At 45.1% G+C, this 144,179-nt stretch overlaps 1 protein-coding gene across 5 annotated transcripts; it reads right to left on the reverse strand.

Annotated features, from left to right (window-relative positions):
* Positions 1-23,433: 23,433 nt before the first annotated feature.
* Positions 23,434-103,960, reverse strand: SMOX (spermine oxidase). Of its 5 annotated transcripts, XM_039540976.1 has the most exons (8): positions 103,810-103,942; positions 65,446-65,533; positions 63,428-63,662; positions 53,884-54,110; positions 38,834-39,007; positions 36,141-36,840; positions 26,289-26,449; positions 23,436-23,880 (listed from the first exon to the last, which is right to left on the reverse strand). In XM_039540976.1, exons 3-8 carry the CDS (start codon positions 63,633-63,635, stop codon positions 23,743-23,745), a joined length of 1,608 nt encoding a protein of 535 aa, XP_039396910.1. In that variant the 5' UTR covers positions 63,636-63,662; positions 65,446-65,533; positions 103,810-103,942; the 3' UTR covers positions 23,436-23,742. The 5 variants fall into 5 exon arrangements, with proteins under 5 accessions (XP_039396911.1, XP_039396913.1, XP_039396910.1 ...); XM_039540979.1 differs by lacking the exons at positions 65,446-65,533; positions 103,810-103,942 and adding an exon at positions 55,048-55,124 and having other exon boundaries at positions 23,435-23,880; positions 54,006-54,110; positions 63,428-63,551; XM_039540975.1 differs by lacking the exon at positions 65,446-65,533 and having other exon boundaries at positions 103,810-103,960.
* Positions 103,961-144,179: the final 40,219 nt, after the last annotated feature.

Consider the following 144,179-nt stretch of genomic DNA (forward strand, 5'->3'; position numbering starts at 1 on the left):
GAATGAAATGATCATTATAATATTAATAAGAGAAAATGTTAGAAAAGGTGCTCAGATTCCACGCAGATTGATGGATGGATAAATAGAGGCGGAGGTGCCCCTGTTAAATGATCACCATTAGAATTCTCATTAGATGAATTTCCAAGAAACACCATTCTGCTGAGGCCCAGATACTAAGCAGCCTGTCTAAAAACAAATATCTGGTCTTGTCTACATGGGGATATCCAGGAAAATTAATTTGAATTAACTAAAGGTGTGAATTTGAAGTAGATTAGTTAAACTGCTTTAAATCCCTGTGTGGATGCTGTTAATCAGAATGAAGGTGATTTAGTTTAAGTGAATTTAGCTAAACCGAATTAAGACTATTTTCATTCAGAATAGGGCTTTAAGGTTGAGGGGTTGTTTGAAGGCCAGAAGAGGGGATTCAGGAAAGATTTCTTCCAGGATGTCATCCCTATCAAGTATGGGCTGTAACTGTTTAATGATACCTGTATGGGTTCCACTGTGGGGTGGTAGGTGGCAATTGGGGTGTGCTGCCAGAGGGGGGTTTGTCCTGTATTGAAGTATGTTCTTTCAGGGTATCTGGGTGGCCCGTTCCATGATGCAATCTACTTTTCTGGTGGAGTGTCCTTGTTTGATGAAGGTGATTTTAAGCGTGTGAACGTGTGTATCCCAGACTTTCTCCTTGGAGCACATTCTGAGATATCTAAGTCCTTGGCTCTAGAGAACAGATTTCTTGCTGTGTTTGGGGTGGTTACTAGATCTGTGAAGGTAAGTGTGGAGATCAGTGGGTTTCCGGCATTTAGTCATATGTATGGTGTCATCAAATCTTTCTCCAAATAACTCCAAGAGAAACTTTACAAACTTTACAAACTCATCCCCCAGGAACCCACCCCAGGGACCTTCTCCATGCTTCCCAAGATACACAAACAAAGCAGACCCTTTGTATCTGGTCATAGCACTTTTATTGAACAACTATATTGGGACTCACACCCAGGGCCAGCTCCAGGCACCAGTGAAGGAAGCAGGTGCTTGGAAGGGGTAATGGAAAGGGGCAGCACGGCCAGGGGCTTCGTCGGCGGGTCCCTCAGTCCCTCTCTTCCTTTTTGAGCTGCCGTCAAAGTGCCGCCAAAGAGGAAGAGAGGGAGCGAAGGACCCACCACCAAATTGCCACAGAAGAATGAAGCAGCACGATTGAGCTACTACCAAAGTGCCGCCGATCAACTTTATCTTTTTTTTTTTTTTTGCTTCGTCGCTTGAGGTGGCAAAAAGGCTGGAGCCATCCTTGCTCACACCACACAAAGGGCCAGGTTCCTCCAGGACACAACCAATTTCCTCAAGAAACTCTGCAACACTAATAGCTTCCCTCAGAACACCATCCTGGCCACCAGGGATGCCACCTCCCTATTCACCAACAACTCGCACAATGGCGGAATCACTGCTCGCCTCAGAGATCTATAAGACACTCACATCTCCACCCCAAACACATCCATTTCATCCTCACCCATAACCCTTTCATTCAAACAAACGAACACTTTGTCCAAACCATGGAAACAGCCACAGGTACTAGGAGGCTCCCCACAGAGCAGGACATACCAACTCAAAGTGGCACCAGACCCTGTCGTAACAAAACCTGCAGACAAAAGATGCAAAACCTGCAAATATATTTCTACTGCTATGATGATCAATCTCCACCACAACACACCTTTAAAGATCCCTGGGTCCTATGCATGCCTATCACATGTACCTCATCCAGTGTACACAGTAGCAACGATGTCTGGTTTCACCAACAGTCACTATGCTCTTGAATGAACTCACACAGAAAAAGGATACAAGACACAAATACCCTATCCCCCATGGGCGAACACTTTTCACAAAACCATCACTCTCTATCTGACCTCTTACTCCTCAAAGGAAACCCGCACAGCTCCATCAAAAGAGGAGCCTGGGAGCTCTCATATTCATAACTCTACTTCTCACCAAAAATCATGGACTGAAAAAAGACACTGGGTTTACCGTCCATCATTACAACAAATTGTAACCCATTAACCTTCCTTTGTCCTAGGACTGTAGAGCTTAATTGCCCACTTCACCTTGAATAGTCTCTTGCAACATGAGTTAACTCCTTATCTTTTCTACCTTCTATTGTGACAATCGGAGTACCCTTCATAGAACTCATAGAAATCATAGAATCGCAGGGTTGGAAGGGACCTCAGGAGGTCATCTAGTCCAACCCCCTGCTCAAACCAGGACCAAACCCAACTAAATCATCCCAGCCAGGGCTTTGTCAAGCCTGACCTTAAAAACCTCTAAGGAAGGAGATTCCACCACCTCCCTAGGTAACCCATTCCAGTTCTTCACCACCCTACTAGTGAAAAAGTTTTTCCTAATGTCCAACCTAAACCTCCCCCTCTGCAACTTGAGACCATTACTCCTTGTTCTGTCATCTTCTACCACTGAGAATAGTCTAGATACATCCTCTTTGGAACCCCCTTTCAGGTAGTTGAAAGCAGCTATCAAATCCCCCCTCATTCTTCTCTTCTGCAGGCTAAACAATCTCAGTTCCCTCAGCCTCTCCTCATAAGTCATGTGCTCCAGCCCCCTAATCATTTTTGTTGCCCTCCGCTGGACTCTCTCCAATTTATCCACATCCTTCTTGTAGTGTGGGGCCCAAAACTGGACACAGTACTCCAAATGAGGCCTCACCAGTGCTGAATAGAGGGGAATGATCACATCCCTCAATCTGCTGGAAATGCCCCTACTTATACAACCCAAAATGCCATTAGCCTTCTTGGCAACAAGGGCACACTGTTGACTCATATTCAGCTTTTCGTCCCCCGTAACCCTTAGGTCCTTTTCTGCAGAACTGCTGCCCAGCCATTCGGTCCCTAGTCTGTAGCAGTGCATGAGATTCTTCCGTCCTAAGTGCAGGACTCTGCACTTGTCCTTGTTGAACCTCATCATATTTCTTTTGGCCCAATCCTCTAATTTGTCTAGGTCCCTCTGTATCCTATCCCTACCCTCCAGCATATCAACCACTCCTCCCAGTTTAGTGTCATCTGCAGACTTGCTAAGGGTGCAGTCCACACCATCCTCCAGATCGTTAATGAAGATATTGAACAAAACCGGCCCCAGCACCGACCCTTGGGGCACTCCACTTGATACCGGCTGCCAACTAGGCATGGAACTACTGATCACTACCCGTTGAGCCCGACCATCTAGCCAGTTTTCTATCCACCTTACCGTCCATTCATCCAGCCCATACTTCTTTAACTTGCTGGCAAGAATACTGTGGGAAACTATATCAAAAGCTTTGCTAAAGTCCAGAAATAGCACATCCACTGCTTTCCCCTCATCCACAGAGCCGGTTATCTCATCATAGAAGGCAATTAGGTTAGTCAGGCATGACTTGCCCTTGGTGAATCCATGCTGACTGTTCCTGATCACTTTCCCCTCCTTTAAGTGGTTCAGAATTGATTCCTTGAGGACCTGTTCCATGATTTTTCCAGGGACTGAGGTGAGACTGACTGGCCTGTAGTTCCCTGGATCTTTCTTCTTTCCTTTTTTAAAGATGGGCACTACATTAGCCTTTTTCCAGTCATCCGGGACCTCCCCCGATCGCCATGATTTTTCAAAGATAATGGCCAATGGCTCTGCAATCTCATCGGCCAACTCCTTTAGCACCCTCGGATGCAGCGCATCCGGCCCCATGGACTTGTGCTCATCCAGCTTTTCTAAATAGTCCCGAACTACTTCTTTCCCCACAGAGAGCTGGTCACCTCCTCCCCAACTCTTGTCATTGTTGTGAATGCTGTGAAATCTGTCTGCAGGAATGCAGAAATGCCCTTTCAAAGCTCTGTTTTGGAGAAACTGGCTGCTTATCAGCTTTGATAAAGGAAACATTTATTGTTTGCTTTGAGTGAGTGAGAGAGAGGTGGGGGGGAGTCTGAACTTACAAGACAGCAGGCTGACACTCTCTCAGCACCCCAAAAACCCACTCTCTCTCCCCCCACATACACACATCACACTCTGTCACACTCCACCCCTCCCCCCATTTGAAAAGCACACTGCAGTCACTTGCATGCTGGGATAGCTGCCCATAATGCACCGCTCCCAATGCCGCTGCAAGTGCCGCAAATGTGGCCACGCCAGTGAGCTTGCAGCTGTCAGTGTGGACAGATTGCAGCACTTTCCCTACTGCGCTCTACGAAGGCTGGTTTAACTCACAGCGCTCTACATCTGCAAGTGTAGCCATGCCCTAAGGTGACAGGCGAGAGCTCTCCCATCAGCTTAATAACTCCACCTCCACAAGAGGCAGTAGTTATGTCAGCAGGAAAAACTCTCCCGTCAACGTAGTGCTGTCTGCACAGGGGTTACAGTCGGTATAACTACATCGCTCAGGGGTGTGGATTTTTCAAACTTATACTGAAGTAAGTGTGTAGCGTAGACCTGGCATGAGTCCCTCTTGGAGGGAAGGATCTGCCGCTGAATTGCCGCCGTTGCTTCATTCAGTCTTTGGCAGCAATTCTGCAGCGGGTCCTTCTCTCCAAGGGACCCACCGCCAAATTGCCGCCAAAGAGCCTGGAGCAGGCCCTTCCCTCGGGCGCAAAAAATCCTTGTTACGGCCCTGGGGCCAAGGAGACAATGTGATAAGAGACAGATGAGTGAAATAGGGCGGCTTGCAGGATCGGTGCCTAAGAAGAGATTTGCTTGTGTCCTTGCATTGCTTGGCATCCTTACTGTGCCCATCACTGTGGTATCTAAGAACCTTGGCGAGACAGATTAAAAACAAAGTAAAGTGCTCAAGATTGGGGCCAGTGTGTGCATTTTTTCATAAAACTTCTTTTTTTCACTGAAAAGCCAACACACAATATGTGCTTGACCTGAATTTGTTTCCCCTGGTTCTCGTCGCCATAAATGCCTTTGGAAATTGCTTTCTATTTTTAAAAAGCCTTTTTGCCCAGAAATAGCATAAACTTCTAGGCCGTTCAACAATAGGTTTTAAAGATTTTTTTTCCCCCCAGCCACTCTCCTGTTCTGAATGTATTAATCCTTTAGTGAGTTCTTCTGTTAAGGGCATACCTGTGTTTATCACTCTTTCTTTGCCTGTCTCACTTTGCAAGGGTATAGAAATCGCCACTCTAGGAGAGATCAATCTTCCAGCTAGTCTGGGGTCCTGCCTCCAACAGTGAGCCATACAAGAGGTTTTAGAGAACCAGAAAAAGGTTATCAAGATGATCCCAATGGAAGAATGGTGCTGCGTCATTCCATTAGGCACAGAGCTTTATGGATTGAAATCTCTCCAGGAAATCCTTTGTAGAGGAGTAGCACTTAAATATTTCTTCTGTTTCAGAAAGTTGCTGTCACGGCCTGGGCTTGGACAGTCAGGCCTAATGGTCAGAGCAGTGGCAGTCAGAGACCAGGAACAGCACCAAAGGTCAAAGCCAGGAACCAGGAGTCAGAACCAAGGTCAGGAATACGAGCGGAGAGGCAGGTCCATCTCTAGGTGGGATGGGAGAGGTGTCCACCTTCTTGCATGGACACTTCTTGGAATGTCTCCTGAGCTTAAATAGGATGCTTGGACCAATCAGGGGCCATACAGGAAGTTGTCAGTCTAGCCTTCCAAGGCAGTACTTCCTGTGAAGTTTATCTCCCCAGGGTCTATGTGATAATGCATATGACTCTATCACAGCTGTTGGGTAGTGATGTGGAGGTGTTGGCTGTCCCACGGACCCAGCAGCTAGTCCCAGGAAAACCTCACAGTCGCACCCAGTTAGAGAGAGAGAATGGGGAATACCACAGGAAATGGAAGGAAAGCTTGGAGTGCATCCACCATTGCTTTGCACCCAGAGCGGCGCCACTAGACAATAGTTGCTCAGGGGGTGGGGGGAGGATGTTTTCTTCACCTTTAAACATACACAGAGAAGATTTCTTAAAAGCATCATGCAGCAGTCGGTCAACTCCAGAATGGAATGACTCCCCCCTGAGCCTTCCATCCGTTGCAGGCTATTTACACACCCCTTTGATGTACGGGAACAGAGTGTGGGGAGAGGACGTGTAGGTGCCACCATACTGATGCCCTACCAGACCATCCACAGAATGGCAAGCTGGCTGTACCACACTTTCCCTTAGAGAGATCAGAAGCTGACAAGGTCCCTTATTTTCCACAAGTGGACTAATGCAAGAGGGTCCTCTGCCCTGGCTGAAGTAGAAGTGATCCCTGACTGCAAACTGGAGGAAAGGCTAGTCAGGCCATGGCAAAAGCCTGCTCCTCACCTCACCTCGATTTCCAAGCCCAGTCCAGAGTGTGACCACCTCTGTGCATTGAGTCTGAATGCCTCTTGGGTAACCCTTCAGCTGACATGATTTACAAGCGATCCCCAGTCTACCCCAAAGAGCTATCATCTGCATGCGCACCGAAGTCACCCAGGACCATAAGCCCTATGGACTCCAACATGAAGCCAGGTAAGGACTCAGTCGGTTCACCAGGGGAAACCAAGGTGCAGCAGGGTGGCCAATATGACACAGCTGTTCCTAAGCGTTGTCCTGTGACTTATCCATCAGCACAAACAAATCCATCCCTGGGAGGCAGCTGCTGTATTTGTCCTCAGGCTTTTCCATTTTGTCTCTAATGTACAGAACTGAGTCATAGACATTAGCAATGGAGAAAAACTGCTAAGTCCCCCACTGCTCCCCCGTGGCAGCGTACATAGGCGCTGACTTTTGGTTTTGCTGGTGGGTGTTTTTGAAGACGTGTGTGTTTGTTTGGAGGGAGAGAGGGCGCTCTGCCAGTTTTGGGGAGGAGGCTATTTTCAGCATATTTATACGCTTCTTTCATATTCTAGTTATTGAATGTGTCTATCATTGGTATCTTTGCTATTTTAATAATAATTAAATGGTTATGAACTATATAATTATGTTACATAGAATCATAGAAGATTAGAGTTGGAAGAGTCCTCAGAAGGTCATCTAGTCCAACCCCCTACATGACTTACAGTATATTAAAATCATTGCAATCACCTACAAGCTGTCTTCACTAATGTCCCAGTTTAAAGAACTGTCTCACTATAGCTTTCTGGATGAAACTGTCAGCAATCTTAGGCCTGGTCTACACTGAGGGGCGGTGTCGATGTAATATACACAACTTCAGCTACAGGAATAACGTAGCTGAAGTTGACGTATCTTATTTTGACTTACCTCTCGTCCTCACGGCGCGGGATCGACAGCCGCGGCTCCCCCGTCGACTCCACTAACACCGCTCGCCCTGGTGGAGTTCCGGAGTCAACGGGAGCGCGTTCGGGGATCGATATATCGTGTCTAGATGAGACACAATATATCAATCCCCGATAAATCAACCACTACCCGCCAATCCGGCAGGTAGTGAAGACATACCCTTATTTACATCTAGTTCCCTGGAATGGACATTAAAGGCAGCGATATTATTCAGTTGTGTCTGTCCCACTGATGCCTGGAGATAATTTTTAATTCTTCTGAAGCTGGAGAATGAGTATTCTGCAGTTCAGGATGATACAGGCACAGTGAGAAGGATTCTTATAAATTTGCAGAACTCTGCCCTTCCAGAATACTGCAAATGACTCCCAGATCTCTTTCTTGATGGGTAACAGCTAATTTAGGCCCCATCATTTTGTACATATAGATAGGATTATATTTTGCCATGTGCATTACTTTGCATTTAACATTGAATTTCATCTACCATTTTGTTGCCGAGTCACCCAGTTTTGTGAGATCCCTTTGTAACTCTTTGTACTCTGGTTTGGACTTAACTATCTTGAGTAATTTTGTATCGTTTTCAAATTTTGTCACTTCACTCTTTTCCCCTTTTGCAGATATTTAAGAATATGTTGAACAGAACTGATCCCAGTACAAGCCCCTGGAGGATACCCCTCTTTACGTCTCTCCATTCTGAAAATGGACCATTTATTCCTACCCTTTGTTTCCTATCTCTTAACTGGAGTTCCTGGCAATGCTTTCAGGATCATCTAACACTCCTTAATTTAATTTAAGGACAAGCCTTTTGTTATCTTAAATGCCCTGTCCCAAGGGCAGAAGCTATTAGCAGCATCAAACTCATCACATTTCACACAAGCTCTGGCTCCTGGTTGCTGAGGACCCTCTATTTTTTTCCCCATGAGTGCTAGAGCCCCAGAGCACCCATGGAGTCGACGCTTATGCCAGTGCAGGATTGCTCCCTGGCTACATGACAAATAACAGCACCATAAGATGACTTAGCACTTACATAGCACCTTCAGGACCAGATCTGCAGCTAAAACGGCATGTCCCCGTGGAGCTCAGTAGCATTCTGCCTGGCCCTCCATCTCCAGAGCACTGTCAAACGTTTGATAATTCATGAAGTACATTTTCTCATGCTTTAGCCACCTAGTTTTTGCAAATCAGGAGGTTTCCACCACTTCCCTTCTGTCAAGAAGTTTCCCTGGATGTTTATGGTCGAGTCCTCAGCTAGCATGACTCAGCAGAGCTCTGCTGAAGACAAGCAAACCATGCTGATTTGCAGCAGCTGAGGATGCTGCGCTTAATCTACAGCCTCCTTATTTTAATTCTATCCCATCACTACTAGCTCCCCCTGGCACTGCAACCAAGAATGCCTCTCCTTCCCTGATGGGAACGCCCTCCACCTATTCAAATGATGTAGGCCCCTCGTCTCATCCCTTAGCTGCTGCTCAGCCAAGCTGTAAATATTTTGCTCCTTTTCTTTTTTAATCTTCCACCATAAATCCCTCCAGCGCGTCTGTTGGGTTTGCCTGTCCATGAGGTAATGCTGCTAATTGCAATTTGTCAGCCACCTGGCTGGGCTCCCATTACACAGGAGAACTTGTTTACAATTGTTTCGCCTGGGTACATAATAGTTTTCTGACCATTTTATCTCTGCTTTATGTTGTTTTAGCTCTGTCGTTTCATTTATTCTCCAGATACCAAAAGCAAACAAGGCAATGCTGAAGTGCCCAGGCAGAGCCCAGACAGGAAGCCTCTTTAAAATCATTACGAAAGGTTGATTTAGGCATGGATTTTGCATTGCTTTGAGTAAATGGGAGACTGTGTAAAGAAAGGCAATGGATTGCGGCTCCTGAAGAGGGAAATCCTCTGTTGTCAGCAGGTGGAGAGCAAGTTTCACCTACACTGGCCTGCCATGGTTCTCCTGTCTGGATTTGGAGGGCACCACATCTAGGGATAAGAGCATAGGCGTGTGCAGCACATTTCATTAGGATGTGCACCTAGGGAATTTTATTTTTTTAAAAGGCGAACATTGAATACTCAATCATAAAGGACAGTATTTTTATTCAAACAAATTAAAGAAACTAAAACTCAACTTTTTTTTTAAATTAACAACTAAACTTTACTTAAAAAATACAAACTTAAAAATGAGACAAAATACACTTTTTTGCTGTAGTGATAACCAGGCATATACAAAGATAAAGATAATGAAAATTGACTGTATATTTAACCAGATAATGAGCTAACCCAAATTGACCAAAACAGGTTAAGGTTTCTTCATCTTCCTGTCTTAGAGAATGAGACGTTGCTCACCGGGTGGACTTGCTTCACGAATCAGTGAAACCATCCTGAATCGGAACATGCTCGGCACTACCTGAATCCTATGTGCGAGATGATGCTGTGAATATCAGCACCTGGCACAAGAATCATTTATTTGCAAATAAACAGCTTGACCCAAAGCCCAAGGAATTCATGCCCGACTTGATCCCCATTGTTTGGTTGTTTTCTTCATTTTGGTAACCAGATCTCATAGCTATCTAAATTTGCCACAAGATGGCAGCGTTCAGTCACTTTATAATCCAATTAACATGGCTGTAATGGAGCCTCTAATGTTAGAGATGGAAAAGACCTATTCAGTCATTAAAGCCCTCTCCTAAGTAGTGTCAGATTGCTCCTTACAGGACCATTTTAGTCCAGGCTGCCTTTAAAGGTTGTTTCAACTGGAAAAGTTTTGATTTTTCAGGTCAAAACTACTGAAACAAGACATTCCAAAAGTGGTAGAACTCCTTCACATACACACACCCTTGATTTTTTGGAATTGGGAGCGTCGTCAAAACTGATGATATTTCATGAACAGTTTTGGTTTTGACAAATCAGCATTTTTGGGCAATAAACCCCCCCACTTTGTCCAAAAATTCACAAAACAGTCCTAAGAGCAGCCCGACGTTCAGCAGATGCAGTCCCCAGAGGATCTCCACAGGTAGGGGGTTGCTCAGGTGTAGCAGAGATGCCATAGCAGTTCCCACAACCCTTCCCACATCCAGCTTTTCAGCCGGCCCAGGGAGCATGTGTTACTGCATCTCAACAATCCCCAGCTGCTGTAACAGCTGCTTGTGGCTATTGACAGCTGGTACAGGTTAGAGATCTGTGCCCAGGGACCAGACCAGCACAGAGTGGTCCCAGGATCAGGGCATGCAACACCCACCTTTGTGATCACTTCCCCCAAGCTTCACCTGAGAATCTGGCCCCTTTGCTGCACTGATTTGCACTATGCCCAGGGGCAAATCACTTGGGCCCAAGTTATTTTAAGCATCCGTGTAAAAGAGCATGTGGCCAAGTAATCCCCACTCTCTGGCCTCAGTAGTCAGTAAATATAACCAGATATTACTGGTTATCCAATATATTATCTATGATAGTAACAGAACTGCCACACCGATGCTTCCTTGAGGAACCCTTTTGGCCTACTCTGTGTAATCTACGTGGGGCTAAGCAGTTTCTGTCCAATAGATGTACGTACTGTGTCGGGTTAGATCACAGAACCCCCCTTGGGAGCTGCCACCTGATGTGCCAAGACTACTACTGCTCCTGCTTTCCTGCCCTGGCACCCTAAGACTTCAGTGCCCTGCCTGGTTTGAGCCAGACTCGCTAGCCTGCTGCAAACCCACACCCAGGTATGAATTATATCCCCTAACAGCTGTAGGCTTACCTGAAAGCACCTTACAGAAGTGTTCCTGCCTTTAACACTCAGATACCCTGCTCCCAATGGGGTCTAGACCCAAATAAATCCGTTTTACCCTGTATAAAGCTTATACAGGGTAAACTCATAAATTGTTCGCCCTCTATAACACTGACAGAGAGAGATGCACAGTTGTCGTCCCCCCCCTCGCCCCCCCCACACACAAGTATTAACACATGCTCTGGGTTAATTAATAAGTAAAAAGTGATTTTATTAAAAACAAAAAGTAGGATTTAAGTGGTTCCAGATAGTAACAGACCGAACAAAGTAAGTCACCAAGCAAAATAAAATAAAACACAAATCTATGTCTAATCAGACTGAATACAGAATCTCACCAATTCCAGAATGCTCCCTTTTACAGACTAATCTCCTTTTAGTCTGGGTCCAGCAATCACTCACACCCCTTGCAGTCACTGTCCTTTGTTCCAGTTTCTTTCGGGTATCTTTGGGGGTGGAGAGGCCCTCTCTTTAGCCAGCTGAAGACAAAATGGAGGAATCTCCCCTGGTCTTAAATAGACTTTCTCTTGTGGGTGGAGACCCTGTCCTCTCTCCTATGCAAAGTCCAGCTACAAAATGGAGTATTGGAGTCACCTGGGCAAGTCACATGTCCATGCATGACTGAGTTCCTTACCAGCCAAGCCACATTCCTGGGAAAGTCCAGATGTGGATTGGTGTCTCCCAGTTCTTGTTGGCTTAAGTGTTTCTTGATGGGGTACTTACTGAGAATAGTCTTTTCTCAGGAAGCTGACCAACTGCGTCACTAAACCCTACTTAGACTCAAACAAGTATGCAGCCAATATTCATCACTTTGAATACAAAAATGATACGTGCATACAAATAGGATTAATAGATTCAGTAGATCATGACCTTTACAGAGATGTTACATGACATATGTAGTATAAAACACATTCTAGTTATGCTTATGTATGTATATTATATACCATATTTCCATAAAGCCTTATGGGTGGCACCATCACACATACCCCAATAACTTTTGGGCTGTGTGTTTTCGATACATTTAAATAACAACATTACATAAACACAGAAAATGCAGCTTGCTTTCCCAGAGCGGCTCCAGCTCCCTAGGGGCAGCGAGAGGCAAGGCTCTTTTGGGACAAGCAAGTCACCTGGACCTGACTCTAAAGACACACGGGGTGGAGTTCACCCCATGCCGAGGGCCAGCACTGAAGTCCTGATGTCAGGACTGAAGTGGAAGCTAAGCAATGCAGGGACCTGCTGGCTCTGTGCACAGCACAGGGTGAATTTCATCCCGGGAGTTGTTCAGTTGAGGAAGTGGTGACATTTTTCATGAAAGCTTTTCTCTGAGTGCAGCTGTATTTGCATTCATAGGTTTTCAGGCCAGAAGGACCTATTGTGATCTGACCTCCTCTACAACACGAGCCAGAGACTCTCTCCCAGTGATTTCTGCGTCAAGTCCCTGATTTGTGGGTGAGCCAGAGCATTTCTTATGACCAACCATCCTGATTTAAAGTCTTCAAGTGCTCGACAATCCACCCTGGCCCTAGAGAAGATGTGCCCAATGTTTAATTACCTTCTTGGTTCAAAAACAACTGCACCTTTTTTCTAGCCTAAATTTGCTTAGCTTCAGCTTCCAGACGTTCCAACAGGTTCTGCCTTTGCCAGCCCTCTCAAGAGCCCTGTCCTATCACAAACCTCTTCCCCCTGTAGATCCTACAGACCAGGAACCAGTCACCTCTTAACCGTCTCTGGGATAGATTAGTGAGACAGAGTTTATTTAGTCTGTCACATTGGGGCAGGTTTTCCAGATCATGAATCATTCTGATAGCTCTTTTCTGAATCCTTTTCACAGTTTTACACCGTTTTTGAGGTGGGGACACCAAAACTGAACTCAGCATCCAGCCGTGGCCCCTCCAGGGCTGTGTACAGAGCTAAGCCCACCTCCCTACCCCTGCTTGAAAATCTTCTACCTCTATTACTCACATGTGCTCTCTTAGCAGCACAGTGGGAAGGGGTGGGGGGTGTCACATTCAGTCCATCCACCATTACCTTCAAGGCAGAGATACCTCATACCTGCTGATACTGGGGCAGGGAGTTAAAGGTAAAGGGGGGGGGCACATGACCGCCTCACATGTCAACTCTAGGAGGAGAGTTCCAGCCTCATCTCCTTGGGCCAGGGCAGCCAATTCCACCAACTCCTGGGGGGCTGGGTCCAGAGGAGCAGGCAGCACAGGCCTCTGGGCTGGGCCCATCTGGGGGAAGAGGCTCACAACACCACAGTGTCTCCCCAGAGCTCCCAGGCCCTTGCAGACCCCTCAGCAAGGGGAGGGGCATGGGCAATGCTCCTAACTGGAGCTGAGCAGAGGGAACCTACTCCCGGCATCTTCCCCTGTGACCCCCCCCCTGCCCTGCGCCCAGCCTGAAGCTGCCACGCTCTCCCTGCCAAAGTTACCTGCAGGGGGGGACTCTGTTCTTGTCCTGCTGACCCTCCCACCCCCAGCATGTTTCCAGCTTGCTCAGCCCCTCACCCCAGCGGCCTGGCCTGGGCAGGAAGCGGAGGAGTCAGGATGGAGCCGCTTCTCACACCTGTTGAGGGTGGCCACTCCGGGTTGCTGCCTCTGTGCCTTATGAGAGCTCCCAGCTGTGGCAGGCGGTGGGGGTCCCCCAGAGCTCCAAGCAGTTGGCAAGCAGGGGGACCCTGCAGCTCCCAGCCTCTGTGGGTGGTGTGGAGACCCCGGACATTTCAGCCACCGTGGGTAGCTGGGGCTCCTCCCATAATTCCCTTCAGCAGGTGGGGGGGACCCAGATCTCCCAACCACGCTGGGAAGGGGACTCCTGCAGGCAGCAGGGGACCCCAGAGCTCCCAGACGCTGCAGGTGCTGGATCCTCTCCCCTTCCCATTTCTTCAGGGATATTTTTAGTAAAAGTCAGGGACAGGTCACGGGCTTCCGTGAATCTTTGGTGATTGCCCGGGATTTGTCCCTGACTTTTACTAAAAATATCCATGACAAACTCTTAACCTTAATGATGGCTGTCTGTGAGCAAGCCCAGCTGGGGAGGCAGCGATGGCCCACCCCCTCCGCTCCCTGCCCAGGCTGAGGCGCTTGGGACAGGGCCCGAGTGAGCAAGAAACATACAGGGGGGAGGTACAATGGGAGAAGGACAGAGCATCCCGTCCCCCCCCCCCTCCCCCAGCAATGCGAACAGGGCAAGCCCTGCAAGGGCACTTTGGTGTTCGCAGAAATCTGGGGGGGATAAAGGGAAGCACTTGCCCCCCCCCGTGTCACCTCTGCTTCAAGGCCTTTTCAGAGTCACTGCTTTCCAAAATTCAGTCCCCAGCTTGTTAGTGTGACCTATGTGCTGTTTTAAGTATTTCCCCAATATATAATTTATCAACCGCAGGACTGCATTAGTGCCACTAATTTAATACATCGGTGTAGTGAGGCAATGTGGCTCCCCGCCGCCTCAGGGAGCCACCCCACAGAGGCTGGGGTGGGCGGAGCTAGGGAGCTCTGAGCCTGCCCCTCAGAGGGTCTGGTGAAGAGCCAGAAGTATAAAGGCCCAACCTCAGCGCTCAGTAGAGGGCCAGCCGCCAGGGAGGCCAGACACCTCCAGCCTAGCCTGTGAGCGGGAAACCCCTGTGGCCAAAGATGCCCGCCAGGACCTGCCTGGCACCCGCTACCTGGAGGAGCTGCCAGGCCTGCCTGGCACCCGCTACCCAGAGGAGCTGTGACTCAGTACCTTGGGGGGGTAGGAAGTAGCCTGGGGGCAGCTGACCCAAGTCGGGCTGCAGCACTGCCAGAGCCCCATGTGAGTGTGTTGTGGCCAGGATCCCCATGGACACAGCATCGGGTCATCTGCCGCTGCTAGGGACCCGGGCTGGGACACAGTGGAGTGGGTGGGCCTGCATCACCCCTGCCACCCACCTTGTGGGTGACCATCTCCCCCTCTCCCAGGCCCTTTAGAGGCTTGGGCCTACTGTTATTGCTCAGCCCTGCCTGAGGGCCTGACTCATTACGGCCCAGCCCTGACCTAGGGCTGGGGTTTACTACTGTTTATATTGCTACTGCGATAGCATTATTGCTTAGCCCCTGCCCGAGGGTCTGAGTCATTGTTGCCCCACCCTGACCTAGGGCTCCAGCATAACTGTACTTATTTCTGCCTCCACAAGGGCCGCTAGGGAAGGCTCCCATGGCCAGACTAATTCCCCAAACCTCAGCGGCGTGCAGTGAGCCAGTGTGGCTCCCCACTGCCCGGAGAGGATCAAGCTCCGGCCAGCACCTCTACACTCAGTTTAAGATCCTCCCAGCTGTACTACATAAGGTTCTCCAGGAGATGGTGCTGAGGGACTGCTTTGCTGAGCAAAGGGTCCAATGAAACAGAATCCCAGGAAGGCAGCACTGATATGGGATCCAGCTGATGATATAACCAGGAGGAATGAGAGAGAAGAAATGAGAGGAGCTGGAGGAGAGACAACTCATGATATGACCTTTGTAGGCCCCCTATGTAAGGTGGCCAGGAACAGGGGTAGGTTGCAGAGTCTCTCTGCAGAGCAAGAGACACCCCCAATGTGATACAAGAGCACAGAGACTGACTGTAGCCATGTGGACTCACCCATGCAGCACCTCCTGCTGGCTGTCTCAGGGAATTAGCTCTTCCAGCATCCAGAGGCCCTCTAGAGGCCAGTGATCCACCTTACTGCTGGCCCATGTCCCTCCCAGGACCCAGTGCCCCTTTTACCTGGGGTGCTGCCCCCCTGGCAGTAACCCCTCAGAGTCTCCCCCTCCCAGGGGAACCCCCACCCACTATCCCCACTTCACCTCAGTGTTAGGCTACTGCCAGTCCCCATCTAACCCCTGCTCACTGGGGCAGACTGCAGAATACACCACTCATCATAGGCAAAGAGGGGTTTGGACCTGCTGCCTCTGCCTACCCATGGGCTGCCCCTGCAACCCAGTACCTAATAGGCCTTACCAAGCCTGCTGCCTGGGGCTTTCCTAGGCCAGAGCTCCCTTGGCCTTTCCCCAGCCCTGCTCCAATCTAGGTTCCCTGCATAGCACCTTGCAGCCAAGTCCTTCTACAGACAGAGGGAACCTGCCTAGGTTTCTGGCTCACAGCCTTTTATAGGGCCCAGCTGGGCCTGATTGGGGCATGGCCCCAGCTGAGCCTACTTTCCTCCAATCAGCCCAGGCTTCTTGCCCCAGCCACAGCCCATCAAATGATCCATCTTCTGTCACCCATTCCCAGCTTCTGGCAAACAGAGGCTAGGGACACCATCCCTGTCCCTCCTGACTAATAGCCATAGATGGACCTATCCTCTATTAATTTATCTAGTTCTTTTTTGAATCCTGTTATAGTCCTGGCCTTCACAACACCCTCTGGCAAAGAGTTCCACGGGTTGACTGTGCATTGCGTGAAGAAATACTTCCTTTTGTTTGTTTTAAACCTGTTGCCTGCTAATTTCATTTGGTGACCCCTAGTTCTTGTGTTACGAGAAGGAGTAAATAACACTTCCTTAATTACTTTCTCCACACCAGTCATGATTTTATAGCCCTCAATCATATCCCCCTTTGTGACTTTTCAGTTTGGAAAAGAGACCACTAATCTTATTAATCTCTCTTCATATGGAAGCTGTTCCCGACCCCTAATCATTTTTGTTGTCCTTTCTTGTAACTTTTCCAATTCCAATATATCTTTTTTTGAGATGGGTCAACTAGATTCCAGCCCCACTGAACTTTGGGGAAATTTGGATCCAGACCCAGCCTTGGTGGCTTGGGACCATCTTGATATTTACCCATCAAAACCAAAACTACATCTAGCTATTGAGCTCAAACAAAAAGTCTCCTCTTCCAGGCTGTAGAATGAGCCAACAATCAGGTGCACTGCATATTCTACTGAGCAGAGGCCAGACACATAAATCATTCATCACCAGGTGGTGCTTAAACCTATCAGTTCTGCATGCTGCAGAGGGAGTGAAATGTAGGCACTGGATGATTCCATTGACAAGTGACACATCAAGCAACATTACAGCTGCCTGAATCAGTTGCTGTCATTTTTTAGGTCAGCTTTAATCATAACGTTATACCAGCTAGAAGGCTGACAGCAAACAGCCATTGGAGGCCCAGCTCTGACTTTGTGTTGCTCTTCTGAGTTAGTAACTAAGGGAGAACTTTCCCTAATTATTTCTCTGTAAGTGGGGGCTGCTGGGAGATTGCCCGTGATCAGAGCCATCATCCCTCCTTTTCCTCCAGTGTTTGGTTCAGTAATGAGTGCCCATCTTGGTGAGTCTGTAGGTTTGTTTATCTGCTGTATGTATCTTGGATCATGTAATAGGTTGTAGGGGAGGGGGAGTTGTAAGGTCATCTTTTGTTAGGTATTTCATGCCCTCTGACTGCTGCAAATGCTCTTCAGGGCCTGTCTGGGGGGAGGGATAGCTCTGTGGTTTGAGCATTGACCTACAAATGCTAGGGTTGTGAGTTCAATCCTTGAGCGGGCCACTTAGGGCTCTAGGGTAAAAATCAGTAGTGGGTCCTGCTGGTGAAGGCAGGGGGCTGGACTTGATGACCTTTCAGGGTCCCTTCCAGCTCTATGAGATAGGTATCTCTCCTGTTTTGAAAAAATGTGAGATTACTATGGCTGTTTGGGGGAAGCAACTAACTGCAAACAAGAAATTCCATTCAACAGGAGGCAGCCTGGGACAATGGACTGAACACAGGACTAGTACCCAGGAGACCAGGGCTCTGTTCTGAGGCCTGCCACACACCTAATGTGAGGATGTGTAACTGTATTAGGTTCCTCCTCAATTTACACCCCCGGAGCCCAGATTTCAGGGCAGTGGGCACAGAATCAAAGCCTGAACAGACCAGGGGGTTAGCTATGACTGGCCAAAGAGGGCAGTGTTCCTGGAGGGAATTACCTTCAGCGGGTGTTGTACTCTGCGGCGGGAGGCTACGTAGCTGTAGCTTAGCACTTGTCTACACTACAGAGCCCTGGCCAATATGGATATGTCAGCAGAGACCCCTAGTGGATATGCAGCATAAGCCAACAGAAGGAATTCTGCTGTCATAGATAGCTACACCACCTCCCCAGACATTAACCAAGCCCACAGAAGCACTCTTCGGTCAGCATAACTGCATCTGGGCTACATCAGCTAGAGGGGTGCTAATCAGATCATAGCTACCTCCTTGGGTATTACTGCAAATGGATTTCTCCCTCTTTCTCCTTGCTTGTTGGTCCAAGTTCCTTCTTTCTTTGCAGCTTCTGCCATCTGGCACTGCCTTCCTGTATCATCATCAAGCCCAGCTTTCTTCACATCTCACAAACCACCACCATCTTCCCTTCTTTGCCTGGCCCTCTTCATTTCCCGGTTCTGTGCTCTGGTTTGGTAACCATCTGACTCTGCCAACCAGGTTGGGTTACACTGCAGATAAAGAGGCTACGGAGTATTGCATTGCAGACAGAGTTTTTATTCCATTTATAAATGCACTCATCACATAGTCGCAGAGCTAAAAGCTGTGAAAACAGACAGACAGACCAGGCTGTCCTAATGTCTACACTGGAAGACACTTTCTAATAAACTATTGCAGGCTCCACCCACCCACATGCCTCTGAGCTGTACACCAAGCGCAGAAGGCTAATTGACACAGCCACTGGTGGATTAGTTGGGGAATAAGTTCCAGAGCAATGGCCCTCCATTAAACAAAGTGTCTCCAGCCCCAGACATTCCAGATGACCTCAGCTGCCACGCTGGCACATGGGGAAAGAGCCAGGTACCTAAGGCCCAACCCACAGGGCTTTACAGGTGAGAGACAGCACCATAAATTGCATCCAGAAGCACAGAGGGAGCAGGTGCAGTCTTTGAATGGAGTCAATATGTTCTATGCTGTAGCAACTGAGTGTGCCTCCTGCAAACTGCTAGCTAATCACCAGAGACATGATGCCTCCCCACATTGTGTGTTCAAGTGATGGGGCTTCCACTACTTCATTTGGGAGATTATTCCCCTCTAATAGATCTGACCGCTAGGAAATCATCCTAAAGCGTCATTGTGACGTACAGAGCGTGTCATGCGTGGAGATAATAAACTCCCCAGGTGTGGCTTGTTCCGGCTCTTCTGCTGGCATCCATATTAGGACTGGATGAAATATTAATCATGAACATGTCTTGTTTGTGGAGCTCAGTAGAATTAACTTGTTTTGTTAGGTGCAAAACTCCTGCAAAACTGGAGCAGCCCTATGAAATGGCGACATTTTCCAACTTCATTTTGCAAGGGGTATTTTTCACTATACACATACCCAGGAAGAATCACGCTATGTTGCACTCTGCTGCCACTCAGGCCACCCGGATCGGCAGGTAGTAATCGATCTATTGGATTGATTTATCGTGTCTCATCTGGATGCAATAAATCGATCCCCGAATCGACACCTGTACTCCACCTCGGCAGGAGGAGTAAGCGGAGTTGACGGGGGAGCTGCGGCAGTCGACTTGCTGCCATGAGGACGGCCAGATAGGTCAAACTAAGATACTTTGACTTCAGCTACATGAATAGCATAGATTAAATTGCGTATCGTAGATCGATTTCCCCTCCCGCCCTCCAGTGTAGACCGGCCCTCAGAACCTTCACAGCAGAGGCGTTATTTACCCACTAGTCACAGAAAGTTAGGTACTTTGCAAAAAAGCATGAAAAGAAGATCCCCATCTAGCAGAGTTAATAGTTTAAACTCCTAATCCTGCAAGTATGTGCACATGTGCTTCACTTTAGTGCCAAAGCATAATCCCCTTGTCCAGGTAGACAGACAGTGGAAAGAATGTAACAACAAGCTAAGAGGTTAAGCAGGGGCACATGGCATGTGTCGTCTAAGATCCACAAGTTTTGTTTAGAACAGCATTTTTGTTAGTTTTAACGATAATCTCGCGTCTATTTTTGTTCATTCATCTTTAAAAAGAAAAGATGTATAGTTCTCAGAAAAACAAAATTATTTGTACTCCAAAATTACAGACCCCTGGGTACATTATTTCAAGATTCATTACCACAGGGTTTCTTTCACCTTCTTCTAAAGTATCTGATACCGGTCACTGTCCGAGAGACAAGATACTGGACTAGATGGATCCTAGGTCTGACCCACTATGGTAATTCCTGGTGTTCTAACCCGACGGCAGAGGAGACAGGGGGTGGATGTGGGTGTGTGATCACCAGAGTGACATTACAGGCTTCAACTATAGATTTTTGGTTTTGCAGTAAAGGGTCTAAACCAGACCCATTTAGCCAAACTGCCCACAGAATTCAGGGGAGCCGAAAAACCCTCAACGACAATCTGCATAAACCAAACCCACCTCTGCATTTGCACCCAGATCCCTGTTCGATATTTGCTGAAAAGTCGGGCTTTGTTTTATGGCCCATTTGTGTTTACAGTATAAAAGGAACATATGCTCTGGCAAGTATTTGCTGTACACAAATAAGGGAAAAACTTCAAGAGAAGTAAATGACACACACGGGCACACATATGCTTCAGCCTGTTGCTAATGCTAATACCCAATTAAGCGCATTTTTAAAATAAACAGTGAGTTTCTTTTTGAGAAGCCTAATTAGACCTTAGGAGAATTCTCTGTTAAACTGATAAGTAGCTCTGGGGATTTGGCACAGATGGTTTCTACTAATTATGCATTTGGTGCCCTCCTCCTTTCACAGTGAAACAGATTTTCATGGTCCAGATTGCATTGCTGGAATACAAACTACAGCTGGAAAACCTGATCACTGAGGTGCCCCTTCAGAAACAATTTGGTACACTGAGGAATGACTACGTGTAGAGACCTGCAAGTCTGCAGATATCTGCGGACCATTGTTGTGGGCCGCAGATCAGATGTGGATATAAATGTTGTATCTGGGAAGGGCTCTATGTGCTACACTGACCTCTCCTGGATGCAAACAGAACTGTTCAACTGTATGTCACATGGTTTATATGGCTAGTTGCTAATGGAGATAACACAAGAACCAGCGGGTCACCCAATGAAATTGATAGGGAGCAGGTTTAAAACAAACATAAGGATGTTCTTCTTCATACAACACACAGTCAGCCGGTGGAACTCATTTGCAGGGGATGTTGTGAAGGCCAAAAGTATAAGTGTGTTCAAAAAAGAATTAGCTAAGCTCATGGAGGATAGGTCCATCAGTGGCTATTAGCCAGTATGGTCTGAGCCACAGCCCCATGGCTCCAGGTGTCCCTGAACCTCTGACTGCCAGAAGCCGGGTCTGGGTGACAGGGGATGGATCACTCAAATTACCCTGGTCTGTTCATTCCCTCTGAAGCATCTGACATTGGCCACTGTTGGAAGACAAGATACTGACATTGATCTGACCCAGTCTGGCCTTTTTCAGGTTCTTACGAGCTTCTCCTTTAGCTGAAGTGGGAAAGGTCTGTCCTTTTGGTGCTGGAAAATTGAAGTTCTAGCTGAGATGTCCTTGACATTTTGAGAGGCCCAAGGTGCAATAGATGCTTGTATCATTTTTTCAAGCTTTCTCTCCCTCTTTAATTACATTTTCAAGGCTTTGTACTGTGGGCTAGAAATTTAATCTAACTTCAGTTTTAACAATTTTTTCAAATAAGCCAACTGGCTAGGGCTGAGCTGTGCTGGATTACTACTGCTGGTATCATTGCCTTGGGATGCTCCCCTGATAAAAGTGTATTACCCCAGTCAGTGCTGGACACCAGGGTCAGACATGCAAAAAGGAGGAGACAGAGCACACCATAAACAAACCTTGGCAGAGAGATTCCCTAATCTTTTGCATGATGTTTAGGCTCCTCACAGAACGTGGAGTTGGATTGTTAAATCAGTGCCAGGCTCTCAGTCCGAGGCCTAATGGAATATGAGCTTTCCATAAAACAAAGGTGGGGGGAAGGTGTCATGCCATTGTTTTATCCGATTGCCCCAGAACCTAGGCCTGTTACAGAAAGCTGGCCTCACAAAGGGATCACCGAGACACACAAAAAACAAAATCCTCCTACCCCCACATATATTACAAGATTAAGCTAGGGGGCAACCCAAAGGTGTTTAAAACACAGTTAGCCCCAACCTGAGTGTACAGTAAGCATCCGCCTCAAACAGCGCCCATGCTCTGTATTCTCATATGGGTACCGCCTACAGCGAACGAGCAGAATATTCCTTCTCGCAGAGCCAAGGGAATTAGAGATGGAACAGGCCGAGGAGGGAAGCTGGTCCCCCCCGCTCTGAGGATATGCTGTGCACAGGTAGGCCTGGGCTGCAAAGCTTGGATCGGATCTCCTGATGGTTAGATGCTGGGGATCTAGCTCAGGTCCATGTCTACCAGTGTATTTGGAGCATTCAGAATACTTTTAACAACACCTGGTTTTGTTATAACATGATTGGACCCAGCCATCCACAATCCTGCAAACTGCTGCTGCTAGGCATGGCCTTTACTATTGTGAGTGGTAGTCTCAGACTTCAGATGACTTTGGTCCCTTGTCTTCTTCTGTTTGGAAAGCGTATCTGAGGCACTGCCACCAAACAAACAGAATTAAGTATCTGTCTTCACTGCAGCATTAGCTTGGGCTCTTACACGGGTGTTCCCCTGACCCTGCTCCCATCCACGTGCAAAACGCTCTCATCTGAGTTTGGTGGTGCTTTAAACCCAAGCTAGCTGGGGATATAGGCTAATGCTGCTTTCACTCAGGCTGATACCCTGACCACTTTGCTTTGTGGATACAGGCCAGTGGTTCTCAAACTGGGGTCGCCGCTTGGGTAGGGAAAGCCCCTGGTGGGCCAGGCCAGTTTGTTTAACTGCCCAGTCCGCAGGTCCGTCTGATCACGGCTCCCACTGGCCGTGGTTCACTGCTGCAGGCCAATGGGGGCTGCTGGAAGCGGCAGCCAGTACGTCCCTTGGCCTGCGCTGCTTCCAGCAGCTCCCATTGGCCTGGAGCAGCGAACCGCGGCCAGTAGGAGACACAATCGGCCGGATCTGCAGACGGGGCAGATAAACAAACTGGCCCGGCCCACCAGGGGCTTTCCCTACACAAGCGGTGGCCCCAGCTTGAGAAACACTGATACAGGCTAAACCACTCAAGCGCCTTCCCACAATTCCGCCCATGTGCCCGGAAGGACAGACAAATTCTCCCACAATTCACTGGGAAAAATCATAGAGCAACTCAACTTACGGCAGCACAAAACCGCATGGTATATGCCCCTAGAAGTCCAATGGGAGTGCAACACCAGTGAAGACACAATAACTTGGGCAGGGCTTTGCAGTGTGACTGCTCACAACTGGGCTAGGCTAAGCCGTGCCAATCACCCAAGTTCACTCTGCAGTGAAGACACACCTTAAGAGAAAAGACCCCTCCCATTCAAAATCCCATGGCAGGGAACAGAAATCCATAAACTTTTTGGAAAGAGAAAAATAAGGTATTGAGCAGAAGCTCCCAAACAAGTGCACAGGATGTACCACACCACTCAGATATTTTATTACAACATTTATTTTAGAAGAGAAGGCACTTACATTACAGAAAAAAAAATTGAAGAGGCACTGAAAGTGCAATTAAAATGACACACACACACACACACGCACACAAAGTTTACCATACAGAAAGAGCACCCTCCTCTGTTAACAATACAGTAAAGGAAATAAGCTACAGGTGACTATGTTTTTAAACAGTTAGGGCTTTTTTATATAAAAAGATAAAAATTGTTCTACTATTAATTTAAAAAAACCTACACACAACTGTAAAAGGTATCACGAGTTAGTGGTTCTTCTCAAACATTAAGCCTTTCAGTTCCTGCATTGTAAGAGGTCTTGGTACATTTCAATGAGGTGAGCAGCCTCTCTCTGGCCAGAAAGCAAAGCACCATGGGTAGTGGAATAATACTTCCTATGAGTGGCCTCCCCCGAAAACATCACCTGCATAGGCTGGAGATAAGAAAAAAGGTCAGTGGAAGTTACAGGGTTCCATCCATTATAGCTCCGGGAAAGAGTCAAACATTCTATTGCCCTTCTACACTCTCAAAATTAACACCCAAATTCTTGTGGGCGTCAGGCGAAATTTCCAAAGGGATGTGCCACAGCTACATGCAATTGTGAGTACCAAATATGTTCTGTGTAGCACCATCCTCTGAGGGCATGGACACACCAATGCAGCTGTACTGGGGCAAATCATTTTTTATCCGACTGCAGCACATCTACCCTAGAGGAGGTTTGAAAGCTTTACCTTCTCTGCGGATTCAGTTTCTGCTTCTTTCATCCCACATGATGCCAGGTTCACTTTATTCTTTTTGAGGGTTAAGTTTAATTTTTCCCAGTATGACAAGATACATCCCAAAGCCACCAGATTCCTGGACTTAGAGAACAGTGGCATCTCTCTTGATTTTATAGCATCTCTCACCACAGTATCTATGTGCTTGTTAAGGGGATCGCATATGGAAAAGCTCTGGTTTATCCAGAGATTTTATTAATTAAATTCCCCCACACGTGAGAGGTATGAAAGAGGAAAAGGCTACATGGGCTTCGAAGTGGTGAATTCCACAGGAAGTAGAGATGTTCACAGAATTCAAATTATTCAAAATCTCATCTTCCCCTTTTAATAGGCACCTCTGCCCCTCATAATTAAACAAAAAGTGTATAGCCAAAAGAAGAGACAGGATCACAGAAGTCAGTTTGACAAGTCAACATCTCTCTAGGAAGGGGGTCTAGACCCTGAGACAAAGCAAGTAGCCTGGGAAATTGCACGGACATAGCGGACACCTCACATGTCTTCTTAGCACCACATTCAAAGAACTGGGACTGCCTGAGAAGAACATTTTATCACACAGACTTGAACTCCCAATGAATGAGCTTCACGACAAGGGGCAGGATCTCTTTGATGTACTAGCACAGCCACAGAAGGGGTTCTCAACACATTGCTCTGACGTATTCTGAATTAGCCCTCAGGATAAGTCGCTACTGAGGCCGTGTTTAACACTCATTCAGAGATGCACAGACTCTAAGGCCGGATGGGCCCACTGTGATCATCTAGTCTGACCTCCTGTATACACAGGCCATGGAACTTCCCCAAAATAATCCCTAGAGCAGAGCTTTCAGACAAACATCCTCTCCTCATTTAAAAATTACCAGTCTCCAATGGTTAATTACCCTCACTGTTAAAAATGTACCCCTTAATTCCAGTCTGAATTTGTCTAGCTTTGATTTCCAGCCTTAGGTAATAATTGGAGATATACCAATCTCCTAGAACTGGAAGGGACCTTGAAAGGTCATCAAGTCCAGCCCCCTGCCTTCACTAGCAGGACCAATTTTTTGCCCCAGATCCCTAAGTGGCCTCCTCAAGGATTGAACTCACAACCCTGGGTTTAGCAGGCCAATGCTCAACCCCCTGAGCTATCCCTCCTCCCTATTTTCTCTATTAGACAGAAGTGCCCTTTATTATTATTAATATTTGCTCTCCATGTAGATACAGACTGTAATGAAGTCAACCCTTAACCTTCTCTTTGTTAAGCTAAATAGATTGAGTTCTTTGAGCCTCTCACTATAAGGCATGATTTTGTTCTAACCCTTTAATCATTCTTGTGGCTTTTTTTCTGAACCCTCCACAATTTATCAACATCCTTCTTGAATTGTGGGCACCAGAACTTGACACAGGATTCCAGCACCGTTCGCACTGAACCAAATACAGAGATAAAATAACCCCTCTGCTCCTCCCCAGGATTCCCCTGTTTATGCATCCCAGGATCACATTAGCTCTTTTGGCCACAGCCTCACACTGGGGAGCACATCCATCATGACCCCCTTTTTCAGAGTCACTGCTTCCCAGGAACACTATGAAAAAAGGGTTGTGTTTAAAATGAGTAAACGATCGCTATTTAACACCTATCGTTTCAAACAGGACTTTGCCCCTAGCATAGACAGAGAAAGTAGAGTTTAAAAACACATCAGCCAATCATGACCAACCTGAGATTCTCTTTTACAGGTGTCTGTCCCGGCTGATGGGGAGCACATGTCCGAAGGTGCCTCTGTGTGTTCAATGCCCCAAGGCCACCCCCAAAAGCAGTAGTAAAAAGAACATGCAGGTGAAGCAGGGAGGCAAAACCTCTCTGAATAAAATCATCCCAAGAACAGGTTTAAAATATTTGAGGGCAGATTTCCAGTAGGTATAAGAAACAAAGAACTGCAAGGAGAGGAGAAGAGAGGCCCGCACAGATCAGTATAAATATTGTATGGAAAGTAGGCTACAAACCATGGAACCCAGCAAGCTGGAAAATAGCAAGTGCCCTTAATAAAGTCATAGCCAAACCATCTCTCTCTCCATCCTAGTGTTCAATACTTACAACCGTCTTGGAGCTTTCCGTATAAGGCAGTGGCTTAGCAAGTTTCTCCACGTCAGCCCCACTAGACCCAACCTGGGTGTAAGAATAGGATCCTCGGAAGTTGGGATTGCTGCCCCATGAGGACCGCAGGATGCGGCGAGGTTTCGGAATGTTTGGATTCCCTGGGTCAAAACCAAAGGAGAAAACACAGTCCAGAGAAAAGCGGCTGCAACATCGATGTGCCAAAGGCATGGGAGGCGACCACCGGGGAGCTCTACAACCTGCCCATGCAGTTAGTTATTTCTTCACATTTTTAAAATACAACTATAAGTGCCTAGCCATAGATAGCGTGACAACCATATGTAACAAGCCTAAATAGTTCTCTTGAGGACAGGGGCTGGCTAGTCCTCTGGTTACAGCTCACCCCTTGTATGCTTACAACGCTGTAAGAATATTAGGTGGGCGTACAACAGAAAGTTCCTCCACAGAAGCATACATTGTGGCATAGTAGTATTGTTGAACTGATGACCAACGGGACTAAAGTATAGTACAGACGGACAAATAAGCAAGACCTTTATTCTTGAACCCGCACAGTCAAGGAACATGTATGCAGCCATTTGTAGGTTTTAGTAAAATTTCAAGGATAAAACAAAGGAATTAATAATATGCTCTTCCAGGAAAATTAGGAGCAGGACCAGCAAGGGTTCCAGGCAATGACTTGGGTTTGAAATGAAAAGCCTGATAAGTGTCTGAGCCATGCAGAAATAGGAAGCCACATTTTAAGATATCAGATTTGTCAAGGAAATTGCTGTCACATTTTATTTTGAAAAGGTTGAGCATAAACCCAAGAGAGCATGTGGCAAGTGCCATAACACAATGCAAATACTGTTGTACTCAAAAGTCTTCTTACAGGGCACATTCCAAAGCACTTACACAAAAGCCACACAATGTATTGTACGGTGCCAATCCAAATAAGAGGAGGTGGTTAGAAATGAGCCTTTGTTGCCTTCACATTGTAAAGGGGGCATGTTCTCATTTTAGATTGCCAAGGTGCCCAGTGGTCTTTAGGTGCAGGCGTCAATACATAACAGAACAATAATAAAAAGTTGATAACGCTGGGAACATGACGTTATCCTTACGAGTACTGAATTTTAAATTGAGAATCATACAAAAGCAGGGACAGAGATTAGAAAGAGATAATTCAGAGGCTGTTAGGGAGCATGCAAACATATTACAGAAGCCAGGGAGCTACTGAATTTGTGAAAGGAAGAGAGTTTGGGGTCTCTCTAGCCTGAACGGCAGTTGTGTAAAATCAGTGGGCTTAGCAAAGCAATGACTCGGATACTTGTGTAAAAAAACAACTTTGTGTTTCCTTTTTGAAGATCTCCAAAAGTCCACCCTCATGAGTAAAGCTTCAGTCCTTCTGCGACTGAAGCAGCATCATTCCCATATCACTAACTGGAAACTGAAACACAGAGAGACTTCCCGTGGTCAACCCGAAGTATCTGTGGCAGAGTCAGATGCAGATCTGAGACTTCCTTACTCTCAGCCCTGGGCTTGTGCCCAGACCATCCTCCTCTTTGCAGTACAGTGGAGGTGTAGGTAAACAGCAGTATCTATTATGCAGTCACGCCACCTTAAGTATTAGAAACCTGTTACATATGGGGTGAGAAATTGTGGCGGGTGGGGAATGCTGGCCAAGAAACAGACTATCCCTCAACTTTGCAACAGAAATCCTATAGCATCTTTAACTTCCACCTGGCCAGTCACGGCAGACTGATAGAGGGAGGCTCCATTTGAGGGGAAATAGGAACACACAAGACAAACTCTACAAGCCTCAATGTTGCAGTGCTCCTTTGTAGGGGAAGAAAGCCAATTAGAAATGCTACCTCAGCTTGGTAGGGAAGCAAAACTCAGCTGAAAATCTGTCAAGAAACTCATCTAACAGGATACTCTCATAACTTTTTTTTATAGATAGCTGGATAGTCGGGCTGCTTCTGTTTGTCCACAGATCAAATAAATGCATTGATGTGGATGTGGAAACCGCTAAGAAAGGATCACAGATGCGCTATTCAAATAGAGAGATGATGGTTGTGAAATACTTTGGCTATCATTAACGTAGGAGCGTATGAACCTAGGACTTCTGGCAGAGGGATGCAGAAGGGTTAGAGTATATCCTGGATGTGGTATTTACATACCACTCCACTGAAGAGTATCACTTCAGGTCTCTACTGAAAGCCTGTGTCACACTGGTCATCCTAATCTTTGCAAAATGTATGAGTGGATACTATGTAAGGAGACGTGTATCTATACTGCAAATTATGTTCTTAAATGCTTGGCTGACCATTCTGCACTGCGTGTTTTACAACAGGAGTCTGTTTGCATACTGAGTCATATGCTAACAAGGAGATTGCGGAACTTCAGAAGAAATTAATTGGAAGAAGTGAACATCAGGGAGAGAAATCCATGTACAGGTGAAAAGCAAAGGACTTGTCTGTTACATGGAGGTGTGCACAGAGAGACACCCTGGCATCCTCCATCTGGGGAGACAAGCTGCCAGTGGGCTTGGGCTTACAAAAGGCAGGTGCTCAGCCATCCAGTTGAAAACCACTGTGAGAAGGACTTTGGGTGCGGAGGACAACTTGCTAGTTATGAGATTAAGCTCTAGAATGTGTGTTATGATTTTATTTTATTTCTAATCATTTATTTCCATTAATCCTACTTGCTTCTTCTCCAATCACTGTTCTTTGTCAAATGAACATATTCCTGTTTGCACTATAAACATATCTAAGTGCTGTGTGTTAAGCGGAGCAGTGATCCTGAGGTGACACTGATAGGCCAGTACATACTGTTCCCTTGGGAGTAGTGGATCTGTGAATTCTGTGAGCGCCCAGTGGATCAGGGGCTGGATACTCCAGCGGATGCTCAGAGGACTCAGGGACTGGCGTGTATGTATCACTAACCTGCAAAGGGATGACAGAGCCTGGGTAGGCTGAGTGCACTCATGCTGCCTGTGGCTGGCAGTGTCCGGGCGCTGACCCCGGGTAGGTACATACAAGGCTCCCTCATGCTTAGGGCAGGTGGTAGCGAGGTGAATCCCAACTCCGAGTACTCCTGGGAAGCGTCACAGAGTGTACCCGTTATTACACGACCAGGGTTCATATTTCTGAATCTAGGGAGGGGGAATCCATGGAACCCAAACCAGCCTCTCTTTATTCTGTTTTCATACTACTAGTTCTGAGGCAAGGGTATGTGGATTTACAATACACAAACCAGGGTATCATAGTTTTAGGGCCTGGTGAGGGATGAATGTGTGTGCATGCACGTAAGTAAGTAACTCCCACTGAAATCGAGTGGAGTTTTGCCTGTGTGTTTTGCAGAGTCAGTCAGCCTCGCAGCTTGCTTAAGAGTGAGTAGGCAGAGCTGATTTACTTCCATTGGATCAGTTCCTCCTAGAAATGGGTCTAGAGCTACCTTCCTCAGAAGTGTTCTGATCTGGGGATTTAGGGATCACTTAGTCTACGGAAAGCCTCATTCATATCAATGGGCTTTATATTTATATTTATATTTGTTTGGTCCATTGTAAAGTTAGGAGCCACCCACAAAATACAGATCAGGATCCAAGTTCCTGAAGATGGAAGGGTCAAGCTTTTCAGCTGTAGCTTTGAATATCTTGTGGAACTCCATGCAGGTTGTACATTATCGCAGGAAGTCCAGTAACATTCAAAACCTTTAACCAAAAGTTAAACGGAAAAGCATGAGCACAGCTGAACGTTATTTTAGACTTTGCACTTGCAAACACTGTGAAAACGTGGAAGTCTAAAAGCTGAAGCATGTATGATGCAGAAAGAACAAAGCACATTCCACAGGGAGGCTACAGATTTAATACAGCATGCGTCAGCATTAGGAAAACGCTGCATGGCTGAGTGAGCGCCTTGGCCACAGGCTCTCAGAAATCCAAATTCTCAACACAGTAATGGGTAGAAGGCCTCAGACTGTCTAGAGCATGGGCATAGTTGGGGGGGCGGGAGGGGACATTGCCCCCCCCAAACAAGGCCAGCCTTATAGGGAGGCGCTGCAGTTGGGGGAAAGGCTCGGTGCATTTAACTTAATGCACCTAGCTGGGCCCCTGCCAGCAGCTCCCTGACTCCCAACTTTCTCCTCCTCGTCCCCCAGCAGCCCAGGGTACTGGCTGTTTGGTAGTCCTGGGGGGTCCACGCTGCCGCGTGTCTCTGTGCGGTGCAGTGGGAAGCGGGAGCCCGGCATGTCATGTCCCTTCAGCAGTAGCAGCAGCCCCGGCAGGAAGGCGGCCGCAGCAGCACCGGGAGTCACCAGAAAACGGCAGCATTAAGTCCAGCGGCAGCAGCTGGTGCCAGAGTGGTTGTGGCTCCCCCGCTCAGGTCAGCGCAGCAGACAGCATCAGCATCCAGAGCTCCCCTGCTAAGCCAGCCCACTCCACCCCCCAGCACCGGCAGCCCGGGTAGCGCGCAGCCCGTCGCAGTGCCCACCACTCCAGGAGGGGGAAGAGAGGCAGCGAAAGTGGGGCGAGAGGGAGAGAGAGAACATGTCTCTCTCCACCCCCCGACACACACACGCAGCCCTATTGGCCTGGCTCGAGCTGCCTCCCACCCCAAATACAGCAGTCAAACTAGGCCTATGGGCTAGAGACACCCTGTTCTAATCAGATTTAGAGGATGCTACATTTTTCAGCTACCCAGTTGTGAATTACTGGAATTGTCAATGGTTGTCAGACCAGCAAAAGCCTAGAGGGCTTTCACAGCAAACACAGATAATCCACTACTCTAATTTACATGTGAAATTTAAGGTTCCAGAGGCAGATAGTCTCCTCTCCTCCTCCTCCAAGAAACATACCGACAGTAAAATTATGCTGAGCCTAATATAATAGAACATGGCCCTGACCCAACACCCACTGAAGTCAATAGGAAGAGTCCTACTGACTTCAGTGGGCACTGGACCAGACCCTGTAACTTAAATGTACAGCTGAAGAGGGGAGTCCTAGGGACTCCTGTATTCTGTTTATAAAGGAGCATGAGATAGCACTGCCCTGTCCCTCAACACCCACCCCCGTGTGAAAGCTACCCAGAGGTATAAAAATCAACAGCATTACTGGTGGGGCCTGATGGAGCAGAGGGTTATGGTTATTTCTAAATTGCTGGTGGCAAGTTCTGAGTTAGGTCACAAGTAGTGCTATTCCCTGCAATAGTAATAATTATTTGGACTTATAGAGCATTTTCTTCTGAGCATCTCAAAACACTGATTATGTGTCTCAACTCTCTTGTGAGGCAGGGAAGTAGTGCAGAGGGGTGCAGTCATTTTAAACAGACACCGAGCAGTTAAGACCCAAATCTCCAGACTTGGGTGTCTGAAGCACCTGAATAAGTGGTTTGACTGTGAAAAGGGTGAGCTTTAACAGTGGCTGAAGGAGCTCAGGCTTCTTAGTTAGCTATCCAAGTATGGGTTTGGAGCACCAAAATTCACCCAGCAAACACAAATGAAAAAAATGCCTCGTTATCCCAGGGAGGTTTGGAGGAATAGCTATGGGCACTGTGAAAAAACTTTCCCACAGATAAAAAGACTTGCTTGGGGGGAATGAATCAAACCATGAACATTTCACCGGTGGAACTGGACACAAGGCAGAATGGAAATGCTCCAAGAACCGTCTTTTCCCTGCAGTGATGAGTGCCTGAGAGAGAGATCAGATCAGTTTGGCTGTGGAGATTTGAGTTAGATACCTAGGAAATGTAACCAGAGATTCTGACCCAGGATTAGGTCACTACACAGCACGAAGATGGGTTACAACTGAGGTAGTTGCTCAAGCTGGTAGCTAGCGCTGCTGGCTGCAATTACAGCACCTGCCACCACCTGCGGCAGCACAACCCCGCTGCAACTGCTGGCTGCTGGCGCTGGGCACCTGGTGCTGTTGTGTGGCAGGTTGGGGTGGGGTGTGGTGCTGCGGTGCGCTGCTCATCAGCACACCACAGCAGCACTTTATTTGCCTCCACACCAAGGAGATATCCCAGAGCTTTTATCCCAGAATTTTTGTTTTGTTTTGTTATTTGTTTTTGTTTTTGTTTGTTGCTTTTGTTTTTTTGTGAACCTCTGCGCTGCAGCTCTGCTCTCCTGTTTGCTGTCTATCAGCATCTGTTTGCAAATCAATCCTCATCTCCCTCCTCCTGTCCTCTGCTCTCTCCTCTCCTCCGCTGCTGCTGCTGCTAAAAAAAAACTAAGCTCCTGTTGCTGCTTCTGCCATCTGTACCTGGCTCAAAACATCACAAAAGAAGGCAGGCAGAGAGGCAGGCAGGGAGTCAGCAGCTGTGTGTGCAATTAAGAGTTAAGACTAGGGTCAAAAAAAATCATTTTTTTTTTCAGGAAGCTAAACTACACACAGTGTTGGCTCAAAAAATCCCCTCTCTCTCCCCTCTCATGTCACACTCACACACCCCCCCCCCCCCAAAAAAAGCACGCAAAAAGCACGTTGTTGCTGTGGCTTGCTGATAATGCATGCATCCCATCCCGCCAGCGCTGGAAATGCTGCAAACACACACACCACACAGCTGCTGCTGTGTGGTGTGGCCACACACCAGCGCTGCCTCCTACAGCTGGATGACCAGCGCTGCAAACTACCAGCGCTGCAAACCGTAAGTGTAGCCAAGCCCTTAGATGGATGAGAACCTGATGGACACTGAGCAGGTATTGGATCATGCAGAACAGCAACCATAGTGGACACAGAAGATCCAATTTCAAACTATTTCCCCCTAAAAAGACAAGTGAGGGGGAGGAGAGAGAGAGAGTTCGGTAACTGACTTTACTTGTAAGAGGGTAGGTTCAAAGTAGGAGAGGAGGAAGGCTAAAGAATTTAGTTCCCACCGAATAAAATAATTTAGAAAAAGAAGCCCAACAGTTTTAAATAGGAGGAACAATGGCAATCAAGATTATTTATAAGATTTGGAAAGCATCATCATGGAGCACTAAGACAACTTGATGTTAAGAAAAGAGCCTTCTCTTGTCTTTATGGAAGGTTGGAGCTGACCTGCTGTAATTAGTAAGAACAGTGATTTCAATTCAATTTATATGGATGTTTTGAAGGTACCACTGCACTCTTGTTTATAATCTCAGTGGAGGCTGGGATGGGAACAAGAGGAGAAGAGTGGAGTGCAGTGGAGTGGAGTTCAGGCTGGATTAACCTTGCAATTCGAAGGTCCCGAGGATGGAAAATTGAGCCTTGTAAGTATTTTCCCCGTAAACAGATGGAGGTGGGAAATAAATAATGAGTTGCTCAGACTTCACTGGGCCCCAAGAAGGACCTTTGTCTTGCTTGTGCTTAAGGCAGTTCTGGCTGCAGATGGAGTCAAAAAGGAGAAGGGGGAAGTGGTGATGATAGTTGGTGTTGGTCCTACTTTGAGCAGGGGATTGGACTAGATGACCTCAGGGGGCAGGGATCGCTCAGTGGTTTGAGCATTGGCCTGCTAAACCCAGGGTTGGGAGTTCAATCCTTGAGGGGGCCACTTAGGGATCTAGGGCAAAAATCAGTACTTGGTCCTGCTAGTGAAGGCAGGGGGCTGGACTCAATGACCTTTCAAGGTCCCTTCCAGTTCTAGGAGATTGGTATATCTCCAATTATTATTACCTCCTGAGGTCTCTTCCAACCCTAATATTCTATGATTCTATAACACCCCGATTCAGGGAGGCAATGTAGCTTTAAATCCCTATTTAACGGCATAGTATTTTCCAGTACCACACATGACTGTTTTTAATGCTGTGCATGGTGAGAAATGTTTCTTGCTATGTGAACTTTCAGACTGCTGAGCAAAAGGTCATAGATTTCTCTTAAAGTTAAAGTTGCCACAGGAATTTAATCTACTGCCAGAAATGGCTCTGATGTATCCTGGTGGCTCAACCAGCAACAAACCACTGGCCAAGAGAACGTGCTACAGTACTTGCAAAATAAAGCAACTAAGTCATCAGTTAACTTCTGTCCTGTTATGGTCACTAACAAGTCCCACTTACTATTAGAGTTAACAGTTATTGATTTACACTGGAGTGGGTATCAAGATTTAGGTCCCAATTCAATTCCTATTGACTTCAATGGGCACTGGAGCTGAAGCTCGATGACTGGAGGGATAAGTAGTGACAGAGGAAGTCTAGGCCAATATTTATCTTGAGGAATAATAAATCCTGACCATCAGTCAAATTGCAAGTCAAAATCTGTATTGTTAAATACATTCTGAATGTCTTCACCTGAAGTGCTGGAGAAAGTCTGTAGCCAGGGATTTAAAAAGAAAAAAGAGTAACAGCTGTCCTTTTCTGCTAAAAAGTCTATTATGTGAATGGTGAGAAGGTACTCCATGATGTACAAAACTAAAGAGGAGACGTGGGGTGAAATCCTAGTCTGAATGACGTAAAGAGGAGTTTTGCCATGGACTTCCATAAGGCCAGGATTTCACCCCTGGTCTCTACCCCAGGAGTTTAGACTCTATGTCTACATGTGCAAGTGAGGCTACATACACAAGAAGTTATTTGCCTCTTGAATGCAAGCAACTAATTAGAAAGTACTCATCAGCATAGCTGATCCAACTAACATTGCTGAAGATCTGAATATGGTTCATAGCCAACAGACAGGTAAGAGAACTTTGCTAACTTGTCATCTTATTAGCCCTTTAGACCACAGCATCACCCAGGGAGTCCAAGTTCAGCTGATTATCCACCATGGCCCCCGAATCTTTTTCAGAGTCACTGCTTCCTGGAATAGAATCCCCCATGGGGGATTGTATGGGAAAGTATGGCCTGCATTCTTTGTTCCTAGATGCATATGTTTACATGTAACTGTATTAAAATACATATTGTTTGGCTGTGCCCAGTTTACCAAGCAATCCACATCGCTATATATAACAATTAGCTGAGCTCTTCATTATTTACCAGTCCCCGAATTTTTGTGCCGTCTGCAAACTTTATCAGTGTTGATTTTATGTTTTCTCCCAGGTCACTGATAAAAATGTTAAATAGCATCAGGCCAAGAACTAATCCCTGGGCATCCCCACTAGAAACACACTGACTCAGGGATGATTTGCATGTTTACACAGCACCTTTCCTCTGAGGATCTCACCGAGCTTTTCAGCATGAATGAGCTACACCTCACAAATATATCCCTTCCTTCAGCTAAGCTAGACAGGTAATGCAGAACTGACAAACAGACTTGTTACAGCCTTTTAAAAGGTCACTAATTTGGGGTGCCTTCATTTTTGGGTGCTCCCTGATTTTCACTGCTGTAAGCTACTGGCAGCTAACATTGAACAGAAGTGTGGCAGAGCCTCTGAAAAAGGGAAGCCCGGAGTGGCTCATTTTTTTAAATTTAGTCCTATGTGACTTACACGTGCAGTGAGTGGGAGTCAGAGACAGAATCCAAATGTCAGACTCTCAGCTGGTCTCAACTGGTGTAACTCCATTGTCTTTAATGGAGCTATGCTGATTTACACCAGCTGAGGATCTGTCCCTGGGAATCCTGACTGTCAATGCGTTTCTGTAACTGTTAAAGCTGATAAAATGATATTGGAGATTTTTTTTAAAAAAGCATTTGGAGTCTGACTGCACTCAACCCACCATTTGATGTAGTGTGCTCCAGTTCTTCATCATCATCTCTATATAAATGAGTCTCAGAACACACTCAAGCCTTTAGGGCAGTGGCACTTAGATAAATACAAAGAGTGCGTCTCTGCAGCAGGTGCTTCTAAAGCATTTGCACATCCTTTCAAAAGGAACAAAAGGCCAAGGAGCTATTGACTACTTCACTGCATTTCCTTCCTCTCGGTCCCCCCTTTCTTCTCCACCAACAAAAGGAACGAGAGCATTGCTGACCTGTAAATTTACGCAGCATCTCAGTGCACGTTTCTGCCACAGTTTCATCGTCATACTTCTCCATGATCAAAGCCTCCTCCCCGCAGATCCAGCCACTCAGCACATAGCCATACCGCTCCGGTGGGTAGAGGACATCAAAGCTGCAGATCTTCTTGTACCACAACTCCTCAGGGTAAGTCAAACTCTCACTCTCCGCCTCATCCTCCCAGACGAACTGGATGCTGTTGCATTCAGGGCTCCAGAAGGGCTCTTCAAACTCCAGGAAGATTTTGTCGGTGGTGCTAATGCCCAGTTTCTGAATGGCCATCACCTTCTCCTCAGGCAGGCCAGGGTGGAACAGGCTCTCATGGTACTTCTTCAGGACCCCCAGCGATACGGTCACGATGACGTGGTCAGCAAGGATGAACTCGCAGTCCTCACACTCCACTAAGACATGGTAGCCCTGGTCCTCCTCAGGGCTGTCGCTGTTGTGGTCCGCCACACGCTCAATCTCCTTGCTGACCGATTGGTTCCAGTGGATGCACTTGACTGGCTTGCGGAGTTGGATGACCGACTCTGGAATGGAATGGGCCAGGATCTCCACAATCTTGATAAACCCACAAGGAATGACATGATGGGCCCCAGGGATTTCAGTCCATTCCCCGAATTCACTGAGCGAGACCTCGTCCATGCTATGGGAGCTGCTCTCACAGCTCTCGACCTAGCGAAAGCAACACAAAACTAAGTTTCCAAAGAGCTACCCACCTCACCAAGGTACAGACAGAATAGTGCAAGTTAACAGCAGAGACAGGAATAGAACCCAGGAGTCCCAATCCCTTGCACTAGGCCACACTGACATTTACCAATATAGCACCTGAGAGCCAAAGAGCTAGACAAAACAGATCACTTGTTATACTGCTCACCAACTCTCTCTCTCTAAGGACCAATTGAGTGTGTTCTGCAATAGTACTCCGATGCCCCTTCCGCATGATGTTGGACCAAGGCCCTGGCCACTTTTGATCACGTACAAATCCCATTGAACTTTTCTGCTAGAGAAGGGGTGGAGTGCTGAACACGGATCAGCTGAGGTGCTGCTCAAACTGAGGCTGATGCCATGCTTATTTAAACACCTTTTTCACTAGCAAACATTGACAGAGATTCACATTCTATACAGAGACATTAGAAGAACAAAAGGGTTTCAAAGCCACCCCTTCGGAGGCAGATCTCAGCACACCATGAACATTAACATTCAACTAGCTAATGATCTGCAGCTGAGAGGTCCCTTGTGGACTTTAAAGTCCCCGCTCTTCTCCTTTCCCTGGTTATAGGACAATCTACAGCCTGAGGCTAGAGCATCGGTGGTAGTTGTACAAGTTGTTCTGGCTATGGTGGAAAAGCTTTATCAAATCTAAATAAATAAAAGCAAGTTATTACAATGATTCAGCACCAAAATTACAGAAGGAATCTTGGGGAGGCAAAATGCAACTATCCAGATTAGAATTTGGCCAGGACACCAGAGTTAAAGCCCATTTTCTTACCAGAAAGGCCCCCTGGGTTCTTTAATGACCACAAGTGGCTATTACTGATTCAATAATGACTCAGAGGGAAGAGTGTCACAGCAGCTGTCAGACTCCCTGTGTGACCTCAGGTCTCTCTTTGCCTCAGTTTCCCATAGTGGATACATATACTTACCTACTGCGCCAGAATGTTGTGCGTATGGCTCCCCTGCCTTCCTTCATAAGCCTTTCATTCACATGACAATTTCAAAGCACAAACTGCCCAGTTATGATTAACATTTATTCTGTGTTGACTGCTTGGTGCTGCACAAGTCCCATCCTCAAGATAAGATACAGAGAAGGCAGGATCTACTTGGCAAGTAGCATGGAGGTACTAATGAACACAAGTATCAGAGGGGTAGCCATGTTAGTCTGGCTCTGTAAAAGCAGCAAAGAATCCTGTGGCACCTTATAGACTAACAGACGTATTGGAGCATGAGCTTTCGTGGGTGAATACCCACTTCTTCGGATGCATTCACCCATGAAAGCTCATGCTCCAATACCTCTGTTAGTCTATAAGGTGCCACAGGACTCTTTGCTGCTTTTAATGAACACAGTTTACCTTTGATTTGATTCTCTCTCCCCTTTCAAATGAATGCTAAGATGCTTTCGGATTTTTTGAGGGGGGATGCTGGCTGGGATGATTTAGTTGGGGATTGGTCCTGCTTTGAGCAGGAGGTTGGACTAGATGACCTCCTGAGGTCTCTTCCAACCCTGATAGTCTATGATTCTATGATTTATTTTGCAGGGATTGCCCCAACAGCTTTGTATTATCAGAGTTAATTTTCCTGGTTTCCAAGCTCTGGAGAAAGCCAAAAGGGGATAAATGACGCTGTGCCTGCAGCACATGGTCCATGGTATGGGGCAAAAAGCACCATTCCTAGATGGAGCTGGCAGTATGCTGTCTTTGGCTGGTAAGTGGAAGGGTAGAGGATTGAATGTTATAACACCACACAGAAGAATTTAACTGAACTGATGAGACATCTCATAACTTGCCAGCCCATTGTGGAGATGTCCAGCTTATGAGGAAAATTTAATATATGAACCAGAAATATCCCAGCTGCAAAGATGGCCAATCTAAGTAATTCCCTAGTGATAGGACATAACTCTTAGCCAGGTTTCTAATGTCCCGTGATTGAACTGCCTTTTTAAACATACCTTAAGATATTGCTGGATCATGGCTAGTTTTAGCCTCCTGGTGGTCTCCGGGTCATCTGGATCGGCTTTGATGCGTTTGCGCACCACATCCCGTGTGAAGACGCCCACACTATTCTGGCTCTCAGCATTGACTGGTTTACCACGTTGAAAGAACTCCTGAGTCAGGTTATAGACCTGCCGGAGACAGGACAGAAAGAGGAGAGAGTCACTCGCAGCAAGTAGCTCGAGTGTGCAGAATCCAAGCCCTGAGCAGTGTGCGCACGCCTCTTCACCCAGGATCGGTAAACTCAAGCCACCCCATTGTGTGGGGGAACAAATTCCATAGCTGGAGGCACAAGCCTAAAAGTTGTCAGAGGGCGTTAGGAATTTATTTGATCACATGTTGCCCTTCACAAGATGTACCAAGAGTACAAGGAGTAATGGTCTCAAGTTGCAGTGGGGGAGGTTTAGGTTGGCTATTAGGAAAAACTTTTTCACTAGGAGGGTGGTGAAGCACTGGAATGGGTTACCTAGGGAGGTGGTGGAATCTCCTTCCTTAGAGGTTTTTAAGGCCCGGCTTGATAAAGCCCTGGCTGGGATGATTTAGTTGGGAACTGGTCCTGCTTTGAGCAGGGGTTGGACTAGATGACCTCCTGAGGTCCCTTCCAACCCTGATAGTCTATGATTCTACCCACAGCTCTGCCAGTCAGCAGAGGATAGAAAATCAGAGGGTCAAAGACAAATTGGAAGAGCTCTGACTTGCATCAAATGTTCTCTGGTAGCTATTTAGGAACACACTGTGTCTGTCGGTCTTCCCAAAATATGGGCATTTCACCATTACCTTCCACTGGAGGAAGGGACAGAGCTTCTTGTGCAATCATGGCACCCTCAAGTGGCTAAATCCTGCTACTCAAGCTACAGTACTAATATTGCTACTGCCTGTGGCCCAGTTGCCCTCGAACGGCGGCAGACCAGAGAGCACCTATACCCGAACACACCTTCTGCACAGGCAGGGTTGAAGTTTGGATTTTTGTTAGGGTGAGAACAGAGTTAGAGAATGTTTGGTTTGGGGGATTGGCGTCTTTTGTAGGACGAGTGACTGGGTTTGCTACTTCTGATTTTGTGTTTCTCAGACTGTCACAACCTGGCCCTGTCACATGCTTTGGACAGATACCAGTCTGCTGTGAGTGGATCCATCAACTCAATCCCACACACTTCTAAGCCCCCTGGGTCTGGACAGTGACTGGCCACTGTACCTAGCTATGGGTCTCTCAGGCATGCTCTCAGGTGTAGACCCCATGTGTGACACCCTCCTTAGGCAGTGGGATCCCACAGTTCAACAGCCTAGACCCTGGAACCAGCACCACAGTCCTCCGGAGCCCCCACGTTCTCTGCAGAGTCCACCTGGTCAAGGAAGGTCTGATGCACACATGCATACTTTACTCTTAATAAACACAAGAATTACAAATCTATCGTTTTCCATAAACTCCATAAATACAATTCCCCTCAATGTCCTCACGACCCTTGAGAGTCCTGGCCTTGGGCTCAGTCCTTTAGGCCAGGCAGCCTGACCTTCCTTGGCCTGACTATCCTTGCTTCTGGCTGGAGAATGGCTTCCTTTGCATACAGAGCATTCCAGGTTTAAAGACAGCCTCTGACACCTTTCTTGCCCCTGGTAGGGAATTCCAGGTTCCAACACCCCCTCTTCGCCAGGTTTCTAGGCAGAGAGTTGTCCAAAATCAATGGCACTGCTCATAGCAAACCCATTGTTCCACCGGGGTATAAGCCATTCAGTGCTGATGGCCTTTAATTACGCTGTCCCAGCTTCCTAGACTGTCCTCTATGGTGTCAAGTTCCTGCTACAAACGAACATTCAAAGCCACGCTATAGGTTACATTCAAAATGGTGGTTGAAATACAACATGCAAAGATCCAGACTAACACGGCTACCCCTCTGATACTTGAAATACAACATGACATTCACAAAACAAAAATGGAATCCATAGGTTGACCAATACATATCCCCCAAATTCTAACAGACTGTATTCTTAAACTATTTATCCAGGAGTCCAATATTCTGGAACAGGGGCTCCTATGTTGAAATCAATATATACAAGAGTGAATGATTCACAAGTAAGGAAGCCACTCGTCTGATTTTAAACCACAGTCCCCCTTTTTGGGTGGTTTGTCCCCCATCCAGTACTGAGACAAAACTGCACATGGTTTTGTCTGGTATCAAATGGAGGACACCATTCTAAAGAGCACGCTGCCCCTCCCCTGCAAGACTGGGGCAGCACGCTCCTCAAAATGAGGTCCCCCAAGCAGCATGACCTTGCATGCACATGCCAGCAGGGGTGGCCCCTTCCCCATTCCCAGAAGTACTGGAATGTCTGGTATTCTGGGAATGTGTGAGTGGCCACCCTGTACACTAGTGACCACTAATATACGGTCATGAAGCACCCAAGAGTTCCCAGTTGATATTGCTCAACTGGCTGAATCTTCCACCATTTCATACATTCAGAGACTCCAAGGACAGAAGGGACCATTGTGATCATCCAGTCTAGCTTTCTGTATACCACAGAACTCCCCCCAAAATAATTCCTAACGCATAGCTTTTAGAAACACATCCAATCTTGATTTTAAAATTGCCAGTGATGGGGAATCCTCCACAACCCTTGGTAAATTGTTCCAGTGGTTAATTGCCCTCACTGTTAAAAATTTACAATATATTTACAATCTGAATTTCTCTAGCTTCAACTTCTAGCCATTGGATTGTGTTACACTTTTCTCTGCTAGACTGAAAAGCCCATTATTAAATATTTCTTCCCCATGTCTGTAATCAAGTCACCCCTTAACCTTTTTACTTTGTTAATCTAAATAGATTGAGCTCCTTGTGCCTCCCACTATAAGGCATGTTTTCTAATCCTCTAATCATTCTCATGGCTCTTCTCTGAACCCTCTCCAATGTATCAACATCCTTCTTGAATTGTGGGCACCAGAACTGGACACAGGATTCCAGGACTGGTCACACCAGTGCCAAATACAGAGGTAAAATAACTTCTCTACTCCTACTCCAAATTCCCATTTATGCATCCAAGGGCTGCATCGGCCCTTTTGGCCACTATATTTCACTGTTCAGCATGTCCCATGTTCAGATGATTATCCACCACAACCCCCAAATCTCTGTCAGAGTCACAGTTTCCCTAGATAAAATCCCCCATCCTGTAAATATGGCCTACACTCTTTGTTCCTAGATGCTTGAGCCCAACTTACCAAGCAATCAAGATAGCTCTACAATAATGACCCGTGCTCTTCATTATTTACCAATCCCAAAATTTACCTTTATCAGTAATGACTTTGTTTTCTTCAGGTCACTGATAAAAATGTTAAATAGCGTAGGGCCAAGAACTGATCTCTGCAGGACTCCCCTAGAAATACACTCGTTTGACGATGATTCCCCATTTATAGTTACATTTTGAGACCTATCAATTAGCCAGCTTTTAATCCTTTTAATGTGTTCCATGTCAATTTTATAACTTTCTAATTTTTTAATCAAAATGTCATGCAGTACCAAGACAAATGCATTACAGGAATCTAAGTACATTACTTCAGCACTATCACCTTTATCGACCAAACTTGTAATCTCATCAAAAGATATCAAGTTAGAATTCTTTTTTTTGGAGAAGGTGTTTCATATAATAAGATGACCCAACAAATTGTGTCATTGTTACTGTTGGTGAGGAGGAAGCGGTTATTAAAAACACAACCATCACCACCAACTGCTTGTGCCCATCTGGAATAATCAAGCCTTTTGTTTGCATGATTCCGAGAACTGCTCAACTGTGATTCATGGTACTTCATATCAAATGAAAAACGTACCAGAACAAAGACAGGCAGGAAAGCCCTTAAAGATAAATCACAGAAGTACAACCAATCCCAGGAATAACTTGTTTGTCTAGAATCTGTGCCACCTTCTCATTTATCTAGCACCACAGGGAAGCATAGTGCTTTATAAGCGGAGAGACAAGATCTCTGGTTGGAGAGTTTTTCCCATCGAAGGTATTTGGATTAAAACTACTGACCTCTCTGACAGAACTGGATATTCATGATTTCAACATACCAGTGTTGAGGAGTAATTATGGAAAATGGTTTAAACTGATTGCCCCCTGCACCTTCCATATCGCTGCAATTCCCAGCCAGAAGAGAGGTAGGAGGATCCTGCCACATCCATCCCTATGGCTTGTAATAAGAAGCTGCAGGGGCCACTAGAGGCCACATGCTTTCTCCCACACACCACAGCTGGTCCCCGTGTTCTATCCCAGTCCCTCGGTGCACTACAAAGGCCTGACTGCCAGTGGGCAGCGTGAGAGACAAAACACAAGATAGTGGTTGCAGAGGGAGAGAAAGGATCTGTTGGCCTCAAAACTCAGAGGTCTGCTGTCACATGGCCAGACTTATAGACAACTGGCTTTTGGAGTTTTCAGGCGCCAGGGGATTCAGCATCTACCTGGATAAGGAAGGACAGACATTTGCTATGTATTTTCCTTGAGACCCTCGCAGTTGTTAATGCAGTAGTTGCTGTTTGGCCGTTTCCAGGCACAGAATGACTCACCTGAAACTGTACTTCGAGCTATTTGTGCAGTCATTCAGCTGCTAAAAACGTCTGAGAAAAAACAGATGAGTTTGGCAAAATGGCAATCGGTATTGGGGACTATGGTATCAAATTGACCTTTTAGTTCTCAGAACAAAAAGTTAGGGGGAGGGAGTTGATGTTTTCTTTTTACCTCTGAGTACTGCACCCCTGTTGTGACTGTAATTTGCAGGGGTTGCTTTGAAGTTTTATTTAATAAACATGAACAGAGAGAAAAGAGACAGGAAGTGAACTGGGGTGAGAGAGGAAAAAAAAATTAAGGAGCAGTACCAGAAAAAACCAAAACATAGAAAAAGAAATGATAAGAAGGGAAGACACACAGAAGAGAATAAGGAAACTGGGAGAAAACAGGAAAAGAGAAGGGCCCTGGGGTACTGACTGAGGCACAGAGCTGCCCCAAAGCACAGGGATTTCAAAACAAGAGAGGTTGGGAGTCCTTCTCAGTGGAGGGGCGGGAATGGTCTCTCTCCCCCACCCCGACATCAGAAGTATTGTGGAATTTCAACACTCGGCAGTTCATGGGCCTACATTATGGCACAGATTTCTGAGGTCTAACCACTTCCAACAAGTACTGCTAAAAGCTGCCGCAGACCTTGCCTCAGCATAATGCAGCTCAGCTTTCATAAGCTGATTGCAGACTATAAGCAGATAACACATTCACAAGACAAGCAAAGCTGTATTAAAATCCAGTTACCACTTGGCCCAGAGACTACATTAGCCATAGGCATGTTTTCATTGTCCATTGTAGTATTCACTGGGCACCAGAGGAAAGAAGAGAAACACACATTTCTCCCTCGGTGGGGAAAACACCAAATGAGTTTTTTTCCCCTAAGTATGTGATCCAACTGGTCAGACAACAGGAAAATATCATCATCTGTAGCACCAAGGAGCCCCAGTCACGGGCCTGCACTGCTAAAAGATTTTGTGAATGGCAGCTCATTCAGCAGCAACATGCAAAGAAGCGAGATTGGAAATGCCAAGAGAATCTTACAATGAAGTATCTCTTAATAACGTATCAAGTATTGACTGAGTTTAGGATTGAACACACTTCCTAAATCTACTTGTGGACAGGGATATTTATGCTTCTAACAATGGAAAGAATGTGCACACACATACACACAAACCAAAAAATGGAACTGTATCCTTTATATACATACACACACAGAGCAAAATCTGTTGTAAGTGACCATACAAAGGTTAAACCAAGACTGTGCGCTTAATGAGAATTTCTAATAAAGGGCAGACAGAACTGTATTCATCCATTTGGAGATACTTCAAGGCTGTCTCTTGAATCAAAAACCTGAAAAAAAACTATAACATCAACGAGTGTACAAGGCTCCATTTAAAGTTACTGGGAAATGGCACTTTTGAAATACGGGACATAGAAAAACACCTACATTTATTTTTTTCCGACAACATAGCTATCAAAACATACTCAAGAGACTCCAAACAAGGTTTATTTCAAAGAGCTTGGCAAGATGTAGTGCACCGTGTACAAGATTCTACTGATTTTCTTTCCATTTAGAAAGCACACGTACGCAGGATCTGACAGCACCAGGCCAATTAGCAAAAACTCCAAAGTCAAATATTAATGTCATCTTACCCCTTCCACCAGGGGGCAGCTCGAAATACAAACGGTAACACACCAGCAAACAAGGCAGAGTGAAGAACTGGCCAAACTCTTCTCTGAGGATGGGAAGAACAAATGGGTCCTGTTGCGTGCCCCAAATCAGCAAATCTGGGTTATTTCAGACTAGAAACAGAAGGGCAGACCTGCTGCTTACAAACTGGGAAGAATTAGTAGGGGAAGCAAAAGTGGATGGGAACCTGGGAGACAATGACCATGAGATGGTCGAGTTCGGATCCTGACACAAGGAAGAAAGGAGAGCAGCAGAATATGGACCCTGGACTTCAGAAAAGCAGACTTTGACTCCCTCAGGGAACTGATGGGCAGGATCCTCTGGGAGAATAACATAGGGGGAAAGGAGTCCAGGAGAGCTGGCTGTATTTTAAAGAATATTGAGGTTGCAGGAACAAACCATCCTGATGTGTAGAAAGAATAGTAAATATGGTAGGCAACCAGCTTGGCTTAACAGTGAAATCCTTGCTGATCTTAAACACAAAAAGGAAACTTACAAGAAGTGGAAGATTGGACAAATGACCAGGGAGGAGTATAAGAATATTGCTCAGGCATGCAGGAGTGAAATCAGGAAGGCCAAATCACACTTGGAGGTGCAGCTAGCAAGAGATGTTAAGAACAACAAGAAGGGTTTCTTCAGGTATGTTAGCAACAAGAAGAAAGTCAAGGAAAGTGTGGGCCCCTTACTGAATGAGGGAGGCAACCTAGTGACAGAGGATGTGGAAAAAGCTAATGTACTCAATGATTTTTTTGCCTCTGTCTTCACAAAAAGGTCAGCTCCCAGACTGCTACACTGGGCAGCACAGTATGGGGAGGAGGTGACCAGCCCTCTGTGGAGAAAGAAGTGGTTCAGGACTATTTAGAAAAGCTGGATGAGCACAAGTCCATGGGGCCGGATGCACTTCATCTGAGAGTGCTAAAGGAGTTGGCAGATGTGATTGCAGAGCCATTGGCCATTATCTTTGAAAACTCATGGCAATCCGGGGAGGTCCCGGATGACTGGAAAAAGGCTAATGTAGTGCCCATCTTTTAAAAGGGAAGGAGGAGGATACGGGGAACTACAGGCCAGTCAGCCTCACCTCAGTCCCTGGAAAAATCATGGAGCAGGTCCTCAAAGAATCAATTCTGAAGCACTTAGAGGAGAGGAAAGTGATCAGGAACAGTCAGCATGGATTCATCAAGAGCAAGTCATGCCTGACTAACCAAATTGCCTTCTATGATGAGATAACCGGCTCTGTGGATGAGGGGAAAGCAGTGGATGTGTTATTCCTTGACTTTCGCAAAGCTTTTGATACAGTCTCCCACAGTATTCTTGCCAGTAAGTTAAAAAAGTGTGGGCTGGATGAATGGACTATAAGGTGAATAGAAAGCTGGCTAGATCGTCGGGCTCAATGGGTAGTGATCAATGGCTCCATGTCTAGTTCGCTGCTGGTATCAAGCGGGGTTGCCCCAAGGGTCAGTCCTGGAGCCGGTTTTGTTCAATATCTTCATTAATGATCTGGAGGATGGCGTGGACTGCACCCTCAGCAAGTTTGCAGATGCCACTAAACTGAGAGGAGTGGTAGATAGTGGTAGCTGGAGGGTAGGGATAGCATATAGAGGGACCTAGAGAGATTGGAGGATTGGGCCAAAAGAAATCTGATGAGGTTCAACAAGGACAAGTGCAGAGTCCTGCACTTAGGACGGAAGAATCCCATGCACTGTTACAGACTAGGGACCGAATGGCTGGGCAGCAGTTCTACAGAAAAGGACCTAGAGGTTACAGTGGACGAGAAGCTGGATATGAGTCAACAGTGTGCCCTTGTTGCCAAGAAGGCTAATGGCATTTTGGGCTGTATAAGTAGGGGCATTGCCAGCAGATCGAGGGACGTGATCATTCCCCTTTATTCGACAATGGTGAGGCCTCGTATGGAGTACTGTGTCCAGTTTCGGGGCCCACACTACAAGAAGGATGTGGAAAAATTGGAAAGAGTCCAGCGGAGGGCAACAAAAATGATTAGGGGGCTGGAACATATGACTTATGAGGAGAGGCTGAGGGAACTGGGATTGTTTAGTCTGCAAGAGAGAAGAATGAGGGGGGAGATTTGATAGCTGCTTTCAACTACCTGAAAGGGGGTTCCAAAGAGGATGGAGCTCGGCTGTTCTCAGTGGTGGCAGATGACAGAACAAGAAGCAATGGTCTCAAGTTGCAGTAGGGGAGGTTTAGGTTGCATATTAGGAAAAACTTTTTCACTAGGAGGCTGGTGAAGCACTGGAATGGGTTACCTAGGGAGGTGGTGGAATCTCCTTCCTTAGAGGTTTTTAAGGTCAGGATTGACAAAGCCCTGGCTGTGATGATTTAGTTGGGAATTGGTCCTTCTTTGAGCAGGGGTTTGGACTAGATGATCTCCTGAGGTCCCTTCCAACCTTGATATTCTATGATTCTATGGCGTTCCAGAGACTTGCATCAGCATCTCCATTCATCGCAACCCTGGCTGCATATCACAGGGAAAGAAGTCTCTCCAGGAAGCCAGATGTTGAAAAGCGAATTTTAAAAGGTATTCAGTTTTGAATTAGGAAGGCCAGGATGGCACATCTCAATCTGTGCAGTTTCCTAAGGATTTTGTCGGAACTCACCTCAAGCACTCTTTCTATCTCGGTTTTAAAATGAAAGGCTTGATTTATACCACTGTCTCATGCCAGTCTGACGCTAGTGCAACTCCAGTACAAACCAGGCCCTCGGTATCTAGTGGGCCAGGCAAATGGAAGTACGATAGACTATGATGCAGGGGACCACAGCTTAGTCCTGAGCTGGCATAAAGCCCAGCAGAGGGTGGGAGCCTCAGGGGAAGAGAACTTAATCATTCTCCAGCTACCTCCTTCACCCACCAACATCCACCACACAGGGGAATGCTGACTGACGCTGAGACCATTAACTATAGTAACCAGAAAAAGGGTCGCTGAGGTGGGGCCGATTGTGCTATGTTTCCACTGCACAAGGTAGGCGTGTTTTGAAACTGAAGATGGGGCTCTTAGGCACTATGGTACTTACATTATTATTGTTAATCATGTAAAATCCTACAGAGACAAGGCCCTGTTGTTTTTACCTTGAGGCAGCTAATCAAGGTCAACACTATACCACCCCCTCACCCAGGGTTTACCTCGCCTAGCATCATCAAAGTGGAAACCACCTGTTCCTTGTCTCCTCCAGAATTTTACATCAATGTAAAACACACCTTTCCCAGCAATGAAGACCACATCCTGGGAGGCTAATGAAGTTAAAAGGGCTAAAAGTGGGTGTGATACTGAGCCAGAAAGGGTTAAGCAACTTGAAGGCTAAATGACCCAAATTCTTCCTAAGACATATTAGGAAAGTATGTAAATGGTAATTAAGGATATTCCTTATAAATAGCTAGCAAAGCCATATTAGATAGAGGAGAGCTTTGAAATGTAGACTTGTATTGTTAAAGAATTGGGAAAAGATAGTGATTGTACTAGTCTATGTTTACCTATATCTTGTTAGATGTTAACAGTGTAACCTGACGGCTCCTGTCTCACACTATGTTTCATTGATTCAAAGATCAAAAGGGAATATTAACATTTAGATGAACTCTGAATGTGATAATATCGTTGTCTTCGTTTCTCTTTGAAGTATGTAATAAACTACTTGTAAATGGTGGGAGATGGGCAGTTGCCTTATGCTGATCCATGTAGGGTGACCAGATGAGAATTCCAAAATATCGGGACCACCGCAGCGGGAGCATCTTTTCAGTTGTTACACTCACCTGTCCGAGTCTTCAGCGGCACTTCGGCAGAGGGTCCTTCAGTCGCTGACGGTCTTCGGCAGCATTTCGGCAGCCAGTAATAAACCTTGCCGCCAAAGAAGAAAGTACCCCCCGCCGAAATGCCGCTGAAGACCCGGACGTGCCGGGTGAGTGTAACAATTGAAAAGGCACTCCCTCTGCCGGTCGCCACCGCCTAAGCAACAAGGGGAGGGGAAAAAAAGAGCCCGAAACAAAATATCGGGACAAATGGCATCCCGACCGTACTTCAGTCAGGGCGCGGGACAAACTGCTCAATATCGGGACATCTGGTCACCCTAGATCCATGTAGCTAATTATCAGTGATGCTGAGGAAATAGGAGTTCTACTTCAAAGCCACAATGCTTCACCTATTAGTCACCTGCTGTCAAGAGGCTGCAAGAGAATTATAAAAGGAACTCTTGGGCCCTGATCCTGTTATCACATATCTGCTTCAGCTTCCTCGGGGGAAGTTTGAGTCGCAAGACTGAGGTCCCCAGCTCTAGTCAGGATCACCCAGATACTGGACATTGAGCTATAACCTATGGAACTTATTCTGAAATAACCTTTTGCAACGCTAAAACTCACCATCTCTATTATGAAATTGACCTAATAACTCTACTCAGACCTGTATGTATAATGATCTTTTAACCCAGGGGTAGGCAACCTATGGCGCGGTGCCGAAGGCGGCACGCGAGCTGATTTTCAGTGGCACTCACACTGCCTGGGTCCTGGCCACTGGTCTGGGGGGCTCTGCATAAATAATAATAAAATAATAATAATTGGAGATATACCAATCTCCTAGAACTGGAAGGGACCTTGAAAGGTCATTGAGTCCAGCCCCCTGCCTTCACTAGCAGGACCAAGTACTGATTTTTGCCTCAGATCCCTAAGTGGCCCCCTCAAAGATTGACCTCACAACTGTGGGTTTAGCAGGCCAATGCTCAAACCACTGAGCTATCCCTCCCCCATTTTAATTTAATTTTAAATGAAGCTTCTTAAACATTTTAAAAACCTTATTTACTTTACATACAACAATAGTTTCGCTATATATTATAGACTTTTGAAAGAGACCTTCTAAAAACATTAAAATGTATTACTGGCATGCAAAACCTTAAATTAGAGTGAATAAATGAAGACTCGGCACACCACTTCCAAAAGGTTGCCGACCCTGTTTTAACCTATACTCTTTTCTTTTTAAATAAAACTTAGTTTAGTTCATAAGAATTGGCTGCAAGCGTGTATTTGGGTAAGATCTGAAATATTCATTGACCTGGTGGGCGATGTGTCCGATCCGTTGGGATCGGTAGAACTTTTTATATGCTGAATAAGATTTTCAATAATCCTCATCATATTTGATTTGGCTGTCTGGGTGGGAGCCCAAGGCTGAATTGTTTTAAGGGAAGTGTGTTTTGGGCTTCTGGGTAACCAGTAAGGTGTTGTAGAAGCTGCTTTGTTGCTGGCTTGGTAAATCTAAGTATTAGAATAACCACCAGTTTTGGGAATCATCTTCCCCATTCTTTGCAGGTTGCTCTGATTAAGCAATCTCCGTGTGGCCCCCCCTGGGACCCTGATCACAGTAGGGGACTCTCAGGGCTCAGAAAGTGGCTTGGAGATCACCCTGTTAGGGAAAGGTATGTCAGGACCCTGGAGATGACTGTGAGGGAAAGCTAAATATGTCACGTGCATCCAGTTTTCAGATTCGCTTTATTTGCCACTGATTTAGTGTAGTGGTTGTTTACTCAGAGTGGTTTTAGGGATGTCGTAAAATGCCCCAACATACAATTCCACCAACTAATAAAGAAGAGGTTGAAACTGACGCAGGCTGAGTGTCCACTTTTCATTCCCCCTCCCCTTTAATTATAAACGTGGCACAAGAACCTGCAAATCATCCAGAGCAGTAAAACCGTAAGGAACCAACACAACCAAAAATATACAAGCTAGAAGTAATGCAACATGCTGACTCAGTCTGTGTGTAAAGAGAAACACATTCTCGTCTGTGCGTTGTGCAAGAGTAAAGTTCCTGAAGCCGCACACACATACTACGCACTTTCCTATTTACTTCATCCAACAGCGAGTGTGTTTGCACATTGCACGTTTGGTTTCTTTTGCAATTTGGGTTTTCAAGAGATCCTAATAACTTCTCTTATTTTTGTTCCCAAAAATAGAGAGAGAGGAGAGAAACACAGGACTTGCCATAGCTGACCAGTGCAATCATCCACCTAATCCAGCATCCACCTTTGAGAGCAGCCAGTACCAGCAGTTTCAGAGATGAGTGTTAACTCCCCCACTATAGGCAATAATGATGCAACACGGATGGGGGAAAAGTCACTGCTTAGTCCCAGACAACTGAGGGTTGGCTTATGTCTTAAAGTAAGAGTGCTGAGATCCCTTATATATTTTTATCCCAGCACATGTAACAGCAGATGTGTTTATCATAGATTATTAGGGTTGGAAGGGACCTCAAGAGATCATCTAGTCCAACCCCCTTGCTCAAAGCAGGACCAAGCCCCAAATGGCCCCCTCAAGGATTGAATTCACAACCCTAGATTTAGCAGGCCAATGCTCAAACCACTGAGCTATTCCTCCCCCCAACTACCCATAAAAACGTCAAATCCTTTTATGACTCTTAGCTATTGGCCACAAGGTTCTCTTCTGGTAGTAACAAGCTAATTATGCATTGCATAAAAAAAGATCAGCTTGAAGTTTGTTGCTTTCTAGTTTCGCTGGCAGGCCCCTTGTTATTGTATTATGAGAAAGGGTAACTCCAAGTGCAAAACTGACTTTTCTTCACCATTCACTTTGTATCCCTCTGTAAACTCGTATTAGTCTTCTCCCTAAACTGTATTCTCACCTCTTTTTGTTTGCTTCTCATAACAGGTCGTTCTAGGCCTCTAGTAATTTTCATTCCCCTTTGCGAAACACTTTCTGTATTTCTATATCTTTGAGATGGGATGATCAGAACTGAAAACAGTATTCAGAGCAAAGGCATGCTATTTACTTATATAACGTCATTCATTACAGCATTTCCAGTGTTATTCCCTCTCTCTTTTTTGATCTGGCCCAACATTTTATTCGTTCTTTTGATCACTGCTGCACTCTGAACTGAGGTTTTCCCTGAGCTCATCATGGTGACGCCCAGCTCTTTTTTCTGAGGGGCTACTGTTAATTTTAGAACCTAGTAATAAGGAAAAGCAGCTCAAACTATTCCTGCCAAAGTGCATCACCCTGCACTTGTCCAAGTGGGATTTCATCTGCCACTGCGTTGCCTATCTTAACTAGAGCCCTTGGATGTTCCCCACAATCCTCTCTATTAACTCAATTAATTATAGGCCATGTATTCATTAGCACAATGCTAGATGTCTTTCTGTGTTGGAAATCAGCATTGCCATTCTGTCTCTGATCCATGATAGCACTTTAGCTCTTATCCCATAACTATTTTGTTTCCTTAATGGCCTCTGGTGAAGGATTTGAATACCCATGTACATATTTTTAAATATATATTATACAATGTCTGGCTGATCCCAGGGGTGTGACATTATAAAAAAGATTTACCCAAACAAGTGTTGGTGAAGTTCAGATCCAGCTGCAAACTTTGAGGGCTCTACAAAGGGCTACAACTTGGCAAGGATGATTCCCCGCCCCCACCCACTCGGAGAGCCTTTTGATTGGGGAAATTTTATATTGGCCCCTCACCCAAATATAATTAGAAATAGAGGAAACCAATCAGGAGAATATTTAGAGTGAAACCTGGCAAGCTGTCTTAGCACTGGTCTAAGGGCAAGTCTAAGGGCAGGTCTACACTACGGCAGGGATCGACGTTCTGAGATCAATCCACCGGCAGTTGATTTAGCAGGTCTAGTAAAGACTCGCCAAATCGATTGCAGATTGCTCTCCAGTCAATCCCTGTACTCCACCCCCGACGAGAAGAGTAAGGTAAGTCGACGGGAGATTTTCTCCCCTTGGCCCCCCCGCAGTGTAGACCCTGCGGTAACTCGACCTAAGGTACGCAGCTGGAGTTGCATAGTGTAGGTCGACTTACCGCAATAGTGTAGATATAGCCTAAGTCTTGCTATTATAAAAGTACAAAAGTAATGTCATTTTACATTTGTTCAGCCATTAATTAATTATCAGGGATCACATTCACCCGGAGCAGAAGCAGGCATCACTCCACTAGAATAAGTGGAATGGTGCCCATTTACACCAAAATGAGACTGACCCTACTTATCTAGGAAACCGAAGATCGTTTTTTCCTTGGGTATTTGCTTAGGACATGTTTTATTACTGAACCTGTATTTCCACTTTTAGTCTGCAATTTTCCATTTATTAATTTTTTTAGTGCTTTCATTTCTATTTTCCGTTGGTCTAGAGTCTCTACCATGAGCTTAGGCACTGTTTTACATAGCTCTTTGGAGAAAATCATTTAAGATTGAGGAATGAACATTACAGTAGCTTTCAAATCAAAGAAATGAAAGCTCTGGCCAAGAGAGAAATGATATTTAACCCTTGTAGCATTTGTCACAGCACTTGTGATGCAATCGAGCTTGTAATTCATACTAGGATGAATGTCATAACTTACACAGCACAGCGTAGTAATTATAATGTCAATAACAATGTCTCACTGCCACATCTTTTTAGTTGGATCTTTCTAAGTTATTACGTTCTGCCCCGTTTGGGCCCCTTCCTTATTATTAGCTAAATGGCAAGTCTACAGCTATTGATTAAATTATCCCACAATATTTGCTGGAAGTGATGAGAATTGATCATAAGACAGAACAGAAGGGGTATTGTTCTTGAGTGTGATTTGGTTCGAGGAGCTCTGATCACATTAACCAGTGACTGAATTAAGCAGATGGCACCATATTGGTTTTTAAAAAAATCCAAAACTTATTTTAAGTAGAGAAACTGAAGGCATTAAAAGTTTTTCTACTGTCTCAGCACTGACAAGTGTCTAGTGGGTTTTCAGACCAATGTGCAACCGGAGGGGGCTGCTAAATACCAACCTCGTTGTATAAATCACTGAATTCTTCAACCACATCTTTCGGAATCCTCTGCCCATTGTTGGTAAGGTGATAAGCCACCCCATTCTTGGAGTAAAGACTGATACGGCCAACACTTCTCTCACCATCAGTAGTCTCTTCAAGTAAGCCATTGTCTTCTGCTAGATGATAGACTGGGTTTCCATTTGAACCATGGATCCACGTAGCTCCCAGTTCAAAAGTGGCGTTCTCTAGGGGGGAACAATCCAATTAGACCAGTACGATGAACTCGTTTAAAAAGAGATGTTGTATGTCACATTCCAGTCTACAAATGAAGAGCAGTAAATAGAACACAAATAGGACATTTGCCCAATGATGCCACATTACCAAAAAAACCACACTGAAGAAGTGCTTTCACTTAAGGACAAGTTTAAGTGTCATACTAATATTTGCAAAGAGTCCTGTGGCACCTTATAGACTAACTGACGTTTTGGAGCATGAGCTTTCATGGGTGAATACCCACTTCGTCGGATGCACGTAGTCTACATGCATCTGACGAAATGGGTATTCACCCATGAAAGCTCATGCTCCAAAATGTCTGTTAGTCTATAAGGTGCCACAGGACTCTTTGCTGCTTTTATAGATCCAGACTAACACGGCCACCCCTCTGATACTTGATACTAATATTTGTTCATCGTAGGTCTCTACAGAACAACAGTGTCATACAGTTCTACAAAAGGGGATCAATCACAAGAGGGGTGTTCCCTAAAGAGATTCCAAGGTATGCAGCAGCAATGGTATCTAATAGTTCAAGAACAAAGCAGAATCCCTGACTCCAGGTCCTAATCCAGGATTGTCACTAGCTCAACAGGTGCCACTTAGCCTCTCTACTTCATCCTTCCCACCTATACAATAGGGATACTATTCGTTTACCTACCACAACGATGCTGGAAGGACCTCTGTACAGTGCTTTATATCTTCAAAAGAGCTATATGAGTATTTTCTATATCCCGGTATCAGATTCTGAGCAGTGTAACAGCAGAATGCAATGCTGTCTACCCTACAAACATCATTAGAATTTAGTGCACCAGAGGGTATATTGATCTCTCTTGCTCAGAAAGGGGAAGGAAAAGAGGGGTTGGCTCTCTGTACTGTACTACTGCAAACAGAATATAAATGAATACTTACATAAATATTGAAGAAGTGGTAGGGAAAGAATAAGAGCATCGGTAGGCCACCCAAAGCCTTCAAACATCAAATTTAGTCTGAGGGAAGGGGAGGGAAGGTGATTGTTATTCAAGTACAGGGCAAAAAGGCATCTGTTCCACTAATGCAGAGGAATGCAGGAAAGACTGAGACTGTCCTGTAAGGGCAGCCTGAGGCTGCTTACTTTAGCATGCAGGAAAACCGTCTTCTGCAATTAAACATGTGTGTTGTTTACCAAAAGGACTCAAACTACCTGCATTTCCATAAGGTGGAAATAGATCATATTTTATTATTTGTGCCTTTGAAAGATTGCTTTAAAAAGATGCACTGTCACATTAAGAAATATCATTTATTTTTCACTACCTATGCTATTTGTTTGCTTTTTGCATTTCTCAGTTTGGACAATGCAAACTGATTAGTCAGTTACATGGTTCTCTTTAGTCTAAGTCTAATCAGTTTTGCCCTCTGACTCTCACGTATTAGCCCAATTCTGCAAAGTTTAAGCAGATAACACAGGGGCACGTTTATTAGGTTAAAAAGAAACACTATTTCTAGCAGATTTTATCTTAACTTATGGGACTATTTCTTATTACAGTTAGGTTTTGTAAAAGTTCATTTGTACAAAATCAAAAGTTTGGACAAAATTTGACCCAACACTGTTCCTTTCTTATCATGGAATCAACCCCATGCAATGCAGCATGTCCTGTAGTTTATGTGGATATTTTATTAGGAATTAGCAGTAGGGGGACCCAAAGCTGCAGGCCCAGGGCTTCAGCCCCACGCAAGGGGCCTGCAACCTGAACCCCACCACCCAGGGCTGAAGCCTTCGGTCTTCAGCCCCGGCACCAGGCGGTGGGGCTAGGGTTTCAGCTTCGGCCCCGGGTCCCAGCAAGTCTAATGCCAGCCCTGGAACCCCATTAAAATGGGGTCGCGACCCACAGTTTGAGAACCACTGGATTACACCATCACATAGTGCTTAACATGTAAATACAATCGCAATGCCATTCCAAGTATGATAACATTTACAGTGGGTTCACTGTTAGAAGTGATGCTATCAAATGAGTCACCATTTCAAAGCAAATCCCAAGACATTTGGGTTTCCAAGCCAAGAACAATTTCAAAAGGAAATAAAGTGCCAGTGGAAGTTATCCGTCAAGGCCCTGAATGTGCAAAGACTTACATCGGCACATAAAGCGTGTGCTCATGTCTATGCAAAATCAGGGCCTAAATGTGTTAATATTTAAGGCATTGCAACTTCTGAACATACCCATAGATCATGCAGTCTGGTGGAAATGATTCAGTCCAGCAATCAACAGTATAGTGCTCATAAATATTTCAGGTTTAAAGTGACAGTGATCTTATTACCTGGGATCTTCATACAATTCATAGCATACAAGGTTATTAGCAGGAATAGTATATAAAACATGTAGGCCGGTCTGTGGTCGCCGTTACACTAGTGTGAATTGGCATTAATACTGACATCCAAATAGAATCTGGCTCTTTTTCTTTCAATTATCAGCATTTTTTAAAGTAACACAAAATACTAGCGTATTCTTTTTTATTTTTGCCCGATAGCATTTACTTTACTGTCACAGCACAATCAAAAAAGGAAAAGCCATTTTCTCCTGTGTTCTATAGGAGCCGTTGTGAGGAATGTAATTAAATACTGTACAGGGAAACTAAAAATAGTCTAGCTCACCTGTATATTTAGAAACCCATTAACCGACATTACACAAAGCAGATAAGCCAGTTATTTCCTGGAGTAAGTGGCATGATAAATTCTTTAAAGGTGTGAAGTTAATCACATTCTTTTACACAGATACTCCATTTAGTTCCAGGGCGCTTCAAGGCTTGAAAAATCAAGTAGTTCCAATACCAATCTCATTTGAATAAGGCCTTGTCTACACTACAGGATAAAGTCAATCTAAGCTACACAATTTGAGTTATGTAAACAGTGTAACTCAAGTCGCCATCGCTTATATCTACTTACTGCGGGGTCCACACTATGGGATGTCGACGTGGTCTTCCGTCAATTCCCCTTACTCTTCTCAATCTGGTGGAGTACAGGAGTTGACGGGAGCGATCTGCAGTCAATTTAGCGGGTCTTCACTAGACCCACTAAATCTACCGCCAATGCATCGATGGCTGTGCGTCGATCCCCCCGTAAGTGTAAACAAGCCCTTAATAAGATAGTAGTATACAGTCCTCATAAAATGGGTCTGCTAGTCCCATTAACATAGTTATTTAGCTATAATATGTATTTCTCATGCATCACTGTGATGTAGCACCTGGATGTTATGATGATTGTTGCAATACATATATCAGACCAATGCAGAAGCCGTATATATATATATATATAGTGGCAGAGCTCCGACCTTGTGCCTATGGGTCCCGCGCTTCTAGGCGGTTTACGCTAGCCTCAGTGGCTCACTACAACCCTCCACGTAGCCCTTCTCTCTCTAGGGCCAGGGTTACAGTCTATTGAGTCCTTTTCATCATAAGCCAGCAAGGAGGTTGGTGAGAAAACTCCCACAGTCTCTGTTGTCCCTGGGGGCTTATTGCAGAACAGTTTAGCCTCCTGTCCTAACAGGGGCCTGCCTTCCCTTCCCAGGAGATGTTCCTGTAGTGGTGGGTTGGGGGGAACCCGGGCCCGCCCTCTACTCTGGGTTCCGGCCCAGGGACCCTAATGGTAGCAGCTGTTGGCAGCTGACCTTTCACTGCCAGAGTTGCTACATTTCCCTGGGCCACTTCCCCACAGCTCTCCTGCTTCTCCCTTCCTCACCCTTACCTTAGGGCTCCTTTAATGATGGCTTGAGGGTGTCTTCATTAACCAGCCCTTCAGCTGCACTTCCTCTCCTCTGGCTCCCTGACTCTTGCCAGCCTGACTGGAGTGAGCCCTTTTATAGTATCAAAAGGGCCTTAATTAGAGTCAGGTGGTCACATTACCTTAATGGCCTCACTTGACTCTTTACAGGTTAATTAGAGTCAGGTGTTCTCATTAGTCTGGAGCAGCCCCTGCTCTGGTCAGTCAGGGAACAGAAAACTGCTAATCCAGTGGCCAGTATATCTGACTTCGACTACTTTGTTGTATCCAACTGGCCTGGGTCTATCACTATATATATATATAACTAAAGCAGAACACTCCATCTCCTCTTTGTTATTGCCCTGAGTGGAATTCTGAAAAACTCGTCTATGTTGAGTTGCAACTAACTCTATGAGTGGTCTCATTGGAACTGCAGAGACTAAGTAAGTGTATCTGAATTTAGGCCTTAAGTAACTATCTTCAAGGGTATGTCTTCACTGCAGATAACTCAGGTAATCAGCACCCAGATCTATGCACACAGCTTAACCTCACCCAGGTGTGAGCAAACACACTGCAAAGCCTGTGTCTTAACTGGTGCTATGCTCCCCTGTGTGTGTCACTAGGACTTCAGGGGGCATCTCTTTGTGCTGCAGGAAGCTGAGCTGCTCTGATTGTTTCCCAGTGGACTTGTGGAAAAACGTGTCTGTCCTTCAGAGAACATTAGGGGAATTGTGGGAAGGCACTGGAGGACTATCAGCAATTGAATGGTTTAGCTTGCATCCTCATTGTCAAGTGGACAGGCTACCCGCTCAAGTGAAAGTGGTACTCAAGTTCAAGCCTACACCTCCAGTCAGGCCAGCTAGCCCAGGTTTCAAGCACTACCAACCTCGGATGAGAGGGTTTTGTGTGTGGACACGAGGGGGGTTGGGGCAACAGTAAAGTAAAACCCTGAGTTACCTCTGCAGTGAAGACATTACCCCAAGGAAGAGATCACTGGGCAATCCCTTAGCTTTGTCACTGAGGAGGAGGGGCTGCGTATAAAGGCCTTGCAACCTGGCCTAATAGGAGGAAAACTCGGGCTCTGCCTGATCACCAGTAACAAAGAATTCAACAGCCAAGAACCCTCCACCAGGAACAATATGTCCTCAGATTCAGTGGGCCTGATCACCAGCTAGTACACACAGGCGTGACTCCAATGAAGTCAAACCTAAACCAGTTTATACCAGCTAAGGATGTGGCTTTGGATATTTAAACCGTGAGGAATGTTTTCAAAGAGACTGGAGATCTGGAGATGAAAGGCCATGAGCCAGAATCTGCCAGCCTTGCTCTTGTACAGAAGCAAAGGGGATACTCACAGGTGCATCTACATTAGATAAGAAGGTACATTCTGTGCTACCAGTAGGTAAATGAACCTCGTCAGCCTTATGGAATCACCTCCCTAATGCTAACTAACTAGTTTAATTTTTGACCATGTTCTCTGTATTCATTAACTTCGGCCTCTAGCTGTTCTTCTTTCACTTTATTTAGCCCGGCCTTACATCACTTACTGCATTTTACTCTATAAACTCACCACAGTAAATAAACATGAGTGCCTGTGACCTTTCAGAAGGGAAATGAATGAAAAGGCTATTTGACAAATCTAAACTTTGGAGTCTGAATAGGGCATTTCAAACGCTGGCGAGACTTGGCACAGAGATTGGAATGGGAAATGTGTCATTTACTCCCCGTGGGCTGTGTCCAAAATATCCTTGATCATGCGTGTGAGTGGAGGGAAGTGTTAAAGGTTTGAATATTAAGGGATCAATATTTTCCCTGTGGAATGTTTTGTATAATACTAATATAGGGCCTAATTTTGCCTTCCCTGTTCACTATGTTACTCTGTGATCTTGCCTTCTCTAGGAAGAAAAGGGTGTTCTTACCTCATGTTAGCTAACACACGGTAACTAACACAAGGAAAAATCCTAGGGAAGACAGGCAATTTGGAGCCTAAGGTTTACCTCAACCAACGAATACACGTTATACTCCTGAGGGCATTTTGCGCCTAAAAATTCTGCACACAAGATTTTAAAATTCTGCGAATTTTATTTGTTAAATAAATGTGGAGGCTCCAGCCTGGCATTAGGGAGCACAGGCCACTGGCTGCACGAAGGTGGGAGATCACCTTGCAACACCCCCACCCCTGGGAAACGGACTCAGCAGTGAGGCTGCACCCGATCCTGACACAGCACAAGGATTGGGCCTGCCCCAGAAACACGCCCCACCCCATGCCAGTTGCACCAGGTATGGGCACGCAGGTTGCAAGTATGGAGGGGTTTAGTGTGGGGGGATCCAGGTGTGGGTTGAGAGGGTTTTGTGTGGGGTAATCTGGGTGCAGGCGGCTCAGTGGGGGGGATCTGGGTGTGGGGGGGATCTGGATGCACAGGGGCTTGTTGGGGGGTTCTGGGTGCAGTTGTAATGGGACTCTGCAGGGGGGTCCAGGTGAAGGTGGTTGGGGCTCAGCAGGGGGGTCTGTATATGGAGGGGATAGAGCTAGGTGGGGGGGGTGACTCAGTGGGGGATCCAAGTGTTGGAGGGTGGGGCTCGGTGGGGTGGGGATCCCGGTGCGGTGGCTCATTGGGGTGGTCCAGGTGCAGGGCGAGTGGGGCTTATCAGGGGGTTCTGAATGTGGGGGGTGAGGATCGACGGGAGGGTCTAGGTATGAGGGGTTTGGATGCACAGGGGTTAGGTGGATGGGGGAGCAGCTCTCTGTACAGGGATCCCTCCCCCTGCAGCTGAAGAGCGATGGGTGCAGGAAGCAGCGGATGTTTGCAAAGCTTCCTGCAGCGGGGGGAGAAATCTGGGGGTGGGTCTGCCCCTGCCCTAGATGCTGTGCAGGGGAAGAGCAAGTCCCGTCCTCCCCAGACGAGCCAGGACTAGCTGCTGAGCTCAGAGCAAGGTAGGGAGCTGGGTCTTCCCCAGTCCCGCCCCTACCCCACAGTGATTTACCTCTCTGCCGGCTGACCTGGGCACCCGAAACATACTGCTGGGGAGGATCGCGTGACCACTCTTGTGGCTACTCTTTGCTTCCCTGTCAGAAAGTCATTTTTCTGCAGGGAAGCAAAGAAATCTGCAGGGGACATACATTCTGTGCATGCACAGTGGCACAGAATTCCCCCAAGAGTAACGTTAATGCTACAAACTGTCTTGTCTTCACTAGGCATTTACTTCACATTACTTACCATGTATTAGCTAACGGGATGGGAATACTAATTCTAATCTCATCTCATCCCAGCCCAGGTAGACAGACATACACTAGCTCTACTCCAGCTAGCACGCTAAAAGTAGCAGCATGGATGGTGTGGCTTGGGCAGCAGCCCAGGCTAGCCACCTAAGTGCTGAGCCAGGGGGGTCAGGTGGCCTTGCGCTCAGGTGACTAGCTCGTGCCGCAATGTCCACACTGCTATTTTTAGCGTGCTAGCTCAAGCAGAGAACATAAGAACGGCCGTACTGGGTCAGACCAAATGTCCACCTAGCCCAGTATCTTGTCTACCGACAGTGGCCAATGCCAGGTGTCCCAGAGGGAGTGGACCTAACAGGCAATGATCAAGTGATCACTCTCCTGCCATCCATCTCCATCCTCTGACGAACAGAGGCTAGGGACACCATTCTTTACCCATCCTGGCTAATAGCCATTAATGGACTTAACCTCCATGAATTTATCCAGTTTTCTTTTAAACGCTGTTATAGTCCTAGCCTTCACAACCTCCTCAGGTAAGGAGTTCCACAAGTTGACTGTGCGCTGCGTGAAGAAGAACTTCCTTGTATTTATTTTAAACCTGCTGCCTATTAATGTCATTTGGTGACCCCTAGTTCTTGTATTATGGGAATAAGTAAATAACTTTTCCTTATCCACTTTCTCCATATCACTCATGATTTTATATACCTCTATCATATACCCCCTTAGTCTTCTCTTTTCCAAGCTGAAGAGTCCTAGCCTCTTTAATCTCTCCTCATATGGGACCCATTCCAAACCCCTAATCATTTTAGTTGCCCTTTTCTGAACCTTTTCTAGTGCCAGTATATCTTTTTTGAGATGAGGAAACCACATCTGTACACAGTATTCGAGATGTGGGCGTACCATCGATTTATATAAGGGCAATAATATATTCTCCATCTTATTCTCTATCCCTTTTTTAATGATTCCTAACATCCTGTTTGCTTTTTTGACCACTTCTGCACACTGCGTGGACGTCTTCAGAGAACTATTCACGATGACTCCAAGATCTTTTTCCTGACTTGTTGTAGCTAAATTAGCCCCCATCATATTGTATGTACAGTTGGGGTTATTTTGTCCAATGTGCATTACTTTACATTTATCCACATTAAATTTCATTTGCCATTTTGTTGCCCAATCACTTAGTTTTGTGAGATCTTTTTGAAGTTCGTCACAGTCTGCTTTGGTCTTAACTATCTTGAGCAGTTTAGTATCATCTACAAACTTTGCCACCTCACTGTTTACCCCTTTCTCCAGATCATTTATGAATAAATTGAATAGGATTGGTCCGAGGACTGACCCTTGGGGAACACCACTAGTTACCCCTCTCCATTCTGAGAATTTACCATTAATTCCTACCCTTTGTTCCCTGTCTTTTAACCAGTTCTCAGTCCATGAAAGGACCTTCCCTTTTATCCCATGACAGCTTAATTTACATAAGAGCTTTTGGTGAGGGACCTTGTCAAAGGCTTTCTAGAAATCTAAATACAATATGTCCACTGGATCTCCCTTGTCCACTTGTTTGTTGACCCCTTCAAAGAACTCTAATAAATTAGTAAGACACGATTTCCCTTTACAGAAACCATGTTGACCTTTGCTCAACAGTTTATGTTTTTCTATGTGTCTGACAATTTTATTCTTAACTATTGTTTCGACTAATTTGCCCGGTACCGACATTAGACTTACCGATCTGTAATTGCCAGGATCACCTCTAGAGCCCTTTTTAAATATTGGTGTTACATTAGCTAACTTCCAGTCATTGGGTACCGATGCCAATTTAAAGGACAGGTTACAAGGACAGGTAGCGTGTCTGTCTACTCACCCTGGGAAACTCACTCCCTGCTGCAGTGTATGTACCCCAAGATAGCTACGTTCTGTGGTCAGCAGATTACTGAATATTCTTAGCCAAGAGCAAAGGTTGGATGCCACAGGAGAAATATTCCTAGTTCACGCACTCAAGTTACTGGAGAAAAATACCCTTCCCCACCCTCAGCCACGCTGAACTCTCTTTATAAAGCCAAATGATCACTAACACCTTAACTTCACAATAATACTTTACATTTCTGCAGAGCCTTTCATCTAAAGCTCTGAGTGCTTGGGAAGCTCTGTGCCCCTCACATGAACAATAACCCACTGCACCCAGAAGCCTGGTAATTGCAGGGTAAAATATCCATTTGCAGGTACAAATGACCAGGAAATGGCTTTAAGAGGATATCTAACAAATTAACCCTCGTAATAATACAAACCCTTGCCAGAAGTGCGAGACAAGAGAGTCCGATACAACAGTACAACAACATTTTCCTTACCAAGTTTGACGCTTTGCACTCTGCCTCCAATTCGGTCAGACGCCTCAAGGATTGTTACATCCGTGAAACCGTTTTCCAGGAGAGATTTTGTAGCTGACAGGCCCGCAAGGCCAGCACCAATAACTACTATTCGAGGCTGTCGTTTTCTCCGTAGGCCACTACTAAGAGGATCATCAGTGCTGTCTGAAGATGTTTCACAACTTTGCATGCCGTCCAAGCTCTCTTTCTAAGGAATCTAAGGAAAAGCAAATGAACAGGTTCAAGGAACTAAGCCAACAACTCTCCACGCTTCAGGAGGGTTCCTTCTCTCAGCACAGAAGCAAATTTGAGGGAGTCTCTAGATATATGACTAGCAGAAAAGAAAGTCAACCTATGAACTAGAACAAGTCCTTTCAAATGGGAACCACAGAAAGGGCAACGAAGGATGTAAGAGTTTCTGGTCTCGACTCTGGAGCATCAATAGTTGAGCCTACTGCAGTCTCCACCCTCTACATTGTAACCATGTAACAATTTCCAGCAAATTCATAGGATTTCTGACCTCCTGTCTCTTTATATAACCTACTGAGGTGGCAATTTTGTGGTAAAGCAAAAACACACACCCTGTGATAACTAGCTGTTCAAAGAAGTAATGTAACTTTATTCTGCTTCTGTGGCAACCACAAAGCATAAGCTTTAGATCATATAAATATGATACTAGGTAAATGGGACTTAGCTCAAAGGAGGAAGACCGGCTATCAAACCAATAGCTGAACCAAAAGTGGGGGTGGGGAGGAGAATCTAGGGTTTGCTCATTAGAGAGCTATTTGATTATTGCATTGTTAAGAAATGTGACTAAATGCACTAATGATCACAAAACAACCACACTACTTTTCACTTCTGAGGTACCACTCATGTGAGGATCTCAAAGCACTTTGCACATATTAACTGAACTTCACCTCTGTGTAGTACGCAGGGATCAGATATGGAGGAGACAGACGATGGTCCAAGTTCAGCAGTCATGTAAATGGCAGTATAAATAGCAAAACTGCATCCATCCAGCATCCAGATGCTACTTCTTAAAACTGCCATTTTAAATCAGTTTAGAAACTGGTTTTAAATTGGTGCAACTTCAGCCCAGGTCTATATTTCGCAGCCTTTGCCAGCATAGCTATTCTATACCATCAAAGCACTCCTAGTGTGGGCTAGGGTGACCAGATAGCAAGTGTGAAAAATCGGGACAGGGGGTGGGGAGTAATAGGTGTCTATATGAGAAAAAGCCCCAACTATAGTGACTGTCCCTATAAAATCAGGACATCTGGTCACCCTAGTGTGGACACAGCTTATACCATCAAAACAGTGCTTGTGCCAGTATAGTTCAATCCAGTCCCCCTAAGCGTAATAAGCTATAACAGCAAAAGGAAAGTATTACCAGTATATCTGCACCTACACTAAAGGCTTTTCCCAGCACTGTTGGGTCTGTCACAAATCACACCTCTTCACACCCCTGACCAACATCAGTATGCCAGCAAAAGATTGTAGTGCAGACTTGGTCTTCATGGTGTGGACACATTTCCAAGCAGCAGTGTTTAATTAACAAGACTCTAGTCAATTTCATTGCTGTTATCTAGAACCTTTTCACCAGTGTTGCTAGCTATGGGCCAGCAGGGGCGTGCACCGGAGTAATCCAGGGGAAGTTGGATCTGAACATTGGAGGCTGAAGGAATAGCAGAAAACTCTTTCCTCTCTTTCGCATACAGGCTCTTGAGCAGGGAAAAGACACAAAACTCCTTTCTTTCAGCAGCTGGGGGTGGGTTGCAGCTTCAGGTTTTAGGCACTTACTAGCCAGCGGCTGATATGAAAGATGAAGCACAAGCACACCCTGTAAAGAGGGTCTAGAGACAGCACCGGGTAAACATAACAGCACCCTCCACTTTCTCACTATTTGTAAGTAATAGGGGGACTAGGCTTCCTACCATGGCGTGTCTCCCCTTTCCCCCAACACCAACACCTCACCCATATCCCGTTTCTTTCTCACCCACCTCCAGATAGAAGGTGTCTAGGAGATTTCTCAATTCCTGATGTTCCAATATGTACCAGTGGCCTGGAAAATCAATCAAGGATCCATTCCTACCAATTCCAAACAAACAAATTCAAGAATCTTAAACTGCTCAAGGTAAGAAGTCAGACACTCTTGGTTTCTTTTAGGGCTGTCAAGAGATTTAAAAAATTAATTGTGTGATTAATCGTGCTGTTAAACAATAATTTATTGTTTATTGTTGAATGCCATTTATTTAAATATTTTGGATGTCTTCTATATTTTCCAATATACTGATCTCAATTACAACACAGAATACAAAGTGTACAGTGCTCAATTTATATTTATTTTTATTACAATTATTTGCATGGTAAAAAAACAAAAGAAATAGTATTTTTCAGTTTCCCTATTACAAGTACTGTAGTGCAATCTCTTTATCATGAAAGTTGAACTTACAAATGTAGAATTATGTACAAAAAATAACTGCACTCAAAAATAAAAGAATGTAAAACTTTAGAGCCTACAAGTTCACTCAGTCCTACTTCATGTTCAGCCAATCGCTCAGACAAACAAGTTTGTTTACAGTTGCAGGAGATAGTGCTGCCCACTTCCTGCTTACAATGTCACCTGTAAGTGAGAAAAGGCATTCTCATGGCACTGTTGTAGCCAGCGTGGCAAGATATTTACGTGCCAGATGCACTAACATTTCCTATGTCCCTTCACACTTCAACCACCATTCCAGGGGACATTTGTCCATGCTGATGATGGGTTCTGCTCGATAATGATCCAAAGCACTATGGATCTACACCTTATTTAGTTGGTGTTGGTCCTGCTTTGAGCAGGGGGTTGGACTAGATGACCTCCTGAGGCCTCTCTAAACCCTAAACTTCTATGATTGTATGTTTATTTTCATCATCTGAATCAGCTGCCATCAGCAGAAGGTTGGGGGTTTTTTTGTTGGGTTTTTTTTGGTGGTGGTGGTTTGGGTTCTGTAGTTTACGCATCGTAGTGTTGCTCTTTTAAGACCTCTGAAAGCATGCTCCACACCTCGTCCCTCTCAGATTTTGGAAGGCACTTGAGATTCTTAAATCTTGGGGCAAGTGCTGTAGCTATCTTTAGAAATCTCACACTGGTACCTTCTTTGCGTTTTGTCAAATCTGCAGTGAAAGTGTTCTTAAAACAAACAACATGTGCTAGGTCATCATCGATAACGTTATATATGGCATGCTATAACATGAAATATATGGCCAAACATGGGTAAAACAAAGCAGGAGACATACAATCCTCCCCCAAGGAGTTCAGTCACAAATTTAATTAACACATTTTTTTAATGAGCATCATCAGCATGGAAGCATGTCCTCTGGAATGGGGACCGAAGCATGAAGGGGCACATGAATGTTTAGCATATCTGGCACATGAATAGCTTGCAATGCCGGCTACAAAAGTGCTATGTGAACACTTGTTCTCACTTTCAGGTAACATTGTAAATAAGAAGCGGGCAGCATTATCTCCCGTAAATGTAAACAAACGTGTTTTGTCTTAGCAATTGGCTGAACAAGAAGTAGGACTGAGTGGACTTTTAGGCTCTAAAGTTTTACATTGTTTTGTTTTTGAGAGGAGTTATGTAACAAAAAAACTCTACATTTGTAAATTGCACTTTCACGATAAAGAGATTGCACTACAGTACTTTTATGAGGTACTTTTATCACTTTTAGAGTGCAAATATTTGTAATAAAAAGTAATAAAATACAGTGAGCACAGTACACTTCATATTCTGGGTTGTAACTGAAATCAATATATTTGAAAATGTAGAAAAACATCCAAAATATTTAATAAATTTCAATTGGTATTCTATTGTTCAGCAGTGCAATTAATTTTTCTGAGTTAATTGCGTTACCTAACTGCGATTAATCCACAGCCCTAGTTTCTTTGAACTACAAAAGGAACAGGGAGCCAGGATCCTTGGGTTTAATCCACAGAGCTCTGCCACTGGATCATTGTGTGAAAATTATATCACTTCCCTGTCCTGCAGTTTATCCATCTGCAAACTAGGGATATAACAGTCTCACAGAAGTAGTTTGAAGCTTAATTACTGTTTGTAAAGCATGAAGTGCAAAGTAATGCCTGTTACTAAAGGTTATACTATAATTAAAACTGAGTATTTTATTTTACTCAGGTAAAATATGGTAATGTATTTTAGGATTTAATGCATCCAACATGAGTTTTAAAAATTCTTCAAACAGTCATCTTCTCCATGCCAAGCCTTGGGAACTGTCAGATACCATATTGATGAGCGTTATAAAGGCCTAGATATGCAATAGTCCCCTCTACCATCTACAATACTGTAAGCTTTAAACAGGAACTATTGTCTCAGATCTCCAGTACAGCATTCTGAACTTAATATAGAGGATGTTTTCACGCCACCAAAAACTTAAAAAACATGTGCGTTCCCTTTCTGTTCAGCATTTTAATTTTGGAATATAAGATCTGTCTAGACAGATGAGACAATAACAGGGTATTTCATATGCCATGTACAATTTAGAAACTACCATTATTTAGCTTGCTCAAATTTTACTATACAACTTACAGAGAGGAAGACAAAGTAATAGGAGCCTACGCTTCTAAATCATGATATGCAGTGAAATGAAGATACTGTATAAAATCTATAATTCCTCACTGCACATTATTTCACTGTCAATTAATACAGTGTGTCGGGCTCGTAAGTAAGAGAAGCGCATGAAACATGAGTGTATTAGAGATAATACCTTCAGTATTTGCCAGGCAGCAAGACAGCACCCAAGCCAATGTGTAAGTGTCACACTTCACTCCAACACAGAAAGAAGTTTGCAAGATATGGGCTTTTAGGTTTTGTTTTGACTGCTAAAAAAATATTGGGGGGGGGGGGGTTCCATGGAAGAATTAGTGCACATTAGCCAGCCTGTGATAAAATCCCAGTGGAGACAAGGCATCTGTAGTTTGACCGCAAGGTAAACTAGGCAAGTATGGTGCTGACCTCCCCCAGCCACCTTACAGTCAAACTGCAGTGCCTTGTCTCCACTTGGATTTTTATCCTGCTGTAAAAACACCCAACTTTTCTGCAGGGAAGACAGAGCCTTTAGTTTCACCATCTCCCCACTTCTGCCTTAGCCTCATCATCTACCCACTGCTGCCTCCATTCTGTTTTTAATTACCTCCTGCTCGCCTTCCTCAGCCTGTTTCTCCACTCTGGACTCCCTCACCCACTCCACCTACTTTCATTCATCTCCCCTCACCGCTTGCCCTCTTCTCTATTCCTACTTTGCAGAGTTAAACAAGCCATGATCCTGCTTCCAAGAAGTACCAACACATGTCTGCAAAAATAAACCCATCACCAAGACATGCACAGAGACACCAAAGCAAACTCATTGGCTTGTAACTGCAATGCTTGCTCTCTTCAGCGCCTATTGACTCCCTGTACGTTTATCTCTGGTGGTCGTCTCAGTTAAGCCACTGATCCTGCAACTGGTTCCATTTGAGTGGACCCTTGCACCTGTGCAGAGCCTTTTTCACTTCCAGCGGGACATCATGCACAAGGAAAAGTCCAAGAAGTAGATCCAGTTGCAGGATCAGGATCTTAGGTTGTAAGCGTCCTGGGCAGGGAAAAAGTCTTATTTGTTTGAGAGGCAACTAGTTTACTTTGGTCCCACTATAAATAATTAATATAGCTATTAATAATTACTTGTCTATTTCTGTTTCTCGGTCTTATCTTTTAGAATACAAGATCTTCAAGGCAGGGACTATCTTCTGTTCTTTTTGTACAGTGTCCAGCATAATGGGGCCTGCCAAATAAATAATCATTACAAACTGAGCACGATACAGCACAACATGTTTAATCCTAGGCAAGCCACATTCCCATGATGTGGTTAGTAGCCGTGTAGCACCTAGGAGCCCCAGTCATGGACCAGGATCCCATTGTGCTGGGTGCTGTAGAAGCAAAGAACAAAAAGACTCGCCCTGTCCTGAGGAGCTTACAATCGAATTCTGAAGTCCATACTCTGTTCTCCTCAAGCAGACTCCCACTGAGCACTTTGTGCTCAACATTCCTCCAGCGGAAGTTCTACCTGAGTGCAGACGTCAGCATGTGGCCCAAGGATTGGTAGAGGCCCATGAGTTTAAGCCTTTTGCCTTGGAAACCCTTTCCTCCCACACCCTTATAAATAACCACAGCGTTTTACTGAAGTCATACCCAGACATTTTATAGAAATCAGGCTAATACACATTTCCAGAATGAACGCACAAGCTGAACATATCTTGGGCTTCTCATTTTTCTTATCATTCAAATTCTTACCCACTCTTATGCCCTGTCTATACTTGAAATGTAGGTCCATTTAGCTATGGCACTCAGAAGTGTGAGAAATCCGCACCGCTGAGTGCCACAGACATGCCAACCCAATCCCCTGTGTAGACACAGCTAGATCAAGGGAAGTATTCTTTCCTTGACCTACTTACTGTCGCTTATGGAGGTGGAGTTACTATAGTAGTGGAAGAACCCCTTCGTTGCTATAGTGTGTGTCTACCTCACAGTGGAGACAAATCTTTAGGCCTTCTCTACACACAAAAGATGTATCACTAACTATATTGGTATAGTTAAAGTGGTACAACACACCTAATGTGGACAGCTACATCAGTATAAAGATGCTCTTACCAGTACAGCTTATTCACATAAGGGAAGGGAAGTAAGACAAACCAGTAAAAGAGGCCTTTATAATGGTATAACTGCATCCACTCACGAAGTTGCTCTGGTATAGCTATTTAGGTTAAAAAAGGTCACACCCCTAACTGAAAACAGTTATACTGGTATAAAACTCTGTGTATAAATCAGGACTGACTGTTTGGTTAAGGTTTGCTCCAGTAGCATTTCCCTTAAAAAGAAAATATAATAGGTTTCTCTAAGTTATGCCCTCCTCCACATGCAAGACAACCCCTGGCATCCATACTCTCTGCACTGCCAACTTATTCACACAGAAGTCCACCCCAGCAAAAAACGATACTAGTCTTCTGTGCTCCAAATTCAGCAGCCACAGCTACAGTCCAGAACAAGCCTACAGATCTATCCATTTTATAAACTTCCTCTCATCTTATCAGAGTTCTGCCAGCAAAATCCTGCAGTACGCACGTGAGACAATGATATTCCAGCTGTGAGCCCAGAGGATTACGGTCGTCCATAGCTGCTTCCTCACTGTTTTCTCGGAATGTGGCACTCTCCTGATATGGCCTTGGTTTCTCTAGGACCCTGAGGGGTAAGTAAGCAAACTTGGCAGGAATATCACCCAGGGTCAAACAAAATTAAAAAAAAGCAAACAAGGCAATTCTGAGCCAACGCTGCCACAATGTCCTTAACTCACCTAAAGCAGACTGTAGAATATGCACAAGCCACAAGTACGAGCTGCATGCTGAAGTACCTGCATGCTACCGTGCTGTAATAATGGACAAATGGGATACATTCTCAGTTGTGTGTCCACATACTATTCCCAGGCTCATTTGTGTGGGTCTGGTTTTTCAGACACTATTCTCAAATGAACGTTTTAGCGCTTACGAAAGGTACCTGTTGAGGTGCTAAAATTAACAAAAGCTATATCCAACCAGCAGGGGAAAAAAATCCCTCCTGACCCACAGACTCCCTCAAGCGCAAAAGGACAAATTTAACACAGTCAGTTGCAGAGAGTATTTTTTAATTTCAATGAAACAGAATTTAAAGGTTAATCCTGCACTGGAAACCTAGACACCAGCACTGGGTTTGTGTGGAACAGCAAAATGAAACAGACTAACTCAGTTTTCATTGTACAGACCAACGGAAGAACAAGAGATAAACACAGTACACAAAAGACAAAAAGAAGGACCTTACATTTAAGTAATTTTAATGATCTAAGACATCATCAATACTGGTAAGGACATCACACACGCATACGTTGTATATACTATTTAAGAGATGCTTTGGTCCAAAAATACCTACATAGTGTGAAGATTTCTGATAGCAGAGGATTCTTTAACCAAGCAGACAGAGGCATAGCAAGTGGCTGAAAGCTGAAACTAGACAAATTCAGACTAGGAATATGACCTGTATTGTATCACTGTTTACCTGTGCTCCCCGGCTGGTCTGTATTCATCTGCTGTCTCTTGGTTTACATTCAGATTGTAAGTTCTTTGGGGCAGGGACCATTTTTTGTTTGTCTTCGTTCTGTGTTTGTACAGCACCTTGCACAGTGGGGTCTTGATTAGGGCACCAAGTTGCTAAATAATAACTAGTAATGGTAATTAACCATTGGAACAGCTCCCCTGAGGCTGCCATCATTTGAAGTCTTTAAATCACGGCAAGATGTCTTTCTAAAACGATACACTCTAGCTCAGCCAGAAGTGATTGTCTTGATGCAGGAATTACTAGGGGAAATTCTATGGCCTGCGTTATGCAAGTCAGCCTAGATAATCATAATGGCCCTTGCTGGCCTTAATCTAGGAAATCTATAACTACACACACAAACGTGCATGTATGTATAATATATGTATAATTTGTATCCATATAATATACTGACACATATGGGAATGTGTGCTGTCTCAGTGGCCCTTAAAGAATAAAAAAGGATTACACAATACCCAGAAGCATGCTTCCTCCTCTCCAAACAATCCAAAACAATCTTAGATAAATGGATTGAAAATCCATTTTTCAACAGGCTATTCTCCCCCCGCCCTGCCAAAAAACCCAGATTGTTATCTGAAAGCAGAGCTAATGGAATCCATATACAGAAGGTTCACACAACAGAAGCAGGAATGGCAACATATTTAGCAGATGTAAAGATTATGCACAGTGTGGCCATTATCTCATTAAGTAGCCTAGTACTACTCGAATCAAGCAAACGTATAACAAGCCAGGCCCTAATGAGTAACCTTTATCTAATTAACTGTAGTGAGAAAGTATTCAGTTATCTTCTCTAATGTACATTTTTTTAAACCAAGTAAGGGCAAGGAAGTGTTTGGAAGGATAATAAACATCTTCAGGCTGCCAGCAGTTACCTCCTTGCATGCCCCCCCTTTCTGAAAATTCAGGCTGTCCGTTGGGTATACACTGCCTGGCACAGAACAGTGTGTGCTTTTAAACAGATAAAAAATACGCTTGAAGTAGCAGGCAGAGTGGCAGGAGGATTGTACTGTTTGCTGCAAAACTGCCTATCGCCAGTACCTCCCGCATCTTAATTGCAGTCATCCTGTCTCCCGGAACAATAAACAAGCATTTTGTAATTTCTCCCTCTTGTACACTCTAATTAGTCCTCTAACAGCAAGTGCATTAAGCATCGCTGCCTGTTGCTCTGAAACATGATGTCAGTGCTCTCAAAACTATATTCGCCCAACTGAAATATCATCCTGATTCCCACCCTTCCCCTGCCCCTTTCCCAAGCTCCCAGGCTGGCAGCTAAATTGTTGAGACCATTCACGATGCTTTTCAGCACTACTGTTTACACCAGCGCAGGTTAAGTACAAGCACCATTTTACTGAAGGCAGAATAAGTAATACATAAAACTCAAGTACGCCACATCAATCTGAAACAAGGGTCTGCTGCTGTTATGAAATTCCTACATATCTAACTATTGCAACCTTACACATTTGTGTTGAATTCCAATTGTAACACCACCACCTCCAACACCAGTGTCATTTCACCATCTTCATCCTTGACATCAGACTTTGTTTATTCAAATTTGGTTCTTTACTCTCCATTGTCAATACTCACACCTCTGTACTTAGCATTTCATTGTGGGCAATAAATACATACACTGCAAATAGTTACATGAGCATAATTAAACATTAAAATGCTGTTATACTGCAGGGAGAATAAAAAGTAGCACTTCCTTACTTGAAAGCAGCACTGCCTAGCACGTACAGCAAGGGACTGCGTTCCAGGGTTTCATTCCTGCCTTTCCCCACAGATATCTTACCACCAGCAAGTGTCCCATCTCCAAACTTTAATAACTCTTACAGCTTTGTAAAGTACTTTGAGATCCTCAGATGAAAGGTGATACATACAAGTGCAAGGTATTATTACTCAAATCAGCTCCCTCTCTGTAGTCATATCCACTTATTTAAGTGAAAGAAACAAGTTTTTACTCCTGATAGCACTGCGTGACCTGTTCTGCTTCATGCATCACTGGCTCGATTCCCATTACAGATGCCAAAGCAACGACTCAAGACACAGAAACAAGGTGGCTTGATTTCTAAATCAAAAGACGACTTTCCTAAGATTCTAATCTTCGGTGAAAGTCAGCCTCCCCACACAATGCCCAAGCAATCAGGCTTTGTGCAGGGTGCCAAGCAGATGTTGAGGGGACAGAAGGAAATGCAAATCAATTGTATTTGTATTACATTAACCCCTAGAGGCCCCAACCAGGGATTATGGCCCCTTTGTGCCAGGCGCTGCACAAGTTTGCAGCAAAAAGGCAGTCCTTGTCACGAAGAGTTTAGGCGGATGAAACAGACAAGGAAGGATAATTAGGATGATGATATGAGCGTATGCCCCTATTGGCTGGAACAGCAGCTTCCGCTGCCCTCCCACGTCCCCCATGCATGGTTTTCAGGCCACTGGATTTGTACCCTTGTAGATCCTATGGCCCTGAGCCCAACTCACCCCAACATCACCTCAAAACCAGCCTATTTGGAGGCAGCATGGAGACCTCAGGCTAGATTGTGTGCTGTGTCACCTGAGCGATGCAGCCCAGAAGGAGGGGGGAAGGAGGGTGGCACAGCTTTAAGCCACCTTCGTCCTGCCCAGATTCTGGACCCGTGAGGGCCTAAAAAGGCAGGCTTACCAGGATGGCATGTCACCTGCTCTGCAGCCTAGACTCCTCATAGAACTGAAGCGACAAGCATGCCACCCCTCCTGCCTCCCTAGCTCCAGGGCTGCCTCAGCACTCCCCCCGTGCCAGGGTCTACAAAGGGGGAGCAGCACAGGGCCCTCCGTCTAGGGAACCTACAGTGAATCCCCATTTTCTCTAGACCAGGACCCCCTTTTCCATGTCAGCACCCTCCCTACCCCTGAGGTCCCCCTACTTCCATCTAGCCACCCTCTACCCCCATTTAACATTATCAGAAAGGCAGGGGCACTCCAATCCCCTGACACGTGTTTGACGCTCCCAGGCTGAGAACCTGCTCCGTCAGTCAATACATACAATTCCTATTAACATAGTGAATAGGGCACCAGACTGGGCCATTGACACACTGGGTCACCTTGGGCAAGCTACTGCACTTCTGTGCCTCAGTTTCCCCCACTCACCAAATAGGTATAACAATGACCCATTTTTGTAAAGTGCTTTTCTAGTTTTAAGTATTCTAGTAATGAACATTAGATACTATAGAGACAAAGGACCTCAACACAATACATCAAGAGTAGCACTTCAAGTTTTTAAACTTCATGGAAAAATAAACATAAATGTTTAAGTTCTTCGGCAAAAAACTAAGATATATTTTTGTAAATGTGATCCAAGACAGCCATTCCCTTTGTCTCTTCCTACATCTTCCCTTCATCATCTTCCCTACATCATCTTCCCTTGTCTACATCATCAATGAAAAATGTGAGGGAGAGAAAGTTAAATACTCAAATCCTACATTTTTAAAGGTATCTCCAGCTATGCAAACAAGATGTGAAAGGCTTCAGGCAGGCCCTACCACCAGCCAGTAACCACTAGCTCACCCTTTCTTCGGATTGTTTCACTGATTACTCAGATGCTATGCAGAATCTCGTCGCAACTAGAGTTAGAGATAGCGTGTAGTATCTGACTAATCAGTAAAACAAGCCATAGAATAAGTGAAACCTAAATATAACAACATTCCCCTGGGTGATGACATGGTCTTCAAAATGTCCCGGGACAGGGTGGGATTGTGTTGCAATGATTCACTTCCCAGGCTTATCAAATGCTTACAAACTTCGTCACAGCGAGATGACTCGCACAGCTAACAAGGCGGGTGGCTGGGAAGGTGAACACAGCAACAAAGAGCACAATGCGCAACAGAATTTTATGAACAAATATTGTTTTACAAAAAGAGATTCTGAATACAGACGCTTTCCATTTAATTTTTAAAACAGATGATGCAACAAAACAAGATGTTAAAATCACAACAGCATCACACATTCACACAAATCTATCATTTTTACAGCATTCACGTATAACAGATCAACCACCACCTGGAGCCTGCAAGTTCCGCCTACGCTGCTGGGGATCTCATGTCCTGGAGGGTGAATCCCACTGAATAGTAACACAGAGTTCCTGTAAAAAAGCCCCTCCCTTCCAATGCAGTTACGCCTGTTTATCTGAGGGCTCTTCCGAGCAGTCACAAACCTGTACAGTAACAAACAGGAAATCAGAATGTGAGGTTGCAGTCCTAGTCCATCTCTAATGACTAAAGATCACATTAAGAATCTTTCAGATCACTTCCATGTGACATTGGGCTATAGGTGCTCTCAGATAAGCAGAGTTGCCTATGGCTAATACTCGCATGGGAAACCTCGAAGCAGTCTCTGGATACCGGTGATACAGTTTTTGGCATTCATTTCCCACGAATCAGCATGGCAATGGGTACTGGGCTGCTGATTTGCTGTCTTTAGGACAAGAGAGCAACCGGGGATCCTGACTTTGCCATTGCTTTGTGCTTTTTACAGATTCTGTGATATTTTTTGCAAGCAAAAGTCTAACCTGGCATCTTACACAAGTCCCAGTCAGGGTAATTACTTCTTCCCTACTTGAGCACTCCATGCAGTTTCAGTCAGATAAGTAACGGTTCCTCATTTGCTTCTTTATAATATTGTGTAATGTTGCTGAGCATCAAAAAGAACTACTGTGTTGCAATCCACAGGCCACTGCTGAGTGAAGCAATGCCTTTATTGAGACTGTAATGTGCTTTGGGCTCCCCCTAGAAGAAAGGTGACGATAGCTACAATAGTCAATACTAAGCATATGGTTCTAATAATTTCCTAGCATCTGCTAAGCAGCATTTGACCCAACAAACCTTCCCCGCTCTCCCAAACATCACCAGAAAGTTGCTAAATGTAAAATATCCCTGCTTCAGACTGTTTTCTGTTTTTTTAAACAAAGGCCACTTGATGGAGCTTTTGATCATCAAAGCACTGCACATTTTTACCACGTGTGATTGGACTTGTTTTACTGTCTTCAAACATCACGGGGGTAAAATGAACTCATCTGAAGCTGATTCACACGAAAGCAGCTTATTAAATTCAGTTTTTGTTAAGTTGAAGATGTTTAACAAGCTCCCAAGCATCTTGGCATGCAGTCTAAAGACTTCCCTGTTGTTTTAAAAACAACAAAACAAAAACTAACATATGGGCAGAGCAGGTTGTCTGCCAAAGGGCACTTCCATACAGTGCGCCAAACTAGCAGAATAGCAAAAAAATAAGTTGAAGAACATCATGCCAGGTGCTCAGAGTGTGACTCAAGTCTGTTTAGAACACGCATAAAACCTGCCCGTGTGCGTTTTCTCAGCACCTTCTGAGCTGAGAGAGAGAGAAAAAAAAAGTAATTGGGTGGCCCACATTTGGCTCTTCAACTTGCTCCTGAGGCTCGGGAGTGCTGCGGATACCGCTTGCTCAGCCAGCTCCAGCGGGGGAGCGGAGCACCTTGCACTGCTCTCTAAATACCCCTCTTACTAGCTCCTGGAGTGGAGCTCAGCCAGAGGGACAGCTTTCTTCATGCAGAGCTTCAGGATAAGTGGGGATGAAGTTAAACCAAGGTGGTAAATCCTAGAGGATTTTTCCTCCACGATAGGAAGTCTTGATCCATATGCCCAGATGTTAATGACCATCCTGCAATGATTCCCAGAGGTATGAGCTAAGAATTAACCTAATAGGGTTTGAGGACCATACTGCAGAGGCCTCCAGCACTGGCAGGGGATGGACTAGCTGCTGTCAACCAGCTCTTGCAGAAGCTTCAATTCCACAACCCTTCAATACCATTTTATGCAACCTTTAGCTCTTTGAACGTCCAAAGGTTGCTGGCTTGTCTTGGAATGAGACAACAGTTCTCCTATGCTCTGTGGCCTGGGTTACAAATGTTCCCCTGTCCACCCAGCTAATGAGGTCAGAATACTTATGCAATGGTCCTTCATTGAGTAATGTGCCGGAGGATTCAGTGTTAAACAGGATGCAGTTAAAGAGAATTTTACAATTGCAGCAAGGGTATAACTTTGGGCACAGTGTGGTCTTTCCCTGGTACAGTTCACTGAATCATAGAAATGTAGCACTGGAAGGGTCCTCGGTAGGTCATCTAGTGCAGTCCCCTGCACGGAGGCAGGACTATGTATTATCTAGACCATCCCTGACAGGCATTTGTCTAACCTGCTCTTAAAAATCTCCAGTGATGGAGATTCCACAACCTCCCTAGCCAATTTGTTTCCATGCTTAACCACCCTGACAGTCAGGAAGTTTTTCCTAATGTCCAACCTAAACCTCCCTTGCAGCTCTTCTTTCTGGTTAGATGTTCTACCATGACATCCCCCTTGTTTTTTACCCCTTTTATTCTTACCCAGAGACATTCAGTAGGTCTGCCTCCCACTTCTATCTCAACCTCAGAGCAATTGTAAACATCTATGACATACAAGGCAACACCTCTTCCCTTTTTTCCCCTGCCTGTCCTTCTTGAACAAGCTGTATCCTTCTATACCAATATTCCAGTCAGGTGAATTATCTCACCAAGTTTCTGTGAAGCCCCTTGTGTGTTGTAATTATGATTACTCACTAGTATTTCTAGTTCTTCCTGTTTACTCCCCATACTTCTTGCGTTAGGACACAGACATCTAAGATGTTCATTGGATTTCCCCTCTATATTCCCTTTTGTCGCTCCTTTGTCCCTACTATGATTGCCCATGGTCCCCCCAAATTCTGACCCTTCCCCCAGGTCTCCATGTTTTGTCTTACCCATGGGCTTTAGTCTCCTGTCCCCATCAAGCCTAGTTTAAAGCCCACCTCACTCTGAATGCCTTTACTGTTTGAGTACCTTTACTGTTAATTATGTTTCTCTCACATCCTTCTATAGACGTGTCTCCTGAAAGGAAAGTAAGTGCTGCCAGTGAATCCCCAGCTCCCCCTCAACCCCAAAGTTCCACAACAAGGAGCAGGAAAACACAAGTAAGATAATGCTGAGGGGTCAGTGTCCTATGAGATGGGAAGGGTACATTAACACACAGAGCAGCCATCCCCCATTCCCACTACATCATCTCCTGCTACAGCCCAATACCTGTGGTTTTCTATGGGAGAAGCAGCAGCAATAATGCCATAGAAGTGGCACTTCCCAACTCCTAGACCATTCCAATGTGTCCCCATTGCCACAGGAAATGGGGAGCTTCCCCCTCTACCCCAGGAGAAGAAAAGGATGATATAGCCCCAGATTCCTAAGCCTATGTTACACGCTGGCATGCCTCAGACTACAGTCCATGGACCCTAGGGGTCTGCTCTGTGCTCACATGGTGCTAACTCTCCTCCTCGTTTCTAGCTGCATGTCTACACTACAAAATTAAGTCAACCTAACTTACGGTGGCATACTGCAGTAATTACATCGCTTGTGCGTGTCTACACTATGCTCCTTGTGTCGGCAGTGCGCATCCTCAACAGGAACGCTTGTATCGATTGTACTGCCAGTGTGGGGCATTGTAGGATGGCTTCTGAAAGCCAGTAACAGTCGACATAAGCAACATAGTGTCTACACTGATACTGCGTCGACCTAATTACATCGACATTGACTCTATGCCTCTCGTGGAGGTAGAGTTATTAAGCCAGTGTAGCAGAGTACTTATGTTGATGGGAGCCAAATTTAAGCATAGACACTTCCATAGTTAGGTCAACAAAAGCTGCCTTGTGCCAACCTAGCTCTGTAGTATAGGCCAGGCCTAAGACAGTTAAAAGGAGACAGGAAATCCCTGGATCAGTAAAGTAGGCAGATAAGCTAAGTGCTGTAGTTGTCATGGAGATGGTATGAGATCATGAACAGAAGGGAAAACACCTGGGAATTGCAAACAGGAGGGGATTTGGTCCATGAGACAACTTATGTAAATTGGAGAATAAACCAAGTGGGGATATGAGAATGGGTTGAGGGTCAGTCTACAGTGGAAACTGGAACCATGTTTTGATATAAACTGGACCAGTGCTGCAGCTGGGTTCCCTTAGGTGACTGTATCAGTAGCACAGCCAGGGAACAGCTGTGCACTACCGAGCCCACATAACCACATGATTTTATTACCCTTACTCTTGTTCTCTCTCCTATTAACTCAATAAGATCAGTCTTAAAATCAGATTCCTGACCTCAGTTATAATGTTCATACAGCGCTGAGCAAACTGGGGTCTGCATCAAATAAATGACGATGCCCATATTCGCATCACACTTCTGAATGCGTTGGGATTTTGACTATTTTGTAAACGAGTTACAGTAAGCGAAGGAGCCATGCCTGAGTTCTGAGTACAACTCACCAATGTAAAGGAAGGTGAGTCAGTTAAGGAAGCTATGTTCACTGTGTCTACAGCATAGGCAGGACCACCTATTCAGGACACGCCGCATTAAGGACACTACATCAAAAGAACCACTTCTTAGAATCCAGACATTACAGACTGCAATGAAGTAGCAGCAGTTCTCTAAACAGCATCAAGTACGCTATATTTGAAAGCCGCACACATTCTGAGTCTTTGACTGAAAGCCACCCTTAAGCAGTTAACCACACCTTTCCCTTGCAAACCACAGGAAAAAAAATAATTAAATGTAATGGAAGCCCTGGCTTCTAACCAAAGATATACATGGCCAAATTCTACAATGATTCACCCCCACAGCAATATAATTCACACCTCGCCTATTTCTCTGAAGTCAATCAGTGCAGAATTTGACCCATTGGGTGGATACAGATTTAGAAGAGCTCCCTTGCCTGACTTCTTCTAGAATTCTAATTGCCCATCAAGTACCGTCATGAGAGGAAGCAGCAGAATCCTAAATTCTCACTAGCCCCACACAAGAGACTAACTTAAGGATTGTGCAACACCTACAACATAAACCTTAACACTCCCCACCTCACTTTAAAATTCCAGGTGTGAGACAGGAAGGGAGGCCTGATATAATTAACTAGAAACAGACACAAGCAGATGTTATTTCAAAAGTCTGTTATTTTCTTACAGAGGAAAATTATCATTAATCCAAAGCAGTTCTTGCTGCAGCAAGTGTCACAAAGGTTGTGTGTAGAGGAAGAACATACAGTACAAGGTCAATTTGTTGAAGAAGGGTGGGGTGGGGTGGGAAGAGGCTTCCTGAAATGACCTGTCCACACTTGAAATGCTACAGCTGCAGCATTGCAATGCTTCAGTGTAGACACTACCAACACCATAGAATCATAGAAGATTTGGGTTGGAAGAGACCTCAGGAGGTCATCTAGTCCAACCCCCTGCTCAAAGCAGGACCAACCCCAACTAAATCAATGGGAGGGTCCTCCTGTCAGTATAGGTCATCCACCTCCCTGAGAGGCAGTAGCTAAGTTGACAGAAGAATTCTTCCATCGGCCTAGCACTGTCTACACCGGGGGTTAGGTGGGCTCTACTATATCACTCAGGGGGATGGGTTTTTCCCACCCCTGAATGACATAGCTGGGTCAACCTAACACTTTAGTGTAAACCAGACCTAAATTCTCTGATAACACTGATGGATGGGCTTCTGAGATTTATGATACACCCATGACTAGATTCCTTCCCAATTTTTTCATGAAGTTTCAATCAAGGAGCCTCTTATTGAAGATTAAGGCATCTCCCCAGTGCTGATCAAAGGGTGTGTTTTTGAATATGAAATGCACATCCTTTTATCTTACAGATGTTTCTGTGGCAAAGGCACGTAGAAGCTTTTAGCTAGCTGATGTCTAACTTCTAACTGTTTGGTGACAGCTGTCAGAAATAAGACAACTCATCACTATGTTACCATGAAGAAAAATCATCTTATACTGAAGGACCCAAATTATCCCTGCTGTAACTCCAGAAGCCATTCTGCACTGCCCTCATGATTACTACTAGTGCCTGGACCCAGAGCAGAGAGAAGACCTAGCTGGTGAAATGAGAGAGGAGAAGAGTGGAAGAGATAGTAATGCATGGTAACAACAGACAGTTCTTTGTTTCCATATTATTACGTACACCAAAACACGGCATACGGCTGAAATTCTATCTTGGGGCTCTGGTGACAGTAAAACTGCTCCAGCTGAGCTCTTGGATTGAGATCAATGGATCCCAGCCTTATGTACACTAGGAAGTACATAAACTGTGGATTATTTATCTGTACAATACGGCTTTCCGTTTTCCCCACCATGGCTTAATCAGAGTGACACTGGTTAAATCAGAGTGACATTTCTTAATGATTACCAATATATACTGCATTTTAAACAAATGCAACTTTATTTTGTGTTACACATCTTTAATAAACTGTATCCCTACCCACCTTCCAGAAGTAAATAATTATGCAGAAAGAGAAAAGTTAAGCATAGGCTAAGAAGGAAAGTGACATTTTAGAAATAGGGGAAGTTTTAGCGGGGCAGGGAGAATGGTCACGTGGCTAACACAGAGGACTAGGAATCAGATGACTTGTGTTTTATTCCTGGTCCTGTCACAGATTTCCTGTGTGATCGGGGATAATAAACATAAAAGAACCCTCAATTTCCATGTATGTTGAGGAGAGCTGATTGCATTCAGCATGTCACATTTTATCCTTTCTACACTTTAGTTTCCTCGTGCGTAATAAAGGGATAATATTTAGCTACGTCAAAAGGGTGTTTTCATTCATATTTGTAAAGGGCTCCAAAAGCCTTAAGTGTACAGTTAAGATGTTAAGACTCACCTCCTTAACACAGGACCATATAATTTCAATTACTAATTCTTACATCAAGCCCGAAACTACAGGGTGAATGTGTTACTACAGGTCAGATGACATGTCCACAAGAAATACAGTAAGATTAGACAGATGTAAATGTCAACCAAGGTAAAATGCTTCAAAGACAACACACATCTAAGTTATTTCATAGGAGGACTCTTTTTTAAACTTAGATTAGAGAGTTTCCCTTATTTCCCTTTCCTGTTTAGCCAGTCTGACCCACCTCATTTTTCCATTGCAACCATGAGGGTTTGTCCTACAGAGAAGGTTGGGGAGGTTTTGTTTGTTTGTTTGTTTGTTTTTCCCCCTGGGCTAACTTCCAGTTTAAAAAGAAAAAAAATACACTTGAATGAAGCACAGTCCCTGGTTTTGGAAAGCTTGTTTGAAAACTTGGGCGGAAGCAAAGTCTCCTCAATTTATAAAAAGTCCTGATTAACATTCTCAACCAAGCCTTTCTATAGAAAGTACTTGGTTGGGAACACACTATTTGAAGTTGTCCTCCTCTTTACAATGTCATCTTCAGGAATATAGGTCAATATTAAAAAAAAAAAAGAGAGACTAGTGATTTTTGTATGCTCACATTGAGACATCTTGACGGCACTTGATTTTCAGAGAGGTGGGTGCTCAGCACACAGTCCCTTTTAAGATGCTAGACTGGACACCCAAAAAGAGAGACACTCTCAAAAATCACTAGTCACTTCTGAAAATCATGACCATTATTACATTAATTACCAAGATTAAAGCTCTAACCCCAAGGAAGCACCTCTAAAGAATAAAGCTTGATGCGAAAAAAGACGTGGCTATTACAATATCTTTCTATTCTATAGAGATTCTTACATTTTATGACAAGTCATTCCATCTACAAACCTTTTCAAAGAGGTAAAACTCCTTAACATAGGAACTTGCAGGGATCTCCTGAGTCACTAAGTCCCCTGCCAGCACATGCATTCCATCACAAAATCTTGTCCAAAATCTTGTCAAGCTCTCTCTGAAAACTAGTTAGGTTGTCTGTCCCCATTACTCCAATTAGAAAGCTATTTCAGAACCTCTCTTCTCTAATGATTAGAAACCTTCTTCTAATTTTCAGCCTAAATTTATTCATAGACAGTTTATACCCATTTGTTCCTGGGCCAACTTTATTGTACCACCCTTTTTTCCTTCTCAGTAAGGAAAGCAAGACTTCTGGAGCATGCATGAGGTTTAAAAAGTTCACTTTTTCTGAGTACTGAATTGTTTGTTCCAATTACCGTACTCTGGTCTTTGCAAGCTCCCTGACCCTGTTTACACTGCATTTTCTTCCATATTATGATATAACTTTTTGAGATCATGTTTCTGCTACATGTCAGAGTTCCATGTTATTATATGGTAGTTTCCCAGTGTTGAAACACCCTTGGGTCTAAACTGAGTTTTAACCATTTTAAATAGCTAATCTTTTAATAAAAGATTTTAAAATGGGGTTTAACGATTACAACAGGTAAGCATTTTTAAACATAATTACGCTGCTAGCATAGACAGGGTCTATTATTATTGGCAGTCCCGACTTTGGAGAGACTTATTTGAGAGGTCTGCCCTGTCGATGCTGGAAGTGTAAATGTGAGCTAAACCAGATTTTTCAGAACTTTTTCATAACAGAACAGCTGCCATGTGACAACTCAAAAGGAAACACACGTGATGCATTTATGGGCCTAAAATGAAATTAAACAGTTATACAAAATCAGTCTTCAAAGCAGTCTTTGAACTAACCCCAAACCACTTTCTGCAAGTGCAGGAGAAATAAGGAACATGTCTAGTCTGGACCAGCCTACTGTCCTCTGTGCCTACGTGCTGCTACTCACGTCTAGCTAGTTGTTTAATTGGATAATAGAAAGTACACTTCATAACTGCATCAGTATATAACAGTCAATCTGCCTTGGAATAGGGGCATGCAAATGGTAACAAATAAACTAGACAAGCCAGGCAGCAGAGTACTAAGTTATGGCCCCACAGCCTCCACCACTTCACTTTCTTCTTCTGTGTACTCCCTAGGGGAGGGACTCCATGCCGTTGTTTGCACAGCACCCAGAAGAATGGGACCCCAATCCTGAATGGGGTCTTTGGGCACAACTGTAAAAAAAGTTGATTAATTATCAGTGCTTCTTTATAAAGATGGAGGCCTGGTTCTGATCTCATTTAAACAATTGTAAATCGGGAGTAGATCTACTGAAGAAAATGGAATTACTCCCAGCTCACACCAGTGTGAAATGAGAATTGGGCTCCGACTGCCTGTGTATAATTGTCTCCACTCAGGGTCTGGTTGGGAAGCGTGGCCTAGTGGTCACGGCCACAACCCCAGACTGCCATGGGGAGTTGTGGAGAGGGGAGCCCAGGCCCTCCCACTCCACCAGTCTTCGACCCATGGCCCTTTGGGCTACCAGTAACCTGGCAACCAAGACCTGTCCTCCCTGGGCCTCTTCCTCTTGTCTCCCCCATCTGGGGTCACCTCAGTCCAAGGCATTCACCTGGTGGGAAAATCCAAATCAAAGAGAAGAAAGTGAGAGTCGCCACTGTCCAGGGCCACAGGATACTTTCCTCTCACCTTGTCTCTGCGGAGGGTCCTCCCTTCCCTCACGGAGGGCCCCTCTGGGCAGCTGCATCAGAACCTTTAGGTTTCACTCTGCTCTGCTCTGCTGGAGCTGTGGGCTGCAGGTCTGCTCACCTTCAGCGCTGCTCGCCAACTGAGCTAATTTGCTGCCTTTTCATTCCTCCAGCAAATGGACCATTTTCTGCAGGTGTGGCAGGGCGGGGCTGGCTGAGCCCAAAATGAGCCCTTAAGTCTTCGTTGCTCAGTGTGGGGTTTGTACACCCCATCACACTGTGGCTTAAGAAGTCAACTACTCCTACCTTTTATTCCCACATTGAAAATCATAGTCATTTATGGACAAATTACAGCTGGTGGGAAAACAGAAATTCCTTCCCATGGGAAATTCTGACATTTTGAAAAAACTTCAACCTGAATTGGTACGAAAAGGCAAAATGTGCAGTATGGACATTCCAAAAATATTTCAATTAGAAAACGTGAAAAAAAAACTGACAGAAATGTTTGGTTCTGATGTCAAAATGTAAATACCGAAATATTAAAATTACATTTTAAAACATAAATTGAAACAAGGAAGTGGAAATGAAATAGCTCCATTTCAATTTCAAATAATTTAAACAATTTTACCATAAAAATTATATTGAAATCAACACCCTCCCGCAAAAATTTCAATTTCAACGACACAGCCTTTTTCAATGGATAACTGTTGTATCAAAAAATGTTCAACTAACTCTAGGACGCTTCCCCACCAGCCAATTGTTATGGACATTTCAGACAAACATACATTGGTCTAACAGAGAACAGAACCTGACCCAGTGACTTCAAGCAAAGTTTACACAACAGAAGCAGATAAAGTTATTCTTTCTCTCACTCCAGCCAGTGGGAGTTTTGTCATGGACTTCAACAGAAGCAGGACTGGAACCCTAAGTAGCAAAAACATGGTTCTTACCACCACATGACCTATGTAAATATAGGCCTGTCAGTTTGACATTGATCCCAGGCAAGATAATGGAGTGGCAGATATGGGACTCAGTTCATAAAGAATTAAAGGAGGATAATGTAATTAATGCAAATCAACATGGGTTTATGGAAAACAGATCCTGTCAAATTAATTTGGTATCTTTTTTTTTATGAGATCACAAGTTTGGTTGATAAAAGCTATAGTGTTGATGTAATAGACTTCTGTAAGGCATTTGACTTGGTACAGAGTGACATTTTGATTAAAAAACTAGAATGATATAAAATTGGCACAGATTAAATGGATTACAGATCGGTTAACAGACAGGTCTCAACGCCTAAATGTAAATGGGGAATCGTCATCAAGATGGTGTGTTTCTAGGGGAGTCTCACAAGGATGGTTGTTGGCCCTACGGTATTAAACATTTTCATCAATTACCTAGAACAAAACATAAAATTGTCAATGATCAAGTTTTCAGGCGACACAAAAATTGGGGGAGCAGTAAATAACGAAGAGGCAAGGTTATTGAAACAGAGCAATCTGGATTACTCGATAAACTGAGCGCAAGCAAACAATATGCATTTTAACATGGCTAAATGTAAATGTATACATCTAAGAACAAATAACGGAGGCCACAGTTACAGGTTAATGGACTCTACCCTGGGAAGCAGTAACTCTGAAAAAGATTTGGGAGTCGTGGTGGAAAATCCCAGTATGATGCTGTGGCCAAATGAGCTAATGTGATCCTGGGATGCATAAACGGGAATCGCACATAGGAGTGAAGAGGTTATTTTACCTCTGTATTTGGCACTGGTGTGACCACTGCTGGAACACTGTGTCCACTTCTGGTGCCCACAATACAAAAAGGATATTGATAAATTGGAGAGGGGTCAGAAAAGAGCTACAAGAATGATTAAAGGATTAGAAAACCTGCCTTACAAAGTTAATGGCTTGATGTAGAAATTATTGGATGAAAGTCTTTGGCCTGTGTTATGCAGGAGGCCAGATAAAATTATCACAATGGTCCCTTAAGGCCTTAAACATCTGTAAACAGGTTATGTGTCCAGACAACAACACAGGCAGAAGGAGAAACTCTTTGCCAGTATGTAGAATCAATAAGGGAATGCATAAATGAAATTGATTTTTAAATTGTCCAAATGACCTAATTTCATTAGACTGGCTGGAAAGAGTGTTTCTTCTCTTCTCTTATTAGCACTGTAGACTAACTGCTCAGAGAGTGTACTACATTACTACTGAGAGTTGGTGTGGGGGCTGAGCGAGGCAGGCCAATTAGTCAGACATGGGTGTGGGGCTGTTGGGAAAGAGAGGGAAGAAAACGATCAGACTAAATTCTGATGGCAAACTGTGTAACCACCATCTGCTCAACCCAATTCAGACAAGCTCGCACTGCACAACAAACAGTTGTAATTCACTTGTATTGTAGGTCAAAAATTCAAATCTGGCCAAGTCAGCTGCAACACAGTCTCATGTATCTGACAGCTGTTTGGTGGCATATAAGAACTCAATTGTGGTCTGAAGGCTTGTCTATACAGGGAAATTGACCAGAATCCACATGGATTAGCTAAATCAGTAAAAGGCATTCTTCTTTCTAAATATCCACATCGGGAGCTATTGCTTTTTAAATTCACAGCCTATTTTATTCCAGAATACATTCCCTCTGTAGACAAGCCCGGAGTTGTTCTCCTGTTATACAGCCTAACCGACACCCTTGTTAGCAAGTCTCCAGAGGCATAAGGTTTGAAAGTGTCAGAAGGACTCCACCCAACCTCTCCCGGCAGATCAGGGTAAAGACACATTGGTGAGGAAGTCTGCACAGCAGCTGCCTGTGCTGTACCTATTCGGTGAGAAAAAGAGGACTTTGGTGTCAAAAAGTCGTCAATAAAATTACTTTTGCCAGCATTAAGTTCACTTAAAACAATTTGTTTAAAAGGAGAAAATATAGTGTATCTGTTGGCTACCACAGCCAGATGTTGCAAAGTTCTAGGAAAGCTGGAGACACACATTGGACAAGATACCATATAAAAGATGTATATGAAAAGCTTACATCTGATTAGACAAGACACATAAAGCTCCATAAGAACTAACAGCAAGCAAGGTGGATTAAAAACAAAAGAAGAAAAAGAAAAACAACTGTTCAAAAATTTTACATTGGATTTTTTTATTTAAATTAAATAAAAGTTTATTTTTTAAAGTACACATCTCTAAAATTACATTTGAAATTGACAACCTATCATAAGGGCTCAACTTCTTATAATCCATTAAAGTCATTTAAATTAAATACAAAAAATATTAAGCAGTACATGTTTGCTGCTGAAGCTTTAAAGGAGGGATCAGCAACCTTTGGCGCGTGGCTCGGCAGGGTAAGCACCCTGGCGGGCCGGGCCTGTTTGTTTACCTGTCGCATCCCCAGATTCAGCCAACGAGCCTCAGCGTGGGCTGAGGGATGTGCTGGCCGCGGCTTCCCGCCACCCCCTTTGGCCTGGAGCGGCGAACTGTGGCCAGTGGGAGTCGCAATCGGCCAAACCTGCGGACGCAGCACATAAGCAAACCAGCCTGGCCTGCCAGGGTGCTTACCCTGGCGAGCTGCGTGCCAGAGGTTGCCGATCCCTGCTTTAAAGAAACTCAAGCCACTGATCTGGTGGAAGTCACTGACTTGCAACCAGAGTTTACTGAAGTGCTAAACCCGCTTTTGACAGCAGTAGCCACTTCTGCTGGTATAGAGAGAATATTTTCTTCATTTCAGTTTATTCAGCTAGTTCAGTTCAATGACTAGTTCAATCACAATTAAGAAACTAATTGGGAGATAGGAAAGCTTGTTTTCCTCTTCCTTTCTATGAATAAAAACTAGGTGTGAGAGACTATGAGATCTTCTATTTCTAAAATCTTGAAGGACATGGGGACCAGAAACAATCAGTTCAATTCAATAACTTCCTTTGTTCAGTAAATCAGTTACTTTTAAATGCAAAACTTGTTTTAATAAACTCTTTGATAAACTTTTTTCTTATGTATCCAGAACTTTTAACGTAGTTTTATTTAATAATAAAAATTTAAAATGCTGTTTTTGTGCATTTTTTAAGGAATTTGAATGTCCATCCAAACAGAGCTTGACACAAATACAAAATTAATCATCTTGTCAATAAGAAATGCATCATTCACCATTTTCTAACATCATAATAATGTAAAAATTAAGAATTTGAATAAATATATGTTAAGCTATAGATTTATTTAAATAAATGTGTATATTCTCCAGGTTAGCAAAAAGCACCACCAAATTTAGTGTAAAGCCTATATTTAGTTGCAAATCAATATTTTTAATAGTTACCAACCAATGAGAATCCATCTTTCTTTAGGAAAATAGCTAAAAAGTACAAACGCTGAACAATTAAAATAAATTATTTAAATCAAGATTTCCTGCTTGCTGATGGAAATCACAATTAAAATTGGTGATTTAAATTGCTTTGATTTAAATCAATCCTCCCTGATAGCAAGAAGCGGGGGGGGGGGAGGGGTGGAAGTAAGTGATGTACATAAACTAATCCCAGGGGTAAACCACGAACATTTGTTGCTTGCATGTTTCAGGAATATCCAGACTAGCCTTTACAATGAGGTTAGCTCCCTCAGTTAATCCCATAAAAACACCTTTGTACACTGTTGAGGCTTGTCTACACAGGGACACATAGGAAAATTAATCTGAATTAAAGGTTAATCTTGTAAACGGGAGCAGCTAAATTTCAACTGGGATAACGACATTCTGTTATTTAAAATTTCCCCTTTAGTTTCAAACGGATATATCTAAATTTTTCAGTTTACAGTGGGGCTATTACCTTGTGCATGAATAATTAAAATTCTTTTTAAACCCCCATGATAATTTATATGAACATAATATCCAAGATGTCCCACGTGGATTTCAACTAGTGGCACTGAGGTGTTGTGTGATGTGGACACCTGTCCATTTGGAACCAGAAAAGACCAAATTCATTTCACATAGAACCACCAACAGCCATCAAATACCACTCCAATTGCTTCCTCTGTTATTCAATTGCTTCTCAGAATCATTTTACTAAAGACATAATAATCAAGCAATGACAATTATCAAACACCACTTAAATATGTTACTGTTGAGGTTGGCTGAGATTTTAAGTTATCATGTACATTTAAAGGACAGCTGTGATTTCAAATGATGTGCTTAAATGTAGTTTAATTGCAATTATATGTTACAGATTTCATACATGCCTCAGTTTAGTAGCTTATCTTCATAAATAATGTTTCTAACATTTGTCCCCGTACATTTTCTATGTAATAATGCCTTCTGTTTAAATAGCATCTTTCATCCCCAAATGCCCAACTATTACCAACTGTACATGCAAAGCAATAATTTTACCCACCACTGAAATGTACTTCTGGAGTGAAATACATCAGCTGTTTAACAGCACTTGGTGACACTATGGTACGTAACAGTTTAGGATAGGAAGTGAAGCAGAATATCATTGTCCAACTAAAATTGAAAGGAGAGATTAGATGGGCAGAACATAGTTATCCAAACTACACTAGGACCTCAGAGTTACAAACAACTGAGTTATGAACTGACCAGTCAACCACACACCTCATTTGGATCCTGAAGTATACAACCAGGCTGCAGCAGAGACAAAAAACAAACACACAAAAAAGCAAACACAGTACAGTCCTGTGTTATACGTAAACTAGTATCAGCAAAGGAAAGCAACATTCTTCTTTTGCATAGTAAAGTTTCAAAGCTGTATTAAGCCAATGATCAGCTGTAAGCTTTTGAAAGAACCATAACATTTTGTTCAGAGTTACGAACACCTTTATCCCCAAGGTGTTCGTAACTCTGTATCATTTGGTCCGCCGCACAGTCTGAAGAGTGCCAGGAGAGCCTAACTGGACACAGCTGGTCAGGGCCTACATTTTACATCCCATAGAAGAGACAGCATCTTAAGCAGAAGAGGACCATGTTAAGGAGTTGGTTCAATACCAGTTCATAAAGAAGAGTGTTACCAACACTATTTCCTGCAGCACCTGGCTCCCATGAACTGTGAAACCCCTACCCACTCTGTGCATTGATTTATAATGCATCAAAAGATATAAAGTCATAAGATAGATAGATAGATAGATACACACACATACACAAACACAGGAGCAGTGACACCAGAATAAAAGGTTTCTCCTCAATGTTTCTACAGTAATTCATGCAAACTTCCATGCACCATATGAAAAGAAGTGTGTAATAGTTGCTGTGTGTGACCAAATACTGGGAGTTACTCTTTCTCCGCTTCTGAAAAGAGGAATAAGGGAGAAATATCCACTGCAATACAAATGACCTGAATTTATGAAATCCTGCATTTGAATACCAGGAACAAAATCTAGCACGCAGCTCCCACTATTCAATTAGAAAACCAGCAGTTCATGAGTGCCCCCTCCCTTTATTACAACGATTTTCATAGGACCATAGTAGTCAGGGCACTCTTGCACCACCTGTGCTGTGCGCAGGCTCTACACTCACTGGTCCCTCTCTGTCCTTCTCCTACCTTTGATCTGGAGCCTATGGCCCTGTTTATCCTTGTTGCTCATCTCTGGACTTTCTCCAATTTGTCCACATCTTTCCTTAAAAGCGGCACCCAGAACTGGATACAATACTCCAGCTGAGGCCTAATCAGCGCAGAGTAGAGCGGAAGAATTACTTCTTGTGTCTTGCTTAAAACACTCCTGCTAATACATCACAAAGGCCTGGTCTACATGGGGGGAGGAGGGGAGGTGTTGATCTAAGATACGCAACTTCAGCTATGAGAATAGCATAGCTGAAGTCGATGTATCTTACATGGACTTAGATTGACTTATTTCGCGTCCTCGCGGCGCGGGATCGACAGCCGCCGCTCCCCCGTCAACTCCGTTTCCGCCTCTCGCCCTGGTGGAGTTCCGGAGTCGACGGGGAGCGCATTCGGGGATTGATGTATCGCGTCTAGACGAGACGTGATACATCGATCCCCGATAGATCGATCACTACCCACCAATCCGTGAGTAGTGTAGACATACCCAAAATGATGTTTACTTTTTTTGTAACAGTGTTAGGCTGGCAGCACTCGCATGCGCAAAGCGCTGCGCGCGCAGCGCAGCCGCGCGAAGCGGCGGAGCACCAGTGTAGCTGCGAGAAAGCGCTCCCAGCGCTGTCCGCGCGCCCACTTCCACTGAATGGGGGAGGCGGCAGCGCTGGGAGCGCTCGCTGGCTGGCTGATCACTCACTGGCTAGCGCCGCCGCCGCACGCGCGCTGCAGAGGGTGTGTTTTCACACCCTGCTGCAGCGCTACAAATTTGTAAGTGTAGCCAAGCCCTTACACTGTTGACTCACATTTAATTTGTGATCCACTATAACCCCCAGATCCCTTTCTACGGTGCTCCTTCCTAGGGTCACTTCCCATTTTGTATGTGTGCAGCTGATTATTCCTTCCTAAGTGCTAATGAGGCCAATTCAATCAGGGTGGATGTGGCCGATTCTCAACAGTTGACAAGAAGGGGTGACTATCAACAGAGGGAAAATTACTTTTTGTAGTGCTAACGAGGCCAATTCAATCATGGTGGATGTGGCCCATTCTCAACAGTTGACAAGAAGGGGTGAGGGAAAATTATATTTTGTAGTGACCCAGCCACTCCCAATCTTTATTTAGGCCTAATTTGATGGTGTCAAGTTTGCAAATTAATTCCAGTTCTGCAGTTTCTCATTGAAGTCTGTTTTTGAAGGTTTTTTGTTGAAGAATGGCCACTTTTAAGTCTGTTATTGAGTGTCCAGGGAGATTGAAGTACTCTCCTACTGGTTTTTGAATTACAATTCTTTCACCCCCAGCTATATTCGAGACACCACTGACTTCCTGAGGAAACTACAATCCATTGGTGATCTTCCAGAAAACACCATCCTAGCCACTATGGATGTAGAAGCCCTCTATACCAACATTCCACACAACGATGGACTACAAGCCATCAGGAACAGTATCCCCAATAATGTAACCGCAAACCTGGTGGCTGAGCTTTGTGACTTTGTCCTCATCCACAACTATTTCAGATTTGGGGACGATTTATACCTTCAAGTCAGCAGCACTGCTATGGGTACCCACATGGCCACACAGTATGCCAACATTTTTATGGCTGACTTAGAACAACGCTTCCTCACCTCTCATCCCCTAGCGCCCCTACTCTACTTTTGCTACACTGATGACATCTTCATCATCTGGACCCATGGGAAGGAGGCCCTTGAGGAATTCCACCAGGATTTCAACAATTTCCACCACACCATCAACCTCAACCTGGACCAGTCCACACAAGAGATCCACTTCCTGGTGATTACAGTGGAAATAAGTGATGGTCACATAAACACTGCCCTATACCAGAAACTTACTGACCACTATACTTACTTACATGCCTTCAGCTTTCATCCAGATCACATCACACAATCCACTGTCTACAGCCAAGCCCTGAGATACAACTGCATTTGCTCCAATCCCTCAGACAGAGACAAATACCTACAGGATCTCTATCAACCGTTCTTAAAACTACAATACCCACCTGGGGAATTGAAGAAACAGACTGACAGAGCCAGAAGGGTACCCAGAGTCACCTACTACAGGACAGGCCCAACAAAGAAAGTAACAGAACACCACTAGCCACCACCTGCAGCCCCCAACTAAAACCTCTCTAGCGCACCATCAAGAATCTACAACCTATGCTGAAAGACAATCCCTCACTCTCTCAGATCTTGGGAGGCAGACCAGTCATCGCTTACAGACAGCCCCCCAACCTGAAGCAAATACTCACCAGCAACTACACACCACACAACAGAAACACTAACCAAGGAACCAATCGCTGCAACAAACCCTGTTGCCAACTCTGTCCGCATATCTATTCAAGGGACACCATCGTAGGACCTAACCACATCAGCCACACCATCAGGGGCTTGTTCACCTGCACATCTACCAATGTGATATATGCCATCATGTGCCAGCAATGCCCCTCTGCCATGTACATTGGCCAAAGTGGACAGTCTCTACGCAAAAGAATAAATGGACACAAATAAGACATCAAGAATTATAACATTCAAAAACCAGTAGGAGAACACTTCAATCTTCCTGGATTGGCCTTATTAACACTGACCCCCCACTTGATAAGGCAACTCCCATCTTTTCATGTGCTGCATATTTATACCTGTCTACTGTATTTTACACTCCATGCATCTGATGAAGTGGGCTGCAGCCCACGAAAACTTATGCCCAAATAAATTTGTTAGTCTGTAAGGTGCCACAAAGACTCCTAATTTGTCTACCCCTCTGATACTTGACTAATTTGTCTAAGTAATTTTTAACTTGTTCTTTCCCTATTTTATTCTCTGCTTCTACCTCATTTTCACTGGCATTCACTATGTTAGATTTCCAATCCCTATCAACCTTTTTGGTGAAAACTGAAACAAAAAAGTCATGTAGTACTTCTGCCATTTCCACATTTGCTGTTATTGTTTCCCCTCCCTCATTGAGTAAAAGGCGTATCCTGCCCTTGGTCTTCCTCTTCTTTCTAATGTATTTGTAGAAGCTTTTTCTGTTACCATTTATGTCTCTAGCTGGTTTAATCTCATTTTGTGCCTTGGCCTTTCTAATTTTGTCCCTACACACTTACGTTATTTATTTATATTCATCCGTTGTAATTTGACCTCGTTTCCACTTTTTGTAGGACTCTTTTTTGGGTTTCAGATCATTGAAGGTCTCCTGGTTAAGCCAGGGTGGTCTCTTGCCATATTTCCGATCTTTCCTACGCTCCGTTCTGACTGATAATCATCTGTGCAATTGCCTCCATCTTGTCTTGATTGAACTTACGCAAAACTTCTAGGCCCTTGTCTAGTAGAAGACCTGTCACTTTTCCCACTGATGGCAAGTAGTATAATTATACATTATTCACACATATTTTATTTTAAATTTCTATTGCCGTATAAAATTACATTTTCAGTAGTAACACTACAGTGTAAACAGATATTTCACAGTAATTATTCATGATTATTTTGCTTAATACACACGTAGATGGGTGTGTATTTGTTATTGGAAAGACCCGAATCATAAAAGATAAAGAGTTCATGTGTACTAAGGGTTATTTTCTTTCAAACCCTGATACTTATATGAAATAAACCACAAAAGTCTTGAAAGTTTTGAATATGTTTATCTATCTCTCTATATACACATATGGATACAATAATTTTATTTGACAGAACACATTCAAAACTTAAAACAGTTGTCTGAAAGTATTTTAATACTAATATTTGCATCTATTTGACATTTTACCTACATACTTTCTCAAAGTAATTTATTGCATATTTCTTGAAGGTTATTTTCAGGTTATACAGTGGTTTGATTTTATTTTTCATGTAATGCACTTAAAAATAAGCAATAGGCCCTCGGTATATTACACAGCAATGTATGCATTCATTGAACAGGGGCACTTGCAGTGTGAAAAATATTTCTCTGGTGGCTGGATCTTGACTATACCTTGACCAAGAAATTTGGACCTTGAAAAAAAAAATTTGACTACGCCTGCTCTAAGCCAATGGAAGAGAGCTCTCCCATCAGCTTAATAATTCCACCTCCACGAGAGGCAGTACCTATGTCGGCGGAGAAGCTGTCCTGCTGACACAGCGCTGTCTACACCAACACTTAGATCAGTATAACTATGTCGCTCAATAATCCACACCCCTGTGCGACGTAGTTATACCGAAGTAGTTCTGTAGTGTAGACCAGGGCTAATATCCTCAGACCAAAACAGCTACAACAACATTTGTATTTTCAGCGGTCTTTTCTATGCTATTCCTTAAGCAGCACACCATTTTGGTTGCTTTTTGGGGCAGGTCTACACTACGCGGTTAAGTCAATGTGTGCCCTGGACTTCAAGATAGGAACAGTGCTCAACCCACTAACCAAGTGGGTGTTAGAGGTATAGCTTATTACGATCTCTTTCCTCCAGATCATTGTTATATTAAACATTTGTTCTAACAGCACCTTGGGAAATCTTGTTAACATTCTGCCATATTGAAAGCTTACCATTTAGCCATAATTTGTGTTCTGCCTTAGCCTGTTTCTTCTCCAGGATAGTACTTTGCCTCTCACTCCATGACTTAGTTTTCTTAATTGTCTCTTATAAGCAACTTTGTCAAATGCTTTTTGAAGGACCAAATAAACTAGAAATGACAGAGGCACATAATCTTATCATATAACTTCTACGAGGTGTTGCTAACGTCATTCAGGGAGGTGGTGGCATAGGTGCCGACTCCATGAGTGGTCCGGGGCTGGAGCACCCACGGAAGAAAAATAGTGCTCAGCACCCACTGACAGCCCCACGGATCAGTGCTGCCCATTCCCTCTTCCAATCAGCTCCTCTCCCTCCCTCGCTACACCTCCTGCACACCGCGAATCAGCTGTTCAGCAGTGTGCAGGAGGTGCTGGAGGGGAGGAAGAGGAGTGGGGGCAGGAAGAGGTGGGGGAAGGGGGAGGGAAGAGGCGAGGCAGGGGCGGGAAGAAGTGGGGTGGGGGCTTGGGAGAAGAGGTGGAGGGGGGGCAGGGCCTGGGACAGAGCGGAGGTCGAGCACCCCCAGGAACAGAGGAAGTCGCCGCCTTTGGGTGGTGCTACTATACTGTCAGAACTCCTCTTGTTGACATATGCTGTCTACACTAGCAGATTATGCTGGCATAGTTAGGCTGCCATAGGCACATCTACATTACAGATCCTAAATTCTTGGGGATGGGGGAGAAATAAGTACTCCCTATGTACAGGAGACCTGGATTAGGGGTAGTGTAAGACTCTACTGCTTTCAGCTCTCTCTGCTGAGACAACATAGATTATTCTCTTGACACCTCAGCTACAAGGTAGCTGCAACTGACTATTTCTGCATTAGTGAACTGCATGTTTATTTCACTTCAGTGTTGAACTAAACCTAAAAATAAAACCTATTCTTTTCTTCAGGGCATGAAAACATGTAATTCTAAACAGGCCAATAATATCCTTCAGTGAATTAAATTTAGCTAATTATGGAGAAACATCTTAAACAAATCTGTCATTACACAGCAAAATAATGAACCATGAAGAACAAAACGCACAATTATCAGTTCTTTGGAAGAGATCTACCACTGTCTGTCAGTTCTGCAGTTATATCAACTGTGAGACTATGACGATTTTTCTGTTTCAGGTGGTTCCTCTCCTTTCACACACCTTTACCTTGTTAATTTTGAAAAGGAAAGCAGATTTAAATGAAATTGGTACAGGATGTCAACAAAGTCGATATGGCACTTTAAAAAAAAACCTGTAATCAGAAATTTAACACAGCTGAACTATGAATTCATGAGACCATATCCCCCTAATCAATGTAGGTCAGTGGTCACCAACCGATAGATCTCAATCGTGGAGCCTCTGACAGTCGATCTCAGTCTCAGTCACTGAGACTGAGATCGTCACAGGCTCCAAGATCCACCAGTCAATCGCGATAGGGTTGCCAACCCTCCTACAGCGAAACAGGGAGGTCGGACCCTAACAGTCCGGTGGCGCAGAGGGACTAAAGCAGGCTCCCTACCTGCCCTGGCCCTGTGCCGCTCCCAGAAGTGGATGGCATGTCCAGCAGCAGCTCCTGAGGGGGAGAGGCAGGGGGTCTTGCGCGCTGCCCTCACCTGCAGCTCCCATTGGCTGGGAACAGGGAACCGCAGCCAATGGGAGCTGCAGGGGCGGTGCCTGTGGATGGGGGGGGCCCACCTGCCCTTCCCCCACCCAGGAGCCCCTGCCGGACATGCCGGCCGCTTCCAGGAGCAGCACAGGGCCAGGGCAGGCAGGGAGCCTGCCTTAGCCCAGCTGCGCTGTCACCCGAGAGCCGGCTGAGGTAAGCGGCACCCAGCCAGAGACTACACACTGAACCCCTCCTGCACCCCAGCTCCCTGCCCCAGCCCTGAACCCCCTCTGGCACCCAAACACCCTCCCAAAGCCTGCATCCCAGCCCCCTGTCTCAGCCCTGATCCCCTCCAGTACCCCACACTCCCTCTTGCACCCCAACCCCCTCCCAGAGCCTGCACCCCAACCTGCTGCCTGAGCCCAAAGCCCCCTCTCAGAGCCAGCACCCCACACCACCTCCCACACCCCAGCTCCCTGCCCCAGCCCTGAACCCCCTCCTGCACCCCAAAACCCGGCCCCAGGCTCAGCCCGGAGCCCCTCCTACACTCCAAACCCCTCCTCCCCAGACCAGAGCCTGCACTCCATCCCACACCCCAACCCCTTGTCCCAGCCTGATGAAAGTGAATGAGGTGGGAGAGAGCGAGCAACAGAGGGGGAGGGATGGAGTGAGCAGGATGGGGCCTCGGAGAAGGGGCAGGGTAGGGACAGGGCAAGTGTGTTTGGGTTTGTGTGATTACTGTTATTTCTCCATTTTCTTTGAGGTAGATCCTGGGTTGCACTTAAATTCAAAAAGTGATCTTGTGCTTAAAAAGGTTGGAGACCATTGGTGTAGCTCTTCTGAAGTCAATGCAGTTATACTGACCAAGTGCCAAAACCCCCAAATGTCTTCCACCCAGCTGCCAAACCACTCCCTGCAGCATCTCCCTTGACAACTTCTGTGATGCAGTTATAGCTTGCCAAGAAAAAAATCTGCAGCACATCAAGAACTGAAAGTGTGGGGGAAATGCAAAATAAATATACCCAGAGAACAGAGGCCACTGATACTAAATTCATTAAAGACCCTCCTTTTTATTTAAATTGTTTTTAGTTAAAACAAAAAAGACACCAGTTTATTCAAAAAGTGATTGGTACCGATTCCAGTTGAAGACAATGGGGTTGCACTTGTGTCAATGAGGAGCTAATTTAAGCTGCGGAACTTTTATTATAGGTGTGATGCGCAAACAGAGCTCAGGCTGAGTTTGCAAAGCTAGCAGGGTTTTGGGGGGGGAGGGAGGTGAGGGAGGAGGAAAGAGAACCACACATCTCAAAATATTTTTACATGTATACAGAGCACTGCTGAAAAAGAAGTTACCGAGATACAAAGAACCCCACAATAATATTTTTACAAGGGCATTTTTCAGAGTAGACTCTCACTTTAAATGAAGCTGCTGTAATACAGAAGCCAAAGATCTTGCTACACTATTTTACTAGTTTACTGTGCAGCACGTGGGGCTTTGGCTCTAGCAGTGGGTGCCATCAAAATCCTCTGTTGTAAATAGTTCACATTACCACCCACACTATTCCTGGAATTTGTTACAGGAAATACCATAGGAATAATGTTAGCTACTTGCAAGTGGCAATTGCAAAGACTTGCCATGGTGACCACTGTAAGAGTACAACTATTACTATCCATAGCCAAATACACCCCCTGCTCCAAGGTATGGAATACCTGGACTCTGTGAAACCCAATACACCGCTACCTCAATATAACGCCACCCGATATAACACAAATTTGGATATAACGCGGTAAAGCAGTGCTCCGGGGGGGCGGGGCTGCGCACTCCGGTGGATCAAAGCAAGTTCAATATAATACGGTTTCACCTATAACCCGGTAAGATTTTTTGGCTCCCAAGGACAGCATTATATCGAGGTAGAGGTGTATTTCAATATATTTTCATTCCTTTTGAGGAGAGAAAGTATGATAAGGAGTGGTGGCTATGGCCATGGGTGAGGATATTTCTACATTTATTAGTTTTCTGATTGGTTAATGGCGGTCATAGAGGCAGGTAGATCTGTGAATGTGGTAGAATCTTTAGTATTTTGTCAAAGGCACCCAGTGCACGGGAGATGCATTTTTATTTATATTTCATTTGATATATAATACGTACTCTCATAAATTAAGACCCTGCAGGGTTGACTCACTGCTTCAACCTTCAGAGGTCAAAGCTTTTGTCCTTCCCACTCTGATTTGAAATAAAAAAAAGAATCTCAGCTTTCGTTTTAAAAAAATTCTCTAGTCATTTTCCCTGGAAAGACAGTTTTCTGCAGCGGGATGGACAAACCACCATTAGTATAAAATGAGCCGGTTACGTATGCCAAAGGGTACGTCTACACTTGAGCTGAAGGTGTACCTTACAGGTCAAGTAGACGTACGTGCACTAGTTTTGATCAAGCTAAAAATGTGCTAAAAATGGAAGTGGTTGCTACAGTGCAGGCAGCAACATGGGCTAGCTGCCTGAATACAACCCCCCCACCCCAAGACCCTAGGTCAGGGGTGGCCAACCTGAGCCTGAGAAGGATCCAGAATTTACCCAATGTACATTGCCAAAGAGCCACAGTAATAAGTCAGCAGCCCCTCATCAGCTTCCCCCTCCCCCCCCGGCTCAGAGCGCCCCCTGCCCACTGGCATCCCCACCGATCAGCACCTCCCCCCCCTCTCCGCACCTCCCGATCAGCTGTTTTGTGGTGTGCAGGAGGCTGGGGGAGGAGCGAGAGCACTGCAAGTTCAGGGGAAGGGGCCGGAAAGGGGTGGCGTGGGGGCAGGGCCTGTGGCAGAGCCAGGGATTGAGCAGTGAGCATCCCCTGGCACACTGGAAAGTTGGCGTCTGTAGCTCCAGCCCCAGAGTCGGTGCCTATACAAGGAGCCGCATATTAACTTCTGAAGAGCCGCATGTGGCTCCGGAGCCACAGTTTGGCCACCCCTGCCCTAGGTACTTTCTCAGGCACATACCCTACCCTGCTGCCTGCACCACTGCTGCTACACTTCTATTTTTAGCACACTAGCTCTATCAAAGCTAAAGTATATACATATTCCCATGCTGAAAGTTATGCCACCAGCTCAAGAGTCCATGTACCCAAGGAGACACCCTACTAACCCTCTCCAACCTTCTTAGGCCATTCCGGTACGTTTTAGGAGAGGGGACTCACAAAAACTTGTCTCAGAGGCCAAACCCAAAACGTTAAGGCTAGTTCTGGTTGAGGTGGATAAATTAGCTCCATGCATGTAATTTAAAGCAGAGGGTCCTGCAAATGAACCCATAAAAAGCAGATGTTCTGTTTGCTCAATGTGGACATTAGAGATCCCGTGGCATTTTTCAAACTAGTTCATCCACAATTTCCACACCCCAGACAACATTATGTGCAAGCTGGTTGCTGTCCTCTACCGCAGAGGTGGTTGCATTTCCGTGGTAATGTAATTAACTTGTTAAAGTACTTTGCCAACCTTCAGCACTACAGATATTAAAAAAAAAAAAAAGCAGCAGCAGCATCTAAGATACAAGTTTAACAGTGGGCAGGCCTGTCCAGGACTGGCGATATCAGACTGTTTTCAATAAAGAGGCATGGTCCAGAGGGGTAATGACGGAAAGAGGGCTCTAATCTCCATTTATGAACCTGACTTTTCCATGTCTTAATGTCCCCAAGTATAAAATAGTAACAACTGTTCACCAACTCCTAAGGGTTTTGTAAGGAATTAATGAATGTTTGGTTAACACTAAAAGCAGGAAAGGGGCTATATAAATGCTAAGTATTATCAGTATGTCAATAAACTGAGTTTGTTGGAGTCTCAAAACACACACTGTTCTTACACAATACACTGCCATGTCTCTAGGCTGACACCATGTCCTTAACTCAACCAACCTGGTTACTCTCAGAACAGCATACTATATTGTGCATATTAAGTAAAGCTTGTATCACCAGGGTGAGGTAAGGACAGCCTTTTGGCCTCAACCTTGTCTTTATGTCAGATCAGAAAGTGGGTGAGTGTAATTTTATACATATATACGCAAAATGAATTTTAATATGTGTGTGTAATTGTATCATATACAGGAGGACAATTATTGATAAGCGTCAACTTTATCTTGCTTAGATTACAAAGTGGATTTGGAGGTGGGGTATTATTATTTTTTTATCTATAGATAGATAGACAGACAGACAGATAGATAGATATATCAATTGATGTTTCTGCTGATACTACTTGAGCTTTATTCTCATGATGTCACCATAATCCTGAGATTATTGATATAAACACAAAGCTTTCGTAGCCAGTAATTTATATATGGTGTTTTATGACGACTCTGGCATTATAATGCTACCAAGGTATTATAATACTACAGCTTTGGAGCTAAATTCTGATCTCAATTACACCAATGTAAAACTGGAGTAATTCCACTGACGTCAATTAAATTACTCGAGTACATGAGATCAGAAACTAGTGCCAAAACCACAGCATTATTAAGCCCATGTACAAACAAGAAACACCTAACGCACACTTGAAGCATTTGCAGATCATAATTTACATCAATAATCTTGAAGTTTCGATGACATTATTGGAGATTTATTGTCATGCTATTACCAGAAAAAACTCCTTAATATAAATATACTAACATACATATATAACCAACCCCACATAACTATTTTATGATCTGACATAAAGATAAGGTTGAAGCCATTCATAATTGTCTCACTCCCACCTTGCACAATTCTACTTGCCCGGAGCAATTTTTTTCAAAAACACATGAGTCAAAACATAATTAGCTGTTTCCTTAATATTATCAAGGTTAAGCACAGAAGAGTTGGGAAATTTTGGAGGGTGCCTGGTAAATTTCCAAGACAATTTTGTAAGTCTGGCCTTGAACTACATTGGATATTACACAGATTTCTCACTACTTCTATATAGTGAAACATGAACCCACCAAAAAATACACACCCCCATTGTTATTATGGTTATTATATACTTTGGAGTCTGCATGCACAAACAGAGTTCACTGTGCATTATCTAAGTGGGGCACATCTCAAACTGCAGTGAGACACAGCGGTAGTCAGTGTCGAAACCCTGTGTAGTAATGTGACTGGGGGAAAGGAACCGGCTTTGTTTCAGGATTCACTGCTTTTCCATCCATCAATTTGCAACATCAACAACAGAAGCCCATAAAGAGGTCAAGAAAGGCGCCTCAGTGAGCACTAACTGCACAGCTTTTGCATGGCAGGAGTCTGACTCTGACACAAGAAGAATCGGAAACAAACACACCAAAGCAGGGTTCTGAAAAGTGGGGAGGAGGAATAACATCTACCAGTAGGGTGACCAGATGTCCTGATTTTATAGGGACTGTCCCAATATTCAGGGCTTTGTCTTACATAGACCCCTATTACCCCCATCCGCTTTTTTACACTTGCTATCTGATCACCTTATCGACACAGGCTGTTTCATATGTAGGTCCCCAGGGTGAAAGCTCCCCCTCCCCCCAATTCCTGGGGCAGCTGAAGCTATGACAGAACATCAGTGCCCAATGGGGACAGGATATGCGCGCCTCTAAGGAAAGGGGGAGGGGATTATCTAGGGAAGAAGGGGGGGTTACAGGATGGATCACCCCAATTCCCCCTCCCAAGCATAACTGGGGGAAGGAGTTTGTGGTACTCTAGGGGAGTCTGGGGGTGGCGGGGTTACTGCACAGGTCACCACAGTTTTTCCCCCTCCCAAGGAGAACTGGGGGGGTGCTAAGGGGAAGGGGTTTGTGGTCCTTTAGGGGAGAGTGGGGGGTTACAGGACAGAGCTCCCCAATTTCCCCCCTCCCAAGCAGAACTGGGGGGGTACTGGGGGAAGGGGTCTCTGGTCCTTTAGGGGAAACGGGGGGGGTTACAGGACAGAGCCCCCCAATTCCCCCCTCCCAAGCAGAACTGGGGGGGTACTGGGGGAAGGGGTCTCTGGTCCTTTAGGGGAGACTGGGGGTTACAGGACAGAGCCCCCCAATTCCCCCCTCCCAAGCAGAACTGGGAGGTACTAGGGGGAAGGGGTCTCTGGTCCTTTAGGGAACCCCCTCCCAAGCAGAACCGGGGGCCCCGGGGTCTGAGTTGCTCCTGGGAAGGGGGGGTCCGAGGCTGCGCCCCGCTCCCAAGCCGCCCCCGGGAAGCGCGGGGGCCGGCGGGGGTTCCCCGGGCGGGGCCGGGCGGTACCTGGCGGTGCGGGGGCCGGCGGCGAAGGGCTCCTGCAGCCTGTCCAGCTCGGCGCTCGGCTCGCCCGGCTGCTGCACTGCGAGGCGACAACCAGCGGCGGCCTGTTCCGCAGCCTCCTCCCCGCTCGGCTCGGCCCGCCCCGGCTCCGCCTCGGGCCCTGCGCCCGCCCGCCCCCCGCGGCCGGCCGGCCGGCCGGCTGGCTGGCTGGCTGGCCGGGCAGCCTGGCCCGGAGCCCGGCCCGGGCCCTGCCTCGGGGGCCGCGGGGGGGAGCGGGAACCCGGAACCCGGAGCCGACACGCCCCGCACCGAGCGGGAGACATCGCCCGGAGCACGGACCTGGCACGCCGGCCCCCCCCCCCCCGGTCCTTCCGCCACCACCCCCCGGTACCCCCCCGGCCCCCCCCGCAGCCCCTCCCCATCCCCGGTACCCACCCTGCCCCCGCAGCCCCTCCCCATCCCCGGTACCCACCGTGCCCCCGCAGCCCCTCCCCATCCCCCCCGGTACCCACCCTGCCCCCCCCGCAGCCCCTACCCATCCCCCCGGTACCCACTCTGCCCCCCCCCGCCCCGGGTACCCACGCTGCCCCCCCCTGCAGCCCCTCCCCATCCCCGGTACCCACCCTGCCCCCGCAGCCCCTACCCATCCCCAGTACCCACCCTGCCCCCGCAGCCCCTACCCATCCCCGGTACCCACCCTGCCCCCTGGCAGCCCCTACCCATCCCCGGTACCCACCCTGCCCCCGCAGCCCCTAAACATCCCCGGTCCTTCCGCCACCATCCCCGGTACCAACCCTCCCATACCCTTCCCCCGCAGCCCCTACCCCACTGCTACCCCAGCCAGCCCCAATATCCACAGCCCCTACCCCACTGGCACCCGGCCAGCCCCTCCCAATACCCCACAACCCCTACCCGCTGCTACCCGGCCAGCCCCATACATTGGTACCCCAATCTCTCAGCCCAGCCCTCCAGTCCCTACACCACCATCTCCCCGTACCCTGCCCCCTCAGTACCCCGTGGCCCTCACACCACTGGAACCCTGGCTAGCCCCCATACCTCAGTCCCCAATCTCCTGGCCCCCACGCCGCCATCCCCAGTACCCTAGAATACCATCCCCAGTACCTTGCCCCCAATGCCCCTCTCCCCACGGCCTCTCCATCCCTGGTACCCCAGCCAGTCCCTGTGCAATACCCAGCACGCCCCCCATACCTCGGTCCCCCAATCCCAGCCCCTATGCCACCATCCCCCCGGTACCCTGCCCCCACACAGCCCCTACACCACTGGTACCCTGGCACAGACCCCCCCAGATGTCAGTCCCCCAATACCGAGCCCAGTCCCTACACCACCATCTCCCCACAGCCCCCACACCAGCATCCCCACGGTACCCTGCCCCCACACAGCCCCTTCAAAACCACTACCCAGGCCCAGCCCTCCCATACCTCAGTTTCCCAATACTTTGGCCCAGCCCCGTAGCCTCAATGTTCTGAGCCAGAGGTCTGGGGCCCCCTGGGTGGCTGCAAACAGGTTTCAGGGGGTCCACCAAGCAGGACCAGTGTTGAACTCGCTGGGGCCCAGGGCAGAAAGCCAGAGCCCCACCACATGCATCTGAATTCCAGGGCTGTGAGCCTGCCAGCTGGGGCTGAAGCCGAAGCCTGAAGAATGTAGCTTGGTGGGTGGCCCTGTGGCAGGGGACCCCAGGCAATTGCCCTGTTTCCTGCCCCCTGACGCTGGCCCTGGCTTTTATATGTGGAAAACCAGTTATTGTGGCACAGGTGGGCCATGGAGTTTATATAGTATGTTGTGGGGGCATCAGAAAGAAAAATGTTGAGAACCTCTGCTCTACACCACCATCCTCCTGGTACCCTGCCCCCTGTACCCTGTTCCCGGCCCCTGTGGCCCAGCACCCTCCCCCCCGTACCTCAGTCCCCCTATACCCTGACCCCTACGCCACCAGCCCCCCAGTGCCTGGTCCCCCCCATGCCCTGTCCCTGCCTCCCCATGGCCCCTACACCAGCGGTACCATAGCCCAGCCCCCGCCCTCTGCTAGGCCCTGGAGTTTTTATAGCATGAGGGGGGCTTCAGCAAGAAAAAGGTTGAGAACCCCTTGTTTAGGGGCCATGGGGGCATATGGTGACTCAGAGCTCCGGGGCGGAAGGGGGGATCCCTTAGGCATAGGCATAGTTTTACTTCGGGGAGGCGAGCAAGGGCTGGCAGGGCTCGAGCCCGTTCTGCACAGCGGGATCCAGAGAGGGAGCACCACCTCCACCCCGTGACTCACTCAGGGGGCCACTGAACGTGTCTGGGCTGTGAGGGGACGCAACCAAAAAATATAACTCAAAGCGAGGACTCAGTTCAAAAAGTTTGAAAACCGCTCAGGGTGCAGGCAGAGGGTATCTAGGGGCTGTGTATGGGGGGAAAGGGGGGCTCCTGGCTTCAGCCCTCCACTGTTCCTGGCTTGGGGTGGCGGGAGGTTTGCCAGCTTCAGCCCTGGGCCACTCCCAGCTTCGGAGCGGGAGTCGACAGCTTTAGCCCCGCACCACTCCCGGCTTTGAGGGGGAAGTGCTGGCTTTGAGAGGGCGCTGTTCCCAGCTTTGGGGGGGAGGGCGCCTTCAAGCCCCACGCTGCTCCTGTCTGGGGGGGGGGTGTGCCAGATTCAGCCCCGCGCTGCTCCCAGCTTGGGACGGGGAGGGTGTCGACTTCAGCCCCGCGCTGCTCCCAGCTTCAGCGCCAGTGCTGGGTTTCAGCCGCAGGCCCCGCAGCCCCCCTGAAAGAGCTCATGGACCCCCGGGTGAGAACCCCTGCCCTATGCTACCATCCCCATCCTCCAAGTCCCCTATACCACCATTCCCCAAATACACCCTCCAAGTCCAGCCCTCTATAGACCCTATATCACAATCCAACCAATACCCAATGGATCCTGAACCACCGTCCCCCAAATACCTCATCCTACCCCCACTCCCATGGACCAACCTAATTACCTTCTGTAACAGTACTAGCCTAGTGATGGGGGGAAGCCGTAGTCGTGGTATATCTTGATTTTAGTATGGTGTTTTACACTATCCCACATGACATTCTTATAAGCAAGCTAGGGAAATCTGGTCTTGATGAAAATTACTATTCAGGTGGGTGTATAACTGTTTGAAAGACCATTCTTAGAGTAGTTATCAATGGGTCACTGTCAAACTGGGAGGGCGTATCTAGTGTTGTCGTGCAGAGGTCAGTCCTGGGTCTGGTACTATTCAATATTTTCATTAATGACTTGGATAACACTGTGGAGAGTATGCTTATAAAATTTATGGATGACACCAAGCTGGGAGAGGTTGCAAGCAGTTTGGAGGACAAGATTAGAATTCAAAATGAGCTTGACAAATTAGAGAATTGTTCTGAAATCAGCAACATGAAATTCAATAAAAAGTGGAAAGTTCTACATGTGGGAAGGAAAAATCAAATGCACAAATACGAAATAGGGAACGAGTATCAGAGGGGTAGCCGTGTTAGTCTGGATCTGTAAAAGCAGCAAAGAGTCCTGTGGCACCTTATAGACTAACAGATGTATTAGAGCATGACCGTGGGTGCCAACCTCGTGACAGTCTGTCAAAAATGGCAGACACGCCAAATTGGTGGTATGTCCTATAATTAGATTTCACCAACCCAGTAACAAATATAAACTCCTGGATCACTATAACAGTCTTACCATGGAGTCACAGGGAGTCCCCTTAGGGTCTCCAGTCTATCCTGCTACCCAGGCAAGCTGGACATGATAACTGGTCTCCCACACCAAAGATCACAAAATAGACACCTCCTACAAGACAGGCCCAACAAAGAAAATAACAGAACACCACTAGCTGTCACCTTCAGCTCCCAACTAAAACCTCTCCAGCGCATCATCAAAGATCTACAAGCTATCCTGAAAGATGATCCCTCACTCTCACAGATCTTGGGACAGACCTGTCCTCACTTACAGACAACGCCCCAAGCTGAAGCAAATACTCACCAGCAACCACATATCACTGAACAAAAACACTAACCCAGGAACCTATCCTTGCAACAAAGCCCGATGCCAACTCTGTCCACATATCTATTCAAGTGACATCATCATAGGACCTATTCACATCAGCCATACCATCGGGCTCATTCACCTGCACATCTACCAATGTGATATATGCCATCATGTGCCAGCAGTGTTCCTCTGCCATGTACATTGGCCAAACCAGACAGTCTCTACGCAAAAGAATTAATGGACACAAATCTGACATCAGGAATCATAACACTCAAAAACCAGTAGGAGAACACTTTAACCTGTCTGGTCATTCAATGACAGACCTGCAGGAGGCAATTTTGCAACAGAAAAGCTTCAAAAACAGACTCCAACAAGAAACTGCTGAGCTGGAATTGATATGCAAACTAGATACAATCAATTTAGGCTTGAATAGGGACTGGGAATGGCTGAGCCATTACAAACATTGAATCTATCTCCCCTTGTAAGTATTCTCACACTTATCAAACTGTCTGTACTGGGCTATCTTGATTATCACTTCAAAAGTTTTTTTCTCTTACTTAATTGGCCTCTCAGAGTTGGTAAGACAACTCCCACCTTTTCATGCTCTCTGTATGTGTATATATCTCCTCAATATATGTTCCATTCTATGCATCCAAAGAAGTGGGCTGTAGCCCACGAAAGCTTATGCTCAAATAAATTTGTTAGTCTCTAAGGTGCCACAAGTACTCCTGTTCTTTTTGCGGATACAGACTAACACGGCTGCTACTCTGAAAAATATTCAGGTTACTTCCAGTCCCAAGGGACCAGTCAAATACCACAAATTAATTTGTATCTCACATCAGACACCAACAACAGCGCTTGTTCTGTAATAAACTAATTAACAGCCTATTAACTAAGAAAAAGAAACAAGAGTTGCTTACAGGTTAAAGCAAGCAAGTATACACACACAAATGAGTTACCATCTGCGGTTCCGAAGAATAACAGAGAGGTAGTAATCTGTCAATTCAAAATGTCTTTCAGGGTGGACCCAGGGGTAACTCCTAGGGATCTCTGCCTTAGTTTAGTGTGTCTGGCCCTGTGAGAGTTCAAACAGCAAAGAGATGAAACATTTTCATGTCAACTATTTTTATTTCCCTCTTCCAGGGTTCAAACTGATGGGATGAGGCCTTCTGCACATACCTCCCCAGGGCCGGCTCCAGGCACCAGCCCAGCAAGCAGGTGCTTGGGGCGGCCAACGGAGAGGGGCGGCACGTCCGGCTCTCCGGCGGCAATTCAGCGGTGGGTCCCTCACTCCCTGTCGGAGGGAAGGACCAGCTGCCAAATTGCCGCTGAAGACTGAAACGGTGGCGGTAGAGCTGATCACGATCGCGGCCTTTTTTTTTTTTTTTTGGCTACTTGGGGCGGCAAAAACCCTGGAGCCGGCCCTGTACTTCCCAGTGGGTGGATGAGGCAGTTAACAAAGATTTTGTCCTATGATGGCCCACTTAATTTTTTATAGTCCTCCTGGATGGGCTGAGGGAGCCCCTCTTCCCATCTGAGCCCTGGTCTATCCTACAGAATTACTTCTGTATAACTACATCATTCAGCAGCACAAATAAGCCACACCCCTGAGCAACGTACTAAAACCAGCCTAAGCACTGGTGTAGACGGTGCTATGTATCTACTGCCTCTCGCAGAGGTGGATTAACCAAGCCAACGGGAGAGCTCTCCCATTGGCTTAGACAGAGGTTCTCAAACTGTGGTCCGCGGACCGAGCTCCATTCAGATGGTTCACGGACAGTTCCTTCTAAGGTGCGCACCTGGGCGGCTGCATACAAGAGAATGAAGGGCCACCCACCTAATTACTGGAGCCGTGCAGGCATGGCTTTACTAATTACGTGCCTGGACCCTGGAAAAGATGCACATGTAAGGTGAGATGGTGGCCTTGAGGGGAATAGGGGGTCGGTGGGAGGGGGCAGTAGGGTGAAAAGAGGCGGGGGGGAATTTGGGATATGCAGGGCTGCAGTGGCCAGAGAAAGAGGCAACTTTCCACAGCTCCAGGGCCGCGGCCGCCGGGGAGAGATGACCCTCTTCCCAGCCTCAGCTCTGTGGCTGGGGAGACACCCCCCTCCTTCCGAGCCCCAGCCCAGGGACTGCCACAGTGGGGAGAGAGAGGGCACATCCATCACATTAAAAAGGTCAGACTACTGATATTAAAATATGAGTTGTGTGCTTTTATTGGTAGAACAAAAAACTGTTAATTACTAAGGGTTTTTTAGATAGCGCTTTTATCCAAAGCGCTTTACAATAGTTAGCTAATGTTACAAACAATATTCGGAAAGCTCATGAAGTGGTCCGCCGAGACCCTCAGCAATTTTCAAGTGGTCCACGGAAAAAAAAAGTTTGAGAACCACTGCTTAGAGCATCCTCATTAAGCCGCAGCTGGATGATGCAGCATTTTAAGTGCAGACCTGCCCTGAGTTCAGAAGTTCAGAGCAGGCATTTTTACAATTATAAAACAAACTAAGGGCAAATCTACACTTGAAACGCTGTAGCTGCACGGCTGTTGCACATCAGTGAAGACGCTAATACACTGACAAGAGAGCTCCCATTGGCGTAGTTAATCCTCTGCGAGAGGTGGTAGCGACCTTCCCATCAAAATAGGACTGTCTGCACCAGGGGTTAGGTCAATATAACCGTTGCTCAGGCATGTGGATTTTTCACACCCCAGAGCAACATAGTTATACTGATGTAAATTTGTAGGGTAAACCTGGCCTTATATTTTACCTTGTCGCATGGAATACAGACATTACAAGTGAGATTAATGCACACAGCAACTTACAAGCGTTTCATAGAATCTAAGCACTAAATACATTCTTACAAGACTGATACTTATTCTGAACAAAACTAACATACAGGTGAGCTGGTGTGGTCTCCAGCTATGAGTTTGTCAGTTCTTAGCGAATGCCTGCAGCCTTGGCCAGAGCCAGAGCACTTCATTTACCCGTGTCACAGCACTTATAAGACAAAACCTAAAAGTAGAGCAGAGTGCTACACCACAAAATGTGTGCTAGAGAGAAATATTCTAAAATAGATACAAAATTCTACTACTACGTTTGTTTTTCCTGAGGCAGTGCTAATGGATGAATACTTAGCACAATGCTACAGAATGTGGGTCACAAACACAACAGTGAAACGTTGACCATCAAAAAAAACAAACAAAAAAAAACCCCAGTTCTCATTGACTTTCTCCACCTCCTCCTGCAATTTCATGACAATATTTCTACAACACCCACATTTGGGACCTGAAAAACCTGGCAGTCTCTCTTTGAAAGTTTTTTTCATTCAAATCCTATGTGAAGGATATCCCAAAATAAGTTACTAGTTCCAAAAACCTTGTTCACAGAGACTGACTGTCCTTTGTTCAAAGGCCTTCTACACGATCTGCCATTTCATACACAACTACAGTAATTCAGCTATATGAAGGAAGGCTAATCCCTACTACTATTCAATAACCATTTTGCAAGATGTCTAGAGTGATGGATAAGTGCATTGTAAATAAATCTAACAATGATAAATCATCTAAATACCAAACAATGGCTCAAGTCACCCTGTGGTTAAAACAAACAAGGGAGGAGGAAATCTCTTGAAATTCTCTTTGCAGCATTTTCCTCCCTCCATTGGGAGGAGATTTGGGATGCTGCATCCAGGCCAATCAGACATCCGTGTGGGGCAATGGGAAGGGACACAGAGGTGTAGAAGCAGCACCCCTACCTGGAAAATGGCAGATCCAGGCATCACGAACCTGACCCAATAAAAACATTACTGAATTTTAAAAGAGAGGCAGAAGAATAGAACCAGCCAGCCAAATTCAACATAGGAGAACGGCAATAGCATCCAGACAGGCTACCCCTTGTATAAAGGGGCCAGGTGCATGGAGGAAACAAAAAGACAGCAAATACAGAAGCAACAGGAGGTGTCTTAAATGTGGGAATAGAGTCATTGCAACATGACCCTCAGGTCAGCTAGAAAGGGACGGTGCTTGACCTCCAGGACAGAAGTTCGTTTATAGCACCGAAAAGCAGGTATCAATGGATTTCCAGTGTTTCCTCATACTGGCAGCTGGAGCTAAAATCCCCCAAAAGATTAATTATTTATAGAAGTCTGCTCTTCCATCACACACACTGGTTAGACGCTGGCAGCAACACGGCCGAATGCCACCGTAAGTAATGTCAGAGCATCACCCTCCCACTTGTTAAAGAGGGGCACTTCAAGAATCAAAAACCAGTCCATATCAACCAGCTTAAAAACCAGGGAAGGGCGAAGAACCTTGCATCCCTCCTATGCACCAGAACTGTTTCTAAGTAGAATTTCCCCTCCCACACACACTTCAGTAAGGAATCCAGCAAGCTAGATTGATGGCTGGTTCCCAAGGGAACATTAGCAAGCTATTTCTCCTTAAAGTAGGCACACAATTTTCCTTTGTTAAACTATTTAGCCTGCTGTGACGTTAAAATCTCTATAACATAATTCAGAAGCTGCAGACTGTGTTGATGTGTGTCCAGCATGTAGAATAAGGAAGGAAAAAGCAGCAGTACTGGTAAAATAAGAATGACACATTTGCTAGAATTTTTTTTACAGTGGTTATGTTTTCCCGGGAAGGTGCAAAAAGGAGGCAGTGATGCCTAGCGGTTAGACCAGGACACTGGGACTTTGGTGCTCTTCTTCTATTGCCAGGTGGAGTGGGACACAGAAAGCAGCATCACACTACAGATTAGGTCAAGAAGGGAAGAATATTGTGTGCAAATGAAACCAAAGAGGGATTTCTAGGTAGATAGAATGTAATTACCAGGGGCGGCTCTAGCTTTTTTTGCCGCCCCAAGCACGGCAGACAGGCTGCCTTCGGCGGCGCACCTGCAGGAGGTCCCTGGTCCTGTGGATTCGGCGGCTTGCCTGCGGGAGGTCCGCCAGTCCCGCAGCTTCGGCGTACCCGCTGCCGAATTGCCGCCGAATCCGCTGGACCGGCAGACCTCCCACAGGCAAGCCGCCGAAGGCTGCCTGACTGCCGCCCTCACAGGGACCGGCAGGGCGCCCGCCACGGCTTGGCGCCCCAGGCACGCGCTTGGAGCGCTGGTGCCTGGAGCCGCCGCTGGTAATTACCCAGATTGGATTTTGGCTAGGGCAGCAGGACAACTTTACTCTTGTAGAAATAAAAATCCTCATGAGCTCCTTAATAGCCACAAGGAGTCATGATCTCAATTTGCTATCTGTTTCTTGGCCCCTGACACTGTGCTAGGGCATTCATTTAGTACTGACTCCATGTCAGGGAGGGATGAAAGTTTGGCCGATTCTATTCTTCTTTTTCAGACCGTAGACTGGACCACTACAGTCTTGATTTCACTGGAGTCGGTGGAAATTCTGACATTGACTCAGTTTGGATTGGGCCCAAAATCCAGTGTAGTCCTCAGCTGGACACATCCTTCAGTATCCTGAGGCAGATAAAAGGGTGACAAGGAATGTAAACTTTGAAGCCTACTAGAAAGTATCATTATTACTAGGGGCCAAATTATGTTTTCTGTTACACCCGTTTAAATCCAGATTTACGCTGGATTAGAATTTGACCAAGTGTCTATGTTTCATATATCTCTAAAGGTACATCCCCAGTGCAATAAAAGACCCACACCACAGCTGCAGCTGGCCCGGGTCAGCTGACTGCGGCTCATGGGGCTCGGGTCGGAGGGCTAAAAATAGCAGTGTAGATGATTGGGTTTGAGCATATGCGACCGCGTGAGGGGGGAGGATCTCCAAGCCCAGGCTCCAGCCCGAGCCTGAACATCCACACTGCTATTTTTAGCCCTGCACCCGAGCCCCACCAGCCCAAATCAGTTGACGCAGACTCAGTGTCATGGGTTTTTTAATCACAGTGTAGACATACCCGTAATCTGCTTTTTTTTAATGTTTTGGTTTAAACTTTTTTTTTTTTTTTTTTTGCTTTAAGTTTCAGAGTAAAAGAAAAGGCTGTTGAAACATGGTGGTTTTAGGTGCTGAGCATCCTGTTACCGTGACATTAGACAAACAGTACGTAAACATTATCCCAACAGCTTTCTTCTGCCAACAGCAAAAAGAACCTCAGGTCAGCAAGAATGGGGATGTGATCTCAGCAAACACCATCACAAACTGGGGGCCTCGGATTAATACTAGAGTTGGGCAAACTACGTATAGGGAATAACCTGTTCACAAAGGTTGCAAAAATAGACTTGGATTTCTACAGATGTGTTAGTTGGTCCAAGCTGTTGGACGTGTTTTAGGTGACTACGTTTCAGCCTGTGGATTATTCGAATTGCTGCAATGATTTGCTGTTTCTAGTGTGATGTTTGCGTTCTGTGACCTAACCACATGGCATTTGCTTCTGCTCCCTAACCAGGAAGCAGCCTTGAATAAGTTACTTGAAGTGGCATGATCCAGTGGATAGGACCATGGTGCCCAGCTCTGCAACTGACCTGTTGTATGACCTTGGGCAAGTTACTTCAGCTCCTCACGCCTCTATTTCCCCTCCCACCCTTTTTCTGTCCTGTTCTATTTAGCGTGTGAGCTCTTTATAGCAGGGACTGTGTCTCATTATGTGTCTATATAGTACCCAGCACAATGGGGCCTTTGTCCGTAATAATAAAATAAAAGGGCTGTGAACATTCACCCAAAAGCATTTGCATGAGAAATCATGGCTCTCGCTACTTCCCTGAACAGTCTAGTGAACAGACAGAAAATAAACTACAATAACATTGTTTACAAAAATGAATTAAAAGGGCCAAACATCACAGAGAAATTATGGTTCGTATGTGAATTAATGTTCACACCTACGGTTCCCAGCTCCTGCATCTGAGCCCAGTTCTAATTAGCACCTCTCCCTCAGCAAGAAAGTTTAGGATCAACTCATTTGGTTTTTTTAATTAGAATAAGAGATGTAGCAAAGCTCTGTCATGGTATAATGAAAATGTTGATGCTGTATAAAAAGAGCTACTATCGCCTTCTGCAGTCAGTCACGATCCAAAATGCTAATGGTTCAAAGCACTGTTTACTGCAGTGTTTAGGGCCATTGCTTTTCTATTTATTTGAAGGGAGAACACCCTTCCTAATTCAGTTAGCTTTAAATCATAATCAGCTTGTGTTTCCACTATATACAGTAAAAGCTGTGTTATCCGGCACTTTAACTCCGGGATAGATTGATAAACCGGCATTTCTGATCTTCGTTGAAAGGCCAGTTTATAGTCCGGTTAGTGTGGGGCCAGCAGGATCCCTACCTGGCTCCGCGTGGCTCCTGGAAGCTGCGACCTCTCCCTGCTGCTCCTAGACGGAGGCGTGGCTAGGTGGCTCTGCGCGCTGCCTTCGCCCGCAAGCACCATCTCCACAGCTCCCATTGGCCGTGGTTCCCAGCCAATGGGAGCTGCAGAGCCAGCATTTGGGGTGGGGCGGGGACAGTGCACAGATCCATTTAGCCACGCCTCTGCCAAGGAGCAGCAGAGACAGGTTGCCACTTGCGGAGAGCCACCTGAGGTAAGCGTGCCCAGATCTGGAACCTCACAACCCTGCACCTCCTCCTGCACCCCAAGCCCTTGCCCCAAGCCCCCTCCCACATCCAAATTCCCTCCCAGAGCCCGTGCCCCACACTCCTCCCATGCCCCAACCACCAGCGCTGCACCCCCTCCCACACCCAAACTCCTTTCCTCTTAGTTAACTGGAATTTTTCACTTACTGGCACCCCCCATTCTCCCAACATGCCAGATAAAAAAAGCTTTTACTGTAAGTGGACCCTAAATTAAAATATAAAATGGAAACTTTTTTTTCAAATAAAATTAAAGTTTAATCATTTAAATTTGATTAATCGATTCCAAGGTCACAAGGGACCACCATTGCAGTTACTCTGACCTCCTGTGTAACACAGGCCATAGCAGATCTTTTAGATAAACAGTCAGTCTTGATTTAAAAATGGTCAGTGATGGAGAATCTACTATGACCTTTGGTAAGTTGTTCCAACGCTTAATTACTTTCACTGTCAAACATTTATGCCTTATTTCCAGACTGAATTTGTCTAGCTTAATCTTCCAGCCATTGGATCGTGTTAAACCTTTCTCTGCTAGATCAAAGAGTATTAACTATTTCTTCCCCAGGAAGGTATGTATACACTGTACTCAGGTCACTCCTTAGCCTTTTCTTTGTTAAGATAAATAGATTGAGCTCCTTGAGTCTATTGCTACAAGGCACATTTTCTAACCCTTTAATCATTCTTGCGGCTCTTCTCTGAACCCTCTCCAATACATCAACATCCTTCCTGAATGCTGGGCACCAGAACCAGACACAACAGTCCAGAAGCAGTCACATCAGTGCCAAATACAGAGGTAAAATAATCTCTCTACTCCTATGCAAGATTTCTCTATTTACGCATCCAAGGATTGCATTAGACTTTTTGCCCACAGTTTTGCACTATCGCTACTATTGGGATCAAATATCAACTTTTTAAAATAAAAGATTTCATTACTTACGTCACTAGTAGTATCGCCAGATATCAAATCCAATAGAATTTTTTAAAATCAAATGTACTCTTCACTACTAATGTCATTTGCTTGCTTTTTATTATTTATATTGCAGGAGCCCCAGTCATGGATCAGGACTCTATTGTGCTAGGTGCTGTGCAAACAGAACAAAATGATGGTCCCACCCCTAAGAAGCTTAAAATCTGCATTCAAGCTTTTTGCATTTCTGCCTGGATAATGAAATCAATCTTGTGGATTTTACCTTTGTGGCAAAGGCCCAGGCTGGGAATCAGGAAACCTGAGTCTGTTGACACACTAGGGGAACTTTGGCAACTCATTCTTACCTCTCTGTGCCTCTGTTTTTGTCATCTGCATGTTAGAAATAGCAGTGCTTATAAACTTTTGTTAAGCGTTAAGACAGCATTAGGGCTGTCAATTAATTGCAGTTAACGCACATGATTAACTCAAAAAAATTAATCACAATTAATCGCAGTTTTAATTGCACTGTTAAACAATAGAATATCAATTGTAATCTATTAAATATTTATGTATGCTTTTTGAAATGTTCAAGTATATTGATTTCAATTACAACACAGACTACAAAGTGTATAGTGCTCACTTTATATGATTATTTTTATTACAAATATTTGCACTGTAAAAATGATAAAATAAATAGTATTTTTCAGTTCACCTCATACAAGTACTGTAGTGAAATCTCTTTATCATGAAAATGCAACTTAAAAATGTAGATTTTTTTTGGTACATAATTTCATTCAAAAACAAAACAAAGTAAAACTTTAGAGTCTACAAGTCCACTCAGTCCTACTTCTTGTCCAGCCAATCACTAACACAAACAAGTTTGTTTACATTTACAGGAGATGTTGCTCACTTCTTATTTACAATGTGACCAGAAAGTGAGAACAGGTGTTAGCATTGCACTTTTGTAGCCGGCACTGCAAGGTATTTACATGCCAGATATGCTAAATATTTGTATACCCCTTCATGCTTCAGCCACCATTCCAGAGGACGTGCTTCCATGCTGATGACTGTCATTAAAAAAATAATGTGTTAATTACATTTTTGACTGAACTCTTTGGGGGAGAATTGTATGTCTCCTGCTCTGTTTTACCCGCATTCTGCCATATATTGCATGTTATAGCAGTCTCAGGTGATGACTCAGAACATGTTCGTTTTAAGAACACTTTCACTGCAGATTTGACAAAACACAAAAATGATATCAATGTGAGATTTCCAAAGATAGCTACAGCACTCAACCCAAGCTTTAAGAATCTGAAGTGCCTTCCAAAATCTGAGAGGGATGAGGTGGGGAGCATGCTTTCAGAAGTCTTAAAAGAACAACACTCCGATGCAGAAACTACAGAACTCAAATCACCCAAAAAGAAAATCAACCTTCTGCTCGTGGCATCTGACTCAGATAATGAAACTGAACATGTGTCAGTCCACATTGCTTTGGACTGTTATTGAGCAGAACCTGTCATCAGCTTGGACGCATGTCTTCTGGAACGGTGGTTAAAGCATGAAGAGAGACATATGAATCTTTAGTGCATCTGGCATGTAAATATCTTGCAACGCCAGCTGCAACAATGCCATATGAACGCCTGTTCTCACTTTCAGGTGACATTGCGAACAAGAAGCAGGCAGCATTATCTCCTTCAAATGTAAACAAACTTGTTTGTCTGAGCAACTGGTTGAACAAGAAATAGGACTGAATGAAATTGTAGGCTCTAAAGTTTTACATGGTTTTATTATTGAATGCAGTTATTTTTTGTACATGATTCTACATTTGTAAGGTCAACTTTCATGATAAAGAGATTGCAGTACAGTACTTGTATTATGTGAATGGAAAAATACTATTTCTTTTGTTTTTTACAGTGCAAATATTTATAATAAAAATAAATAAAAAATGAGCACTGTACACTTTATATTCTGTGTTGTAATTGAAATCAATATATTTGAAAATGTAGAAAACATCCAAAAATATTTAAATAAACGGTATTCTATTATTAACTGTGCAATTAATCGTGATTGTTTTAATCACGTGATTAATCACAATTAATTTTTTTCATCGTTTGACAGCCTTAAGATATATAAATGAAAGCATTATGTAAACTGCAAGATATTAATATTTTGATGCTGTCTGTTTCTAATCAGTTTCGGGTTCTGGTTCTCATACAGCATTTTTGCTGATGTAATGCTTGTGTTGCAAACACTGCAGGGAAAAGTTATTCTTTTAAAAGTAGTAAATCTCCCTAGAAGTGTAAACAATTGTACGGATTCATTTCTACTGAGGTTAGATTTTTGTGAACAGTTTTTTTGGAATACATTTTGCACTTTGCCTGGCTCTAACCATGTCCTTTTAAGATCCTGCATTGTGCTTGTACACGTCAGCAACTGTTTAAAAAACAAAACAAACCAACAACCCATCTGTTTGCCAAGCAGCGTGTAGAGACTCTGAATCATTAAAGGGCAGCCACATGTCAGCAAGAGTAACAGGAAGTGCCTTGCGCTTGACCTTTATTTATAAAAGCAAGAATGACACTTCACTGCATATAGTTACAATGATCTAATCAGCTTTGCTCCGCTATAGCCATCAGATCAATTGCATCCATAACACGTGTGTTTTCCATTAAAAAAAGCTGTCTCGCGTTTGTCAGACTGGAGCAACTGTGAGAATGCCTTCACCCTTCACTGCATCAATGTATCAAAGTGAGGGGTATTTTGAGGGGTGGGCTGAGTGGACTCTGATTTTTTGTACTATTTAGAGTGGAGCTTCTCTTGTCTTGGGTAAAGAACACACACAGTTTGACTCTCCTCTACCCAAATCAGAGATTTGTAGCTGCCCTTTGCCCCGCCCTGCCCTGGGTGCCCTTTGAGGCCTGCATTTAGCACTGCAGTGAACCACATGTTTAACTTTTAAATCCCATTGACTAAAATGTATCTGAAGCTAAGCACGTACTCTACTAAATCTTCTGTAGGAGACAGGGAATAGAACCTAGGTCTCCCCATACCAGAGGTGGGTGTACTAACCACAGGGCTAACAGTGACAGGGTGGGTAGCATTACTGTTTTGGTAGAGTGAGGCAGGTGCCTAAGTCATTCTCACAAGAAACACTATAGGCACCTACACTGCCTGACTCCAGGAGAGGGGGTCCAGGGAGGGCCGGTGCAACCCATTAGGCGACCGTGCACTAGCATTTGAGGGGGCAGCATTTCAGGTCCTTCGGTGGCGACCGTGGTGGCCAGATCTTCGGCCACCCCAGTCGTCATTGGCATTTAGGCAGAGGGACCTGGGGCAGGGGGGCGCGGGGAGGGCCACCTGCAGCAAGTAAGGGGGGGTGCAGCACTCAGGGGAACCACTCCCCACCCCAGCTCACCTCTGCTCCGCCTCCTCCCCTGAGCACGCTGCCCCGCTCTGCTTCTCTCCCTCCCAGGCTTGCGGCGCCAAACAGCTGATTGGCGACGCAAACCTGGGAGGTGGGAGAAGTGGAGCTGCAACGGCGTGCTCGGGGAGAAGGCGGAGCAGGGGTGAGCTGGGCGGGGACCTGCCGCATGGCTCCCCGGGCCGGGAGGGGCTGCCGCAGAGGGGCCCCTCAGGGCGAAGGGGGGTGGAGAGCTGCCACAGGCCTGGGGGGGGGCGCAAAGTGGAAGTTTTGCCTAGGGCGACGAAACATCCTTGCACCCGCCCTGGGTCCAGGTTGTGAATCACATGCAAAGTGAGGCACCCCCTTCTACCCTGGACTTAGATGCCTAACTCTGAGAGAGGGCTGGGACTTAGGACACACCTCTCTTGCTGGCATTTCCCATTGGCTACTCTAGGCAGCTCCCCACTTAGCATGCTGACTTTTGTGCGTCACATTCTTAAGCACCTCTCTCCCCCCCATTCGTTGTATAGCGGTTGAATATCACCACACCCACGTCCCTTTGTGGATTTGGATGTAGGCGCCTAGTAAATTGGGACCTAAGCATTACTATGACCCCTCTCCATGGGGGCGAATTACATGCTACTCTGAAACCAGTCACAGTTGTAAAACATTGTCCTGAGAAGTAGCCAGAGAACTTTTCAGGCTAAAAAGCAATCATGAGTTACTGTCTTAGGTCGTGGTGCTGCAGGACAGTGCTCCAGCTAGGCCTGCGTATTGCCTTCAGCAGGGGCCAGTATCAAATGTTTCTGTGGAAAATGTGTAAAAAACAAACAGTGCTGAGCCTGTAGTACAGCATATTAACAACATTTTGTACTGGGCCTTGGGGGTTCCTCGGTGATTCCAGCTGATAGTAGTTGACAGTTCAAAGGAGGACTGTTGATAGCCCTCATCATTTTTTGGTGAGCTAACGCAACTGAAGGCCACTATTCTTATTCATAGATGGTGGATCTTTTTTGGAAACTTATGATACTTCAGTATTTGCATCAATGTAGCTTTCAGGGAGTTCCACAGGTTATGCTATAATAAAGCTCTGGCCATCGGCAGCCTCCCCAGGTAACAGCATTCTGTACTCCATCATGGCCACGTGGAACTTCAAGGCTACAGCAGGGAGAGAACTCGGATCCTTCTTACTGCAAAACCACCGGCTCCTGCCCTAACCAAGGATTTCCATTCGTTATTAGCCACATAAGGCTGATGTCACACAGCTGAGCAGCTCGACTCGTTCTCTCTCCTGCAAAGAGAGCAGTGGTACAAACTCTAGCCGATTCCTTACAACATACTTAGTAAAAATGTTTCTCGTTTACCCTTTTGGAATTCGTTGCCCTTTTAATTTTATTGAGTGGTCTCTTAATCTTACATAATGTGATGGGGACTTCAGGAACACCCAGTTAGTCTCTCCTATACCATTGGGTATTCCTGTTTAATGGAACCAAGTCTGCAAGAACCTAAGCATTTCTTGGAGAGATGCTGAGGGCCACTGCTGTCTATGGGAGCTGAGGACACTCAGCTATTCTCTTGAGGGGCTGGGCTTCCATAGGATCAGCTCCTGAACAGCTCTGTTTACAAACTCTTACAGAACCTCCCCCTGCCTGCAATCATTTTGCTGTTGGTCTCTGCCCCTTTTCTCTTTCTGCTCTGGTTCTATTGAGATGCAGATGCTGTCAGTCACTGCATTTTTCCAAGATGAGGTCCCACCATTATAGAGATCCAATTACTCCTGTATACAGAAGTCACTTATCTGTCTAAAAATCATTCTCCTGTGTCCAGTATAGTTTTTGGAGCGGTTCTCCCTTTAGAGTTGGCTGACGCCTGCCTCCAGACATCTCACCCACAGTCTGGATCCCATTTAGCTCCTCAGGAAAAATTCATGCTCATGCAAAACTAAGCCAGAGGCCAGGCCTGAGCCACCACTGCATTTCTTTACAGGGCACGTGCACTCGGACATTCTGTTGCCTCGGCAACCATTCTTGACATCATTGTCCTTTCCACATGTCAGATGCTGCCATACAAGGGGTTGGGAAAGCCTCCTCCATTAGATAGGTGGGGAGGGAACTCCCTAAAGGGAGAAGGGAAAGAACAGAGTCACTACATAGCCCAGCGGGGAAAAGTTAGAGACAATAAATACCTGCTTATCCTGGTCATCAAGCCCATAGCCCCAAATAAAAAACCTCCATCACCAAGGGCTTAATTATGCTTCTTCAGCAGCAAAGCTGTTCTGGAGAGCAGGAGCAGGTGCACAGCTGGAATGTCAGTGTCAGGATGCATTATGCTTTCGAAAGACTCTATCCCTCCCCTTGGGGAGCAATGGGGCTTACTCCATTGCAGCCGGCTAGTTGTCTCCCAGCAAGCAGCTAGGGAAGCAGTTGGGGGCAGGGCCATGATCCCACCTAGACACCCACCCCCCTTCTGGAGCATTGTATCAGTGCTAGCCAATACACACACACACACATACATACAGCCTCTAGCTAAATTACATCTACCTTCTGTGCCAGACTGGATGAGGTGGAAGGGACTCTCTGAGCTCCTTCTGACACCCCTGTGCAGGGGCAGATGTCATTGGGTTCTCACTGTTGAGTGTTATCCCAATCTTTAAAATATTTTTAAAGGTGTCTGTGTCCAAGCAAGGAGAAGTTGTTTTGCCACATTTAGAACCTGTTCACAGATCATAAGTTCTAAACAGAGAGGAAAATTCAAAACTTTGGAGGTTCAAGAAAGGAAGTGATCATGATCTGATAGAATTCAAGATCCTATGGACAGGAGAACATGAGAACAGCAAAACAAGGACAATGGACTTCAGACAGGTGGATTTCACCCAACCTCAGAGAAACAGTAGGCAAGGTCCCATGGAAAGACCAATTGGGAAGAAAAGGAGTGTAAGGGAGCTGGTAGTTCCTAAAAGATGTAACATTAGAGGCTCAATATCAAGCTATTCCGATGCAGAAGAACGATAAGAAAAGCCACAGGAGGCTAATGTGGCTGCACGAGGAGTTTTTTAGTGATCTAAAAAACCAAAAGGGATACATTCAGAAAATGGAAGGAGGGACATGTCACCAAGGAAGTATGCATAGGAATAGTCCCAGCGTGTAGGGACAAAATCAGGAAACCAAAGGCAAAGAATGAGTTACAGCTGGCAAGAAATGTTAGAGACAAAAGAATATGTCAGAGAAAAAAGAAAGATCAGGGATGGTGTGAACCCACTGCTCAATGGAGAAGGTGAGTGGTTAGGGAAGATGATAGGAAGGCAGAGCTGCTCAATGCCTCCTTTGCTTCAATCTTCATGTTCTATGTGAGAAGTACTTAGAACACCAGCAGGACATCTACCACATCTTTGTTGACTTCAAGAAGGCGTTTGACTGAGTATGGTATGAAGCTCTCTGGGCAGCCATGAAGAAGTACAATGTTGGTCGTAAGCTTATTCTTACCATTAAACAACTGTATGCCAAGGCCAGCAGTGCAGGTCTCATCAATGGCACAATAGGAGAGTGATTTTGTACCACTGTTGGAGTCCGGCGAGGCTGCCTTCTTTCGCCCACACTGTTCAACATCTATTTGGAGAGCATAATGACTGATGCCATAAAAGATCACATATGCACAGTCAGCTCTGGGGGGTGTGAACAATCTCAAATCTTCAGTTTGCTGATGACATTAACGGCCTGGCAGGAGACGAAGATGAACTTGCCAACCTTGTGAAACGATTGGATGAAACTGTCGCAAAATACGGTATGGAAATCAGTGCCAATGACAAACAAACATGACGGGATCAGCTCACAAATCACTGTCAGTGGACAAGAGCTGGAGACCGTGAAACAGTTCAAGTATTTGGGGGCAATCGTCACTGATGACGGATCAAAGGCAAAAATTCTGGCAAGAACTGTACAAACAGCAGCAGCAGCAGTGGCAAAGCTAAAGCCAATCTGGAGGAACAAGAACATCTCCATGGAATCCAAACGGAAACTGCTGCACTCACTGGTCATCTCCATTTTTCTGTATGCGTGCAAGATGTGGACCCTTACTCTCGCTTAGTATCACTTAAATCTCCGTTCTTTATTAACAAACTTATTCTTAGTTTTACTATAAACAATCTCAGTGCTGTTATACTGAAGCACAGAGTGAGTTTTCAGCTAACCTAACAGGCTGACAAGCACACTGTCTCTTCGGAGGCAGCGACCTTAGTAATTTCTGAGAGTGTCCAATGAGCAACTAAACGGTACAGGGAGACGTCCCTGGGAACTGGGGTTCACTGCTTGTTACCTGCAAAGCAAGGTTTAGACTGGCAGCGTCTCAAGGAGTTTGCTGGTGAAGTGGCCAGACTGGTGTGGCAGGGAGCTGACACACAAGCTAATCTCCAGCAAAGCTCGCTCTTGCTAAGGCAGAGGGGTAACACAGTGGCTTACAAATCTGGGCTGCCCTGAGGAAAGCGTCACACTAATTCATAACTAGTCTGGGAGGCAATGACCTGAAAGGGAAGAGACGCTTGGAGCCTTTAAACAGAAGGCATTCCTGGGCTCCTTGATGGGAACTGCAATCACCCTAGACAGGTTGTTGGTTTGAAAAGGCCAAGCTGGAGTTCAGGTTGTAACAAGCTCTCTGCTTGTTATTTGGGGTAGATGGTGTTTGTCTACAGATGGAGTTGCCTGACACTTCCCATTAGAAGATCCTGTTTACAGTTTCTTAAAACATTGCCAAATTTAAACTGCTTGGGCTGAAATTTTCAATGCTGGGTGTCTGTCTCCGACTGAATTATTTTGGTAAATTTCACCTTAAACTGCTCAGCTGTTTCAGAAAACAAGATTAGGGAGAAATATGTTGTTTTACAGCTGTTTGGTTGAAAAACTCTAGTGCCCCTATTCTTTGGAACAGGGACTTGAAGGGGAGCTGGGGTGGCTGCCCTGGTGTCAGGGGTGTGCCTTTTGCTATCCCTGTGAAAATTCACCCAAATTTAGCACAATAGAATCTGGAAGGGTGGGGTTACCTAAAAAACTGTGTTAAAGGAACATTGAGGTTGCAAATTCAGGTATTAGGATACAGTCTTTAATTACACGATCACATTTTGTTTTTTCCACAGAATCCCTGCCTCATTCAGTGCCCAGGAAGAACCTGCTCTGGGGTGAGTTGAATTTGTGTAGTGAATGAGGCTGTTGTCTGTAGGATGCCTGCCTCATTTGCTGCGGAAGCCAAAAGGGATTTAAAACTCATAAAGGGAATATTTTTCTAACTAAAGCACAAATAGCCTGCGGAACTCACTGTCACAAGATATCATTGTAGATAAGAGGTTAGTAGGATTAGATATTTATATAGCTAATGAGAACACCCACAATTACATCTGATAGAATAAAACATTATTTTAACAAGGGATGGAGGTCCTCATGTTTCAGGGCATAAACCAATCACTATTTGTTGGGGATTGGGCAGCAATTTCCCCTATGGGCAGGTTACTCCATAACTGTTCATTGTGAGTAGTCTTGACCCTTCCCTTGAAGCTCTTGATACTGGCCACTGGACTAAATGTACCATAGGTCTGGTTTGAATGGATACCCTGTGTCCCATGTTAGACTCTGCTCCCTTCTGATCCTTGCACAAGAAGAGTTTATCCCCTGAAGACATTCTTAATTACCCTTCTCTTAACTTGCATAATGACATGTTACTAGAAGTCAGGCCAGTAGAAACTCCAGCTGTAGTCTGTGTCTTGGTTATTGCCCGTGTGACAGTTTCAGCATGCACAGCGCTTCCTCTTTTGAGGCACTCGTGGATATGATCTTTGAGCATTTTTGCTGCCGTTTGGACTCGGCAGCTGCAGAAGTTCCTGTAGATACAGCCAGCCAACCTAGTAAATGCATCAATACAAAATGTTCTCACTTTCATTGTATCAACAAAATCACTGTATTTGAAACATGCTGCCTTCGCCCTGCAAATGCTGGTTCTCACCACGTCCAGTGAATACACACACATTGCAGCAGGCATCAGTGCTGGGCCTACAGATAAATATGGTATGGGAGCTGGCTAATTGCATGACCATGCACAACGTGTTTACACATCCTAATGGCCCAATCTGTCTGCCACTGAAGCAAGTGGAAGCAAGATTGGCTGCTGTGGTAGACATGATTAAATCCTGTGCTTCAGGGCAAAAGCTGCAGGGGTCAGGAGAGAGGTATGCCGCATGATGAAAAATTGCAAAAGTGCATTGTGGGTGGTAGGAGCCTTGGCATTCTGTACTGCAGGTTGGCATTGTAGAAAGCACGATACTGAACCTGAAACACAACGGTTCGGATCAGACACGATAAATCCCTTCTTCCTTTCAACAACAGAACACACAATGGACAAATCCGTACACACAGAAAGCTCTACTGTAGCTGCAGGCTTTTGCACCTAAAGTTTCTGCTGTCAGATGTAAAATAACAGGCAAAGTTATGTCCTAGTGCCCAGAGACCTCACAGACTTTAAGGTCAGAAGGGACCATTATGATAATTTAGTCTGACCTGCACATCGCAGGCCACAGAATCTCACCCACCCACTCCTGTAACAAACCCCTATCCTATGTCTGAGCTACTGAAGTCCTCAAATCGTGGTTTAAAGACCCATTTGAGGCTATAACCTAAAATGTTACAGGAAACTGCTTGTGTTTGTCAGGTCTAATATTAGTGTCCACTATGGCTGTTAAGCTATTAAAATATTAATTAAGATTAATCATGCAATTAAAAAAAATTAATCGCGATTAATCGCGCTGTTAAACAATAATAGAATATTATTTGTTTAAATATTTTGGATGTTTTCTACATTTTCAAATATATTGATTTCAGTGATAACAGAATACAAAGTGTGCAGTATATTTATATTTATTTTTATTACAAATATTTACACTGTAAAAAACAAAAAATAGTATTTTTCAGTTCCCCCATTACAAGTACTGTAGTGCAATCTCTTTGTCATGAAAGTTGAACTTACAAATGTAGAATTATGTACAAAAAGTAACTGCACTCAAAAATATGGGAGATAATGCTGCCCACTTCTTATTTACAACATCACCTGAGAGTGAGCACAGGTGTTCACATGGAATTGTTGTAGCCAGTGTCGCAAGATATTTATGTGCCAGATGGACTAAAGAGTCATATGTCCCTTCATGCTTCAACCACCATTCCAGAGGACATGCGTCCATGCTGATGACGGGTTCTGCTTGATAACGATCCAAAGCAGTGTGGACCGATGCATGTTCATTTTCATCATCTGAGTCAGTTGCCACCAGCAGAAGGTTGATTTTTTTATTTTTATTTTTTTGGTGGTTCGGGTTCTGTAGTATCGGCATCGGAGTGTTGCTCTTTTAAGACTTCTAAAAGCAAGCTCCACACCTCGTCCCTCTCAGGTTTTGGAGGGCACGTCAGATTCTTAAACCTTGGGTCAAGTGCTGTAGCTATCTTTAATAATCTCACATTTGTACCTGCTTTGCGTTTGTCAAATCTCAGTGAAAGTATTCTTGAAACAAATAACATGTGCTGGGTCATCATCTTGGACTGCTATAACATGAAATATATGGCAGAATGCAGGTAACACATAGCGCAGGGGACGTACAATTCTCTCCCAAGGAGTTAATTCACAAATTTCATTAACTCATGATTTTTTTTAACAAGTGTCATCAACGTGAAAGCATGTCCTCTGGAAAGGTGGCCAAAGCATGAAGGGGCATACAAAAGTTTAGCATATCTGACATGTAAATACCTTGCAATGCTGGCTACAAAACTGCCATGCAAACACCTGTTCTCACTTTCAGGTGACATTGTAAACAAGAAGAGGGCTGCATTGTCTCCCATAAATATAAACAAACTTGCTTGTCTTAGCAATTGGCTGAACAAGAAGTAGGACTGAGTGGACTTGTAGGCTTTAAAGTTTTACATTGTTTTGTTTTTGAGTGCAGTTATGTAACAAAAAAATCTATATTTGTAAGTTGCACTTTCATGATAAAGAGATTGCACTACAGTACTTGTATGAGGTGAACTGAAAAAATACTATTTATTTTGTTTATCACTTTTACAGTGCAAATATTTAGAATAGAAAATAATAATATAAAGTAAAAATAATATAAAAATAAAAATATAAAGTACTGTACACTTTGTATTCCATGTTGTAATAGAAACCAATATATTGGTTTCTATTGTTAAATATATTGTCAATATATTGGTATTCTATTGTTTAACAGTATGATTAAAACTGCAACTAATCATGGTTAACTTTTTTTAGTTAATTGTGTGAGTTAACTGTGATTAATTGACAGCCCTATGGTCCACCCTTTGAAACCTAGGTAATGAACAGGAACAGAACTGGAGGAAGGCCTGGCTCCAGCCAAGGAGCTGGTTCAACTCCCTCCTTTGTAAGAACAGGACAAGAAATAACTCACTTAGCTGCAGGTGGCATCTTCTAGCCAAGGATCTTGGTGGGAATTACACATACCAATGCTGGAGATAAGGAGTACTCCATTGTACAGAAATGGGAGGGAAGGAGTCAATGAGGTAATCGCTGAACATCAGGATTAGAGGGGATCTGAGGAGGTCATCTAGTCCAACCCCCTGCTCAAAGCAGGGCCAATCCCCAACTAAATCCCCAAATGGGGCCCTCAAGGATTGAACTCTCAATGCTGGGTTTAAGCAGGCCAATGCTCAAACCACTGAGCTATCCCTCCCCCCATGTTTCAGGGCTCTTGAAGACTCAGCTTCAATGGGCTTCAGCAGTACTTCTGGCTGCCCACCATTTTTGCAAATCAGGCCCTTCAAGCGCACCCTTGGGCCCATTTTCAAAAGAACTCCGCTCGAATTTAGGCACAAAATCAAGCCAGATTTTCAGAACTGCTGAGCACCCCACAGTGATGTATTGTGCAGCTTTGGCCAGGAGTTCACAACCCTTCAGCCCCCAGCATGCTGGCCTCTGTTGGAAAGCCGGCTGCTCATTGGAGTTGCCGAAATGGAAGCCAAGCACCTTTGAAAACCTGGCCCTATGCAGGGATGCTTAGCCCTTTGGGACACACGGCCAAAAATATCTTAAGCTGGGCACTGCCAAAGTGAGTGGCTGCTCTTGAGACTTTGATCCTGTGTAACTTGCTCACGATCACACAGTGAGTCAGCCTAGATACTACAGCGATGGGCATCATATACGTGATTAATTAAATTGAGGCAGAGCCAGGAGCCCTGGATCCTAGTCCCCTGCTCAAGCCATGAAACCAGACTCTCTCTTCAAAACAGCTAGGACTCCGATCCAGAAGCATTCTCTAGAAGCCTGCAGATCATGTACTTAGGCAATTAAAACAGTATATAGAAATTGTTTGGCCTAGATCTCTGCACTGTGTCAGCCATGATCGCATCTAAACTCCTGATCGTCATTAAACTACGTCCCATCCAACACCCTCTTGCAGTCTGTAGATATTAAGAAAACAGTCTCAGCTGCTGCTGTTAAACTGCTCGCTATTTGCCATGTAAGCTGCAAACCTCTGAATTCCAATAATGTAATTTAGCACTTAACTAGAGCTAATCAATGTTGCATTTGTGACAGCGCGTTCTCACCCAGCCACTGCCACTGCAGGAGATTCCAGCTGGATTAGAACTCAGTCAGTGAGGAAGAAATCTCATACTTATTACTAATGGGCAGAAGTATCATTCAAGCTCTCTGGAAGTAAATATGGTGGTTGTTTGTAAGTAGGGTGGCTACACAGCAAGTGTGAAAAATCGGGACAAGGGGTCGGGGGAGGTAATAGGAGCCTATATAAGAAAAAGACCCCAAAATCAGGACTGTCCCTAAAAAAATTGGGACATCCGGTCACCCTGTTTGTAAGTAAATTGCTGGATTGATAGCCCCGTGGGTGACCAAAGTCCTCTATTTATCCAGGGCAGGTAAGTCATAGATAGTGTGAGGGACCATGCGATGTCTCCGTCTCCGTGCTCAATCAATTCTGGCCTATCTAATGAGGCTGCCAGCCTTGGGGCCAGGCAGTGCCTACTGTAGGGATGGTTTCTGTAGTGTGAAGATAGTGGACCAGAACCGCTATTTTTTTTCACATTTAAATCTAAGGCTAACTCCTGTATCTGTCCTTACCTCAGCATGGTGCCTTGTCTTTCCACAAGCTGTGAAAAGAACAGGAATATTTGTGGCACCTTAGAGACTAACAAATTTATTTTAGCATGAGCTTTCATGAGCTACAGCTCACTTCTTCGGATGCATAGAAACCAACTGTCAGCCACTGTGATTAAAGGAAAGTTTCCACTTTAGTGATGAGTCATGCTGGGTTTTGTCACACGGATGTTGCAATCCCATTTGTGTTATACAAGTGGGTTCGGTTCGCATTTACTTGTAGTTCCTCACGTTGCACCTCACCCAGTGCCTTGCATAATCCTGTGGAAAGCAGATCTGATCAGACTCGTCTCAGGCTGACGCTAGCACCCTAGCTGTGGTAAGGCAAAAGGCCATAGACAAAAAACCACTCGATCCCAGCCAGTAACGTGACTTCTCTGCCTTGTGATCTACAGAAAACGGGACACAAGCCAGGCCCATCTTCATAACTCAGAGCCTGGTGGTTTTCAGGCAGAAGTATTTTGTTGAAGCTTTTTCTGTGCTTTTATAGATCAGCCAGTGATAGCCAAAGGAACACAGCTAATCCTTTAAAGATCACTAATTTGAACTGCCTTAAAAAACACTCAGATCTGATTCCTGATCTCCCTCCTCCTCACATGTCTTCCTTTTTAACAGTCACCTTGGGCTGTATTTTTTTTTAAGTGTGAAAAAAACCCATTGCTGGGGTCCTGAGTTGACCCCATGCTCCGGGTATAAAATAGGGCCCGTTCTGCGCATGGGATGCCCACTGAAGTCAGAGGGAGCTCTGTGCACGGTGGGTTTGCGGAAGGAGGCCAAACACAACTGTGTTAATGAGCCTATATGTGCACAACTACAAAGATGTCACTGTGAGATAGCACTGGTAGGAGGGGTGGTCTAGTGCACTGGTTTTCAACCTTTTTTCATTTGCGGACTCCTAAAAAATTTCAGATGGAGGTGTGGAACCCTTTGGAAATCTTAGACATAGTCTGTGGACCTTTGGGGTCCACAGACCACAGATTGAAAACCTCTGGTCTAGTGGATAAGTAAGGGTAGTGATTTGGCTGTACTATTGTGTTTGGGATGGGATGGGGTGGAAGCAAGGTTGTGCCCCATTTGCTTGTACGAGAGAGAGAGAGAGAGAGCATAATCTGATCTAAATTGATCTCTAAATCTAATTTTAAGAGAGAACATAAAGACAGACAATAACATTTATATTCCTATAATTATTATGGGCATAAAGTGCTCTGATGCTGAAAAGCGTCTATAAGGGCTGTTAGAATACATTTCCCTAGGTTGCATAACAGTGCCCAACTCAATCTTTCATGCTGTTCACTTAGGCTTATTGGATCTCAGTGCGGCATTAGATAGAGTTTGGCATGATAAGCTCTTAGTGAAATTCAGTGAGATGGAAATCAGTGGGAAAGTCAGATTTCCTATAGCATAGGAAACTAACGGTAAGACTAAATGCTACTTTTTTGAAGACAAGGCCAGTCAGGGTAGGAGTTCCTCAGAGCTCAGTTTTAAATCCCCTTCTTTTTCCTGCTGTACTCCTGTGAACAGTCAGGCTGCTTGAAATCATCTGTACGTCCATATGCAGACAATATTATGCTTCGTATCATGGATCATGAAATAGATGTTCTGGAGAATGAATTGAATGAAGACTTGGACATTATAACTAGATGGGCAAAGAAACATCAATTCCAGCTGAATCCAGCAAAAATAAAGTCCACCTACTTTACCACAACTTATAGGAGGTTCAACTACAGGCCAAAATTGACACTAGCTGGAGAAGGTATTGCCATTGAGAGGAACCTGGTATACTTTGGAGTGACCTTGGACACTGAACTACGGTTTGGACCACAAGTCGGAAAGATGGCTGCCACTATTAGGTAACTCACTTATGCTAAGGCTCATAGGCCTCATGGATCAGCGTTCATGCTGTGCTCCCCATTAGTACCCGGCCTGGGCTGGGGAACCTAATGATCCAACCAGGGAACCAAATTTGGTGATGAATCCTGGTCACATGCCACCTGAGGCACGTTGCACATATGCTAAGAAGATAGGCCTCAAAGCCTTAAGCTAACTACTTAAGCTAAATATCTTACAGGATGTAGGCCTATAGGTTTCTTGTGTAGCTGCTACATAAAATAGCTTAAGCTAGCTCTATAGGCTATAATCTTCTATGCTGTATTGCCAGTACCAACTGGGGTTCACATGTTAAGACACTGAAAACAGCACACTGCTTAATAACTCGCCCAAAACTTGAATATCCATTACCTGTCTGGTCATGTACTGCTCCCGGTAATGTTGCTAAGACTGATGTTGTGCTGTCGTCTGCAGGTCTCATTATAATTGGAGCAGTAAGAGACACTCCAAAAGCAATCTATGAACAAGAGTCTGATGTTCAGTTGTAGAAAAGAACAGCAAATTCAGTACAGAAACTGTCTTCATTCCCTACCTGAATGTCATCACCACTCAGGTCTGTTCAGAAATTGGAAAGCCAAATTAAGCTGAAATGATCATCTTGTTTCAAAAGGTATGTAAAGATTACTAAAGAAATGGAAGCATTTGATGATGTTAGGAAACTAGAGCACATGAAGAAGTTTGTATGCCCAGTAATTCCTCCGCATGACTATTTGCTTTAGTAAATATCTCTCCCTTTTGGAACCTTGCTCAAAGGAACACATGGATTTGGCCACACTAGGGAAAATTGTAGCTAAGACTAACCAATGGTATCAGTCACGAGTCAAACACATTCATGTGTACACTGATGGTTCATCAGACAAATCCTTCAAGAATGGTAGTTGTAGTGTCTTCATCTAGCGGCCTCATAGAGAGCGTACAATAAAGAGTGCTAGTTCAGGATACATTAGCTCGAACTATACGGCTGAACTGAAAGCTATTTTCACTGCACTGCAAGAAATAAACAAGTCAAAAATAGAGGCAGATGTTGTGATGTTTGTTGACTTACAGTCGGTGATCCTCTGTTCCTTTCAAAGAAATCAGAACATTAGCAACAACGCAAGTCACAAGGAGGCTCGGATGATTGGAAAGAGAGCCAATAAATTGACTTTTCAGTGGATTCCATCAAATGTTGGTGTGCATGGGAGTGAGCTAGCTAAGGACCAGGCCAAAACTGGAAGATTGAAAACTCAGGTTGGAATGACAGCTGTTGAGGATAGTCATATCGTTTCAAGGGAAATGTTAGCGGAAATAAATGGTTAAAAGATGAAAGATTCTCTGATTGACATCAAAGCAACTCAGAAAATAATATCCACTATTGTGAGACTGTGGATGCAGCACGCTGCAGAAATGAAAATCAGTAGAGATGAGACCAAGATATATCCACTCAGCAAGATGTGGCAGGAGAAGGCTTTTACATCTGCCCATGCTTTTGAATGTAATATTATAAGGAAAAGTGAAACTTTTTGGATTGAATACCTTGCTTCGAGCCCTTACAAAGGACCCTGTACGAGTTGCCAAATTCATTCTCAAACTTCATGGCCTAATATGATCAAGGGACAAGACAACAACCGCCATTCATTTTAGACTTAGCACAAGGAGAAATATTCAGGTACTCAGAACAGTGCATGAGAACATCATTGACGTCACACAATAGGAATTAGGTCAGACTGCAGCACTGAGATCTAGATTACAACCCCGCCTGCTGTGCAAATCTACTGGGTCCTTGGCTCTGGGGTTTTGGTTTGGCCCCATCTCTACCAGAGAACAGTACATCTTCTCTCACTGCAGCAGCTAAATATTGAGAGCAACATTTTTATACCGAAGTGAAAATAGCATTAAGGAACAAGACGCACGTGGCTTCATTCCTGGAATTATGTGTACAAAGTGTCCTTACCGAGCTTGAAGTCAATGCTTGCACTACCCGCTTCTCTTTGCCTCAAGCAAAATAAATCAGGTTAACCTTTGTTTTTGGCCCTTAACAAATGAGGGACATTGCAGCTGGATACTGGAGAGATGCCTGTGTCAAGTGACACATCTTTATGCTGTTCAGTTAAGCACTGGGTGTAGGATTGCACAGTGAAAGTTTTTAACTGCCACTGTGTGAAACTGGATGAAAGATTTTAACTGACACTTTTTTGGGGTGAAAAATGCAGGTTCGGGATGACAGAAATATTTTGTGAATTCATGTCGATTTCAGCTAAATAAATCAATAAACATCCTGAAAAGAATCATAATGCTTCATTTTGGCGTTTTCAAAATGAAATGTGTTTTGATTTTTCAATGCTAAACTTCCTTAAAGTTGATACTTTTTAATTTAAAATGACTCAAAAAATATTCAAAATTGAAACGACACATTTCAATTCAGGTCAAATGAACTGTTTCGTTCAACCCAAAACTTTTTTTTAGGAATTGCCAGCTAACCAAAAAATCCATTATTCGCACAACTCTCTCCCATGCCCTGTAATGGTTCAATCACTGACCACAGCACCATAAAGATTCACCAACCACCCATTTGGATTTCCTGAATCAATGCTTAATTCTTATTTAAAAACACCGGAAGAAGCTTCCGCAGCACTCAGGGACCACTAGAATGGTCTAAACATCTTAGAAGCCAGCACATTTATTATTGAAGCTGCTACTATGCACAGCCGTTTCCTCGGATTAATTAAACACAGCGGCAGGCTAGAACACTAGTCACAACAGTGTACCACAGTGTACCACCATATGTTTCTAGCCAATAGAAAGAGAGATCCTGACATGGCATCCCCTTTTTGCTTAACGCACACGTGCTAAAATAATTAACCCTTTAGTTGTTGGATTAAAACACTGTGTGAACACAAGGCTCTGGGGTTTTGTAGGCTCTTTCTTCTCTCCACTTCATCTGTGAGGGAAGCGTTGATGAGCTCTTACCTGGGGTTATACCATCTGAGATTGGGGAAGAAGTTCTGAATGAGAACCCCAGCAGTGTCAAAGCGAGGGGAAATTAGATTTGTTTTTTTAAAGCCTTGCTAGCAGACCATAAGACTGCATGCTACATAAACAGAAATAGGCAAATTCAATTGTAAAACATCTCAGTTTCAGATATTTAAGGTCATAGAATATCAGGGTTGGAAGAGACCTTAGGAGATCATCTAGTCCAACCCCCTGCTCAAAGCAGGACCAACCCCAACTAAATCATCCCAGTCAGGGCTTTGTCAAGCCAGGTCTTAAAAACCTCTAAGGAAGGAGATTCCACCACCTCCCTAGGTAACCCATTCCAGTGCTTCACCACCCTCCTAGCCTGGTCTACACTGGGCGGGGGGGGCGGTGTTGATGTAAGATACGCAACTTCAGCTACGGGAATAGCGTAGCTGAAGTCGACATATCTTATTGCGACTTACCTCCCATCCTCACGGCACGGGATCGACGGCCGTGGCTCCCCCGTCGACTCCGCTTCCGCCTCTCGCCCTGGTGGAGTTCCGGAGTTGACGGGAGCACGTTCGGGGATCGATATATCGCATCTAGATGAGATGCGATAGCGGGTAGTGTGGATGTACCCCTAGTGAAATAGTTTTTCCTAATATTCAGCTGTAGCAGGGTGGTCACCCCACTCCTGCCCGGAGGGGTTAAAACAGTCCTGGAGAGGGCTGGGGCAGGGGAAAAACTAGGCTGATTGGGGGAAGCAGCCACAGGTGAGGCCACGCCCCAATCAGGCCATGGCTGACCCTATAAGAGGGCTGAGAGCCAGAGACAGACACAGACACTCTCTCTCTAGCTTCCTAGAGAGGGAAGGACCTGGCTGCCTGGGAAGCTGAGAAGGGTATCTAGGGTGGAGCAGTGCTGGGTAAGGACAGAGGGAGCTGGGGAGCTCCAGCCTAGCAAAGCCCCAGGCTGCAGGCCGAGTTAAGGGCCCACAAAAGGGCACTAGGGCTGCAGAGGGGCACCCCAGGAATAGGCAGAGGCAGCTGGTTCAACCCCCCTTGCCGATGATGAGTGGTTTACAGACTGCCGTCTGCCCCAGGGAGCGGGGGCTAGATGGAGACTGGCATTAGCCACTGAGGCAAGGTGGGGGTGGGGGTTCCCCTGGGAGGGGAGACCCAGACAGAGGGGATGCTGTGGTGGGCAGAACCCCTGGGCAAAGGGCACCGGGGCCCAGGAGTGACACGGGGGCCTGCGGCAGGCGAGACATCAGCTGGCAGAGGGCACTCCGGAGCTGGAAAAGAGCTGATTCCCTGGACATCCAGCAGGAGACACCGGTGAGTCGTCGCCCCGCCACACCAGCCTAGACTTCCCCCACTGCAACTTGAGACCATTACTCCTTGTTCTGTCATCTGCCACCACTGAGAACAGCCTAGCGCCATCCTCTTTGGAACCCCCCTTCAGCTAGTTGAAGGCTGCTATCAGATCCCCCCTCACTCTTCTCTTCTGCAGACTAAATAATCCCAGTTCCCTCAGCCTCTCCTCGTAAATTATGTGCCCCAACCCCCTAATCATTTTAATTACCCTCCACTGGATTCTCTCCTATTTGTCCACATGGGGGGGCCCAAAACTGGATGCAATACTCCAGATGTGGCCTCACCAGTGCCGAATAGAGGGGAATAATCACTTCCCTTGCCCAGGTCGCTGTTGTATAAATAGTAATTGCATTATCCTAGGAAAAGTGCCTTAAATGTCCTATACACAGTGCCTCTCAGCCCAAGATAAATAGGATCTCAAAGTGCATAAAACCATACCCCATTTATAATATATTCACCCTCCATCAAGATGTAGCAGCCTTTACTGTGGAACATAATAATAACATATATAGAATATAACACTTGTTATCTCAAAACACTTCAATTCAAATGCTCTACATATTGTATATATGGATTACTTCACCCACTGCTGAAATTCAGACACCTCTGGGGTGAAAAGGCAACAGCTAACCTCACAACATTATACAACCTTTTAGGGCAAGAAGTGATACAAAATAACCTGCAGGTGGAACATACACTGGTAGAATGCAGTCACCTTGGTTGGAATTTTCTTAGGAAATGGCCACAAGGCTGTTACGTCCCATCTGAAGCTCAGCGGCCTTGTGGCATGAGTCCAAGACTGACTCAGAAAAGACTGCCACCAAATGAATAAACATAATAGACCATTATGCCAACAACAGCGTTTTCAATAATAATACCTTCCCCGCTGCCTCCTGGAGGGTGCCGTAAGGAGAAATGATTGATAGAAGAACAGGAGTACTTGTGGCACCTTAGAGACTAACAAATTTATTGTAGCATAAGCTTTTGTGGGCTACAGCTCACTTCGAAAGCTTATGCTACAATAAATTTGTTAGTCTCTAAGGTGCCGCAAGTACTCCTGTTCTTTTTGTGGATACAGACTAACACAGCAACTACTCTGAAACAGCATCGATGAGCACTCTATGGTTTCAAAGTGCTTTAAGTGCTGCATTTCTGGAAGGAGGGAAAGGGAAGAACAATTTTATATGGGCTGGGAGAGAGTATCTACTGTACGTAGGCAGCATGTCATTACCTGAGTTGAATTTCTGCTGCGTAACTTCCCAAAGCGGACAAATGGCTGTTTCAGAGGTTCTCTCCCCCACATCTGAACAGCACACTGGAGTCAAGTTCATCCTAGTTTTAAATTAAGTCCTGAGGTGATACAACCCATTTATGGTGCCCAGGCATTGACCAAGAAGCTTTTTTCCTTTACTCCATGCTTTGTTTTATGGTAGGAAAGATGTTTGTAAAGCCAGACAAAGCCTTCACCCTTGTCTTGGGGGATAGTGCTTTTAGTCACATTGTAACAAATACTTGACTAGCTTGGTCTTCAGGATTGTCTTTATGCTGCACACAGTGGCACTCAGCCCATCAGCACAATGGCAAGGCTACGACTCACATCTGCTGGCTCCTCTTGCACAGACCGTGCCAAGTGAGCTGAGGACAGGGAAGCAGCGGGACTATGACACAACTAGGCAGAACTGTTCCTGCTGGGCGAGCCACGCTATTTCCTTTAACATCATCTCCACTGTTTTTCTACTACTGACGTGACAAACAGTCACAATCTTCTGAGACATCCAGGAAGCGTTGTGTTTACTGCTCAAGCCGGAGGTGGGACAGACCTTTCTCACCCACGCTTTGCCACGCAGAGGCCTGTCAGCGTCTGCCAAATGTTTGCTGAGTGAAGTGAGTCAGCGAACCAAACCAATGGGCCTGGTTTCCCTGAGCAAATATTGAGGTAGAAGAGGCACATACGGCTGAAGTGAAGCCTGGAAAACGTGGGTAGAGTAGAACAAAATGCTGCAAATAATGTAAATCAGAAATCCCTTCCTGCCAGGGCCGACTATAGCCCTGAAACTGATTTGGTCTTTGATCATAGCCCAAAGGCCAAGAAATGACAAACTTCCATAGCTGCTAAATCTGGAGTGGGGTTGGGGGAGAAGGTCTTTTTTTTTTTTTTTTTGCTACATACTGACAGTGCTCTATGAAAGTGGGGATGGATGGACCTTTGTCTCCCCTAGCGGGGCTGATCCACATAAGAGGTGAATGAGTCTACTACCGTTGCCAGCTAGGGAGCTTCGATCCAGATCCTCACAGGTCTATTGACACCTAATTATTCATACTTGCAGCTGTGTAAGGCCAGGTTCAAATCCCACTGTTGGAATCCGTTACAAAGGGATGTGGGGTGGGAAATGGCGCTCGGTGCTTTACTGGTAGCAATCGCTGGTTTAAGCAGCGGCAGACGCCAGAGGCTGTGTTTGGATCTGGATTAGATTTAGGCTAGAGTTTCAGGGTTTGGGGCCAAATCAGAGCTAAGGTTCAAGTCCCGATTAAATGATATTGCAATTCTAAGCACTGACATAAATCTGCAACCCGAAATAGCATGCGATCAGCTGTTTGTCCAGGACTCTCACCATCCTCAGTACATGGAGACACTGCTGTAGGCAATGTCTGTTACAGAACCTGGCACCCACTGTAGTCCTGGCTGAATTTCACCTCCCATTCCAACTCCTCATTTCCCCAGTTCCATTGGGAATCAGTTGCTCATAAATTTCAGTTCTTTCTCCCAAAGTCTGAGTGACGTCTGTTGAGCCACGTAGGAGTTGGTGGAATGGGGAGGTAAAACATAATCTCTCCAAATGTTCCAGTCAGAAACTGTGTGCTCTGGTAAAGCCAGTGTATGGGCCTAGGGTGTAGGCGGTCTGGCCTAGTGGTCACAGCTGAGCTGGGATCCGCTCATCAGGGACGGTAGTCGCAGGAATCACAAAAGCCAGATTCAGTAAGCAAGCGTCAGAGTCAGAGTCAGGCTGGGGTCAGAGAAAGGAGATCAGAGGCAGTACCAGGGTGGGATCAGGGTCAGAGTCAGAGACCAGCGATCAGAGATAGTTCCAGGCAGGAATCAAGAGGCAAGAGTCAGGCTGAGACCAGAAGACGAGGTAAAGTCTGGAGCCACAGCAGATCAAAGTCGGTGTGGTTGCCCAGACAACTTCCTGGGCCACTCGCTGGGGTAAATGGGGTGCTTGACCAATCAGAGGGCCGCAGGGTACTGTCACTCTGGCTGCCTTGGGTGGCACTTCCATTCTCCACAGTGCTCCCTAGGGAGGGCTCTGCATTGCTTCCCAGTAGTACTGTGGGACCATCAACTGTTCCCAGCCTTACAGACCCAGGTTCTAGTCCATGGAGCTTTACATCCAGAAACTGGGCTTGGTTTGTGGAGCTTCTTGAGTATTATAAAGGAAACCAAGATTGAAGAAAATCCATTCAATGTTATTAAAGTCACCACTGTTACATATTTGCAAGACAGTAGCATCTACAGGCAAAGGCCCTCTTGTGCTAGGTCCCTGTCTAAATAGACAAGCCAAAGGGTGGGAGCCAAGAAATATTATCCCCAATGTATAGACAGGGAATCAAAGCACAGAGTGATTAAGGGTGTACCTATGCTGTACACTAAGCTTGAGCTCTGACTCAGGTTTGAGCCCAAGCCCCTCTTCCATCCACACCCAAATCAGTCTGACTGAGGTCAGCAAGCTCTGGGGACCGAGGTCCTAGAGCCCTGCTAGTAGGTGGGTCAGAGCCCAAGTCCCACTGTGTATCAGGTCCAAGCCCTGTCATTTTGCAGTGTGGCCGCAGCTCAAGTCACAGACCCCAGTCAGATCAGAAGTGCAGTATGGATGTGTTAGCCTGGCAGTGAGATCCATGTCCAGGTTTACAATGCAGTGTGGAGGCTCAAGCATGGACTTGGAAACACTGATTTCACAAGACCAAATCCCACATATATCGACTTAGTGTGCAGTGTAGACATACCCCCAGTAAGTTGCCCACAGTCATAAAGGAAACCTGTGCAGAGCTGGGAATTAAACCCAGCTCTCCAGAGTCCCCATCCAATTCCTTAACTACGAGATCATTCTTCTGTGTGAACATTCACAGCTGCCACCTTTGCACATTCCCACTTTTCTACCTTTTTTCTTCTTCTCCTTCTCAAATGCATATTAATGATGACTGGGTTGAGGTTATTACCCTATTTCAGACCACTCCAGTTAGCGGAGCTTGAAGTCTCATATGTCAAAGAGTTCAACATCAAGGAATGTACAAGGTCATTTAGGGTCACCCAGAGTTGCCAGGTTTATAAGCTAGGTCCCACCACCATAGCATTTAACTTCAGAAAGGGGAACTACACAAAAATGAGGAAGATAGTTACATGGAAATTAAAAGATACAGTCACAGAAGTGCATGGAAACTTTTTAAATACACCATAATAGAAGCTCAAATAAAATATATACCCCCAAATAAAAACACATAGTAAAAGAATTTTTTAAAAAGTGCCACCATGTCTAAACAATAAAGTATAGTAAGCAGTTAGAGGCAAAAAGCATCCTTTAAAAATTGGAAGTCAAATCCTACTGAGGAAAACAGAAAGGAGCATAAACTCTGGCACATCAAGTGTCAAAGTATAATTCGGCAGGCCAAAAAAGAATTTGAAGAGCAATTAGCAAAAGACAAAAATTAACAGCAAAAAAATGTTTTAAGTATCTAAGAAGCAGGAAGCCTGCGAAACAATCAGTGGGGTCACTGGACAATTGAGGTGCTAAAGGAGCTCTCAAGAAATATAAGGCCATTGTGGAAAAGTTCACTGAATTCTTTTCATCAGTCTTCACTGCAGAGGATGTGAGGAAGATTCCTACACCCAAGCCATTCTTTTTAGGTGACAAATCTGAGCAACTGTCCCAGACTGAGGTGTCAGAGGAGATTTTGGAATAAACTGATACATTAAACAGTAATAAATCACCAGGACCTCATGGTATTCACCCAAGAGTTCTGAAGAACTCAAACATGAAACTGCAGAACTACTAACTGTGGTATGTAACCTATTGCTTAAACCAGCCTCTGTTCCAGATGACTGAATGATAACTTATATGACACCAATTTTTAAGAAAGCTCCAGAGGTGATCCTGGCAATTACAGGCCAGTAAGCCTAACTTCTGCATCAGGCAAATTGGTTGAAACTATAGTAAAGAACAGAATTATAGACACATAGATGAACATATTATGCTGGGAGGAGTCAACAAGACTTTTGTAAAGGGAAATCATGCCTCGCCAATCTATTAGAATTCTTTGAGCGGTAAACAAATATGAGGACATGCAGGGGATATAGTGTACTTGGACTTGCAACAAGCCTGTGACAAGGTCTGTCACCAAAAGTTCTTAAGCAAAGTAGGCAGTCATGTGATAAGAGAGAAGGTCCTCTCATGAATCAGTAACTGGTTAAAAGATAGGAAACAAAGGGTAGAAATAAATGGTCAGTTTTCACAGTGGAGAGAGGTAAATAGTGCATTCTTCCAAGGATCTGTACTGGGGACAGTGCTGTTCAACATAGTCATAAATTATCTGGAAAACGGGGTAAACAGTGAGGTGGCAAAGTTTGCAGACGATATAAAATTACTCAAGATAGTTACACCGAAAATAGACTGTGAAGAGTTACAAAGGGATCTCATAAAACTGGTTGATGGGTCAACAAAATGGCAAATGAAATTCAATATTGATAAATGCAAAGTAATGCACATTGAAAAAAATAATCCCAACTATCCCTACAAAAAGATGGGATCTAAATTAAACAGTCATCAAATCCATCTACATCTGAAAATGAAATGTGTAAGTACGTTGTCTGCAACAGAAAGTTCTAGTAATAATGGACAGACTTCTGCCATGTCAACCTCATAAAAAATAATAATAATAGCTGGAGATATACCTATCTCCTAGAACTGGAAGGGACCCTAAAAGGTCATTGAGTCCAGCCCCCTACCTTCACTAGCAGGACCAAGTACTGATTTTTGCCCCAGATCCCCAAATAGCCCCCTCAAGGATTGAGCTCACAACCCTGGGTTTAGCAGACCAATGCTCAAACCACTTAGCTGTCCCTCTAAACTGCCTGCAAAAAGGAAAACCAAATTGTGGACAAAGTAGCATAGTGATGCTCTTTTGAAATACGGTTTCATCAATTTGTGCTAACGCAAATCGAGCTCCAAAGCTGCAGGGTGTTATTTGCAGTGAGCTGTTTGCAAACGAGAGTTTACCACAATCAAAGTGAAAAAGACATTTAGAAAGAAAACACGGGGAACTCACTAATAAGCCTCTTGCATATTTTCAAAGGAAGCAACAGGAATTAAAGTTATCAGCGCAAGTCTTAGTCGGTCAGCTACTTTGAATGGTAAGGCACACCTGGCATCATATTTGATTGCATACCATATGGCAAAAGAGAAAAAGGCCCATATGGTTGCCGAAAAACTTATTCTTCCAGCATCTCTGGATATGATGCGTACAATTTTCGATGAGAAGTCTGCTGAAAAATTGAGAAGTATTCCTCTCAGTGATAACACAATGTCTTGGCAAATATGTGATACTGCAGAGAATTTGGAAGCCCAGATTATTATTCAGTTACAGACAACCGGGGATTTTGCTATCCATCTTGACGAGAGTACTGTTATTTCAAATTGTGCAACACTGTTCTTTTCTGTGAGGTATGTTTCGCAAGTTGACTTTATGGAAGATTTGCTGTCCTGACTGACTTCACCAACCAATAGAACAGTAGCACAGATATTCGAAGCACTACACGACTGCGTGGTTGGAAAATACAAATTGGATTGGGCTAATTGCAAAGGAAGGAGGTAGGAGTAGCAGAGTTGTGAAAAAAATATCTGAGGCAGCTGGTAATGGTGTTGTTTGGTGTTGTTTGGAATCACTGTTTCATTCACCTTGAAGCTCTGGGGTATTTCCCCAGATCTTATGCAGTATTGAAGGAAGTGGTGAAAATTGTTAATTTCATTAACGGAAGGTCACTGAACAGCAGACTTTTTGAAGTGTTATGCTCAGAAATGCAAGCATTTTGAGTAGACTCATTTATTGTCACAGGGCTGGGTGCTGTCACAGGGCAAGGTGCTTACAAGGGTGTACAAGGAACGAGATGCACATATTTCTGGTAGAGAAACAGTCTAACTTGTTTGATGATGACAGTTGATTAATAAAGTTGTCATATCTAGCTCACGTTTTTCAATTTTAAACTAATATGAAGTTGTAAGGAAAAGGCAATGATTTGTTTCGATGCTGTGAACAGATACAAACAGGGCCGGCTCCAGACCCCAGCGTGCCAAGTGCGCGCTTGGGGCGGCATTTTGCCGGGAGGGCGGCAGGCAGCTCCGGCGGACCTCCCACAGGCATGACTGCAGAGGGTCCGCTGGTCCCGCAGCTTCGGTGGAGCATCCGCAGACGTGCCTGCGGGAGGTCCACCAGAGCCGTGGGACCAGTGGACCCTCTGCAGGCATGTCTGCAAGACGTCCCCCGGAGCCGCGGGACCGGCGACTGCCAGAGCATGCCCCGCGGCGCGCTGCCCTGCTTGGGGCGGTGGAATTCCTAGAGCCGCCCCTGGATACAAACATTCCAAAAGTCATTAGCACTGTGGCAAGCACAACTGAAAAGTAATCTTCCAAGCGACTACATATTTCCAACACTGTTACAACACACTGAGAACAGCATCAGTGGGAAAAAAGGGAATGAAATGAGGAATATCATACAGTGACATCTCACTGCTCTGTCTCATAATTTTAGTCGCTACTTCCCTGCAAAGAGGCTTGAAAATTTGAAGGAAAAGCATTGGATGAAAGATCCTTTAAAGCTTTTGAAAATCCTGAATCAATAATGGAGCTAAACTTGATGCCTGGGCTAGAAAAAGAGCTGCTGCAACTCACCTGTGACAGCACACTCAACCCATGCCACTGGTCATTGAATTTGTCATCATTTTGGATAAGTGTTTTCAAAGAATATCCGCCGTCAAGTAAGATTAGTGTTCTGTTGTTGCTATGGTTCACAACAACCCACAGGTGCAAACTGGGATTTTCAGCTTTGACAAGGTTAAAAACAAAAGAGAG

This window comes from Mauremys reevesii, linkage group 5 (assembly GCF_016161935.1).
Source record: "Mauremys reevesii isolate NIE-2019 linkage group 5, ASM1616193v1, whole genome shotgun sequence".
Classification (NCBI taxonomy): Eukaryota; Metazoa; Chordata; order Testudines; family Geoemydidae; genus Mauremys; species Mauremys reevesii.

Excerpts from the sequence above, each read along its gene's own strand:
- SMOX (XM_039540975.1), bottom strand. The coding sequence starts at position 63,635 with ATGCAAAGTTGTGAAACATCTTCAGACAGCACTGATGATCCTCTTAGT. Across the intron at positions 54,111-63,427 it reads AGTGCAAAGCGTCAAACTTG|AGAACGCCACTTTTGAACTG; the intron begins GTAAGGAAAATG and ends GTTCCCCCCTAG. Across the intron at positions 26,450-36,140 it reads GATGCTGCGTAAATTTACAG|GGAATCCAAACATTCCGAAA; the intron begins GTCAGCAATGCT and ends GTTTTGACCCAG.